At 43.8% G+C, this 107,261-nt stretch overlaps 8 protein-coding genes across 8 annotated transcripts; 5 read left to right on the top strand and 3 right to left on the bottom strand.

The window, feature by feature from the left end:
* Positions 1 to 9,638: 9,638 nt before the first annotated feature.
* gemin7 (gem (nuclear organelle) associated protein 7) lies at positions 9,639 to 11,193 on the bottom strand. The gene is made up of 2 exons (XM_068745647.1): positions 11,130 to 11,193; positions 9,639 to 10,397 (listed from the first exon to the last, which is right to left on the bottom strand). The coding sequence occupies exon 2, from the start codon at positions 10,374 to 10,376 to the stop codon at positions 9,990 to 9,992; it is 387 nt and encodes a 128-aa protein (XP_068601748.1). The 5' UTR covers positions 10,377 to 10,397; positions 11,130 to 11,193; the 3' UTR covers positions 9,639 to 9,989.
* Positions 11,194 to 13,355: 2,162 nt separating this feature from the next.
* calm3a (calmodulin 3a (phosphorylase kinase, delta)) lies at positions 13,356 to 21,216 on the top strand. The gene is made up of 6 exons (XM_068745553.1): positions 13,356 to 13,462; positions 18,002 to 18,032; positions 18,696 to 18,839; positions 18,936 to 19,042; positions 19,167 to 19,302; positions 19,396 to 21,216. The coding sequence occupies exons 1-6, from the start codon at positions 13,460 to 13,462 to the stop codon at positions 19,422 to 19,424; spliced, it is 450 nt and encodes a 149-aa protein (XP_068601654.1). The 5' UTR covers positions 13,356 to 13,459; the 3' UTR covers positions 19,425 to 21,216.
* Positions 21,217 to 29,097: 7,881 nt separating this feature from the next.
* On the top strand, positions 29,098 to 41,874 carry ptgir (prostaglandin I2 receptor). The gene is made up of 2 exons (XM_068745742.1): positions 29,098 to 29,934; positions 41,593 to 41,874. Exons 1-2 carry the CDS (start codon positions 29,098 to 29,100, stop codon positions 41,872 to 41,874), a joined length of 1,119 nt encoding a protein of 372 aa, XP_068601843.1.
* Positions 41,875 to 44,294: 2,420 nt separating this feature from the next.
* On the bottom strand, positions 44,295 to 48,705 carry ppm1na (protein phosphatase, Mg2+/Mn2+ dependent, 1Na (putative)). The gene is made up of 6 exons (XM_068745308.1): positions 48,296 to 48,705; positions 47,003 to 47,570; positions 45,160 to 45,277; positions 44,969 to 45,083; positions 44,833 to 44,896; positions 44,295 to 44,406 (listed from the first exon to the last, which is right to left on the bottom strand). Exons 1-6 carry the CDS (start codon positions 48,703 to 48,705, stop codon positions 44,374 to 44,376), a joined length of 1,308 nt encoding a protein of 435 aa, XP_068601409.1. The 3' UTR covers positions 44,295 to 44,373.
* Positions 48,706 to 53,511: 4,806 nt separating this feature from the next.
* rtn2a (reticulon 2a) lies at positions 53,512 to 58,443 on the top strand. Its single transcript, XM_068745850.1, has 7 exons — positions 53,512 to 53,603; positions 55,546 to 55,753; positions 55,880 to 56,018; positions 57,010 to 57,079; positions 57,172 to 57,218; positions 57,312 to 57,370; positions 57,724 to 58,443. Exons 1-7 carry the CDS (start codon positions 53,591 to 53,593, stop codon positions 57,797 to 57,799), a joined length of 612 nt encoding a protein of 203 aa, XP_068601951.1. The 5' UTR covers positions 53,512 to 53,590; the 3' UTR covers positions 57,800 to 58,443.
* A 2,123-nt stretch (positions 58,444 to 60,566) lies between these two features.
* On the top strand, positions 60,567 to 65,792 carry rhoub (ras homolog family member Ub). The gene is made up of 3 exons (XM_068745848.1): positions 60,567 to 60,904; positions 62,317 to 62,375; positions 63,946 to 65,792. Exons 1-3 carry the CDS (start codon positions 60,706 to 60,708, stop codon positions 64,399 to 64,401), a joined length of 714 nt encoding a protein of 237 aa, XP_068601949.1. The 5' UTR covers positions 60,567 to 60,705; the 3' UTR covers positions 64,402 to 65,792.
* A 29,121-nt stretch (positions 65,793 to 94,913) lies between these two features.
* Positions 94,914 to 99,368, top strand: rab4b (RAB4B, member RAS oncogene family). Its single transcript, XM_068745300.1, has 7 exons — positions 94,914 to 95,081; positions 96,983 to 97,063; positions 97,920 to 98,034; positions 98,195 to 98,257; positions 98,817 to 98,971; positions 99,052 to 99,147; positions 99,243 to 99,368. The coding sequence occupies exons 1-7, from the start codon at positions 95,066 to 95,068 to the stop codon at positions 99,356 to 99,358; spliced, it is 642 nt and encodes a 213-aa protein (XP_068601401.1). The 5' UTR covers positions 94,914 to 95,065; the 3' UTR covers positions 99,359 to 99,368.
* A 2,401-nt stretch (positions 99,369 to 101,769) lies between these two features.
* ap2s1 (adaptor related protein complex 2 subunit sigma 1) lies at positions 101,770 to 104,509 on the bottom strand. The gene is made up of 5 exons (XM_068745266.1): positions 104,397 to 104,509; positions 103,834 to 103,983; positions 103,474 to 103,587; positions 103,309 to 103,368; positions 101,770 to 102,984 (listed from the first exon to the last, which is right to left on the bottom strand). The coding sequence occupies exons 1-5, from the start codon at positions 104,397 to 104,399 to the stop codon at positions 102,883 to 102,885; spliced, it is 429 nt and encodes a 142-aa protein (XP_068601367.1). The 5' UTR covers positions 104,400 to 104,509; the 3' UTR covers positions 101,770 to 102,882.
* Between the last annotated feature and the right edge of the window lie 2,752 nt (positions 104,510 to 107,261).

Below are 107,261 nucleotides of genomic sequence, written 5' to 3'. Positions count from 1 at the left end.
GGCTCTTCGACGACCTTGTCTTTTGCATCTCCAAACACAATATAAGTGAGATAATCTGAATGTAATTAACGCATTTTTCGGACCATGAGGCGCACTTTAAAATCCTTGCATTTCCTCAAAAATCGACCGTGCGCCTCTGAAAAATACGGCATTACTTCTTCCTTCCATAACCTCACACGTTCTGGTCTCGCCAACACGGGGGCTGTAACACTTTTTTGCTGAGCTTATTTTATTGCTCTGTCATTTATGAGTTCCAGGAGGAAAATGGAGAGTTCCCAAATGATTAATTCATTTATATCTGAACTCTTTCTTCATATATATTGCGTTTCATTGTTGCGTCGAGACATGTTTGTATGTTTGGCTGAACTGTTGTGCGCCGACTAAAGGCCTCTTGCACTAAAAATGTACTCCTATTAATAAATTGGAAAAGCATTTGTTGTTTTTTTACATACAGGTCTAACCAGTGCATTTCTTTTGGAACACAGTTACATCATTCAGCAATCCTGATCCATTTACTCAGCCTGCTGCTTTGGAGTGAAACTTTGATTGAGAATTGTTTTCCACTTTTTTGAACACTGTAAGGCTTTTTAAATCATTAACTCGTTTGAACAATTATATCTCAACTACATTTATAAATATCATAAAAATGTATCACGTTGATATGATATCGTTCAATAGTTCAATTCAGATCAGATACTGGTGTAATGGATGGAAACAAAAGTTCCCCCAAAGGGAAGAATCCACCCAGTGGAAGAGAAAATACAAAACAGCTGTTTTCCTTACATCCAAAAGTAGAGATGAATCCAAGTTCTAGGTATAGCTTCCCACGGTGAAGTAATCTAAATACAGCGATTAGAAGTATAACTTCTGAACAGAGGAGACAACTTGGTGGGAAAGCTCAGGCTTTGTAGAGGCTTTCAGCACCACCGTGCTCTTGTTCACTTTAGGCGTGCCACTACACCAACGATTTTGCATTCGTGGGTTGACCCTGAAAGAAGCTTGCCGTTTTAATTTGGGACGTTTTGCCGGACACTTTTAGTGTGCTGATCTGGGAGGTTAAAAGCGCACCTCAGACCGCTGCCGCACCTGCTCATATTTCCCTCTGAGGCGCTGTGATAAAAGACAAATCTCCTTTCATCCATAAAATCAAAACGCAGGGCCGCGACTTGTGGGATGGCTGCAGCTGCAGCTGGTCTGAATGCGTGCGTGATTTTGGGATTCATCCTGCAGGATAAATCACGTTTGTCTTTCTGTATGCGTGCACATTTAGATGCACGCGTGCACAGGTGCCGTAATGTTTCATCATTTGGTATAGAAGTGCATGCTGTGTTGATCGTTCTCCCATGAAGGACATGCTGTACATACGTGTGCGTGCTATTTAAGCGCCTCCTCGTGTTTCGGTGTGTCAAGCTCCAGATGTGCTGGGGTCACAGCAGTGCTGTACCAGATGTGTCTATTGGGCCTACATCGTCATGCGTGTATGCAGCTCATCGAGCCTGAAGCCGGCTGCAGGGTCAGACACATTCCCAGATTGTCTGAATCTAGGAGAAGAACAAAATGTGACAGAAAGGCAAGCATGGATGTCCGGTAGATGGATGCGTCCTGTTGTTGCACTGCTCCCTGGTAGCTTGCATCAAAAATGAATGAACACTGATAGCTTTAATAAAACAATCTTCACTGTTACTATCATTGGCAAGATGTCGCCGGCTGTCCAGGCAGACCAGCTGTGTCCGTCCATATCTCCAACAAGGAGAACAAAGCCACGCTTAAGGACAGAAATCTGGCAACTTTACAACAGGAGAAGGGCACTCAAGTCTTACATTCTCTGGCACAAAGAGAGGAGAGGGGGACGCGGATAATGAGGGGGGGGGGGGGTCTTCTGGGTGAAGGAGAATTCAAATAAAGAGTCTGAAGGGATGTGAAACAGGTGAAGGCGTGATGAGAGTCCTTGCAGAGAACAGAAAAATAGAGCTGAACATTCCTTGTTATCGAGAGTTTCTGTTTACTCAGATTCCTACTCGCAGATAGCGTCAGCAAATAAGCCGTGGCTGAGCTGACATGCTGCTGGACTCAGCCAAAGTCGACCTTTTGTCTCCGTGAAACATAACATATACACACAAAATCCTGCATTCTGCATGCTACCCGGTTATAAACACCGAACCTCTGCTGGGGCCCAAGAAAAACACGAGGCAGCCTTCCAGTGAGTTCATTCACTTGGAGAACATCAGGTTTAGATAAGATTCCATGGTTAACGTGTCTCCTCACCAACATAAGAAAAAAAAAAATTCACCTCGTCTCACAAGTAGTATCTATCATGGATAGGTGCCTACCAACCAATGAAATATATAGAAATATATATATGTATATAAGCAACTGTTCACATTTAATTTCAAATGAGTGAATGGGACACGGGCGGCCCGGTGGCGCAGTAGTAAGCGCTGTTGCCTCTTTCCTGGCTCATGCCCCGTCCTTCCACCAAGTTTCCGCCAGGCCGCTCATTCATATTCCACCTCTCCCACTATTGCGTTATTCCTCTCTTTGTGCGACAGAGTGATGTGACAGTAGAGAGCAGACAATGTCGGGTTACTCTGGTAATTTGGGAAGGAGGACGGAAGTATCCCAGGCTGGCAGCGTCTCTCCTCCCGGTGCAGCGTGAGTTCCACTGATGATTCACCAGCCTGCACGATGAAGGTTGGCGACCTCAATTTGAGGAAGGCAGGAGGAGGAGGAGCAGAAGAAGAGGGTGGATGAAGGAGGGGGGGATAATAAGGAGGAGAGGGTGGCAGTGCCTACGTCAGTGGCACTTGCTAATAGGCAGATGTCCTTGTCCCTGACACGAGTAAATCATGCCTCTTGGTGGAAGAATAAAAGCGAGAGAGGAGGAGAGGAAGGGAGGGGAAAAAAGTAAACCGGAGATTGTGATTGGTGTCTGGAGAAAACAAGGCACCGGGTTGGATGTGAGTGTGTGTGTCAAAATGAAATTATAAGCACTTGCTTCACTTTGAGTTCGCTGTGGAAATGCTGTTCTTATGAAGATGGAAACCAAGAAGGAGGGAAGCCGGAGAAGGTGAAATGACTCAGTTACGGTGTTTTAAGCTGTTGAGGGTGAGCGGGCAGAGCCGTGTTCAAAGCAGAGGGAAGCAACTCATCTGGGAAGAGGAGAAGGGATTCATCAGTGGCAGATAAACTATTCAGATTATTTACCAGCATAAAGGCCGGAATGACACTCTCCTAAAAATACTCATTAGTAAAGCAAAAAAAAAAAAAAGAAGCCCTTACAGCATCAAAAATAACATCTTGCCATTTGCTCACACGTCCTCTGTTTTATTCACAGCTGACTAACACCGGAAGTGTTGTAGAAATAAGAAATCGGTGAAGTTCAGGTATCACAAAACTGTGTTTCAGTACAATCTAATCTACTTCATTACATCCCAGCACCAGCCTGCCTTCCCCGGTGTGTGAAGCACCCACGGTCTGTAGCAGCCGCTGGCGTTCCAGCCACTCCGCTAATGGCGACAGGGAGATGAACTTTCCAGGCGAGTGACGTTCCTCCTGATTAAACAGCTCCACGGCAGACGACTGAACATCCAGCCTGCTGCACAAACAGGGATCACCAAACCACCACGTGCCTTTCCACTCGAGGAGCTGGTAATAACAATAACAGGATTGGATTTGAGAGAAGGCGCACAGAGCAGGAGTCAGTGTTGAGAGCCTGTGCCAGTTAGTGCATCCAAAGGGAAACCTCCTTTCAAATGGCGCATGATGACTTCCTAGTTTTGTCCCATGATATAATTGCTGCTCTGAAATGGAAACGGCTGAGATGGGATGACTGGTGCAACTAGAATTTAAATCCTGTTCGAGATTTTCCGTGAAATAAAAATTGTCCTAGACGCACAGCACTTTGATCTTACTGATGTAAGCATATCAGCTTTCTCAAAATGACAATGTTTACTGTCAACCGTCATATTTAAATATCTCAGGATGCAAACATTCCGAAGTTACAGTACGACCGATATTAGATTAAGATCGGATCATCTCAGCCGATGAGAAAATGTCTCAAAGTGTCCTCTGACCTCGAGTTCAGCGCTAAAGGAGTGTCCAAGCAACACCAGGCTGGATTAAAGGATAGCAAACATGCTAAAAGTTGGACACAAATATCAATTTCACATTGACACTAGAAGAAAAGTTTCCATCAAGTAACTACTGAAATATTTCAGTCACATATTCAACAGCTCAACACGTCCGTTTAAATAATGAACTATACGTTATTCAATAATTTCACATTTTTGTTCGTAAAACACAAAATCATGAGGTTGAAGAATTTCTTCTGTCGTACGGTGACACTCACAAATTACAGCACTGCCTCTTATGACTGGATTAATGACATAATTACTGATGTCAGTCAGACTTTAGCATCGCAGACAGTAATGAGCAGCATCTTCCTGTGTTTTATCCTGTGGGAAAGGGAGGAGACCAGGATGGAGTCCACACTTAGATGAAGATAAATGAAGATAACTTTAATCTCACGCTAATGACCACTTCCCTTTTCCTCCCACCTCCTCATATGTCTTCCTGTCTAGACTTGACTTTAACATATATGCCCCGTTTTTCCTTGTGAACTTGTGGCAACAGCTTCATCGCTGGCTTAACGCTCATGTTTATTAGACACCAAATGATTGATGCGTCTTATGTTGCCTGAAAGGACACAAGCAGTAATCTTCTTTTTTGTTTTGTGTGTGTGTGTGCAGCTTCATCCAGATGCGACCCAGCTGAAAATGCGAGTTCATTCACAGTATATTCACTCTAAGCCGAATAAAATCAAATGTTTCATAACCATGGATATTTTTTTTTAATATTAGGGCCAAGGCCACTGCACAGTGGGGTCCAGCTGGCAAGCTCCCATGCCAGTCTCTTTATCTGCATGGCTACTGGAGCTGGGGAAGTAAGGCTGCCACACGGAGCCTGGCCTTCACAATCACTGGAGCTCCTCCAACAACCCCCCCCCCGCCCCCGTGTCAACGCAGACAAACCTGGAGACTGGCTGTGACTCAGCCATTCCTCTGACGTCCGTCTGTCTGGCCTCAGATTTAGCTTATCAACAAAATTGTGCTTTTTCATTGCAATATAACTGGATTCTGTTGGAATGACTGGATCTGTGTTATCTCTACATACTGGTGGCCTTGACGCCTCTCCCCCCTCCTCCAATTATGGTCTGGATCTAGCACTGATTAGCATGTAGTACGTAAACTGCATGATGATGATGATGATGAATATATTTATTAGATAGATTACGTAGAACAGTACAAGTACAGTAAAAAAAAAAAAGGCCCTTGCGGACGCGGTCTCGTTTCCGTTGAAAGTCCTTCGTATTCATGAGTCTTAATTCATATGTGCCCAAAATTAATCTCTTCAGAGTAGGCGGCCATCTTCAAAGTGGCATCCACTTCTCTCTCATGAGCCTCTCTTCAGCTGTTTAAGATAAGAACTTTGATATAGTGGATGCAGTAAAAAAAAGAAAAAAAAGAAAAGAAAAAAGTTGTTACTCCTGATTGGTGCTAGTCAGGGTATATAATCGACCAATCAGTGGTCTGTATTTCATGCATCCTTCTAACACCTTGTCGGCTTGCTAAGAACTGCAACAGAGGCATTTACCTAATGGGGAACCCAAAAAAAGGCAGAGATGCTCTGTGTTCTCTGTGCGATAGCTCGGAGGCTTGTTTTTAAACCGCAGGGTCTCCACATATTTATCACACGTTACATAAGTCAGACACAATCATACCCGAGCTGCCACCTTCAATCATCATCTCCTCTCCTAGAAATACACGCGCATGAGGTCATCACCTGTATTTTAGTCTGCTGGCAGGAGTTTTGGGCAAAAAGGGCGATGAGGTGTTCTACGTTATCAGACACTTGACAGGAAGATAGAGAACGTCACAAACAGGAAGGAGAGGAATGTGCTTCCTGTTGGCCAACAGTCTTCTACAGGGCAGATTTCTGGTACTGTACCATCTAAACTGACACACACACACACACACACACACACACACAAAGAGGTAGGAATGTTTTTGCACTGAAATCAGGGAGAAGCAGACTGTCAGGAAGCAGCAAGAGCAGATAACATTGAGACCGTGTCCCCGTGCGCTGCCTCAAATCGTCAGCGAGAATTAAACCCAGTTCAAAATGGATGTGTTATATTAGATTGTTATAAACAAATAGCCTCTGAATGGTGTCATTTCTCTTCACACTCCCAATGTAGCAAACCTGATCTATATAATTCGATTTTAATAATTACCTGTATTTAATTTTTTTGTCATTTGGTTTTAACATAAAGAAGCTGTTTGAAAATGACACAAGAAGAAAAGATCTTATTAGTGCTTGTTGCTGAATTTCTCCTGAGATCAACTGCATTTTGCATAAAAAAAAAAATCAAAAAAATCAAAACCAATACCTGAACCAAGACAATAATGTCGTGGACAAACTAATCAATAAGCTCTTTCATGGATTCATTTTCTTGAAGATGATGTTTTTGGAGAGAACCCACACAGACAGACCTTCTTGCTTAGAGGCTCAAAGATGCTAAACCGCTGCATCGAGAGTTTTTTTCTTTCATCTAATGACAATATAAAAATATTGATCACCATCTTTACAGATGAAGAACACAATAGGAGCCTAAAGTGGTGGCTGTATTTCGCCAAATTGTAAAAGTAGAACATTTGATTACAGTCTTCATCCATACAGATCAATACAGCACTTCATGTAAACAGTCTGGAAAAAGCAATTTAATGTTTCATATTTTCTCCCTGAGAGTTGAGTAACACATCAAAGAAGCAAAATAAGCACCTTTACAGATAAATGATTAAGAATATCTATTTTTTGAACGTAGCCATGAGGTAAAACTGCTTTGAAACTTCAACTCTAACATGACCATGGTAATGTTAGACTTTAAACCTCTGCCAGGCCCGAGACCACACCCCCCATCTGTAGGTGGAAGATTCTCATTGGTTATCGTCACTAGTAAAGGTCCCTGAACACATAGGAGTTTTGTATTTTTATTGGGCATGATATCACTTGTACTTTATCGTTCTGTCCTCCTGCAGAGATCTTAATAAAACCCTCAGTTAACAGATCAACTCTCCTGAACGCCTTTCTTCACCTGGTTCGTTCTGAATAAAAAACATTCCTTTACACTGAAGCAAAGTAAAATGTGTGTATAAGAAGTTATTCTAAGGCAAAAGCAATAAGCTTTGAAATTAAATAAATAAAACTATTAGAAGTAAAATGCACTTTTACTATACTGTTGGGATTTCATGATCCACCAATAGACTTTAGTGCAAAAACTTCAATCCTTTTTGAAATTGCCTGCACATCTATTTTTTTTTGAGAGTATGCATACGCTCCCTTATTTAACTAGCCAATCCCTATGACGAAAAAGACTCAGCAGCAAATCAGCCTGAAGAGATGACGACCTTCCAACAGGAAGCCGTCTGGAGGTCGTGCCAATCCATTGAGAGGAGGGTTACCGCTGTCGAAGGCTGTAAACTGCATCTCAAACTATTTACCGGTAATTGAAGTTTTCTGACTGGATGATGCACCATCATCACCCTGAATACAGTATTATAGACCAAATTTTATTTTGACTACCTTTTTTTTTTTATTTTATGTAAAACCAGGTTCAAGGGCAAATAAGTCTCATTTTTGTTTGTCAATTTATTTTTAAGTCATATATTATAATTATTTTTCACATTTTGAAGCTTTAAAATTATGACTGCACGATTATCAGATAAATTAGGTGGACTATTTGCCTGGAAAAACATTTCTGTGTGATGCAGTTAGCGTTAGCGTTGTGTGCTTGCCTCAGAGGGAACTCAAGCAGGGCTGCTGCTGAGAGAACAGCATGGCAGCGTATGTGAAATTAACATTGGTCGTCCTTGAGGGCTTCTTGATTGAATCATGCAGGCTTGGTGACGTCATGCGAGGTTTAAGTCATATTTTGGATTAGGGCGGGGGAGAGAGGGAGAGAGAGAGAGAGAGGAGGATGAGTCACTGCTTCATTGATGACTGTCTCCACTGAGTGGTCAGATAATTCAGCCACAGAAAGAAGACACAGGCACGGCACGACCGCCTAATGGCACTCAAATGAAATGACTTATTGAGAACTAGCAAAACACACCTTTTAGGAAGATTAAACAGTATTGATGTTCCTCAGCGTTTCATCCACTACCACGGACTTGGATGATTAATGAACATGTGCCGCCCTGAGAGATGTGCTCAGTATCGGTCCTTTTAGATCGCAGATCCCTGCATCGTCTCTGAATTTGAAAGACGTTCCGCTTTACAAAGGTTTTGGACCCACCTCTGAAAAACAGCAAATTCATTGGTGGCCTTTTGCTGCGTAGTGGTGCAGCCAATTTTAATTCATGGTTTGATGAATGGACTTCTAATTGGATAGTACCCAAAGAGACAAAACCCATAAGAGTTGAAAAGCTAAAATGATCCTATAGAGACAACCACAAGACAAAAAAAAGAAACAAAATGGCCACAGAAACAACTCCAACAAGATCTGAATTTAGGTCATGAAATACAAGTGTTTACAGTCAATGACTCTACTTAAAATGAACTGCACAAAGTTTAATTCTACTTTAATTGCTATTGAAGAAATGCTGTTTGCAACACGAAGGACCAAAACTACAGTAAAACTTTACGCTGCAGTATTTCTGTAACTCGGCATCCAACAGCTCTGCAGTAACATTTAATCGACTGAAAGGTTTTCTGAGAACTGATTTTCATCATAATATTAACAAACAATTAAAAATGAACTTTTGTGCTGCATAATCTTTTCCTGGGGTTGCACAGGTCAGAGCGCTGATACACAGAATTATGATTTGCATTTCAGCAGATTGGCTGAGAACACCCGAGCTTGGCAGGGATGCTGACGCAGCGTAATACGCACATACATACGATTTATTCATGAGGACTGGAAGAACACTGAATTACATCGATCTCATCGGGGAACTTTCATTTTAGCTGCTCTCCACTTATATGGATGTCAGAGTCCCGGCACGGCAAACCAGGACTGAGATCGAACCCTTCAGCGGGCGGCGGCTTGGTGCGTGACCTCAGTTCCCTCTGGCGTAGGCCCGTTTCCACATTAGTGCAACACGCCGCCGGGGCAGCGACCGATAGTCCAAGTATCTGACACCAGCCTCTCCATGTTAGCATCGAGGGCTCAGTCAAGTGTTGCTGAGCCCTTCCTACAGCTGTGAGGATCCGTTTAATGGCTGATGAATCAGATTATCTTCACGTTGAATCCACTCATTTGTTCCACAGAACAGTGAAGAGATAGTGATGTGACACACCTCATGCTAAATGCTGTTTATTTATCACTGCTGCTCTAAGCACTGAGGCCGATCTTAAAATGAAGACGACTCCTCATTGATGAAGATAATCAGATTAGTTACAAATACTTTCAAATGGTTGCACAATCAGTTTATTTTTTATATAAATATATTTAGTTTTGATTGATGTTGCGCTGTTCAAGTGACACCCAACACTAAACTACCAAACATGGCAAGATATATATAAGATATTAATAGTCACGATTTACAAAAAATAACAAAACTTTTTTATTTGTAGCCACACCATGTTTTTTTTCTTCCCCAAAAAGAATACCAAACAAACAAATATTAAAATAGAAAAATGTTTCACCTACATATCTAAATAAAGGACTCAACTTGTCAAATCCAGTGTCAGAACAGAAACAACGGCTTTCTGCAGCAGAAAGGCTCACGCGTCTCTCTCGAACTAGTAATAGAGCGCCCTCTGGTGCTGAAAAAGGGTTGATAGCTCAACACTGTTGTTGTAACATGCTGAACTACACCATTTACAAAGTTTTTGTAATTCATCTTGGAGAGTCCGAACAAAAAGAGCTCCCTGGCAGCATCCAAATCGCTTCTATTCCTGAAGTAACAGGTGACAAATCCCTCTGATCTTCACACATCAAACGTGAATGAAACCACATCCTGACACCTGAGCAGCGCCTCTTTCTGCACACCGATGGGAGTCTGCAAGTCCGACACCTGAAAGTTCAGCACATCAACGTCAGACGCTCCGAACGTGGCCTCCAGCTTCACGTTCTCGTGCATGTGAAACTGAACCTTCTTGCTGTTCATGGAGAGAAGACATCGGAGGAAACTTTCCCTGAGCTCGGATCGTGCTTGCTGCTCCCTCTGCAGCTGCTCGGCGTCGGCCCCCGGCGCAGAAGAAGTGGCAATGGAGGGCTGACAGAGAGCGATGAAGCGGGGTGAATTGGGATCGAAGCCACGGCCGTTGGGTTCGGGTCCTTTCGGCAAGCGGAGCACAGATACCGGCACCGCCATATTGAATGACTTCGTCAAGACCTGTTAGAGAAAAGCAACGGACGGTCACTGCTGTAATGTTATTTGGCACGAGATTGAATTGAAACTGAAAAAAGCTGCAAGTGTTTTAGTAGTGCACCTCTTTATTTTGATTCCTAAAGCACCATTTAAAAAAACAAACGTTTTTAAGCACATGGCATGTTGAGCTGCGTTTTTGTTTGATGATTGGTTATTTTTATTATTTTACTATTTTGTCATGCAATGATCCCACTGTAAGTTTACGTTTAACTACTTTGGGGTTTAAGATGCTGAGTTAAATAAATAAAAAAGCCTCAATGATTCAGATTGTCTGATACTCCTCATTATTAGTACTCACTAAAGGATGAAATGTTTAGTGAGTACTTTAGAAAGAAAACAATCATTGCATGAAACTTTCTGCGTTCGTGATTTCATGTTTCATGAATTAATTTGTTCCCATTATGTTTACATTCTGACACAAGAACACAAGCTTCATGGAGCCTACAACTTTCGTGCGTCTCCGTTATTTTACATTAAATAGTTTGTTGAGCTGCTGCTTCTGGAGCAGCGACCTCTTTTACCTTGCATCAACATTTAGCCTGAATAGCATAAACATAGCATCTATGCTATTGCTACAACTGACTAATGCTGGGAAAAAATCTAAACCTAAATGCGAAACACTTTTACACCCAGAAACAAACCACAGTTTAAGTAAATGTGTAATAATTCATCTTTTTTTTGTATTCAAAAACTTACTGTTTGGTCCACTTATCGCTAACAGAGGTATGCTAGAAAGAGGAAGCTCGTCATCTTCTTCTTCGCTGGAATTATTAACTGCGGTAGCGCCGCGTACATGGACACTATCGCCGCCTGTTGGACAAGATGATGAACGCTTTTAATATGGACGCTAGAACTGGGCCACTGGTGGAGGGAAAGTAGCCCGTTTAAATTGATCTGAAAGCTTGTTTTTTTAAATGCAAAACATGAAACATGTGCTTAACTAAAATATCCAGATAAAATAATGCAATGATTTGTAAATCTTTTTTATTTTTTATTTTACACAAATTCAATTGAATAAAGTAGAAAAACAAAACAGCAGCAGCATAGTTCAAGGAAGCCATCCATTGTGTGACTGTGATTTACTGTGATTAATAAAACGTAGAAATACATTTAAATGGAAACTAACAAACATTTTATCTATATTTCATGTGTCTGTTTCTTGGATCTAAACACAAAATGTAAGTCATTCAGAGTTTCTGCCTCCTTAAAAGGTAAAAATGTGCTAAACTATTGTCTAGCATTTTCAAAGAAATGTCACAGTGGCATCAGTGAAATCCGCTGTGGAGTCACTCTAATTTCATGATAGTGTTTGTAATCACTGACCTTTATCGTTAAGTGATTCTCACGGGGTTTGGAATGACGGCTGCAGCCGCTGTCGGAGGGAAGGTGTTGCTTGTTTTCTACGGGTTGCTGGGCGGCTCGGCCACCATGCGGTTCTTCAATATCTTCCTCGAGAGAGAGAGAGAGAGAGAGAGAGAGTCCTGACATTTCTGAGCCTCCTGATATTCTGGTGTCACAGAAGGAGAACAGGACACAGAGGAATGGCGGACAGAAACATTAAGCTTCGTAGGGTTGAAGACAGAGAAGCCGTCTGTGTATCAAGTCACGCTTATTGTTTTTGCCGCTGTCCTGCTGGTTGCAGGTGGGGCAGCTGGCCTTACTCAGAATCTCTCTACGTCTGCTCTGCAGCGTTCAGCACAGTGGGCGTTTTGAGGGCTTTGTTAGTGGCCAGAGAGCTCGTCACGAGGGCGCCTGGTGGTACCAGGTTCCGAACTGTCTCCTGATGCGCCCGGGAGTCTGCTGGACGGTTTGTTATCCTCAGAGAAGGCCTTAAATGGATGCTGAGGGTGCTGGCTTGGATGCACTGCAGCTTCTGCCAGTATAGGATGAGAACTTTCCTCAAACTTTCTATAAACGGTGCTGATAAAGGCTATTGTGAAAAAATTCACCTGAAAACAGCCTGCAAAAAAATGACAAGACAAGACCAGGAAAAAAATGGAGGAACCCCCCCCCATCCCCTTTATCCTCTTCTTGATTCAGGCATTAGCTGTTTTGTATTTATTTATTAAAACCCTCAAATTAATTTACAGTATATACACATTATATATATATTAATGTGTATATACATATATATATATACCCCCCCCCCCCACACACACACACACACACGCATCATTCTAAAGGACAATTCTGGGTTTGGACATTATCTATCAAATGCAGTCTACCGAGAGCATTGGGTAGTTAAGGGATCAAAGTTCATGCACTTAGAATGTTGCCGCAATAAAATAACCTTTCCTGGTTTGCAGCCGTGCACCTTGTCATGACGTGGGGGCGTTTCCAGCGAGGGGCATGACGTCATTGTCCGACCGCATGTCCGCAGAACGTCTCCACGGTCATGTGCCATGTCTCAATGACACACGGCGGACTATTTCTTCGAAACCCACTTGAAAAAAATGTTTCGCTATTGCTTGTAAAATTATATTTTATTTTAACCTTCCATCATCGAGAAAAGTCGTGTTTCAACGATAGTATAAAACGACATAAAAATATTTAAGGAACTGGAACGCACAAGTGTCCCATCTCCCAAATGGGGAGGTGGCACGGATATCGTTGCGCGCGTCCTTTATATAGAACTATGAAATGTTTTTTTTTTTTTCTATTTTAATATATCAAACTGACAGTAACTGACGAATAATGAAGGTTTATTAAAAATCTAAACAGACAGCGTTCAGTACTTTGCTAACAGGTTTTTGATGGGATAACCAAGAAAGTGTTCCCGGCGGAGGGATACAACTCAAGCCATAACGCGCAACGGCACGCGTCGCTCGGTTTGAGTTTCCGGGCATCGCTCTTGCTGCAGCGCGCCGGGATATCGCCTGCACAGATTTCTGAAACATATATTTAATAACGTTAGACGTCCATTTTATTTTACCGGAGCGACAGCCTCCTACGAAGCGTAAATACAAAGCCCCTTTTCACCTCGGTGGTTTCGTCATCTTCGCTGAGCTCGAAAAGTCTACGGGACAATGGTGAGTGCGAGGCTTGCTAACGTTAGCCACACGCAGCTAGCATCGACTGCGACGCGGTCGCTGTAGCATTTCCTTCCGCTCGGATAATTAGTATTTATTTTGTTACTTGCTTGTAAAATTAGGTGCGATTTGCAATGGACGCGGGGCTCCTAAGCAATGTTATCCTCGGTAATATCGCGGTAAATGTATCGCTATTTTGGCCTGTGTTTTTATATAGTTGGATGAGTGACAGCGAAAACGCGTGTGAACTGCGCACTATATCGTTGCAGGCTGTAGCGTTGTGATAAACGCTCATTCCGCTTCTTGCGATAATGTCTCACCTACAAATGTTTTTTTTTTTTTTTTTTAACAAGCCTAATCCGGTGGTTGAACCTGCCCGGAGGTCTGCGGCGTTTTTATGCCGTTCGCTTTGAGTCCTGATTGGGCGCGGCGGCGGCGGCTGGTGCGTAAAAATAGCCCGTCCGGCGTGAACGTGACACAGAACGCACCTCGTTTACCGCAAGAAAGACCGTAATAAAAGCACCGTGATGGCCGACTGGGCTGATGAGTCCGATCTTTGCCCCCCCCCCCTGAAAGGTTCCTCTTGCGGGCCCGTCGCCAGGCTGTTTGAATGGAGTGTGACGTGCGCAACAAGCCAATAAAAGGTTGTCGTCGCCAATAACTCCATTACATAAGATTTATATTTATTTATTTTAACTGACATTTTCTTATTGCACAGCGTTCTGATTCTGATTCTCCTCCTTTACGAAATGCGCCATAGCGGTGAACCGTATTCTGCTGAATGACCCCCCCCCCCCACACACGCACACACACACACGCACACACGCACACACACGCACACACACGCACACGCACGCCCCGCATTGAACCAAACTATGCTTGGTGCAGTAGGCTGTCAGAACCTGCATTGCACCCTCCAAAATGGGGACTGTTGTATATCGAATAGACTGAGCCCCTCCCTGCATGTCGTTTTTAATCGCTGCTGGGGGGTCTCCGGTGAAAGGAAATAACACGCCGTGTGACGGTTAATGCAGACTCGGGTGCTGCAGCGTCATCGACATTATACCCAAAATAAATGCGTGTGTTTCGGCTGAATAATTGAAGATAAGTCACACCTGCAGCCTCCGCGGGTTCTTTTTTGGACATGAGCATATGAGTTGTGATCTTTTGTACTGAAGTATTTAAAGGGGAGTAATATTGTACTGAAGTATTTAAAGGGGGGGGGGGGGGGGGTAATATTTTGCACGGCAGTAACGCTCGACTGCGCGATGCTCTGATCCAGCCGTCGCTTGCCTCGGCAGCGCTACTGAATTGGTTAGCGGTGGACCTCATGGATACTCTGCAGCCTATCTTGCTCCATTTACCCCCCCCCCCCAACCAGCGTGGTGACTCATTGAAATTGACTCAAAGAACACGCGTTACCACCGTCTGGAGCTACAGAACTGATGGCTCTAATCTCTTTTATCTTGAATCAGGCGGGGGATTGTTAAAGAAATCCTCTTTTCCCTCGAAGTCCCAAAACAGAATGCAAGAATTTTACTTCCTGCATCATCTCTGCAGTTATCTGCATTTAATCGTTTAATTTAAACTTTATTTTGTGCTTGAATGATGTGAGTCTTTGCGCTATATAACAAGGCATCATCATCATCATCATCGGCTTATCTTAACCACTTAACCCAACATCCGTATTATATCACTAAGCAGCATTTACATTCTTGCAATGCCTGATCTTGTTGGTTGGTCCCAAATCATCTGAAAACCATTCAGGATCACACGGAACCAAAATGAAGCGGCGAGCAACAGTTGGCGCAGGGGATGGTCTGCGGTAGTAAACATCTGTTCAGTGGAGAAGACACAAGGAGGCGGTCGGTTGCGGTAATGGCGAGCGTGCTACATCGGCGACCCTGTTCGTGTCTCACTAATTATAGCAGGCGTGTGTATTTTGGGCTGTGGAGTATTTATACCCATCCCTCATCACTTTCTCAGTCCAAAGTGGGCGTGTGAACTGACTCGGAGAGGCCTTGTGAGACCTCATAAGGACGGCAGGATGACGTTTCAGGTGAAGCTGGATAAAAGTGCGTCCGCGTGAAGAGAAATTCGTTCATTTTCTGTGCGTTGGTTGGGAAAACATCTACGAGCGGCGGAAATCAATGACGGTGACGCGTCATTGTCAACTTTGTTCGTGTCTTAATTATCAAGCTGACATTTTCTCTCGTTAAATCGCGCTTTAGAAAAAACAATGGATTCTAATTAATCAAATGACTACGGCCGGTTCTTGTTCAACGCCGACTCCAGCATGCTGGATTATGTGTAGCCGTAACCAGGGTGTGCGGGATTGGAGCATTTTGCAGCGGCTCAGACCTTCTGTTCGTGCTTCACACCGTAGGCTGTCGTAGGAACTCTTAGGCCTTACTTCTCTGCAATCACGATGGTGAAGTCAAATCCACCACTGAGACATCCGCCATCTTTATGGTGCAAAAAAAAAAAAACATGTTAATCTCAGTTTCCTCCTTCACAAAAGTGAGAATCTGTCGTGTTGATGTGAGATTGGAACCATCTAATGATGTTTTCACAGACACGTCAAAAATAGCTGCCGACATATTATTCATATTGCTTTCAACGAGTTTATCTCTGAGGCTTCCAGATACTGGGATTACAGTAATCTGCACTGGGATTATGGCATGGTTTGAGTGTCGCTGGTGATTAGCATGCAGCCTGCCTGTACTATAACTGTCCTTGATGCAGCTATAAACTAACACTGGCCTGCTGGCTTGGTCTTTAACAAATATTTAATCATCAAGGTACCAGCGGAGAATGACCGATCACGACGCGTTGGATTTCATGTTGGAATGCTGTTTTAACACGTGTCCATGAGATAAATCTCATTATTCATATCGCTTTCAACCTGTCCATGAGATAAATCTCATGGACAGGTTTTTGGCGTGATATCACATCCTCAAAGCAGACTTGACTTCACCAAAGTTGAGAGCTGTAAGATGGAACATGCGGAATATTTTAAGAGAAGAACTAGCAAAGCAGAGATGGCAAGATCTACCATAGAAGCAGCATTCCACATTCTAATGCATGAATATTAATTCCTGAATGAAGCTGACTTGTATTGAGTTATTGAGTTATCGTCAATCTAAACTATAAATGATCCCGGGTCATTAGTGCTTTGTGGTTTGTTGTGATTGTGTATTGCAATTTGCAACATACTCCAACATACTCTCTGCAAGGAAATCTCCCTATATTGACTAAATTAACTGTTAGTTTTCATCCTTTTCAGTTTGGTGAAAACTAAATACCCCAAAATATATTTACTTTAAGGTATTGTCAGGTACAATTTAATATCTTGCATATGTATCCTGAACTGATACGTTTTAAATCAGCTCTGTGGTCGGTGTGCCCAGCAGAAAAAGTAAGGTGTGCGTCAACTGGAAGACAGCTTTAACTACCGGTATTACAGAAGATTGGTTTATTTAAAATGTTTCAGATCTGATAGAAATTATTTCATTATTTGTGACCGAAGCAAGCTTTTCAACATTAATATTTAATTAGCTATTTTGTCCACATTTTCTTAAAGACCTCAGAATTCAGTGAAATGTCCCGTCCTCTCCAGGGTCCCCTAAATGTGTGCATCTCATAATTGGTTTCTTTAATTTGTCAATTTACAATCCACGTGGCATATTTGAATGTCGCCGATTTTCGTTTCAGTTCTCTTTCAGTTTGCATTTGTTTGGCTTTTTTTGTGATTCTGTTACGGTTCTTGGGCGTTCTCAATTCCGCATCTTGAAGGCCTCATGCTCCCAATAGGGAGAATATTCTCAAGCAGCCCAGGAATGTAGCAATATTCTGTCCCGGTGTCTGAACTCGGGTCTTTTGCCAGCAGCTAGCATTCACACGCTCGTCTCTGACAGAAGTTGGGTCAAATCACACTTTGTCTGTCCAAACCTGTGTTCAGCCGGAGTGTTTTACTACACGTATATGTACTGTAAACTTAAGCTGTGAACTGCACTGCAATATGAGAGCACACCACTTGATGTTCCGCCGAGCAGAACCTCGCAGCCCTGCTGCGCGTTCAGCTGCGCTGCAAGCTTTTAGCTTTGTCCGCTGTCCTTTAGCCAGACGTCCAGCATGGCCCTGCTGCTTGGTTGCATCCGGCTAACACGTAGCTACCTCTGCCCCGCTCAGATTCTATACAGATTTGCTTTTGCCCCTTCGGTTGAACCCCGGGCAACGTCTTTATGTGGCCCCACCAAATGTTTTAGGGGTGGTGCCCCCCCCCCGTTTTGACTTTATGGTGTTTCTTCTGCCTTTGGTGCATCAATAGTCATTCTTAGCTAGAATGTGAATACATCTCCTTTTTGTAAAATGGTGTACAAAACATACACAGTAAATACGATGTCATTGATTAAAAAAGAAAAATTCGGTTCTGTGCATGTATTTGTTGGTTTTTTCTATTTATGTTTGATTTGTGATGTTAGAATATTACATTGTATTCTGAACTATGAATACTTTTAATTGTATCTCTTTTAACAGGCTGATCAGTTGACTGAGGAGCAGATTGCTGGTAAGTGAATACTTTAACCACCAGAACTAAGACTCTGAAGGAATCCGAAGTGAGTGAACTCCAGCTGTGGCCTTCTCCCTGGTTATTGTGTTATCTACTAACTGGTTCATTCGATTCAATTGGCCTCTAAAATGCAAGTCAACCGAGTCATTTTTGCCAAAAAAGAAAATCAAGAGCGTTTGAAGTCAGAACAAAAACCATCAACATCAGATATAAATGTTTAATTTAGAAATGTTTCAGCGTGTGCAGCGGTTTCTTCAAACCTTCATCCTGCATGCTTTATTCCTTTGCTGCAAATACTGTAATCATTAAATCTCTTCCAAATCATTCAGTGCCTAATTAAATTGTGCCTTCCAGGTAATCAGCTATTATTAGCCAGAGGCACCTTGTTTTTCTGCTGCAGTCGTCTCAGCCCGTGTTCAGGGATAATAAAATGGTTGCTACCCACGGTGAATCCTGCGTAGGCTCGGCTCCTCCCCCTCTATCAGGAATCAATAAGAGAATCACATAAGAGTTGGACTGAGAAGCAGAATCAATACTGGCATTCCTATTTATAAAAATCATATAACTTCCCGTCCATTGAATTACTCGTACAGTAAATGCTTGCTTGAGTAAATTCTCTCTTTAAGCGGATCCCAACGGCGTCTCGCTGTAAATCCACAGAGTTCAAGGAGGCGTTCTCGCTGTTCGACAAGGACGGCGACGGCACGATCACTACCAAGGAGCTCGGGACCGTGATGCGCTCGCTGGGACAGAACCCCACCGAGGCTGAGCTGCAAGACATGATCAATGAGGTGGATGCTGATGGTGAGGAAGAAGCGCACGCATGCATTAAAACGACGGGCTCGGAGATTGACACGCTCAGGTTTTCTCAGTGAAGCCTCCGTTTGTACGACTTTGCAGGGAACGGTACGATTGACTTTCCCGAGTTCCTGACCATGATGGCCCGGAAAATGAAAGACACAGACAGCGAGGAGGAGATCAGAGAAGCCTTCAGAGTCTTCGACAAGGTCAATCTCTTTCCCTCTGTTGTCCTAACAACTGTCACGGGGGGGGGTCCATTCATAGACCTGGAGGGTAATAGGCTGCTCCATCATATGCACATAAGAAGGTAAAGCGTGTGGCTGTCTGTAGGATGGTAACGGCTACATCAGCGCTGCAGAGCTACGGCATGTCATGACCAATCTAGGAGAGAAGCTCACCGATGAGGAGGTGGACGAAATGATCCGCGAGGCCGACATCGATGGGGACGGTCAGGTCAACTACGAGGGTAAAGATGATTTAGTTTTTGCAGCGATGCGTGACTTATGCAGCTGTTTGTTTTCACGTTAATTAAAACGTTGCTTTGTGGTCTTTTCAACAGAGTTTGTCCAAATGATGACCGCCAAGTGAAGAGGACACTGAAGTTATTCAACGTTGCTTGTCCTCCTGAGATCAGCGTCTCTTTTAAGAAACAAAAAATGGAACAACTCTAAAATGCTAAACAATCTTCCCTCAAAAATGAGTCGTATCAGTTTTGCAATTTGTGCGTCAGAATATCCAACTACTTCTAAGGTGTCTGTTCAGAGAAACACCAACAGAATAATCCCTAGAGAAGTTAATGGACCAAGCTTTAAGAGGGCCGAAGCCCCCGTTCTTCAGGCCATGATTCTGCTGAGTCACCCAGTTTCTGATTTAATTTAGAGGATAGAGAGCAACACTGAAAGGCCAGCGAGTTCGGAACGCGTGCACACGCAGTCTGTACAGAGAAGCCGGCCATTTATTTATCTCAAATTTAACAAAGTAAACTGATTACATTCTCCAAATACTAATTGAGTACAATCCACTTCCCCCTTTAACGTTCTCATGGTGTCCTCTCCTACGTCCGCCTTACAACAACACACAGGGCGCGCGGCACATTTTGAAGAAAATTCAAGACTTTTAGGTGCGCCTTATGGTCGTGAAAATACGGTACTCTTCTTTGCATGTGCCCCTTCTCTGGTGCTCTCTCGTCACAACAAAGGAAGCTCTGATTACATCGGAGGTCGTGGACAGATGGTGTACACACTGGAGGTATATACACGTTACTCTATAGCTATATATCTGTAAAAAAAAAAAGTGTCACTTTTAATTATTCCAAGAGCAAATAGTTGAAATGTAGAGCGTTCGTTGGTGCTCACATGGAGACGAGCATTATTAAACTGTATCTCGGAAAGACAAAAGCAAGACGGAGACGGATGTTTCCCTCCCTCTGGGGACGTTACGTGATCTCGTTTTGAGTCGTGGGCTTTACTCTGCCTGCGGCGTTGCGTTGGTGATGATGGGATGTCGTACCGCTTCGGACTGATCATTGTAAAAAAATCACACGCGGATGGCAGTTGATACGTTTGTTCTGCAAATGGATATCCTGATTATACAATATTGATGTAATGCTTTATAAATGTGTTCTCAAATAATAACAATGTTATTGATGACAAACTTTGATTGCGAAATATATCGATAGATATTAGTGTGTCGTAAAGTTTGCATTGCCTATTGTTGTAGTAAATGACCTGTGACGTGTTCTCTTTGGTTTTGAAATGTGCCATGATACGCCTCAACCTCCTTGCAAGACTTGTAGTTCATTATAATGTAATAGACCTACTTAATATAATAACATGATACATGCAGTCGATCATATTTGCACTTTGGAATAAACTATGTGCGTATTTAAAAGAGGAAAAAGAAACCAAACGTCACTGTTGCTGCTGCGACAACAAGTTGTACGTTCGTCATTCGTCATCTTCGTCGTCGTCTGATTTGTAGTCCAGTGGTTCAAACTTTAATCTGCTTGCTGTTTTACTCAACAGAAATACATAAACTATATATTCATAAACACGACTTGTGGTGGGGATGACATGTTTAACTTGGGCTAATTAAAAGGGGCTTTCTGGTCGGGGGTGAGATGGAGTTGTAGCGAAGGGTTCCGTTTGGTTTTAGTGGTGGTTTCGGTGTTTAGTTTTTGAATACTTGGCTGAATTTGGGAAGCAGCTTAGCTGAGGTTATCTAAATTTACTAAACTCCTGCTTGAGACATTTAAATTGGTTTAGCTTTGAATCCAGATGTTGAGTCAAATGATATAATGGACTGTTAACTTCCGAGGGTGTCTGGAAAAATGTAAAGATGTGATATATTTTCCATAAATCAATAAATTGACTGAGCTTTACTTCGTCTTGAGTTTTACTGCCATGTTTTTAATCTTTGGTTTACATAATTTTAGTTGGAATCCTCTCATTCGCTCAGAATTATTCATTCTCCATAATGCTCTGTCTTTCCAGTATTACTGATCCCAGGCCGTCTCGGTCGGGTGTTGGGACCGTACACTGACGAAAGTATTTGAGGCGCACAGGCTCATGGGATCATCAGAGGAACCTGCGTTAATCCAGGCCAGTGGGCGCTACGACCCGTCACCGTCGCACTTTAAATGCAAACACACAAGCGCTCAATGTGTCACTGACAGGACCAACAGAGCCAGTGATGAGAGGCTTTATCTGGAGCAGATGGATGCGGTTGGACGAGTCCACTCGCTAATCGTGTGGCTTAGCAGATATGAATTAGGAAACAGGAGCACAGTCAGCAAGACAATGAGTCCAGCTCCAACAGGCACAGCGAGGTGTGATTATCCCTCTGGCAGCTAATGGCGGGCTGCAGAGACTCACTTGTGTAATTATGCAATGAACACCAGTGATAATAATAGAAATGGTAATGCTTATTCTTATCTGATCTGCTGCGTTGGAACAAAACATATTTGTTTATCCGAGCATCGTCAAATTTGTAGTGCAACACAGGGAAGCATTAAACTTAGAAGATCTAGTTATTTATCTGTGATTTTACAATAAGTGCATAAAAGACTTTAAGATATGCAGAATTTTAAAAATGCTAACTAGCAACTGAATCGGGTAAAATTAGCTCTATTCTGAGCTTTGATGCAATACCTGTAGATGTGTATGCAGGTAAGTATAAGTGTTGCTACGGCTTAATGGGACTTATTAGTTTCACAAATAATAGAAGTGATTGATTATATTATTATTGTTACCGATCCATTCATGGGTACATTAACATATATTTTACTGTTGCATGTAGAGAAGGCAGAATTTAATATTGTATGTCTGTCATGTTGCAGCATACAAATTCCCAAGCGGTGAATTTGCCCACGACGTGAACACCGGGTGGTGCTGCAGCAGCATCATCTCACTCCTGGTCTTAAAGGACAGGTTTGGTGTCTGAGACAGGAAAGAGATCTGAAAACAGCGGAATGAACTCCTGATTACAATAAAATATATATTTTTTAAATGTCTTATTTCAAACCATTTACTTCTCAAAAGGCAGAAATGACATGTGTATTTGTTTTCCTGAATGTGTGTGTGTGGTGAGATATGTTTGCTTGTGTGCACCACGCCCACTGCTCTTTATTTAGCAGCTTTTATCATGCGTCCTGTCGTTCCTTTGATTGACACCGTCGTGTATTCTATTCTGCCGATGCGGCTGTGGATTTAAAGGACAACGTAGACACGTTGCATGTTATGTTTGTTCAGTTTGACATATACAGTACTCGCATCCCTGCCCGTCGAGGAAGTGTCCGTTTGCATCTGCTGTTATGACATGATTCTCTGTCATGTGCTTTTATGTATTTACTCCTCCCACACGCCGGTTTATCATTCTTTCATTCTTCATATTACATCCTGCAACTTCCGCTGCTTCCCATAATCACTCTGGTTCTTCAGAGTATGAAAGGGTTGTTATGTAGTCCTGGTTACGAGGACACACAAATAGTTCCTCTGCTCATAAAGCCAACTGTTGTCATGCATTAATCACCAGGGCCTAGTCCAATAAATGTCATTTTAAGGGTGTGGATATGCATTATTTCCACATGCACAACTATAACAGTTGATTTTCATCCCTTAGTGCAATTCTGCACTCAACCTGTCAAATGATGTCACATTCTGGTACCCTGTTTAGTGTTGTTGTTTTTTTGCTGCTCATACGGTTCTATTAGCCCCGAGTCCATTACTAGTAAAAAGACGCTGACATGCTTCAGCTATTAAAGCCTTCAGCTGCGCGGGTACAACACAGCTGGCTCTAAACAGACGCCAGCAGTCATACGAGCAGAAATCAAATCGCATGCTGAGTGTCGACGGCCCAAAGTCACGTGATGGAAGAAGAAGGAAATCAAAGGCAACAAACAAATCAACATTTTCCCAGGAATTCATTTTCGTGATCCCATGGGTGCGTTCAGGAACTGTTCGGTAAGTTAAGGTCACTTCAGGGAGAATTTACCGATGGATTTCCACAATGACATAGCTTCAAAGTTCTTTTTGGTTTAGATATTTTCTACACCCACAATAGGTTTGAGTACAGATTTTACTCATATTTGATGGATGTGTCAGACTTTTGACCTTTCACTGGAAAAGTCCCATCAGAACCCTTTTCTAATTACAAACCACAACAGCTTCCTGTTTTCTATTTCCTATCTATCTGCAATGGATAGCGCTGTTGCCTCACAGCAAGAAGGTTGCAGGTTTGAATCCAACTTGATTGGTCTTTCTGTGAGTTTAGGTGAATTGGTTCTCGTACAAGAAGTATAATTTTATTTTAATTAGTTTATTAATGTGCCTTCCTTGCAAATGCCCAGCCCGCATGGTCTTATAAGACACGCTACAAAACAATATCCAGATGGTTGCTATGCCTCTCGGTTTTACACAAATGTAAACAAGACACAAATCACTGCTAAATCCAGATCAAGCAGGATATAACTCATTTTGTCTTTGGTCCCAGGATTTCAAAATAAAAAAGCAAACCCATGTTTAAAAAAACAAAACAAAAAACAGCTCAACATTTCATGACTAGACATCCAGAACACATCTGGGTTAGCGTTACGGACATGTGTGATCTCTGAAATCAGAATAGAGAGGACATTATAGCGCAAAATGAAACTCATCCTCAACCAGAACCAGTAAGGAAAGCAAGGAAATAACTCCAGCCTGGTTGTACTTTAAGTATACAAGACGGGTATGTTTCCCAGAGAGTGAAACTGTTGGTTAAGTATAATGAGGCTGGCCTTTGAGAAACAACAAACCTGGCTACAATGCAGAGGGACTTTCACCAGCGGCTGGCTTGAATGAGCCATCAACTTCAGCATGAACAGCCAGCGTCATGCTGCTAATGAAGATCATGAGGTGTGGTCAGAAGCAGCGGAATAGACGAGTGCATTGGCCTCAAGAGGATTGTTTGGTCGACATCTGCAGCCGAAGCGCAATGAATCACAGAACAGATGATTTTGAGAGAACGATCAGGAAACCAAACATGTTTGTCTCTGCACACCAGAGACAAACACAGCAGGAAACTGAAACCACAAAGTAGTTTTACATTTCAATTTGCATGTCCCCAGCATCAAACAGGCAAGGACACAAGTGTGAGGATACAGATCAGGTTAGTGTCCTCTGTCAAGCTCCTGAACTTTTGTGTCGGATCCTGGTCGCACAGAGCGAGTCAGAACAGGCCGAGAAGTGAAAGCATCAAACTTTCTAAAAACAACTAGAAAGAGGAATGATGGTAAATATAGCCGTCTTCCTGTCTTAGAGGTCGCCGCATTTCACTTCGGCGTTGCAGCGTTTGATCTGTTCTTGTGTGACACGTCTGCTTGAGGGTTAAATTGATGTATTTAGAACCATCTCTTATTTGTAACTGTGCTTCAAAATAACTGATGGTTGACGTTGTGTGAGAAGAAAATGTCAAACCCCACCCTGCCTTCTATTTATTTTGTATTTAGTTTCATTTAATGTTTTGAACCTCAGCCAACTACTGCATGAAGTGGCCGTGCTGGTTTGAAAGTCAGGTGTCAGACTATAGTAGTATATTTATAATGAAGAAACATTTTTCAAAATGTTCTTGAGTTTGGCTTCATCGTTTTCATTTGGTTTGTCGGAAATATAGTCCGAGACAGAATCCATGCCTGACCGTCCATACAGCAAGTGGAGCTCTGCTAGCAGAGAAAACATTCAAACATCATTACGCTTTGAATGAACTCAAACAAGACAAGCCAATGTAGGCCTGGAAGATTACTTCTGTATTATAGGTGACTGCTTATTCTTTGCAAGTATACCTGCGCTGCTAAAGGTATTAAACACCAAATGTTATTATTTTTGGGTAAACAATTTACTCGTAATTCTGCACACAGTGAGAATCATAATATGTAAAGGCGTGTATGTGAGAATATGTGTACCAGTATAAAGTCCTTTAACATTCTTGAAATCATGCATGTACGATTTCTACAGGAAAAATGTTTCCTCTGCAACGTCATAATTGTTTGATCTCATGGGTTATTTCCCTGTTTTTTTTTAAGAACTCCCCGTCTTTCTGGGGCTTTAAAAAAATTGTTTTCCCTTTAAAAACAAAAACAAGGCAAACCACAGAAATTGCACTGAATGATGTGTTGTTTTCTGCTGATACTAGAACATCTTTCAATTTCTGATACCACCTACCATTCTAGTATCTGTATCTGTACCATCCTTCTTGAAGCCAACTTGTACCTCAGCGGTCTTTCTTTGGCCCACTCCTATTTCTCATTACGTTACTCTTGACTATGTCATTCAGAAGGGTAATTATGAGTTTCCTTCAGGATTCTTTGTTGTAACTCTCATTTAGGTTTTCTAAAAAAAACTTTCACCAGAACAGGTCATAATTTGTAAAACATATGCAATTAAAGCTGCAAGCAGCGGTGAATGAGCAATTGTTAATCTGTGCTGGATATTAACCTAAATGTCCTTTTCATTAGCGCTTTGTTAAAAAACAGATGCACTGGAGGGTTTACATAATATTTAATTTATATTTTCAGACAAAGAAGGGACTTCTTCAAGCTTCTGATCATTGATACTTTCATCTCAAATGCGTGCGGTCTGAGTGTTCACATCAGCCGCATCTCTGTCACCAGCTCGGATCTTTGTGTTATCTCCGGTTCATTGTGTACCGTTATGGATCTTACAAACCTGTTGTGAGTCGGTGGTTTCCCTTATGAAAAAGCAAACGCAAAGAGGGAAGAAGTCCTGGAAGGCACAACCCTCAGACACTGTGGCATCTATAGAACTGAAAACATGTGTGTGTTGTAATTAAATGATTTGACTTTTAACAATTCTAAGACTTACAAACGCGATACTATCAATCAAAGAAAACACATTGAAACAATTACAGAGAAAAGAAACAAATGATGATAACCAGACTGTCTCAAAAAAGACAAATATGCAAAGACGTGGAGCTTTTTTTCTTTTGTCTTATTCGTGCTTGGACTGATATCGAGTAACAGCATTGACTGCATAGAAAAATGATGTTGTTTAATGTGTCACTTTTCATAATGGAATCATAAATGAAAGCTCTTTTTTTCTTGTCTCTAAGTAATATTCCGCTCACAATCATCAGTGTCATTCTTCTTTCAGGGAAAGCAGTTGATTGAGTTAAAGGGTGAAATTCAGATGAAGTAGCCAAGCCCAAAAATCCCTAGGCTCCATCTGTTTCATAATTGTGGTTGAGCCAATACCATGTGGAAATAAATACCATCAATCTCCAAAGAGCTACGAGTTCCCATAAAAGCTTTTTACCAAATGTTTGTTTTTCCTGAAAATAGTGTCACTCATTTTCATTTTCACACACACACACACACACACACACACACACACACACACGAGTCCTGGCTCAGACAGAAAAAGCTCCTGCGATGCCCCTTCACTTCACGACAAACGGCTTGATACCCATTTCCCTCTCAGATTCAATTAAAGGAGGAAATGAAACTGAACAAATTATGCGTTTCCATTTTATGGACTGGCACAAATAGCTCGCTCTAGTATTTGTGTATTTGTGCCATGTCCCTGGTCATACATCTGTACAGTAAATATATGAATCATAATTAGATCATCGGCTGTTCAGTGAGCCTTAGAAGGTACTTAAAAGAAGATCGTCATGCTTATTGCAGCGCAATAGTTTTACCGTAACTAACTACTCCTGGCAGTGACCTGCTAATCAACAGTGCAGGATGCTCCAATCTGGATTTCACAACACGGTGCAGAAAGCTGTGAGGAATAGCAGATTGTTTTTATGTTGTGTAACATCTTTGTTTCTGTCTAGCGAGGGAACGCCATGTCGAAATGTGTGTGGGTAGTTTGATTAAAAACAACTTTATCATATGTTGATATCCACAATGGGCTCTGGCAGCAAGAACAGACAATGCTCTCCATCCATCCGTCCGTCCATCCATCCATCCCAGCTGACATTTTTGTCACAGCCGGTATGTACACAAACTCTGCTGGAACAAATACATATCCATCTGTTGTGCGCTGTTTATTTAAGTGCCAGTCTGGTTTGCTTTATCGGCAGGGTAACTGTTAACACCCAGCATACCATTAAAGTCTCAGAGTGCCTCTGGATGGATGAAGTCAATTAGAGCTTTGTTTGCAGGGAGGGAGGAAGGGAGAGACATTGAGAAAGATGAAAATCAAATTATCTGCGTGTATTTCTTTTGTTTAGCAATACCACTTTGACCCCCAGTCTGCAAACGCTGCACCCACGACAAGCTGTGCAACTGTGTGTCGGCACGGAACTCTATTACTCCATCCAAATGATACGCATGAAGGCATTATGTTGTAATCATTATGGTCTGTCAGTCAGAGAAGCAGGCACAGGAAGAAAATCAAATGGAATTCCTGAGTGAAAGCTGCAGCATTGGCACACCGTGACTACGCAGCAGTCTGCGGTGTGGCCGTGTTCCCGGCTGTGAAGGTTTTATTGGCACTTCTATTAGGTGCCACGAGAAAAAGCCATTAAGAAGCAAGGAACAAATCCATCCTGCATTGGAGTAAAATGTTATATGTTCATTACAAGTCATTTTGTGTTCATCAACCAACGAATGTTCACAGCAGTGAATCAAGTGAAGCAAAGTTAACACATTGAAGGAGTATTTTTTATTATATTGTTGTCCACTTATTGGTAAATTGCTGCATGCAGTCTCTTCCAGAGCAGGCTTGCTGTCAGTGGATGCAGGTCGGTCTCCTCTCAGGTATTTCACTGAAGCTCGCTCAAACACACAACGGAGTAAATAAGGATCCAGAGCCGAAGAACGAAGCAACCGAGACAGAGACGCAAAAAAGAAGCAGGGAAAGACACCCTGTGCCAAAGACATAAAATTTTCAAAACACCTTTTTAGAACAAAAAGGAAAGACCCTGCCAAAAGCACCCAAGTCATCTCCACCGACGGAGCTGGTTCTGTTGAAACACCATCATTTCAATCAGTCGTCTGTTATCTGTTCAAATCTTGAACTTTAGTTCAGTCTGAAAAAAGGGATGATTTTTGTCTCACTCGTGGATAAAAATAAAACCAGTGTGCTCATAATGCCATTCATCTTCTACTTGTGAACTAAATAATTCTAATAAATAAATAACTGAATAATAATTATACATCATAGCTTTAAATATCAATATAAAAAACAATATCATTTGAATGCCCTTTATTAGAATGCGGATCAGTGTGGCTTGGCGCACAAATGTACTGGGTGGGACGAGAGAGAGAGAGAGAGAGAGAGAGAGATGAGGCGCTACACGCGACTCTCTCTCTCTCTCTCTCTCTCTCAGTATCTGCGGCTGCTGCAGGGTTAAGATGAAATATTGGCTCAGGCGACGTTTCATAGTTCAGAAACTGAAAACACGTCAGAAGAAGATCAAGACGAGGAAGGAAACATCAAACAGTCCTTGAAGTGCTTCAGAACCAGGATGCAGGTGAAAGAGGATCAATTAATCACACTTGGATCGTTGGATCAGGACCCGACGCCGGTCCTGGTGAGGTGAGAGTCTCACCGGAAGGGTTCTCTAAACAGTCTGAAAGAAACGGAAAAGCCAAACGCGGTGAAGTTCCACCTTTCATCCAGTAAAGCATGGATCCGGCGGCGCGTCATTTTCACCTCTGCAGAATGACGCCGGGAGGTCCGGAGCTCGCCGCGCTGTCCGGCGCTTCTCCATCAGCTCCACGTTGAGTCTAAAGGCGGGTCCATTTCCAGCGGAGGCGAACATGCCTCTACCAGGTGCGTCGTGCGCCAACTCCACCTGCAACGACACCCTGGCCGTCAACGGGCAAGGCAGCCCGGCGACCAGCATCGTCATGTTTCTGGCCGGCGTGACGGGCAACCTTCTGGCTCTGTTGATCCTCGGGGCGCACCAGCGGGGGCGCCGGTCCCGCTCCTCGGTCTTCTGCATCCTGGTGACCGGCTTGGCCCTGACCGACCTGCTGGGCACCTGCCTCCTCAGCCCGTCCGTGTTCGTGTGTTACGCGCGCAACCTGTCCCTGATCGGGCTGGGGGGCGAGCGCCTGTGCGAGCTGTTCGGCTTCGCCATGAGTTTCTTCGGCCTGGCGCCGACGCTCATCCTGTGCGCCATGGCCGTGGAGCGCTGCCTCGCCATCAGCCACCCGTATTTCTACTCCGTGCACATCCGTGGCAACTTCGCCAAGTTGACTCTCTTTTCCATTTACCTGTTCTCCCTGGTGTTCTGCGTCCTGCCCTACGCCGGCTACGGCAGGTTCCGGCAGTACTGCCCCGGGACGTGGTGCTTCATCGACATGGACGCGACGGGAGACGAGCGCGCCGACCTGGTGCTGGCCTTCTCGCTGTCATACTCGTGCGTCATGGCCCTGGTGATCCTGGCGGTGTTCGCGTGCAACGGCTCGGTCATCGTCAGCCTGTGCAAGATGCACCGGAGCCAGATAACGCGCCGCGGCTCGGTGGTGTCGACGGGGAGGAAGAGGAAGGGGAACCTGGCCTGGTTGAAGCAGGGAGAAGAGGAGGTGGACCACCTGGTGCTGCTGGCGCTCATCACCATCATCTTCGCGGTTTGCTCTCTGCCTCTCACGGTGAGTTCACCGATGAGCTTGTTTGACCTTCCCACGCACACACACACGCACACACACACACACTCATCTGAAAAAGGAACACAACTTTATCAAAAGTAGTTTAAGAGCATTTGAGGCAACAGAGCATCTTTTCAGTGGTTTTATTTGTAGTCAGCATTTTATCAAACATCAGAGGACGGTTCCGAGCATGGAGGAGGTTGAAGTGTTTCCTCTACGTCTGAGTTAATAGAATGAATTCTTTTCTGTCACATTAGAATCATTACGCACGTCGGCATGATGGTCGAGGAGGTTTTTGTGTCTGTGATGTGTCCTTGTTTTATGATCTTAACTCTATGGTACAGCTCTGCCTGCTCTACTTATAAAAGGTGCAACTATAGAGTGCCACACAAGGCATGGTGTCACCGTGTGCATGTGTGCCTTTGTGTTGTGCAATTGCTTGACCTGGCAATCCTGAAATATAATTGCGTGGCCCTGCCTTTGCAGTAAAAATGTTCGATCACATTCTTGCACGAGCTGCTCGTTGTCTGGATGTCTTGCGCTACTCGTCTGACAAACCCGTGGCGCATGCGGAGGTGTTTCCCCAGGGCTGAGGCGGAGCGGTTGCAGAGGCAGGCATGCACGGCTGATGATGGTGCACGTCTGTGAACACTGCATGAATAAGACCCGGAATCGAAACCCCAACCTCGACGTTTGCAATGTGCAAACTTAAAGTAAAATAAATCATTCAATTCCACACCGGAACAGGAAAAAGGTGCTTTTAATCTTTGGAATTTCCATTTCCTTGCTCCAAAATAAATAATTTCTCAATCCAATCTGATTATTTTACGACTCTAATTTTAGACTGCATATCGGGCCAACATTTCAACCGATCAATTCTGAGTTACAATCTTAGGTGCATCATTCTGAATAATGAAAGATCCTGTTTTTACCCAATTAATGATTCATGTGTCTTCCCAATAGATGTGCATGTGTGAGTGCTTATCTTTGCCAGTGCTTGTTTGCACACGTGCGTCCGTAAGGTTGCAAGTGAAGGCACAAAGACTGTGTGTGCGTTTCCCAGAATGATGTGTCCTCTTGCTAAGCAGCAGTTCATTAGACTGAATCAGAACAGATGTGGCCGAGGCAAGTCTGATTATGTTGATTACAGTGGGAATATTGGAAACCGGTTCTATAGACTGGCCCACTTCAGATTTTTTCAAAGTTTCCTCATTAGCATATGAAGGATTATGTCATTATTCTTGTGAAGAAGCATTACTGTGCCAACGCTCACCGCGTTTTCCAGCTCCAGCGTGTTTTTCCAGGAAGTTTCTATGTACTTAAAGCACTTTGACGTAACTGAATACACCTCAGAGAATGATGCTCTCAAGCTCGGCATGGACTCCATCTGCAGTTCGCCCTCATCCGGGCTGTGTTCTGTTTTGTATGATGGAAAGAAGGTGCTTGAAAATGCATGGCTCCGTGTTTTAATGAATGATAGGCATGAATGTAAACTGGTTATTCACCTCAGAGGTAGAAGTATTTTTGCAGAATTTGTGCATGCAGATCAAGCCGTGAGGTCAAAATCAGATTGAACTCTGTACGTATCTGAGATGTGAAAGTTTTTTTTCAGTTCTGCTTCGCACGGCAAAATTTCACCACAGGCTTTCGTTGTGAAACGCAGAAGTGGTAAAAGATGATCATGTAAGGGAATTTCACATAACGGCATATTCTTCTTTTAGAGACTGCAGGGGCGTGTGGTAGGCGGTCATGACGGTGACGCTTGTAACCCCCACCCCCAGCGCTAGTCACAGCGGTTGAACCCGAGAGCACACACACACGACAGCTGGAAAGGAACGCGGCCATGAAGTGAACGTTATTACTGCAGCTGGTCTGTGAAAGAACGTGCGATTTGTTTGACATGTCAAACATGAGGTCCTCCTGCTTTACCGGATGCAGCACCATATGGAGGCTACAGCATGCTGTTAAGCACAGATGCAGCTCAAAGACCCCACTGATCCGGTGCCTCCTTGTCCCAGTGTAATCCAAGATGATCTAAGATTGTGCCACTAAATGTAGAGTTTTGGCTGACAAGGATTAATGTTAAACGTGACTTTTTTTGCTCTTCTTGTGACTCACATTTTAACATTTGAAGATATCTCTTCTGGCTCTGAGAGACTGTGATCTGCATCTTATTCCCTTTCCTGACATTTCTGACTAATTATATTAAAGCAGATTCTTAAGTAGGGGGGTTCTCTTGGGAAATTACTCCATTGCTCCATTAGGCCTGTCTTCAGTCCACTTTGTTCTGCTGCCTTCAGTCTTTAAATGATCTTAGCTGTCTGATAGGCCATTCGTAACCATCACAGATATCCTGGCTTCCTTCTGTTCTCATGGGAACCATAGAAGCTTCCTGAGGCCCATTTGGTCTTCATCAATACCTGGATCAATAAAGTGCTGCACCTGTTTTCACAGTAGCTATTGAAGATTGTCCCAATTTCACCTTGGTCGTAATAATCAAATGCTTGACAAAAAAGGCTGTCAAACAAAATCTCTCATTAACCATCGAGAAAGTTGCTTTTCGTTGACTGAACTTCTGCGTAGGACAGATTGGAATCAGCACTTCTGAGTCTTACTCAGAAGACTAATATTGACTTGTGTGCTCGAGGTCTGACGATAGGGAGCGCAACAAGGGCCCATGAATTACACCACAGCTCAATAAGTTGTTGCACGTATTACACGCATCAGAAAAGCAGCTGTAAAAAGACGAGGAAGATGGAAAAAAGGAATTAAAATAGCATATGCAGTAAATTTGTGTACCCTAAAGACATAAGAAACATCCATCCATCATCTGAATTGTTGTATCCATAACCGGGCGGTGGGTATCGCCGGGGCCAAGCCCAGCAGTCCACGGGCGTGAGGCAGGGTACACCCTGGACAAGCCGCCAGTTCATCGCAGGGACCCTCGAATATGCTGAAAGCATTTTTCTCCTCATAAATCTCGGAATGATTTGAAACTAAGTTGTTTACAGCCATACTTGCCTGCCATGAGTTCCCCCCATCCTCAGTTCATTCCGTCATCTCTTAGCAGGTCACCCCCAAGATCATCGTCATCATCACCACAATTTATTGTGTCACCATGTAAGTAGATAGACATACATTTACACTGTGTATATGGGGGCAAATCCCCCCCCCCCATTTCCGCATTGCCGATGTATCCTTGAGCAAGATGCTCAACTCCTTCTGGTTCCCTGGACACCAGTCCTCAAAAGCAGAGAACAATTTCCTCTCTGGGGCATCAATAAAGTATTCAGATCAATCCTTTTAAATTTTATAAATCCATCTGTTCTCCCCTGTAGTGAGATGATGATTGATATGCATAGAAAAAAAGTTTAAACGGGATCACAAGAGAAGAGCAGATTGCTCTACGTGAGAAAAACTGTGGATGAAAACAACAAAGTGATTCAGCAAACAGGGCTATAGAGATCTGATCGCAAGAAGATAATCAGCTCTGACACACGTACAGTCACGGGAACTCCGTGCCCGCAGGAGCCACATTAGCACCTGATAAATCTGGCTGATGAAACCTCATGGTGTTAAAAAAACCAAAATGAAAGCATTCTGTCGCTTGAAGATTAAAAAGTGAAAATGTTTAGCGGTTCAAGATTGTGGAACCAGTTACCGGTCTGTGAAGACTAATTCCAGATGAGAGTCTGCTTTACAGACAAACCTTAAGTGTGGCGGTTTATCTCCCTGCAGGGCTTTATCCTTAACCATAGCACAAGCTTCAACAAGCCCAGTCAAATCCCGGACTCTATGGCGGCTTTCATAACAACACACGCCCAACTGGATCTGACAGTAACAACAAGGAACAAGGACGGGAAGTCCCCGGATCCAGAAAAATCAAAACTAACTCAAGGCTGAGGTCTCTGTAAGGCCTCTCAGAGCTGAGTCTTCATTTATAACGCCATAAAATGTGGGAATAGTCTATGAAACAGGAACATGTTGCACGGGCACTTCTGTATGGGGCTGAGGTGCCAGATGGATCCAGCCTGGAGTGGGAGTGGTTCAGTTTGACAGGTAAAAATCTGTGTGATGCGACAGAGGCAAGACAATAGAAATTGTTTTGTAGAAGGGCTTTTAAAAAGAAAGTTGCTTCACAAAGTCATGCAGCAAAAGAAAAAGAGAAAAAGATCTGTCTGCCGAGTTGTTATCGTGATCGTGGCGCTCCAGGTGCTGCTTGGCAGGTAAATGTCATTGTGAGCTCCGTCCTAGATTCTGTCAGGAAAGGTGATCTGCTTCAACAAGCAGCCGGCTTTGTAAAACTAACAATGAGATTCTCTTCCTTTTAGTGGATTCATTTGACCTAAAACACACACAATAATAACACAGAAAATAAAATAAAAATAATTCAGCAAAGCGCTCGGCCCAAGGCTTTAGTCAGAGGTGAGCAGGTGTGTGTCTTTTTTTATATTTTATTTTTTTGGCTGTGTTTGCTCTCTCCCAACTTCTGAAGGAAATGTCTGGATGTTTAGGAGCTCAATGATCTGCTGTGACGACCAGGCAGTCACTGAGCTTGACCTTTGTCTCTTTGGTAGCTCACAGCGGCCGTTTGTGCTGAAAACAACTAACTCCTGCTGGCTGTAAATTACACTGGCGAGATTGTCGAGAGGGAATTAAGAGCGGTTAAATTGTGGCCTTGTAAACCTTAATAGCTTGTATACCCAAGGCTAATTTACTTCCCTGTGGTTCATCACAATTAGTGACTCCTAGCAGAATGATGACGTCATTCTATTAGCCTTAATTTGACACAGATTTATTGTACACTCTGCGGTGGCATCCTTAGATGTAGAATTTAATTCAATATAATGTCTAATTGAACCTCTGCAACAATGAACCAAACCGTGTTCGTGTTAGTCTATTACGCATTTTTTCACCTTAAGTGGTCGCCATCTGCTTCCAAGTTTTTTTCTAACCAGACTCTCAGACTGTTTTCCACATATTTTCTCTGCAGCCAAGCATATTGAAAACATCACTTGGGTGGTGAGACCAACATCAACAGCAACCCCCCCCCCCCCCATTGTGCTGAACTTTCAATAACCCTTTAAATTACTGGAGTTTGTTTGCTTATGAATCATTTACATCGTTGGTAGTTGAAGTGTGACGTGGAATTTGTCTCAAACCGCCGGCCCCTCACAGAAGCCCACATATATCTTTGACACACTTTCACATTGACCAATATGTGAACAATAACTATCAAGTTTATTTTTATTTGTAGTGTATCAAAGTGCTCTGTTTATTGTTATAAATAAAACATAACAAAGTAATATATTAAGTATAATAACAGTGTGAGTGTATAATGTGTAATGCATCACATTATATACTTGTTTATTATAACTTTATAAATGACCTCCATATTTCACGGCAGAGTGAGACCTTCCTGGTCAGTGAAGATTTTGCTTACAATTTGAATTTCCATGCAGTGTTGATATAGCAGTATTGGGAGGGGGGGGGGGGTATGTAAATAAATATACAGCGATACAATTACAAATGGCCTCCTAAAAATATATATATATGTTGTGATCTAATCAAATTAAAACAACATTTAAGTAAAACAGATTGATTGTTTTCTGTTCCATTCGGATTGCCTCATGTGTCTTGTGCTCGATATTTAAAACACGCACACACACATATAGTAGTAGAGTTTACAAAGCAAGTTATAGAAGCTGCTACTTTACGAGGTAAACAGAACACAGGTTTAATAAGCCTTGTGTGACAGGGAACACGACGGACTCTTTTTTGGCCCCTCTAGTGCAGCCTGAGGACGTCCGTCGTGTTGGAAATGTGCTTTTTCCACTGGCTTGTTGTGATAAACGTGCAACAGAAGCTTCAAATTACTTTTTGGAAGCCAGTGACTGTGAATCGTTTTTTTGTCAGCGCTGGTTATTGTGCAAAAGAAGGTCAATGTCCCTGTTGAGGCTTTGTTGGTTTTTTTTGCATGTGTGATGTGGCTTATCAGAGAGGCTGCTTGAAAATATTGTTTACAAGACATACAGAAAATATCAGCATATCTTTCTCACGATGCCTTTTACCCGCACTTTACATCGCTCCATGTTTGTCTTTGCAGTTATTTGTCCATCCATCAGTACTTCCATTGTTCACTTAGGCTTGCATGAATATTGCTCCACACCCAAGTGTAGAGTTTCTCAGTATTAGGGGTGGGACTCTTCACGGGGTACACTTGATATGCAGATGCTGCTATCGTGATATTTGTTTTCTGTCAAGCAGACAAATAGTTTAGTCTTTATCTAATTCAGTTAGGTAATCCTTTTTTGAAAACTTAGTACAGCAAAGCCGAAATCTAACAGCTTTGGAGATATATTTCAGGACATTTTTCATGTACTGTACCTGCATTTGCATTTCACCATGCATCAATGTGCCACCCGTTGCAAACCTAATCAGTAAAACCTTCAGAAAATGTACGTGCACAGAGAACAATGGGATTCTTTCTCAATGCTCCACCTTTCCATAATTCACAGGAGATTTATGACCTAATAAAACTTGTCTGAGACACAGCTGTGAAACACCCCCCCCCCCCACACATCAAACAAGCCAACGTGATCATCTGTTACAGCGAGGGATGTGTGAAACAGGAAGTTAGGTGACAAAGCAATCCATCCTAAACCCAGAATATAACAGTAGATGGATGTGCTTCATCTGAAATGATAAAAAATCGTGATAAATTAACAACAGTAAACTAAGATGAGGTCTCTGCAGAACATTAAAGATGGACGTACATGTTAGTAATACCTACGTGTCGGTAAATTTCACGTGTGCACTGCATTTGCATATTACAATGTTTCTCAGTAATATGTTTCTTCTTTGGTGCTTTTCTCACATCAATATTAACATTTGCGCAGCAGTTAGTGCATTTCTCAAAGCAATCAGTGCAAACTGCAAAACCTAGTGCATGACCTGCAAAAGCACGCCACTTGCTCTAAATGGATAGTCCATTCCTCAAAAGCAAGTGAAACCGCCAGTGCCATCAAAATGAGAAGTCTTCACACTATTGTTTATGAACAAGATAGTCAAATGGCTTTGTCATGATTTATTATGACAGTCTATTGATAAAAAAAATGCCAGAACTCTGTGACACGACCTGAAAATGCTCAAGACAGCACTACACACTACTACAAGTGTGAGCTGTTTTTTCTCCCTGAAAAATCAATTAGCCGTAGGAGAAATTATCATAATGAGCAAATTGATTACATGCACCAAATGCATGCAAGCACAGTCTTCATCTCAGTGGGTTTTTTCTGCACATCATGAACCAGTAACATTCCCATTCAGCATGTAAACATTTTCTGAACTTCACACTAATATCTGTGCTGTGTAGCGGCATAATCAGATCTTTCTGGAACTAAATCATGGGCAGAGATCAGTATCATCAGACAGCCAAGGGACAAACATGACCATTTGATTCGCCATAATTTGGCAACTCGTGCTGCTCTGGTTAAAGGAGCTCAGGGGAGGTGGGTTGAGCCAAAATACCAATTTTAAATAGTAGTTTGCGAATGAGTGAAGTGAGTGGATGGAATTCCAGACAATGGAGTGTGTGTGTTCAGGAGATTTTTAGATCAGCATCAAACATTTTCAGAAACATTAAATTACAAGAAATGAAGGAAAGTGAAAGTCATTCTCCTCTCTTCCCTGGACAATTATCTCACAGAGAAAATGGATCAGGAAGAAGCAGAATGAAAGAGTCCTCCAGGACCAACAGATTGTAAATGAATGGGTTGCGGAGCGAACATCCCTTGCGTGGGCTGTTTCCTGAAAGTCATCAGACCCAAATAGCATCTGATAAATTCCTGCCAGGATTCTCCCATTTACACTCGCTGGAATGAGCTACAGGAAGAGACCCCTCATGCTTTCAGGTGTTAAGAGCAAATTAAAATGTTTTAGACCTGAAATATTTAGTTCATCAATCAATTTGTCATTAAGAGAAAATTAGTGGCACATATTTTCTATATTTTCTCCTCAGTTTTGAGGATTTGCTGATCTTATTTCTATTGTGTAATAGCAAACGGAGTAACCTATACAAGTATTGACTGTATCGCAGTATTTTCTGTATTTCATCGATAAAATAATGAATTTGCTTCACATACATAATAAAGTTGCAGTTCAAGTAGAAAAATTTGCAGCTAGTGAATTGATCACTCCAAATTGTCCGTAGGTGTCTGTAGTAGTTTGTCTATGTGTAGCCCCGCGATGTGCTGGCGACACATCTGTGGTGTACCCCGCCTGTTGCCCGTAGTCAGCTGGGATAGGCTCCAGCAACCCCCGTGATCCGCAAGGCAGATAAAGCAGCTGTAGGGTTAGGGTTAGAGATAATAAGAGATAATTGAGGTTGTCTCGTCTACAGGAAGCTGGATAAAATATATTTTAATACACTGCTCAAAAAAAAAGAATTTCATAGAAAAAGCACAACATGAAGTCAGTTTAGGAGAGACTGGGAATCCACGCCACCTGCATTGGTGCACATCAAAGTGACAAACAGGTGCAGTGGAGAAGCGAAAGCAAGTGATCCCCAAAAAGGGAATAGTTTTTGCTCTGTTCTCCAGTGAAAACTGGAATCGGCAGGTTCACCACTGGGGTCGCTTTCTCTTTGCAGATGAGTGTGAGTTCACATTGAGTGCATGAGAGCGCCTGCAGATGCCAAGGTGAATGCTATCCTGCCAGTAACATTACCCAGCATGAGCAGTTTGGCAGTGAGACAGCGAGCTCTCAGGCCGATCCACGGAGTGCCGCATAGACCTCCTTAATCAACCAATGGCAGCCTGCCTGCCGATAGATGGCTGGTGCAGTGGGCTCGGGGTTCTTCTCCCCGGTGCAGGAAAACGCCTGGCCTCAAATGGTTTTAGTGTGCAGGCAGTTCCTGGATGACGAAGCATTGATGCTATTGACTAGCCCTCATCTTCCCTTAACATATATCCAACTGAGCACCTGAGGAATGTTGTGCACCATTCAGATTGGGATTGCTCACAGGCACCAGGATGCCATGTTCACTGCTCACAGTGAAAGTCGGATCAGCCTGGGATTACACTGCTTTTGTTGCTTTTCAGTGTTATCGTCAATCCGGGCCTTGTTTGGTTTCCACTGACTGTTGCTACATCAAATGATTTCAGTGCTCTCTTAAAGATTTTTGAGCAGTGTCCAAGAATATAATTATGGACTGCAGAGCAGAGGATGGTGATGACAACATGTAGGGGTCGGCCGGGAACGTGCTGCGTATCTATTTACACACATGAATGGATTAGCTTTTTGCTGGATTCATGTCTAAATGCCGACCACGTGCTCCTCCAAAGCTTCCTGCATCGACATGATTCTCTGTTCTCCTGATTAATTACTCTGACCCCCGCGTGCTGTATAAGGTTTCTGGCCTGCTCTTCACGCATTAATGTGCTCCTGTTTAAGTGGAGCCTGACGTCCCATCAGGTTTTTGGTTCCAGAGGCTGCAGCGCTGGGAGAAGACAGCCTGTGATTAGTGTCCCTCTGTGCAGGGCTTGAGGTCTGCTGAGAGAACCATAAGAGGCAGGGTGGCATGGGAGAACGGAAGGGAAATTGAGGATAGCAATGTGGAGCGGGACAGCAAGGGCAGTGATGATGATGATGATGATGATAACAGGGCGCATGAGTAGGCACGTCTGCTTGAAATGTTTCTGGCAACACTGCATGAGTAATAAGGCGTACAGTAACTGCGTGCTGTCCTCCAGAGACATTTAGCATTGCGCTTGCTAGTGTTTTGAGCCAGTGGGCCTAAGTATAATGTTTTTTCTTTAAATATTAATTCATATAACAAACTGTTGTAAGCATAAGGCCTGTTTCTAGATCATAACTCAATAATGTCATGAGTCTTGTCATAAAAGCTGTTGAAGTCATGGGTTTGTTGGAGCCTATCCCAGCTTGCTATGGGCGAGAGGCGGGGCGAACCTCGGACGCGTCGCCAGCGCAACGCGGGACCACACAGAGACAAACAACCATTCATGCACACACTCATGCACTATGGACATTCACTAGTTATGAAGAACATAGCATACAGAAATAAAGTATTAAGACTAAAACTAAATCAATTTCATAATGGATTTTCAAATAAATCCACAGCCCTCATATTGAGATATTAATAATTATTAGCTTCATACCAATGACATTGTGGATCTATACAGTAATCAGTGAACTAACTAATAGTGTGTGTGCGTGTGTGTGTGTGTGTGTGTGTGTAGGTGTGTGTGTGATGCATCTATGATAAATCAGGGTGATTTCTGCTGTAATTTTGACATCAGTTGTGCAATTTAAGACATTTCCTCTGACCTTAAAGGAACTTCCTGAAAAGTAAAGGACATCTGGGTGTTGTCTGTTCCATATCGGACAGTGACCATTTCTATATTCAATATGTTTCATGTTTGTACAGTTAAGATGATGCTGAGCTCAACATCTTCCTAGAAGCATCACATGATTTGATGAATTTGCATACATTTACATCCATAAATAAGTGATCAAATCTGTGTGAGTTTAGCAACAGCGGTCAGTGAGCTTGGAAAGGCCACAGCCGGCTCCAGACACAGTCCCTCTGGTCTTTGGTTTCGGACTGCCGCTAGACTTTTCCACTTTTGTCCGTCTTATTCTGTCTCGAGTTTAGTTTTCGGGTCCAGTTCTTAGCAACAGGGAAACATTTACACCAGTCCACATGAGCGTTCAATCAGTGCAAGCCATTAATAAGTCTGCTGTTAGTCGGCTAATTCATGAAGGAACCGGAGAATCGCTGCTAGACATAAAGAGTGAGGTAACAGAGAACCTTCCAGGATTATCAAGCAGCCAGCTGCCGCTTTGTGGCCTTCCTGTCTGCCACCTGCCACCATAAAGGTCAAATGCAGTTAACACTTGTGTGTGTGTTTTCTTTTCCATGAAGCATTGAGACGGTTTGTTGGTATTTGTTAAAGCCTATTATTGCAAGATGAACCGGCGTTTCACTGATGACACTGACACGAAACACACAGTCATGCGTTCTCCTCTGGTTTAAACACCAAAGTGCCGTCAACTCCATCATAGCCTGCTGTTGGAGGGACTTGAATTAGGTTCATGTGGCACGTGTTGACAATCTTAATCCTGTGGGATTATTTTTAATATTTCAAATTGCAACATTGAGTAGAGTGTTAGTTAGTGCATCATTTTGTCTGTGAAATGTCAAAAATAATGTGTCACTATTTACCAGGTTCCAAGGCAGCGTCTCCACTTTGTCTAATGATTGGTTCCAGAAGGCTTCTTTTTGCCAGAGGCTCCGCTTGGATCCAGCCAACAGAACTTTTTATATTGTAACCAAAAGCCCAGTCAAATGAACAATCTGCCTTTCAAAGACATTTAATTCATAAGTAACAGCTGATCATTGCGACCGAAAGATGACACACATTGTGACAAATGTGCTCATAGGTTTTTCTAATTCATAGTTTAAAAAGATTCTCTTTGGTATATTTCAATTATCTAATTGACAAAAAAAAATTACTTACTGATTTACCAAGTCTCCCAGACTGCTCGTCTAAAACGGCAGTTTCACGACATTGAGAGATAAATCGTGGTGGCACTGTTAAACCAAGACCAGATCTGACCCTCAACCCTCTCTTTCTTTAGATTGCAGGCTTCATCAACGCCATTCGCCCGTTTTGCGGGGACAGCGAGAACCTGACTGCGTTCCGTTTCTACGCACTCAACCCCATCGTGGATCCCTGGGTTTTCATCATTTGCCGCAAGTCTGTGTTCCGCCACCTCTTCTCCCTGTTGAGCTGCAGCTTCGGCAGAGGAGCCGTGAAGACGACGGCCCACTGCGCTTTGACCATGCCCCTCGACATACAGCGCAGCCCTCCAAACTCAGCGCTTCAACAGACCACCATGATCTCCAACTTGCCTCTGTGACCCAAAAGAACTCCTCCTCTGTGGAAAATCACTGGAGGCGAGGGGGGGACTTTCAAGTCGGATTGCACGAGGAGTACGATAGGGTATTGAACCTCGAACATTTGTGTCTGATAATCCTCAGTTCACCATTTCAAAGCACAGATCGCTCGAACAAGGAGCATCTCAGCCCTTTGGAAATCATCCATGTCACAGCTTCCTGCTGAACTAACTTTAGAGAAAATGATTGCTCGAAGCCTTTCATTGTCCGCTGACTGACGGAGACAGAGTCAAAGCTGTGACAAGACAAGCAGTTCTGCAGCAGAGCGCTAAGGAATGCACCGTACTAGATCTATGGAGAGAAATGTGTTTCTTTTTATGCAATCAAACAAAAAATGGATTTGCAACCACAAAAAAGATTTGCAAACAAAAAAAAAGATTTGCAAACCAAAAATAATGATGTTGGTATAGATCACAATTTTCTTGTTTGCAAATCTTTTTGTAAATTGCAAATACATTATTTTTGTTTGCACATTTCTTTGTGGTTGCAAATCCATTTTTTTGTAATTCATGGTCATTCCCAACAGGCACAAAACTTCAATGCATCACACATGATGTGATTCAGATGCAGCTGCCTGTCATTACACACTTGTCCAGTAGGTGGTTTCGTGAGCACATGAAGCTTCGAGAAATGAACCTGGCTCGAGTGGTTCAACGCCTCATGAGGCTTCATCTCACCATCACTACTTCTTACCATAAACTACACACAGTGACATGAATGGAGTGAACTAGAAACACACACACAAACCGGCAGCCACATTAACCCATGAACCAAAATCCAGTGTCGCACACGCAATACGTCTCACACCCAAAATCAGTCTCTCTCCAGCAACATCACAAAGAGCAGAGGAGGCTGGATCAATCAGCTGATCCGATACAGCTGCTGTAATACCTCAGGTCTCCTCACCAGGTGGTGTGTTGGTAGCATTATTGACTTTCAGGTCTTAATGCCCACTCAGACGAGTCTTACTTCCTATTGCATGTACAGTGAGTACATTTTATTCTACCCATATTTGAAAAAAATGCAGCTGCTGCAAAATTGACTGTGAGAAGTTGTCTTGTGTTGTCGTGACTTTAAAGCTGTCCGTACCTTATAAACCATGTTCTATATTGTAAGTATTCAGACTGTCGGGTGAGCTTGTTTTTTTTACGCACAGGCTTGCGTAAAGGGATAACGGACATCAGTGGATTTACTTTTTGCTTCATTATTAAATGTCATGCATGACCAAACGTAAGTCTCATTGCCACTCACACATTTGGTCTTTGGGGGTATTTGAGTTGTGCATCTTTGAAAATGAATGAAATGCATGGAAAAAAAAAAAAGAACATTCATGTTATGGTACACATTTTGTTCTTGTAAAGTATTAATAAAAAGAAGATCTGTCTGGTGTGTCTCCAAAGAGAATATTCTTGCGTTCTGATATTCTTTGTGCTGATGTTATGATGTTAAACAGTCGTGCATATACTCAGTGCTCTCTATTCCAGCTCGTGACCGCCAATAGCCCCGGACACATTTGCCATGCGTTTACAGTATGTGTAGTGGAAGCAGTGACCAGATAAACAGATGATGATTGTGTTTAAATTTAAATCATCTTTTGTTTCGTCTTGTCATACAGACGCTAGCGTCGACCACTGTTTGCCTGCTCCACTGATCTTCATGAAACCTGGTGGGAGGGTTGAGCGTGTGACCGAGAAGCCGCCACGGAAATGTGTGACAAATTCAGGAAACTCTTCTTGACTTATTTTATTTTTTTTGCCAATTGCACATCAACCACGTATTCAATGAAAGGAAACTGGGTGGAAGAGTGGAGCATGTACCATGGAAGAAACAGTCACATTGGTGGATCCAGGAGTCTCAGATTTTCTAAAGGACGACCTGTTGAATTTTGAAGTAGATCAGGAAAGAAGTTGCTCCATTATTCTTTGCCCACTTTAAATCTGTCACAATCGAACCATTTGGATGTTGGAGCGTGCATTGTTGGAATTGGGATAAGGGTTAATTTACTTAAAAATATATTGCAATTTTTAATACGTGCATATTTCAAGAACCCAAAAGTCAAACTCTCTAATATAGAAAGTGATCTTTTTACCATTTTCATGGCCATTGGTGTTCATTAATGTTGCTCCGTCTTCTTTAGAAGCACTTTGAGTTGCTTGCAAGAGCCGCAGCGCCACAATGTGGCTAACTGGCTAACTAACACCTCCTCTCCCCAGGGAGCCGCTTTAGTGATTAATGAATCATTAAATAATAAATCAATGCAGAGACAGACCAGCCTTCACGTCGCTAGACGTTAACACTACAGAGGTGTTTAAATTCAACTTTATTTAACCAGGACAACAAATACTCCAAGAGAATGTATTACACCAACAGTACCTTTCAGTACTCGTGTAAAATGTGAAGTTTGACATTTAAGCCGGTTTATTGGAGAAGCTGAAGGTGGTGATAAGTCTGTTGCCATGGTTTCAGTTTGAGTCTTCTTCAGAACCTTTGTTGTCCTGAAACCCCACAAGAAAATCAGGATTTATTGCTTACATAATTGCATATTTTATTATTATTTATAGATTTAATTTCTCAAAGGTCACAATTTGTGGTGTAGCTTATTGTAGCAGAAAATGCTTTGCGAGTAAAAATATGACGTCTATGATCTTTAGTTCTTTATCGGTTGATGGAGAATACCAACATTTGGTTGCATTCATTTCCTTAAGGCACAGCAGATGATTGTTTTCATTATTGATTATTTGGTTAGTTATTGATGGCATCATAGTCTCGAGGATTTTGCAATGGGTATTAAATATTATTTTTTTTTAATCGTCATAGTTAAAATAATTGACACAGCTTTTGGAAAATTCAAAGTCGTGGTATTGTGAGGTGATGATTTAACCGTATTGATTAGATCTACTGTCGTGGTTCATACATCCTACCATTGGCTCGTTGGATCTGAGCGTCGCCGTGTGTTTCTGGTATGAAGAAATGATGCAGTCTCGCCTGCAAAAAAAAGAAACAGTATTAATATCAGAAATGGTTAAATGGGGGGGGGGGGTTATTGCTCAGACTCACTTGCTGGTCATGCCCCCACCTGGTGGAAGCCCAGCCAATTCCTCTGCAGCCAGGAATTTCATAACATACAAAAGGTCTGGGTCTTCATCTCTGGCCTTCATCGTCTGAATGATTTCTGTGGGAGAATCACGTCAAAACGTCATTTGACGTGTTTCTGTCGCGGCGGTTCGAGCCCCTCAGCAGCCAATCACCTTCTACTTTTAGGTCGATCTGCTGCTCCAGCTCAGCCTCCTGCTGCAGAGCTCCTGCCGAAACCTGGGGGGCCCCGGGGAAGCAGATGATGATGACGCTGATGTTATCCAAGCTGCCCTGTAGAGGGAGACAGCGGACCTTTAAATGCAGCTGCTGTGGTTTTACTTGAGTATTTCCATTTTATGATACTTTCTACTTTTACTCAACTACGTCTCAGATATAAATACTCTACTTTTTACCGAACCACATTTTCATGACATTTAAAGCAATTAATAATTTCCAGCAGTTATTCTGCAGATTAAGATTGTTTTATTAATACTTTACCTGATCGGTAATTGTATTCCAAAAATGCAGTAGTGAAAATAGAAGTTCACCATGAATCATTCTGATTGCTTTTGCTTTTGATACTTTAATACAAATACATTTTCTTGTAATATGTCTGAAATGTTTTGAATACAGTACTTGTACTTGTGTTGAGGGGGAAACAGCAGGGGACTGAAGATAACACCAGGTCGGATGGACATATATTTTGGTGCTCTATGATGTCATAGATTAGTAGACAATGAAGATAATGATTCAATCACCTAACTTTAGATAGATAGATAGACTTTACTTGCTTTTTTTCTGAGGGACATCAGTACAGAAATGCCCACCAACTCACTATTCGCCTTTGTGATGTCAGAGATGCCAAACGAGGCTCAGTATGTCTTGGAACATGCAATCTAATGCTAGAAAAGTACACTAAGGTGAAATAAATAGCATCCCATCCCAGCCAGGGTAAAGCCTCTGATCGGGTCTCTATTGATCAGTCACACTCAGCTAACTCACATTCAGTGTTAATCTAAGCCACGTGTAGCATTTCCTCCCTCATATCCCGTGTCCCTAGGATGCCTTGATGCAGCTATTTATAGAGCAGAGGGCTCATCCCTGTTCAGACTGTCCGTTGCTAACAAGCGCTAAGACCTGTAGGGAGAAATCTCCTTACATAACGTCAGTGTGATTATTACTCCTGCTCACTGCTTTGCAATCTTACTTCCCCATTCATGAATCCGTTTGCTACACAGATGTGTGTCGTAGTAAATGATCTTTTAAAGATGGGCTTTTGATAGGTCATGCATGAAAGACGAGAGCAGTCCTTTAATCTGGAGCATCTGCTCCGACACCAAACATGCTTAGTTAGCCTTCCAGGATAATGCTAAAGCACCGATGACGTTTAGGGAGCTCGGATTCCTTTTCTTCCTAAAGGAACATAAATTTGCCTTGGACACATTGCTAGTTCATCACAAGGCCGCATAAAAAGACAAACAAACATTCACACACTCATTCCTACATTCAATTTAGAGTCACCGATTCACCAATATTACATGTTTTTGGTGGTGAAGGAAGGCAGAGAACCTGGAGGGGACCTTGGGAAACCACACGGTCCATTTCGTATCTCCGTTTGGAGCTTTTATTACTTGCGGTTTAAAGTTTTCTCCAGTTCAAAAAAGCTCCTGAATAAAACTTAAGTATAGATGTGTTTTATGTTGAGGCGTCATCTCCATGCTCACTTTCCTACTGAAATAGTAGCAATGTGTCATTTAATTTATACAATGCATCATTACAAACTTCTATTACTTTTAAGTATGTGTACATATTATTGCTTTCTTTATCTTTGACGGAAAAAACGTACATATTGTTAATTATGTAGAGCAATATTGCTGATATAATTTCACTATAGGATGATTAAAGTATTCTGATTCTGAGAGTCAGATCTGTCATCTTCTGCCGGTTCTAGCTGCTCTACTCGAGCAGCAGGATTTGAACGCCGCGCCTGAATCTATTGTACTATTGTGGTCTCACCTTGTAAAGACAGAGGTCAATGACTTGGGTGCAAATATCTCTCAGGTCATTGCAGACCTGCAGACGGCTGCGCACGAAGGCCCGCAGCGCCTCGTTACCGATGGCGTCCCAGACACCGTCACAAGCCAGAATGAGGAACTCATCTTCGGGCGTCCTCTCCATCTCGTACACCTCTGGCTCCGGAGACACCAGCTGCTCTGTCTGCGGCCTCCAGTCCACCTCCTTGAAGTCGAAGTCCCCCAGAGCTCTGGAGACGGCCAGCGAGCCGTTGACCCTCTGCAGGGTCACCGAGCCTCCGGCGTTCTGAATGCGCTCCTTCTCCCTGGGGTTGAACGGCTTGTGGTCCTCCGTGTAGAAGACGACCTGGTTGTTGCGGCCAAGCAGAGTGCGGGAGTCTCCACAGTTGATAAAGTAGATGTATCGCGGTGAAATCAAGACGGCGGCCGCAGTGGAGCCACTGCGGTCCCAGTCGCCTTGGTGAGCCAGTTTGTGCATGTGGCTATCGATATCCAGGAAGCCTTGACGGATCCCTTCCTTCACCTGATCGGGGTCCTCGTTCGCTTTGACCCTACCTGTGGAAAATGAGCCAGGAATATTTCATTCAGGCAAAACATTTATTATTATATTTTTTTAGTTTGGCATCTAGATTCCAACGTCACCACTTCTGGCAGATAAGTTTACACGGACATTTAGGAGTGATTGGGGGGGGGAACCTCTTAAATCCCACGGACAGATGAATCTGTCATGTTTGTGTGTTACAGCTGAGCCGGAGTGTGTGTGAAATAGATGCAACAAATAGGTGAATCATTAAATACCGGTAGATTGATACAAAATGATTACACCAACTATTATAATAATCATTTAACTTTTTAAGTCATTTGAGTATTGAGTACATGTGTGAGTATTACATTGTGTTGTGTGACTGATAGTAAATGAAGTGCTGGTTGGACACAAGAACATTTTTGATTTGGCTTTTGAGGTTTCTTTTTTGGTCAGAGTTCTTTGACATTTTATCAGTGAGGCAATTTATCACTTAATCAGGAAAATAATTGCCAGATGAGTCAATAATGATAAAGCTATGCCATTTCTGGAGCTGTTGTTTGTTAAGGGGCCGTCACACACGGGCCCCGGTGCTCCACTATCAGGGGCCAGATTTGTGAAATGTGAGACTCAAACCTTTAACAACATGTTAGAGGCGTTAGAGAGGAAGAACATCCCATTAACAACTTACACAAACTTTAGAGCTACAGTGCAAATTGCAAGCATCCAGATATTATGTATATTAATGGATACGTACCCGTTGCCAGGATGTGATCCAGCAGATGTCTGGAGCAGAATTGAGCCACTGTGGTTCCTGCATGTCCATCAAACACAGCAAAGTATTCCCAGCCTGACAGCTCTCCTCCCAGCTGGGGCATGCAGGCGTGGGCATCCTCCATTTGAGCCCTCCACCCCTGCATGTTTGCCACGGCGTAGTTTATTCCCGATTGAGAGCTCCCCTCCGAAACGTGCTTCTCCAAGATGGGGCGCTCCAGATACGGGCTCGGCCCTGAGTCGTCCTCATCCGAATAGTCCTCCTCCTCTGGCCCTGGTTCCCTGGTTCCCCCCTTGAAGAAGAAGGTGACCACCTTCTCAGTCTCTTTGACCAAGTGGCGGAGGAAAGAGGGCACCTCCACATTGCTGGCCCGCCTGGATGTCCTCATCACCCCACGGAGTCTGTTCTCTAGTGGCCTTTGTCCCCGTGCTGCGCCTCCTCCTTTGGTAATGAGTTTTCCTCAACAGGTCCAGTGCAGCAGTTCAGGTTTGGTCCTAAAGCAGGTTAAAATAAATAAATGATCAGTTCAATTTGAAGTGGAGTTGGTTTTATATATAAAAAAATTATCATGACCCTTTTTGCAGTTTGTCTCAGAGGTAGAAGACCCTTCTTCTGTTCTTAATAACAAGACCATAAGGTTTGTTTCCCACCTCCTCGTGTTTACCTGTGTGTCTATTGGTCAAGTCTATTTCTGCTGCTTTATCCGTCTCCTCCTCCTCCTTTACTGTAACGCTGCTGGATAATCACCCGGCATGCGTCTGCACAAATGCATGGATTAAGAACTTGACATTTTACCAACACAAAGCAGTTTATCTCATCTGAGGGGGTAATCAAAGTAAGTACAGGCAGCGAGACCAACACAAACAGGACAGACTGTATGACATCCAGGACAGAGTATGTACAGAATCATGCAGACTGTGTGTGTGTGTGTGTGTGTGTGTGTGTGACGTGATGATTCCACTTTGTGTGTCCTAATCGCATTAACTGCTGTGTATTTGGAGCTCCTGACCTGATTTCCAAGCGTTTCCTTAAGGTTAGGAACATTATCCAGTTATTAGCAGAACTAACTCAGTTATCGGCTGATGTGTATTCAGGGTGAGTATTAATTCATTTTGCGCACTAACCCAAATGGCTTGTGATTGAAACCTTTTCTTTTCAGTTCTCAGGTTCCATTTTCTCCTTTAAAAAAAAATCCTCTGCCATATTTGGTATTAGTTTCTTTGAGGCCTTATTTAATATGAAATCATCGATGACACAAATTCAATCTAAGATTCCGGTTTGCAGCAGCAATCGGTTACAGATCCATAAAGCTTCCTCTCCACCGCTGAAGGACTTCAAGGTCTTTAGCAGAGGAGATTGAATCGTCTCAAAATGTAACTCATCTTATCCTCTAATCTAATGCATCCTTCTGTGTCCGTGTTTTGAGTACATTATTAATATACATCCAGAGCTCGCTTTACACATGGACTCAGTCGCTCCCTTTGCTGTGGTGTACATTTACTACGACGCCGTTATAACGAGAGGGGAAGAGGAAGGATGCCGGAGTGAGGCTGGCAGGGCGGGGCTGCTTACTGACGGAGCTGGAGGCAGGAGAACAAGGAAGCTGCTCATCCAGAAACAGAGGGAGGAGGAGGAGGAGGAGGAGGAGGAGGGTGGCAGGGAGTGCATCCAACGGACGTGAGTGCCGGCATCAGAGGAGGGAGGGAGGGAGGGAGGGGGGGGGGGAAGGGGCTTGCGGACTGGATGGAACAAGCGATGCCTTGATGGAGTATGGGCCAGGTTTTAGGATTCTCCCACTGCCGTGAGTCTGCTTTTGTTCCGCTGTCTCCATTTGTGTCTCTGTGCGAGCGGTCTGCAGCTGTTCCTCTGCTTCTAGCATCATCATCATCGTCATCATCGTCACACATTCCAGCTCAGCATCTTGTTTGGCTAATTGCTGTCAGCATCATGTGCATTAGCTCACCAACTCTGTTCCTCTCTCCTGCCCCCCCCTCCAGTGCCGGTTTGTCATTCCTTTCCCAGTGATTCGTGGCTGTTGTGTAGCCCTGTAGGCTTTTCAAGCATGTTGCCTATGCAGGTTGTAGCATCTTAGATGCTCCTGTTGTGTTATATTTCATCCAGTTGTCACACAATGTGTCATCTGCCATCACGCATTTCAGTTTGTGTGTTTGTTTTGTTTGTTTTTTGTTGCATGTGCTTGCATGTTAGAGACTCTTCTGTTTTCTTTGCTATTCCTGGGGTTGGTTGCTGCTTAGCTCATGTCATGCTGGCTGTCTAATGTAATGAAGGCCTTCATGCTGCCAGGTTAGCTCCGTAAAGAGTCTGCATTCACTGATACTCACGTAGTCCAACGTTTAGAGGCATGCAATGTTATTTTGTGTACAGGTAGATATTTGTTGATTATCTCAATCGCCATTATTTCAATGTCAAATACGCGATGTTAAGAATGTTAGTGCGCCCATGTTGAGGTGGCTCATTTATATGTCTGACAATATGTTTTTGCCACTGCATGTTTTACTCATGGATTTAGGTAAAGTGTTGACTGTTTCCTTTCAGAGGAATATGGCTCTGTGGCGTCGACTCCAGACTCGACACCTCCGTGCACCGACGGTAAAAGAACAGACACTTTATTCATCCGCCGAGGAAACATTCTGTCGTCACAGAGCACCCATGAAAATGAGAGACTGCTCCTTCCTGAAAAATGTTTCTTTGGAACGCCGCTTTAGAAGAACACTCACTCTGATCTGTAGGGAAATACAGGCTCATGTATCAGAGAGGATTTCTTTCACCCAGATGACACAGTGCTCTGCTTTCATCTGGCATATCTATTCATTGGGAAGAAAAGACATCTTCCTACACTGAACTAATGAAACCCGCTGTTAGAAGGCGTCTCTATAGATCACTAAACCGATGCTGTGGGTTGAGTGTGTGTTGATTCTGACCACATTATTTTTGATTTTGTCACCATTCAGGTGGAAACGAAGAGTCTGAGATATGTGACCTGCAGACAGCCAGGGAATGGTCTGACGATGAGGAGGGTGGAGGTCCAGATGACGACGAGGGACTGGCTTCATCCCCGTCCATCTGGGGCACGCCGCGTCAGCACTCCTCTGAGTTGACTTTCTCTTACATCGCCATCGCTGAGGCCGAGGCGGTGGGAGCCACCCGTCACCTCCGTGACCGACGCAGGGGGGGCTCTCGGGGAAGCCGCACCCCTTTGATCCACACCGACACCCTAGAGACTCTGCTGGACTCCCCCGATGTAGACTGGGACCCTCAGGATTTCCTCAGTGGAGATGGAGAGGAGGAAATATCAGAGGCTGCATGGGAGGAGAGGGGTGTGATGGGGATGGTGGGTGTGGCGATAAGAGGGGAGGGGCACCGACCAACGGAGACCATTACAAGCCAACCCTCTCCCCAGAATCTGGACCCAGATGGTCAGGAAAGTGACGCAGGAATCCCAAGAGAAGAAACTCCAAGCAGTCAAACTGTGCCGCCTCGCTCTCGGTCCCCGTCTTCCCATGGTGGGGGCCCCTCACAGGTCGTTCAGGGTGAGAAGAGATCTTGCAGGAGTGTGATGAAAAAGATGCAAGCAGAGATTTGTGTTTTTGTCAAACTGAAAGTACGAGTACGAAGTGGTGCCAAAGTCTACTTTATTGATCAATGAGAGCAGGGGGGGGGGGGGGGGCAGCTGTTGACTGAATGTGGCAAATCAGACTCATAGATCATTATTCAAATCTGTAATGTTGATATTTTTCCAGAGATTCGTGTCTGCCTCCTCGTATTGACCCTTTCCCATCCTGTATTTTGCTTTCTGTCCCTGACTGCGTGCTTGTCCCCCCCCCCCTTTAGTTCAATCAAAGCAAAACGTTAAAAAAAAGAGTGACTGATTTACTAAATTAATTCAATTTCTTTATTACAGATATGTGACCCATGACATAAATGAGCAAACAAGAATTGTTATGTTCACATTGAGGCTACGCTCTGAATCTAGAATCACAAGTTCTTATACATGTCCTCATACATTATCTTCCGTTTCCCAGCTGCAGAAATCTCGACAAGCTCCGAGCCAGAGCTCGAGTGTCCTGCCGCCAGGGAAACCATCTCAGTCAAGCTGCTGACGGCTGTGCGACCCAGAGGCCCGGCGTCCTCGTCGGCGGCTGCCATTGGTCTGTACTCTCAGGACGAGCTGGTCACTGACCACTGGTTCTCAGCACTGAACCTGTCAGGGGAGACGACAGTGTGCACCCACATAGCAGGTACTTGACTCGCATCGGCACCTTTGAATGTTAACGGTCTGTGCAGCATCCTCCTCCATCCGTCTACGTCTTTGTTGCTGAGCAACAACACATAGACATGTGTGTGTGTGAGAAAAGGCAAAGTATATAAGTTCTCCTAATACATATACTGAAACAATATGTGTGACATTACTTGTTACCGTGACGACCGCCTCGTTTGTTGGCACCTACTTTCTTTTTCTGAGAGGAAGAGAAGTATTCGAGGTTGTTGTCTCTTTAGGAGCGACTGAGGTTGAAAGAGAGAGAGAAAGTCATAGATAAGGTAGAGTCTTTAACTAGACGGCATTTTAAGTGGAGTCAGAGCGGAGATCGGTCTTATTTTAGGGGACGGTGGCCGATGAGACCCTCAGACCGATGATAAATAGTTGGTCGGGTCGATGACAGAGTGTAGGGTGTCCTGAATAAATAGCACAAGTCTGTTTATTGGAGCATCATGTTTCTTCTGGTTTTTTAAAAGCCTCATAGCAAGGTTTTTTTTTTTTTTTTTACAAATTACACGTCTCGAGATCATCAAAAACACTCAATCACTAAATCATTAAAATTAAAAATCTTTATATGCAAAATAAAACTTCTTTAGAACAATGACTTTAAATAATATCAAGTGAGTCGATTATATGCAAATATACAATAACACTTTTTCGCTAGACTTCATCTATTTGCAGCAACCATATGAATAAGTTGAAAAAAGTAATTCTGTCTGATCTTCTGTGAACTCAACTCGCCTGATATGTTTATTATCAATAGTGATTGCACATGAAGGAGGGATTTCATTTTTTGTGTGCTTGAAGCTCTTGGAGAGAAGCGTGATGGGTGGAGTTGCAGACAGGATTATTTTGGGCTGTCAGGCCTTTAGACTGCTGAGTGAGCAGGGGGGGGGGGGGGGGGGGCATAAACGGCCCACAGTTGCAAGAAGAGCACAGCGAGACGTAGAGAGGGGCGCAGGACGTGAGTGGGAACACTGGAGCTGCAACCAGAATGGCCAGTAAAGGTGAGACTTTGGGCTTTAAAACAAATCAGACTGTAATGCTTGATGCTGACATGACTTGGGTCAAATGATTTTTTAGTTTGGAGAGATGTTCGGCTGTGCTGGCATAAAGTGTCATTGATATTTTTTGCTTGTTGGTTAGTTGATCAATTAATTGCTTGATTAGCTTGCCGATTCTAATTTAACACAAAAAGCTCTTTTTCAAACGAATGAGTCAAAGTCTGCTGGTTCGGATTTTGTTATATTTGGTACAGACAGTTTGCTCATATTTCATTAGCGCAGTGGAAGAGCAAGGGATTGTGGGTAAATCTGAGTAATAGTAGTTACATCCTGGTTCTACCCACTTGGCGGAGGTCTGCACTGTCAGAGTGTTTTTCGAGTTATTCAAGTTAAGAGCATAAAACAAAGTCCCCGAAGGCATCATCAAAGCCTGCATGCAGCCATCGAGGACATCTACAAGGTGGAATAGCGGGCCTACTTGCAGGATAATGGTGTCTAATACTTCTCTGAGGGACACAGAGAAACGACAAGGGCCAAACTGTGGCCGTTAACTGATTGAATCAGCCTAAAAGAATCCAAAAGACCTGAAAATACTGCAGTGAACGGACAGAATAGAAAAAACAAACAAACAGGAAGGAAGCATCAGCCTGAACACCTGGGAAGGGAAGACTTAGCAGCGTACTGAATAGAGGGCAGCAGTTAATCACTCCACACTAACCACTGAGTCAGCGAGATGAGAGCAGCTGACGGAAAGGAGAGCCTCCTCAACCTCAGAGCAGGAGCTGCTTTCAAGACAGGTGTGTCCGACTACATCTGCAGCCTCATGGGTAGCACGGGGATGCGGTTAGCAGGGGCTAACATAGCATTGACAGTGTCTTGGAGATGAGGTCAGAGAGACCAGACTTTGATGGTTTGGACATGTCCAGAGGAGAGACGGGGACTATATCGGTAGAAGGATGCTGAGGATGGAACTGCCAGGGAACAGGGCTAGAGGACAACCCAGGAGAAGATACATGGATGTAGTGAGGGAGGACATGAGAGTGGCTGGTGTTGGGGAGGACGATGCAAAGGACAGGGTGAAGTGGAGAAGGTTGATCTGCTGTGGCGACCCCTGAAGGGACAAGACGAAAGTACAGCAGTAGAAATTAACACAAATATTGTCCATATATTGGATATTTACTTAAACATCCTGTGCAGAACGACCCTGTTCCACAAACAAACCTGTTGGACGGGGGCGTCCACTCCATCACGCCTTTTAATTATACTCAGCCATGCCTATGAATGACCGTCCTGTTGACAGTTAATTCTATGCAAAGTGGCTTCCCTTTATTCTGAGGCGGAGGATGAACATCTCGGAATGACGCCCGTGCTGTATAGCATTTAGGGTTTTTTGGTTCTTTAATGCAACATAAATGTCTTTTATTGTAATGTGAAGAGACAGAAATGGTGTCGCCGCAGGGATCGAGTAACAGCCTGACTCTGGACGCCTCGGTCTCCACAGCAGCTGTTGCTGGGTGACATAGAAGGACACCAACAGTGTAAGGGACTGCTGACGGCCTGATGTCTGCCAGCAGGTGCTGTGAGACACTGCGTTTAAATTCTGCTCCACTGCTTCCCACCCTGTTTCATCTGTGGGCTAAATTTAGCCCCGAGCCGTAGCCTGACGCGTCCTCACTGCCGCTGTCTGTTCTGGGGATGAAAACCCCCTCTCGGTCTCGCGTCTTCTCCTTCCGTGTCTCTGGATCTGATGTGTCTTCCTGCTGTTTTGCCTCAACGTATAGTCTCCCCAGTTAGATAACAGTCAAAACCAGGAGGATCCGTTTCCTGTGTACATTCGACAACTGTTTTTCTTCTTCTTTATTCCTCCACGCTCTCCCTGTTGTGCCTTCACCTTTTCTTCCCTCTTTGACCTCCTGTCCCTCCGTCCACTGCCCCTGTATTTCAGCGATGGACCTGATCTACTGGAAGGACACGGAGCGAACAGGCTTGGTGTTAACCGGGCTGGTGGTGGGCCTGCTGTCCCTGTTCCAGCTCAGCATCATCACGGTGGCGTCCACAGTCTCCTTGGGTGTTATGTGCTTTACCATCTCAGTGCGCATCTACTACCAAGTCCTCTACATCCTCAGCTGGGGCGATGGAGAACACCCCTTCAAGTAAGACAGACGTTCAGTCGGCTTATGAACATTTCACAATCGCCGGCGATGTTAGACATCAGTACTTATCAGACAAAAAAAACCTAAGACTCGATGTTTTATGCCGACTCTCTGATTTCCCATCAGGTCGTATTTGGAGATGGACATCACTTTCGGCGGGGATGAAGCCGATCACTTCATGCAGAAAGCAATCGTCATGACTCTGTCTGCTGTGGACGCTCTGAAGAACCTCTTTTTCGTTCGAAACCTCTTTGACTCTCTTAAGGTGAGCTACGCTGACAAATCAAATGGTGCCTTCTTGATTGTGTGTGCTCTGTCCTGATGGACTTGTTCTCAAGCATCTACCTCATCTTGTCGACACCCTCTCCCTCTCATTAACCACGATGTCAGCCCACCATTACATTCTCTCGTCTTGCTCCCCTAACCCATCATCTTGAGGACGCTGCTCCTAAATTAGCGCCAAATCAAAGACGGAAACGGTCGCTCCCGGTGACTCTTGTCTAGGTAATGAAACGGAAGGCAAGTCACTGTGATCAGACAGAATAAGTGCAAATTGATATAGGTTCAAAGAGAATGAAAGGAAAGCCCCCTGCCCCACAGCCCCCTTTAATGCAACCAAAATAACCCGCCCATCGTCCTGCAAAACAAAACTCACAGGGCAGAGAATGAGAAAAATAAATAATCAAGTCATTTCCATCATAAAAGAAAATGACATTTACATTTTTACTTGGACCGGTAGATAATTCTGAAGTGATTTGGATTCATTGCCTTCACCATTGAAGTGCTGCACGTCAGTAACAGCTTCAATGGTGTAACATAACCTATAGCATTATCAAATGTCAGCATATTATTAATATTAATATGGGAAATCCCGAATTAAATTATGATGTGTGCGTAATAAACACCAGCGGTTTGTGCCCAGACTTCATTTCTATTTTAATGGTGAGTCAGTGTGAGCTGACTGAGGCCTGGACCCCCCCACACACACACACACAGTGTCCAACCTGACCTCCCCGGTATGTGACACACACAGGAGGAAGCACACGGTGACACCAGGATTCCCTTCCAGCTGAGGCAGCGCTGCATCCTCTGTGCAGCTCTGTGACCGCTGAGAGATAAAAGGGGAAACGCTGGGACTGTGCTGAGAGCTCTGTCTGTATTAAGGGTTAAATAATGTCCGTATGGAGAGTCAATGGATAGATATCCTCACCATCTGGGAAGTGACTCTGCAGCCATCCCTCTGCTTTCTCTCTCAGCTCCTCACGCTGCTCTACCTGGTGACGTACCTGGGGGGCCTGTGCAATGGTCTAACTCTGCTCATCATCGGTAAGAAGCAGCTGCCACTGCTGGAAAAGGTGGAATCTACTGACATGTTGCGTGGCCTTCACATTCACTCCTCCTCCTCCTTTCCCTTCCAGGTATAATCGCTCTCTTCTCTCTGCCACTTTTCTACAGGCAGCGCCAGGTAAACAGCCGTTCTTCAACAGTTCGTTGTATCGTCATTATACATATAAATAAGTACGTATTGTGTGCGTGTTTTTTGGTTTTTGTTTCTCAGGAGCAGGTGGACAGCTATATCTCAAGAATCCAGGCTTGCCTTGACAACATCAAGGACTTGTGAGTATGGCGCCACCTTCTGTTGCAAATTGTCATCAGTACAAGGCTTCTTCAGTAGTACGGTGGCCTGTGAGATTTTTGCAGAAAAAAAAAGCAAGCAATTAAAAGGAGATTTTCCATTTGACAGGACATATTTTATTCAGAATTTAAACACATTGAAAGTGGAAAAATTTGATAATTTGGAAACAGCCCAAACAACAACACAAAATCTTGGAGAGAATATTAAAAATTGATAAAACTTGGGCGTTGGCTCAGCTCAGATTTGGGACACATATCCATTATCTGCACTCTTTTGGGCTCTGAACTCCAGTTAGGCATTAAACAAGCTCTGGCTCATTGTGCCTCCTTTGCAGCGTCCACAGACTGGCCCAAGGTGGTGGCCCCCCTGTTGACCCAACTCCCGGTGGTGCCAAACCAAAAATCCAGTAAACACTGACGGAGGACTTAAAGCCAAGCTTCCAGTTACAGGCTGTTACTCAGACGTCTTACCCAGCAGGCTGCGCTCAGAGATCCAGAGCCTGAGGATGGGGAGGGAGGTGACTTAAACGGACATTGATGAGGGTCATGCATGGTACTTTATACTCCAACTGTATCTAAATTATGGGATTGTAGGTTGCAATGTAATCGTGGCGAATGACTTCTGACTGATGAGGTCAAACAGAGACTCGGCCACACGGCTTGAGTTGTATGAAAGGTTGTTGTATGAAACCACCATTGGGCATATTCAGTGTTTTTAATATTTAAAAATGACTTTACAAATTGTCTTTATTAGGCGAAAGCTGCAATCCAAACGAGGTACATAGACCAGGTATGATAAGTTCTGATGTTAAGGTGAGGTTCGTGCTGCGATGTAGACAGGGCTCATTATTCATTATTCATGGCAGCATAAAACTAGCATTTAAGGATGCATATTTTTTCCTCATGACAATTTATCTGTGTGTGTGTGTAGGTGCGTGCGTGTGTGTCTCTCTGTGTGTGTGTGTGTGTGTATCTGTGTGTGTGTGTGTGATTCCTGATATACAGCTTGATGAGATGAAACCCAAAAGCAATTAAAGTCACATTTCTTCTTTGTTTTCCATTATGTTCTTCAGATCCACGTACTCACATTCACTCAGTCAGATCATTCACGTATTTAAGCTTTCTTTTTAAATGTCCTAATTCATATTTCAATTCCCATTTTCTAATTTTACTTCATCGCAGTCCGTCTTTGGACCGAGCGGGGGTGATCCTATCAGTCTGTTCTAGAATTGGATGAAGGGACGCTGCAGAAAGCGCTTTCAGCCTCTCCTCTCTGAGGCCCGTGATGTGATGTGTGGCTATGAAATACAGCGGGTGCCTTCCCAAATGCAGGTTTCAGACTCACAGAGCAACCAGTCCAGCAACAAACCACTTCTTATTACCTAACCTTTGCCTTCCTTAGGTTGTATTAGTACACGCATACTTGTGTATTAGTATATAACAGGATATAGAGAAATATAATACTAAGATTATTCAGGATTTGTCTGCAGCTCTAGACCCCCTTCAGTGTTAGTGTGTTTGTCCCGATGCCTTATTATTGCATAAGCCAGTGAAAGCATTATGTGAACGTCCTGATATGAAGGATGAATCTTGATGAATCATCTTTTCATTCACGTTCAAACGAATATTTTTGTATGATACTGCCGAATGACCGTTTTTCATATCCACTGATATGATATTCTCTGCCGTGTTGCATCACCTTGGTCCAAACATACCAAAACACTGCTTGTCATGAGTTTTTGATTCTACTGTAACAGTTCTTATCTTCATTTCCTTCCAAGAGGAATTTTAGCAAAGAAAGGTAAGATGGAAGTGGAACTAAAGGCACTCATTTCCTTATGTATCATCACAGCTTGTCTTATACAAAGTTATTAATTCACTGAAATGTGTCTTTTTAAACTGTTTCTAAACAAAACTGCTGTTAATCCACCCTAATTCGTCATTTCTGAAGAATGTTATTCATGGGTCACCAATTTTTTTTGTTTGCTGTGTGAACGAGACAAATTAATTCTAAACAGAAAAGAAACAACTGAAGCAACAAAAATATGTATAATATATAAAAAAGAGATTATTCTTTTGACTAATTGAAAACATAATGAATGTTGACAGAGAAGCAGAGAAGCTGTTTTGGGCTTCAGATGCTAAATCAACAAATCAATATAAAGAATTGTTATATTAAACTGGAAAGTGGAAAGAAAAGCAGCAAAATGACCTGAACCTGATCTACCCAAGCCACATGCCCGTCACTGGGTAAGAAAGCTCCAGTCCCCGTAGGACCAGGAGCCAGAAACGGCCGTCATATGAGCATCAGTGTTCCTGCACTTCCTGTGAGTTCAGGCACAGGAAGTTTACAAAAAAATCTGTCTTTGGTCTGAGAATATAAAGTCTGAAATGTAACGAAACATTTGGAGTAAGCAGCACCAAGGCCTGTTATTAGTTATCCTCCTCCTGCAGCACTAAGGTAGACCACAAGGGGGCGGCAAATGTCAGGGTACTTCTTCTACTGTACCATATTTGTCAGACAGGTCTGGGTATATCAAAAATGATGACGTCACCCACTTTAAAATACCCAGAGAAAGTTACTTTTAACCTTTCCAAATACTCCCTTATATGAACTACGGCTCGTGTTATATATTCTTTAGTTGCTGCAGTTTCAAGCCGCCTTTCTTTCCAGCCTCAAGATGGCTTTCTAATAAAAGTAGGTCATGTGGGTTTGGGCAGGTTTGAAATTTCAGAACTTTATATGTCATGTTTGAAATGGACATTGAGGGAGTCTCATTAGTGAGGACAAGTCTGGGCCAGCCTTCCCAGGGCCAAACTGGGAGAACTCAAGGCCTTTTCAAACTCAGCTGAAGTTTTGGTTACGCAATGTGCAAGTTTTAATACGAAGGATAAAAAAAAAATACATGAAAAAAAGTTTTTCGATCAAAATTCTGTCTTCTTCTGGATGTTTCGCATTTTCAAAGGTACTAAATGCTAAAGTCCACCTGCCCGCTCCGCGCTCCGCGCTCCGCGCTCCGCGCTCCGCTCCGCCGCTGGGCGGGATTAGTCAAATCAATCTGCGGCTATAAATCTCCAGATCCTCCCTCTCAATGTAAACTGCAGGGTCCGAGTCCGCCGTCCCGATGGTTACCTCCCCACAGCGGATTGGGCAGCGCGCACAACCGGGAGAGGCTTTTACGCACGAGTGATCATCAGAGGCGCATTTGGAGAAGTTGAGATCGAGTCCTGTTTCCCATGCTGGGTCCTTCTCCCTGCGCGTGAAGGAGAGCGCGGTGAATTTGGGCTGCTCGACTGAATTGTCCGCTCCAGTCACTATGGATTACGCACGGACCATAGCCCCCCCGGTGCCTCCGCACAACCCCCCGCCCGCGCGTCCGGGCCAGGCGCAGGAGCGCCTGCTCAAGTGTATCCTGCTCGGGGACGGAGCGGTTGGTAAAACCAGCTTGGTGGTCAGCTACACGACGAACGGCTACCCGACGAAATACGTCCCGACTGCGTTCGATGACTTCTCCGGTAAGCCAAACGGTGAAATGCTGTTAAGAGATATTATTTTGCTTTGGATTTTCTGCGTTTATAAATGTCCTAATTAGATGATCCAACTGCAGGAGCCGATTTCTCTTTAAAGATTCTTACAGACTTCAGCACGAGAAGTTTGCGTAACTGTGCGTGACTTGCGTGAATCACCGCTGCGCTCGGAGCCTGCTTGGATTCACCTCTTGAACTCTGCGTGTTCGGGCCCTGTTACTCCATTTTTGCGGCTGATGTGCGCGTTTTTTCCCCATTATCTGTCTTCCATCGTTGATAGCACCCGTGCCCAGTTTCCATTTGGCTCGAGTCCACTTTCCAACGTGTCTCACTTTGTCCCAGCAGGCGTTGTTTGCGGTGAAATACGCACAGAGAGCAACCCTTGAAAGGAGAGCTCGTTATGAACTGATTGGTGTCGGCAGGAGGAAATAAACCCGTGACCCGGCCGTGGAAGCCTCACTCTCCTCACATGAGGAGCACGCTTTCCCTCTTTATTTAGAATCAAACACTTGATTCTTTGTCCTGTGAACACACTCGGTGTTTATTTGCTTTTATTTGTTTTTTTCATGAATCTTAGTTCTCCCAACTTTACGTTGCTCTGCAGTAAAACCAACGCTCACTGCCCACAGACGATCCCATGGAGCACAAGGGCGTCTGGTTCGTGGGATTCGATTGCACAACTCTGCCTATTGTTGTCAGCCTTGACCCCCCCCCCCCGCCCCCCGGCCCTCTTCGCTACACTGGAATGGACACATCTGTTGCAGCGGCTCAGAGGCAGAGATTGTCTTTCTCCCCAGCCTGACAGAGAGCGATTGTGCACTTGGAGGCCCTTAATGGTGATGTCATTTCTCAGTGCCCAGAATGAAGCGAGTCCTTGAGAAAGCCGACTTCTGAGCAGTTACGCAACGCCACAGGTGGTGGGGGGACGCGGGGAGGCTGAGGAGTTTGGGTCCTCGAAATGAAAGGAGTATCGTATGTCCAGGATTAGGAAATAATGACCCGATGGCAGCGCTCTCTCTCTCACCCGGATGCTCTCCCTGCTCCTTGCTGCTGTTAAAGCGGGGTCCCTGCCCTGGCGACTGCTTGAGTCGTTCCAGAGAGCCCTTTGATCAGGTGGCATAGCCGGCTGTACGCTCCAGGCGTGTTGTAAACGGTTCCATGTGTCCACTGCCTCTGCGTTGTGCTCACCCTCTTCAAAGAGAATAAGAGGCGCTGTAATAAAAACGCCCCTCGTTCACTTTCCCAAAGTGATAGCGTTGGGAGATAACCCCTCTCCTCTGTCAGAACACAGCCGGAGACCCAAACTCACAGGGTCCGATCAGCAGAAAAGTGTTACGATCCTGACGGTAACCGGGGGGGGTGGGCGAGACCGTAACTTATTGATCTCTTTGTGTCCACAGCTGTGGTTCAGGTGGATGGAAACCCGGTGAGACTACAGTTATGTGACACTGCGGGGCAGGTGAGTTCTGTTCTGTTCTACCATCCAACACTCCATGCACACACACACACACATCTCGATGTCGTCCTCACTGTGAATTGTTATAATGTGCTAACCTTTTCACCATGCACCATAATTGCATCATAATTTGAATTTCGTCCAATATTTACGATTCTAAAATATGATTGTGAACGTTACGGTGCGTGATATCAACACGTTAGCGGCGCGGCCGGGAACACACGGAGCATGAAATGCTCTTTAATGAGCGAGGACGTTGCATCTTCACAGATTCATTCAAGAGGCTTCTAAACATCCAAGACAAACATTCCGTTTTTCAAACGTGTGATAATTTGTTGTTTCCTTTTTTTTCTATAATAGTAAATCGAGTGTTTAACTACGGGTCTGATGAAATGCGTTGTTTGAGCATGAAACACGGAGTTCTTCGTGCGATTTCGGAAACAATTCATACAGTAAATAACTAGTTAGTTGGAAAATGTCACGAGATGTAAAAAAAAAACATTCCTGTAATTTCTTTTTATCCTGCTGTTACTTTCTACCTTTCATTCTTCATGCAGTATTACTGTACTTTAAACTAGTTCAACCTGCGTAGAATTAACAAAATTCCTGGACTCTGCCGTCAATCTTCGTCTGCACTGATAACAGAATCTGTCCGTTGGTGCGGAAGCAGAGGCGCAGTGTTGAAAGAGTGGGAAAGGGCCGGCGGTTAGAGCGGGGATGATGATGGTGATGTAAAAGAGAAAACATGAAAAATAGATCTGTTTTTGGCCGTTGAAGTCGTGGGTGGTAGAATGCGCTCATCAAAAATGCTGTTTATGCCGATGCTGGAAGGAACACTTTGTGATAGGATCGTGTGGATATTTCGTAAACCATCTCAATAAGAGCCCGCCAATGCCAGCTCTGCACATACTCAAAGACGACTTTGGAATGAGGCGTTTGAATGAGCCCGCCCCCCGCCCACCCAATGAATGTAAAACCTCGCAGCCTGTTGGGAGCTGCACACAACGTGAAAACTGCTCACATGCACATGGACACGCAGGCAGAGACAAGCTTGGGTGAATACGGGAGGGCACGGCAGCACACACTCACTTATGCAATTTCATAAGAGGAAGAACTGGTGCCAGAAAGTTGTTCTGGGTGTGTCCGAAGAAGAAAGAAAGAAAGAAAGAAAGAAACTGTCTGGATAAAAACGACAGCAGCTGCCTTGAAAGCTGATGAAAGTCGTCGAGATGCGGATTCTGTATGTTCTGCAGATGACGTGTTTTACATCGCAAAGCGCAGCCGAAGCTTCCATGAGAGATTCACACGCTGATAAAAGTCGCCTGTTGAGCCTCAAATCTGTGTTTTAAGTGCTGTTGTGTTTCATAATGAAGCGGAGCCCACGTGAAACGTTTGTTCCGGCAAATTAGAAGATGAGTGCAGGAAAGGAAAGCGTTAAGAGGAACGTGGAGAAGTCTTTTCAGGAGGTGTGTTTTGTAGTGAAGCACTTCTACAATAAGTGCTGATCATGGAAAGCTTCAGAACGAAGCGTCCGTCCGCTGAATTTGAAACGTCTGTTTCTGTTTCCCATCAGGATGAGTTTGACAAGCTCCGCCACTTCTGTTACACCCGGGCCGATGCCCTGTTGCTCTGCTTCAGCGTGGTCAGCCCCGCCTCCTTTCAAAACGTCTGGGAGAAGTGGGTTCCCGAGATCCGCCGCCGCTGCCCTCTCACCCCCATCCTGCTCGTCGGCACGCAGTGCGACCTGAGGCAGGACGTCAAAGTGCTGATCGAGCTCGCCAGGCGGCGAGAGAGGCCGGTGCTGGAGGAAGACGCCAGGGCGCTGTCGGAAAAGATGGGGGCGGTCACGTACGTGGAGTGCTCGGCGCTGACGCAGAAGAATCTGAAGGAGGTCTTTGACGTGGCCATCTCCGTCGGGCTGCGGCACTCTGACAGGAGAGCGAGGAGGGAGAGGAAGGTCCGCAGTACAGCTGATAAAATGAAGATGCTCTCCAAGTCCTGGTGGAAGAAATACGTGTGTGTACAGTAGGGGAGGGAGGGAGGGAGGATGGTGGAACTGGAACTGAGGAACTTAATGGAGAGGACTGGGTTGGATGTACGGAATATTTTTTACATTCACCTCCTTGAGGAATCCAGATGCGACTTCGATGGAGCAGAGATTGTCTCTGCCCGAGCTGGTTGGGATGTTTCCTATTGTCGGTGCCTAAAAGACAGAAAACCAGCATGGAACATGGTAAATATGGCTGTTTACCAACATTCAGCTGAACATGACGGAGCTAATAGAGATTTATGGCACGTCGGACTGGAAACGCGATGTTCAGACATCGATGCTGAAATGATGCTCCGTCTACGTTTCTGATTTTGGTACTCTTCTTTAATAAAGTACACTATCTGATGTTCTACACTGTAATTTAGCTCCCATCACTTCTGATAGATTCCTTTTGTTTTTCATGAAATCAGAACATGAAGTTAATATCCGATCATCTTAACCCCCCCCCCCCCCCAAATCAGAGATGCGAGCCCTTTTACTGTTGTTCGCCTCGGTGCCTAAATCTGAAGCTTCAGCGGCGACTTGTTAGTCATATTTGTAGCTGATCAATGTCATATTGTTACAATCACGTGTGAATCAATTAGAAAGCTTTGCGGACGCTGCTAGGTTTCTGGAACGCAAAAAATGTGTCTGCAACATGTCAGATTTTCCCAACGACATATAAGCCTGTGTTTGAATCGGCACAGCCGTCACCCGGTTTGGAGTTCTGATGCCACAGAATCACTGCATACTGCGCTGAAAAGCGTTGCCCGGGTGATTGTAGCCCGGGCGACGCTGGATAGCACACGGCTGCCATATTTTTGAAGTTTCTACCTTGTTAAAATCAAAGGTTGGGTGCTGCTGTGTCATTTTGCATTGATCACTCGCCGGTTGTGAACCAGATCCGGATGTGGGTGACTCGGCATCCCTGACAGCCCAGCAGCTGATCTGCAAGCTCCCCCCCCCCCCCCCCCAGTGGTTTCAAAGTATCACAGGGTCTTCATGTGCCTTGAACAAATAATTATCCATATCCGTCAGTACATTTGGAGCCCCCCCCCTTACAGTAAATAAGATAAGATTATCAAAGCAACTGATTCTATGTTTGCTTCTTATTTTTCAGAAGCCCGTCTGTCTTTCAGCTCTGTTTATTTATCTGGGCCAATAACGTTAAGAGCAACACAGAGCCGGTGTATGAGATACTGTATGTCATTATGTATGTTACATAGTAATCATTTATGATGTTTGTAATGTCAGGATCAATCTTAGGGGTACGTATGAATGACTTCCTGGCGACCATAAAGGTAACCGAAATGCATGAGCGTTTCGGGAGGGGTCTGAGAGCCGTTTGATGAGCTGTGTGTGAGCAGGACGAAATAAAATGTGAAACATTTCATCTGCTTGTCTGACTCTTGCTGAAGATGTGAAATATCCTGACTGTCATGTGGAAGAGAACATTTCATGATACTGGGGTGCGTCTCATATTCTTGCACACAATTTTGTATGAACTTCAAGAATGTAGGACCCAGCTTGTGTACGTTTTCACAATACGGGTTGGTGGGTTACATCCAGGAGACTTTCTGCTGCCTTTCAAGACTTTGTTCGTAGAGCGTGAAGGTGATGCTCATTCAAGAGGTTCCAAAACATTCATTCATACAGAAAACCACTACAAAACCATATAGAGTGGCCAAAAGCAAATTCCTCCATCACATTCTACAACTGAACGTGGATAAACTCCATTAGTCAATGGAGGCGTTTGAATCACTGTGACTAGATGTAAAACACCAAACAAACCACGATCAATATTTGATGCTTATTCCTGCAAGAGAATTAGTCACCTATACAGGATACTGATCAATTAGGCTGCAGGGTGACATAAAAACGTATTTTAAATGTATCAATAACATAACATTAATAAGTCGGTGCTCGTGGCGGGCCAGATACCTGCTGGCCTCTGCTTCCAGTTCCTATGGTCAACTAAAATGGTGAACTGTTGCTGTGAGATGTAGTGGAAAGTGTAAGAATGAACATATGCTTAAAATATAAATGGTTCCTCATGTCACCAACCCCCCCATCTTACCAGAAATGTTCCTGAAGTGTTACTGGCAGCTGTGTGGAAACCGTTTAAAACGAATGCTGGGTGAGATTACAGCGTGAAACGGGTGGCCGTGCTTCAGCTGCAGAAACTTCAGTGCTGTAAACCCGCTTCCTCACACAACTTCTGAGAATCGTTTAGGTAACGACCGAACTCTGAGCATGAAAGAAGAGCTCACTAATCAGTTTTGATGTCTTAAAGTTGGCAATGGATTTATTAGGCACCCCCTCCCATAATGTCCGGCCTAATGACTGGAGCGCAGCACATGCTGCGGGATTTACTGAGGGACATTCACAACGTCGATCGGGTGGGAAGGGCTCCGAGCCGGCGGGCCGTGGGCTTGTCTTTAGGATTAAATGTTACCCAAGCTCTTGTAATGCAGGGCAATATGTCTGGGGCCCTGATTAGCCAACAATTCAGCACAGGTAATTATTGTTGGCAGAAATCTGCTTTTAAATTGCAACTATGATTTTGGAAACTCAATCTTTTGTACACGCGGCGTTTACTGACAACTGTTGTCCCCACACAGGTTCAGTCAGACCATGAAAAACGAAGCTATGCACTTTTTAGTCATCCATTTAATAAACACCGTCCATATTCTGCACCTAATGAATGAACGAATGAATGAATGAATGAATGAATGAATTATGCACCTAATTACCCAACTAATAATTTAATTACATTTTGCACATTTAAATTGAAATTTAAGTGTGCATTTAATGATTTAATGCAAGTATTTCAATTAATAAATTAAGAAAATTAAGAAAAATACAGCAAATTTGATGATTTGCTCAGAATCTTTGAATCTCAGATGTAAATTTAATCACCTCCTTTTATTTGAGTCGCATTTACTGGGCATGTCCAGGCAAGCCTTCATCAGGCAACCAGCACACACACGCTTGATCTTTTATGGTGCATGTGTCAAGGGTGTGTGCTTCTGAGTGATAGAGGATAAACTTCAAGAACATTAGCCCGCGGAACAATCACGAGGCCATAGCAGGTAAATACGTAGCTTCCAGGAAGATGGATTGTTGACTTTACTGTGAAAGTTTAGATTAGGTGTGGAAAAGGCTCCAGCAGACCCGCGTCTACCTCGTCTACAAGATGGATGGATGGACTCAGGGTAAAAAAAAAAAAAAAAGCCTGATCGGTACATCCCTATCTGTAACATCAAAAAAATGTCTCAAGATCAAACACTGATTGACTGATGTGCTACAACATATAAAGCTATGCTAATTTCTCACCCTAAATTCTCTGATAAAGGCAAAAACCTGTGGTTGTGAAGTGTGCTACAGAGTGGCATTGCTAGCAGGATTATGCTTTAATAAGCTTACATGCACCCCCCCCCCCCCCACCCCCCCCCCCACGGCGTGGTCTCTTATGGGAAGCTAATTGAGTCTCTCTGTCTCGGGGTCATCGGGGCCTCTCTGAGTAGCTCAGCGTTTTGCTATTAGGAGGCCCATCTCTGCTTCCAGAACATCTGTCCTGTGGTTTGTGAACACCTTTTCCTCAGACTGTGATTGGACGTGCACGTTTCTGCATCTTTGCACCTGCACGTTAAATGTGCTAATGTACGGGTAGCCTCCAGGTTCACTCGCATTGTTTAGCGCAGCTATACAATTGGCAATAAATTACATCATCTTGTGACTTTATCTAAAAAAAGCTAAGATTGAATTGGTCAGTCCTTTATGCTCGTTTCATTCTTGGCTCCTTAAAGCCAGTGTATTTACTTGCACACTGAGCTTCACTGTGTTCAGTTGCTATCTAGGACATTTTAAGATGTTGGCATTAAACTGCGATTTAAAGTTACTGTATTATTATATCTGCTGAGTGTGACTGTCAGAATGCTAATATTAGCATTCAGCTCACAGAGACAGTGACTGCAGACCCTTATTTTAACCACGACTGTTCTGCACGAATAAAGTCTCACCGCTCTGTTGTGGCTGAAGGATCTTAATCCTCTTTAAACTTGTAGAATTTTAAAGACCACATGAAAAGCCTTCGCGGTCGCCCCCCCCCCCCCCCCCCCTTGCCCCCCCCCCCCCCCCCCGCCCCCCCCCCCCCTTGTCCTAGTTATTATGTGTAACTAAAAATTCTGATTTTATTTTATATCAGAAATGGGTCTTAAATTATTTATTTTTTTACAGTAATACAATTTACCACAAAACACCAGCTCTGTCATTTGCCCTGTCTCATACACAAATATAGATGATGACACATTTGTGATAAGTTCTTGTGTAAAGCCATCCCACAGGTAAGTTTCAGTTCATTTCTTTTTTGTGGCTTTTGTGGCACACACACACACACCTATGTGCAATCGTCTTTGCGCTCATAGTATATTGTTCTTGGAAAAAGCAATTAAAAAAAGAACATTTTGTAATTTCTTTGTGGTTTGAAAGGATAATGTTTTTCAGGTGCGATGAGATGGCGGTTTCTCTATCTGTTCCTTATCTGCAGCTCTAAACGTAAAAAAACGTACCTCCATTGAAGCTGGGAGTTAATAACTGAGTTGAGTTATGTCAGAATGTCACACATTGTTCAACAGCGAAAGCTTTAACCTCTGTCAACGACAGTTTATTTTTTTACACATGGTTGGTTGGTCGATTGACTTGAATCCATTGAACGGAACCTTGATAACATTTCTGATCCGGGTTCGGGTTAGACCCCATTAAATCCTGGGGTGAACCAGAGGAACGGGGCGGATTTGGTCTGGGAGGAGGCGCTCTACTTAGTGCCATTCTGGTTTGACTTCTATTCCACAGTTCAGACGCTCACCAGATGCTGCGTGCTTCTTGATGGGGCCAGCATCTGCTGTTACAGAGCATCTCCAATTGCCTACATTGTACTTGGTTTCAGTGTTCAGTGCCAAATTGTATCAGGGGTATGAAAAATAGCCACTTCCCACTAGCCCCATCCAGAAAGTAAATATTGCTAGTTCAAGAGTTGAGGCTTTATAGTCCAATTCAATAAGGTTTTAATTTCCAAGAAGATCCACCTTTTAAGTTTGTTTTTTTCTTTCCCCCAAGCGATCATATTCCTTGTTTTGAATCCAACCGCATGTCTGATGTCACTAACAGTGACTGTGATTGGCTCACAGCTGCAGCCTGATGTTATCTGATTGGCCTCCAGAGACATATATTGTTCGCTGCGTAGAAATGGCTGATGGGTGCAGTGACCTCATTTGCTGTGGGGACATACGTGGATATTTTATTCTATTCCCATTATCATCTGGCTCCTCCTGCGCTCGTTTATACCTTTTGCAGCATCTGCTTCCTCTTCCTTTTTGTCGCCTCTATCGCTTGCTCGCTCTTTTATCAGTTGATGTTGCCGCCGTGCCCTCATCCTCTCTGCTTGACTGCCGACAGCCTGTGCTGTTTGATCTGTCGGGAAAGATAAGGGTTCAGGGCGTGTCGGCGCTCTTGCGTCCGTATGGCCTTGGCATTGGACGGCCCGCGGTTTACCGCTGTTTGGGCTGCGACTCAAACAGCCTCCGGTTTGAATGATTGACACGGGACAAGGACACCACAAATAGCTTCATTGTGACTCACTGGCTTTAATATCGATCGCACGCGCTGACACATGGCTTCCAAGTATCCCTCCAAAACCGACACAGTCTACAATACTGTAAATGTTATTCCCAGAGTAAACATGTACCAATAAGGTCATTCCACAGGTTCAGCGGTTACTGATAAAGTCGGCGATGGAAGCTGATTATTTACCCCGGTCCTGTGACTCATTGGTTGGCCTGACCAGCTCAGCAGAACAGATAAACCAATGTGTTCCTGGTTGCTAAAGTAAACATAAGATAATCCTGCTCCATACACGTAAGACTGATTTGAGTTTTGTTGTCATCATTAGATATAAAAAAAAAAAAGAAGTGATGAGGCTGTTCTTCTAATCCATTTCACCGTGATTGTGATTGAGTGTCTGGGGTTAAGAGGGAAATTGTCACATTATTATGGAGCCTTTAACGTCAGCAGAAGCAGGAGGGCAGGTCGGTGGATAGACGAGATATCTGTTGGTGCCATGACAACAATCACCTTTGTTTATTAAACCATGAACGCTATCGTTCCCTTACCTCAACCTCAATATTTATAACCATGCAGCCGGCTTCAGGCAGTGATTTGGGCAACGCTGGTCTGCCCTGAAATATCTCAACGGACTGTCATGACAGCTCCTAGTCCCCGCAGGGTCCTGCCTAAGCACTGATCTTTAGTCTATAGCACCAAAATGAGGTCATCAGATCAGAAAATTGTTACGCGCTTTGCAGCTTTATGACTTTTGTAATCTGTCGGATTTGAACATGCATGCCGTTGAAATGGTATATTTAAGGAAAACGGTTCACTGTTGCAAACTTGAAAGGGTTCGTTCAGTCCATGTGGTGCTGCTATATTTTAGTCACCATTTTGTGCGTGAGGCTGTTCCTTAATTGCATCACCATTTGTTTTAAATGGTTTGAAATCAATAAGTAGGACCAGCATATATTAAAGTGACATTGGCGTCTCTTGGCACAAGTTGATCAACACATTTTGTCCTGCTCCGACTGAGAAGACGCAGCTCGACAGGAAGCAGAACGTCTCCTGTCCAAGAACACTCTGTTCTTCTTTTTCACTCTAATGCAGTTGCTGATAGAAACATGAAATCTGGACCTGGACCCGTAGCCTTTAGCGCTTGCAGGCCTGGATCAAGCCAGCTGTTGGCAATTACTGGGCCAGTTACGTAAGCGCGTCCCTCAGCGAGGCCAAGATCCGCCCTAACGCCACGCTGTGCACGGAGCTCTTTATCAGTAACGGAGATAACACCTGCAGAAGGCTTTTCCACCTCCCTGTCCCTGGATGGGGGGGGGGAGCTTTTACAGCTCAATGGAAAACATCAAGGTATAACTCCTTCTGCTGACGCACTTCTGTCTCCCCCTCTCTCTGTCTCTCTATCTCTCTCACCCACTTTATCTTCTTTACTCTTTGCAGGCTTTCTCTTGTCTTCTTTAGATCCCCCCCCCTTCTCTGCACTCCTTCCAAAGTTGCCCTTTATCCCACATCTGCATATGTGCTTTCACTTTCAAGTATGTGAGACAATAACTTATTCCTCGAGGCCTGGCCAGCGGAGTGATCTTTATACCTTCTCTTCTCCGCACCCTTCCAGTTATTTTCTTTTCACCGTCAGTGTTTAACAAAGTTTGGCTTTAGAGTTATGAGGTTGTCTGTTTACATTTGACCTCCTTTACGCAGAGATTGATATTTGAAGCATTCCACTAAGTCCAAAGCGGAGCCCGCCACCAGTGATTGATTGCTAAGTAATCCCACGGTAACAACACACACGCACCAAACTCCCAGTAGCAGCATGTCCACCCCGCGGTCGATAAAGAACACCCAGAAATGGATCAGGTCATTGTCTGAAACAGCCGTTACCCTGACGATCACCGTCGCCCTCTTTCTCCAGAGGATCTAAATTGCTTCCATTTTTAGTGTTTAATTGCGGAAGCCATTACTGTGATGCACAAAGAACGCCGTGGTCTTAACTAGAGCTGAACTACCCCGCTGTGACCCTGAGACCTCAGCCCCCAGCAAGCTTTGAAACCTGAGAAAGCAGCCACGACCTCTGAACTCCAGCCTCTCACCTCCCATTGTAAAAAAAAAGAGACCCCTCTTTCTCCCCCTTTGGACAGGATGTGACCCAAGAGAGGAGCACTGTAGGAGGGCCTTGACCCCAGACACTGTCCAGACTACGTGTCTGGACCAACCTGATCTGAGACTGGCGGGCTGAAGGCCGGGCCTGACAACAAGATGCAGGAGGTTGAGATAAGTGCTCAAAGTGATTATGCAGCCCTATTCACGTGCCGATTTCAGGGCACATCTTAATTCCGCCCCCAAAGTTCTGTATGAATGCAATGAGGCGTAACGGGACTCTATTTTGTTCCGTGTCTGTGACGACAGTGGAAGGAAGTAACAGCGTGGAATTGCCCGTTAAAATAGTTGAGCTGAAAGTGTCTTTTCATACTGGCGCCGTTGCACAATGTTTAGGAGCTCATTATCGTGCTGTGAGAGATGAGATCAACTGTCATACAATAGGGAAGAAAAAAACTCTTGCCCTCCGCCAAGGAGGTTTGTATTTGACTGTGTTTATCTTGATGAAACCAAATCCGAAGATGGGTCTTGGTCTAACTTAGATCCTGTTAAACTTTAAGAGCGATCCGGATATCCGTCTGGATGCAAAAAAAAAATCTGGATTTTCTCAAATCATATCTTGTAAAATATGCATTCAATTCACTCGCCAAAAATCACAGTCATAAAGGCGCCCGATATGAAAATGTCATGCAAAATGTCTTCAGGATCTGATCCAGATTTGACGTCAGGAAAATATATTAAATTTGAACATTAAAATTCCATTTGTCGATTCAAAAATCAGTTAAAGATACACATTAAGTCCGCTTCCCTTTTACCTTTCATGGTTGGTATATAATGATACAAAGAACAATTTAGAACCTTTTGATGATGATCCAGATCACCAGGTTTCATTTTCTTCAACATTGCTTGAAAGAGTTTAATGAGAAAAGGCAAATACAATGAAATAATACAAGTGACACACGTGAGGTGAGAATAAAATCTGGCAATCCAAACATTTTTAAGGTTGAGATCATTTGCTAACCCGAACCCAATCAGACTTTACAGCACTGGCGGGGAGCAAGTACGCATCTTGCTCAAGGATACGTCTATGACACCCGGGGGGCTTGAACCGCCGACCTTCTGATAACTGGATGATGCTTTTACCTCCTGAACCACAACCGCCCCAGTTTCTTGTCAAATTTGATTCGTCCCCAAACATTAGCTTATCAGAATCCTGAAGAAACATTGTTTTTAGATTTAAGGTAAATCTAAAACCTTTACGCTCTTGTCCAACGCATGAAAACACAAACACACACCTTCACAGGATTGTCTTCTAATGTTTTCCGTTGTCCTAGTCAGCCCCCGCTGTTTGCCCTCTTCCTCTTCCACTGCCAGTATAAGAACAGACTCACTTTGTGATGCCACTAAGCATCGCACAAAGACGACTTCCGTGTGCCGTTGTCTCCGTGCTGAGCTGTGGCTTTCCTCAGTGTGCACCGCTAAAAGGTAGCCAAACCGCCATCTGAGCCTCTTTACAGCCCCTTTTTCTTTTTAGTTCAGAAAATATCTTTGATGCTTTTGATAGAGGTGTGTTTTTTTTGGCTGAATCCCTTTTCAGTTTGGACTGTTTGGCTGCAAAATGTCAGCCAACAAAAACATCAGGAGCAGCTGAGTTGTTAAGAACCGAGAGATTGGCTTGGATGGACGTGTTGGGAACGGGGTTGTGACGTCTGGAGTGTGTGTCTGCAGCAAAGCCGCTTTCACCACCGGGGGAATGAGAACAAAGACTTGCAGGCTTAATAAGATGACGTGCAGTCCTGGCTAATAAATAATAGCTGCTTCAGAGCTGCTTTTAAGGGCCTACTTGTGTGTTATTTCAACATTGTGCTTATTTCTACCCTTATTTCATGACCTTGTTTGATCTTTCGTGTTAACATGGATGTACAAGTTTCGTTTGGATTCCAGCATTGAAAAGATTTGACATTTAGGGATGGAGCCTGTTGCCAACCAGGGCTGGTCGTGATGGTTCTGCAATGGGAGCAGCGAGAGAAGGAAGCTGGCCGGGTTATTTGAGTATTTGTCAGGCTCACTGGCTGACAAGAAAGCTTCCAAAAAACGTACCAGTTTCTGTGTGATGATTTAATTTTGCTTTCTATAATGTTTTATATTTTATTTCCTGCTTTTTTTGTGTGTGTTCTACAAGTCATGCTGTGTGCATGTTTGGTGTTCTAAAGAAACTGCTTGGCTTGCATTCATTCTCAGCTGTAGGATTATTGAAATGTTCCTTCAGGGCCAGACGTGGTTCAATAAATTCACATTCCCGGTGTTAGTGGTGTTTAAACTTCACTTGTGTTAAAATCAACATTGACATTTTAATTCACCAGTATTGATCATGAAATATTGTCACGATCAATTTGCTCTGGAGACTGGCCCGATGGGAGCGACCAACAGAGAGAAAAGGAGTGAGGGAGAGAGAGAGAGAGAGAGAGCAGACAGGGAGGGAGTCTGATGTGAGTAAAGATGAGATGGTGAAACCAAAGTAGAGTCATGTGACCCCCGTAGTCGACGGCCAAAGTAGAGGAGCAGCTTTATTGTCATTAACTCTTTTTTTTTTTTTATGTAGATCATATTGAAGGACAAAGCGAGCCTTTTTTCCCTCAGTGGGATTTGAAAGAGCGAGGGATTCAGAGAGAGGAGGAGATTGAATACCTTCTCGCAGCAGCCTCCTAATTGGTCTAATTACTGTGTGGCTTCCTGGTGAATGTGAATCCACTCTGACCTTAGCCTTTGAAATGTAGACCCCTGGCATGTCAAGGAGGACTCGGAGAAACAAGCACTCTTTCTACCAGCCCCTGCGTGTGTGTGTGTGTGCGTGTGTAATCATCATAACATATGTGTTCATTGGGGCTTCCCAGAAATGACATGTGAGAGTTGGTCGTCGTTCATCTACAATAAAGCCGTCCTGACACGGTTCCCTCTGCTTCTGAGTGAAGTGGAACGCAGCGGGGCTGCGCTCAACCGGACACCGTGGGTTGTAACTGGCACAAGTTTTCCTCTTGATTTCGCTGGCTTCTCATGCAGGAGCAGGACTGTGGTGCAGAGTTTCTCCTCTGTCACACATTAGTGGACGTTTGTCACCGCTTTGAATGAAGAAGAGCAGGGAAAAGATCCTCAGGGATCAACCCACCTATCTGCTCCGTCATTCACCGAGAAGAACTGACTGTTCCCTGTCTCATTTGGTGTCATAACGTGTGGACGTGTGTTGACTGAAATGAGTGCGGTGACTGTGTTAGCCAGCTGCTGCAGATGTCTCAGTGTCCCTATAGATAGAATCCCTCTAGACGGGTCCAGTCCAATCTCCCTCTGGACATCAGCTCATTTAACTACAACAGACGTTGCAAATGTGGCGCAGACAGACGGAAGAATGCAGACAGATTTAAGCCTGCGATACACAAATAGTGCTGGGAAGATCAACTGTGACCTTCATGATTCTTACTGTATAATAACCCCAGAGGAGTTTGCATAATACAGAGCTGAAGAAGCCCTCTTGTATGAAAGGGCTCCGAACCCTAAACTGGAGTCCAGTTGCTTCTTGAAAATGACCGTGGCCTGGCTAAAGGTGAATCGATGCAGGCGTCTCCGATACTTACTTGCATAAATATTATGTGCGAGTGTGTGATAGAATGGCCTGAGACTGGATATGCGCTGCAAAGTCAGCCCCAGCTGCGCATAAAATCTGCTTTTTTTTTTTTACGATGAAGTACCGTATATAAAATGCCACAGAATCCGGATTGTGCTCACATTGTGTTGATTGTGTTGATCTTCCCAGCACTATTTGTTCAGTGGATTTTGCACAACAACAAAAAAAAAAGATAGTTTAAATTTTTGTCATCAAGCAAAGTCAAAGGAAGCGGAAAAGAAATCCTGGATCTGCTCATTTATCTGGAACCACACCAAACTTCCAGGATTCTTTCCTGGCCCAATCGCCACCACCATCCTTCAAATTACAAGCTCCTCGGCTGAAGTGATCACGTGGGAGACGTTGATGAATTCAAATATGTTGGGATTTTTGAATGAATGAATGAATGTTTTGTTTTGTTTAGGTGGGAGGAATGGGGAGGGGTTAGGGGGTCAGCTGGTGGGAGTGTGGGGCCGATTGACGCGTATCTGCATCTCTGTCAAAGAGCCTTATTGATGAGTGCAGAGGCAGATAAACAAGAGAAAGCATTCGCTTACCCCGACATGTCACAGCATGGGAAGGGCCCTTTATGCATTTACTCTGTTCTTCCACCGCCCATTATGAAACCCGCCCAACACCCATCCTGCTCTGGAGCATTAATAATCCACGCGCACACACATACTGCAATGAACAATCAACCAAGAGACACACACAACCCACAGATGTCTGCAGGCGACCGCTGGTGTTTGATGCAGCTACATGTTCTGATCAGCATTTTAGCGGCGTGGCGTCCTCGGTCGGTTTTACGCCGTCATTGTGTTAAACTCACTCTGCTCAGACACGTATCCAATAACAGCACTTGCAGCTGCTTGCAGACCCCACTGGCTGAAGGGTGAATCAGACACTAGAAGCACAGAGTAACATAAATATCCTTAGATAAACAGACATGACAAGCTGCTGGATGAGGTCGCTGTGTTATATAAAGCTGCTAACCTATTTAAGCCATGCTGCCTATAATGCAAATTCCATCCCATCGCTTCACCTGGAATCAGACATGTAACTGCCAGCAGCTCTCTAGATCCCATAGGCTGAATGGAAACTGGGCAGAGTTGATTGAAAGAGGTCCTGGGGAATGCAGACAGGAGGGTATGACATAACTAGGAGATGAAGGAAAAGTAAATGATGGGGCGCACACATTGCACAAGTACCTGAGCTCCGGCAAAGAAAAGGGGCCTTTAGAGCAAGGAGAGAAAGGATAGGAGCGGGGAGGGAAGCAGACGTGAGCGGGGCCAGAGGGACGAGATAAGGATGTAGGAGGTGAGTTGGAGATTTGAAAGTGAAAAAGAAGTGCAGAAAGTAGGGCGGAAAGAGTCGAGATGCAGAGCAAGACAAGTGTGTGTGTGTGTGTGTGTGTGTGGGGGGGGGGGGGGGGGGAGACGTTACCATAAATCTTTAGTTAGAGAAACAGATGCAGGCTGTAAAATCTGTCCCCAGAATGAAGTGCTGTGAAATACACGCGTCAGCCTTGTCGGTTACTTTGCAGCACTGACGTCAGAGAGCCTCAGCAAAAAGGGGGAAAAGTAAATATCGGGCCACTTCTGAAAGAGGTTTGTGAGGATTAGGCCTAACAAAGGACACCTGCTTTGCTGTAGCTGTTGCTGTGAGGGCCTTTACTGGAAGCGGAGCACGCTTACGCTCCCTTTTCTCTTTGAAGGGTTATTATGGTGACCCAAGTGGACTTTGGTCCAGCAGTATAGATAAGACCGCAGAGGCCTGTAGCATGTAATGACAACAGAACTGGAATGCCTTTAGATATATACATTTGTTTATTAATGTAGCACGGGTGGTGCGGTTAGCAGGAGCTAACTTAGCTGTATTGCCAGTTTCTCCCTTGTGCCTGTGCCAAGCCCGGATAAAATGCAAAGGGTTGCATCAGGAATGGCATCCGGTGTAAAAAAAAAATGAGACAAATTTATCATGCAGATCAAAGTAAATAAAGAAAGTCATGCCGGATCGGTCGAGGTCCGGGTCCGGGTCAACAACGACCGCCGGCAGCGTAGTTAACGCATGGAATATTATAATGCTTGTAATGCTCAGCGGTTGTGGAGCGACATCATCATTTGGAGTCGTGTTTGTCGCCACCTTATGCCTGTTTTAGCTCCAACTAATGTTCAGCTCTGTAGCTGCTGGATGTGCTACTGTAGCAGCAGCGGGTTGCAGAGTGTGTGCAGTACGAGGTCGTCAACATTAGGCTTGTTCAAGTCATAATGAATCATGACATGACTAAGACGCACATTTTATGTTGTTCCCATTCAATTTTCCGTTTTTAATTTTCTTGTTTTTTTATACTCAATGTTGTATAGTCATTACTTTTTATTGTCATCATCTCATCATTGTATCTGATCTGCTAAAGGCACCCATGCCTCCATAGATGCCTTAATGGATATGGTGAAGAAAACCTTTATTGTATTTTATAGTCTGTAAAATACTTTAGTCCCAAGTAATTCCCACGTGACTTTAGTGAGGGACACGAGATCTATAAAACTTTGAAATGTCAACCAGGTTTTATTTTTGGGATTATGACAACACAAAACTTTTGTCAAGGAAAGTAAACTAACCTGTGCCCCCCTATGCATGAAATAAATATTATTCTCTCCTCCCATGTTTTTTCAATTTCTGTGAAAGATAAGAACTGGAAAAAAAACACACCACACTGTAATTAAATTTTTACTGCACAGCCTTGCTCATTTCAATCTCCATTGAAACTTTGATGAAGGCAGCCATAAAGGCATGTCTTTCTTTAGCAGATAAGATATTAATATATCACGGCATAGCATGATTAATACGTAGTGACTATAAAACCAATAAACTAAAAGGTTCCGCTAATTCAATTGATTTTAAGAATTTCAAAATCTAGACTTTAGAAGCTAAAATGGGACAGCAGATTAGAAACACAAATGTCTTTCCATAGTCTCTTTTCTTTAGTCCATACGCATCCAGGTGTGTTTGAATCAATCAAATGACACACTGTTTTTTATTTATGTTGTTATTCTACATACATAAGAGTTGTACAAAAAGATGGATCTCGAAAACGCAACATCATGCAGACTTAACTAAACATGGCATGAACAGGCCATGTGACTGAAGAGACCAAAGATTGCAGCGGATGAAAGCAGGTCTGTGTTAGAGCCATGAAAGGAATATAAAAGCCATATCCAACGGCATGCTTTTCATCATTTTCTTCACTGTTGTCTTCTTGTTCAAAGCTTAATGACACACAGCTGCAGCATCATGACCCCCCCCCCCCCCCCCAAACTTTGCATCGTAAAGCAAAAAAACAACACTCGTTTCTGTTTCTGGCATCATATCTATCAGCAGTTCTATCTGTCTGCACACACACACACACACACACACACGTAATTTTTAAAGGCGCTCAGTCTTCTGCAGTGAGATGGATTTAAGAAATTCGTGTTCAGCATTCATTTTCAGCCCTAGTCTGGACGTGGACGAAACACAGGACAGATTTGTCCTTCCCAATCTCAGTTCCCAATGTCCAGGGAGGTGCTGAGAGCCCCTTTAAGCCCAATCTGAGGAGTTTATCCTGCAGCCCGGGGCTTTAAACCACATATCAATCTGCCTGCCAGATTTAAGGCGATATAGGGCACACATATTACTGAGCAGACGCTCATGCGTTTAGCTCTTTGAAGTCTAAATACACAACTGGGTGAAATCAGTAGGAGACTTCCTGTTCTTTTGCAAGCTTTCATGTCGTCTCTATCCAAAGTGATGTGTTCAAGGTATAGAAATGCACAGTTAGATTTGACTCTTGTTGAATGATCCATCTATAAAACCCCGCTATGCCCACATGAGCTGAAACAGTGATCAAACATTACATCAAAACACGATGTTGTTCCCTAAAGACAGACGTGCAGCCGCTATAGTTTCAGAAGAGTCATCATGGAAACAATTGAAATATTTATTGACATCTGTTCTCCGTCTCTGTCACGTCCCCTCAACAACAAACAGGCGATGATTTTCTGTTGCTGTTTGTAAAGCAGGAGGTTTCGTCAGCGCCTTCCTGTTTGCAGCGTGACCTCCCCCTGTGGGGCTTTGCATTAATGGAAACACACAGGCACGTGTTGACATGTGCACACGAACATGCAGGCAGGAAGGGTTCGGTGGCAGGGGGGTGTAGTTTCATGTCTGCAGTCAACCAATGCACTCAGTACAGCATGTCTGAGCACTGCTGTGTGTTGGGAGCTTTCCTTCATTCTCATTGGTTCTTTTATTGATTTTAAAAGGTGTATGATCAGTAAAGCTAAACGTCATGCAGCAGCTAATGGAACGTTCCATCCATTGTGGAAATTCCCTACGTGTGGGTTGACCCATGCGATCACCAAATTGAATATCATGTGTTTTTTTTTTTACTCGTACGTGTCTGTACTTGCTTCCTCCCTCATCATCATCATCATCTTCATCATCCATCATCCCTGACACGTTACAATCGCTGATTCCAAGGGAAGGTTGAAAGTTGAACATATTTAGAGTGGGAATACCCTGTCAACTAAATAGGTGTCTGTTTCAGACGACGCTATGACATATGCATGCAACATGCCTAACACGTGCACACGTACGTGCACCGACACACACACAGCAGGTTATCCCAGCTGCTCAGAGTCACCGTGACCCGTATCGTGTGCTGCGTGAGAGAAAACCAGAGCTCGTCTCGAGTTACACTCAGACATCTGCCACGTTGATGCACGTCGTTCCTTTACTCCCTTTTTCTTACGCTCACAAATGAAAAGACAACCGCTTGGTGATGCCTCTCGGTGTGTTGTCTATGTGTCGACCTGTCTCAGGGGGGCATCCCGCGGACCCCCTGCCTGTACAGATCTTGTGCTGTCCCTTCCCATTGATGTCTTGCTGTCAGCCATTTCCTGCTACATCCAATGGAGCAGATCTTCAGCGATGCATCCTCTTCGTCCTCGTCACTCTCTGTCTCCCGCTGCCCGAGGCACTTGGTTGGCAGTTCATCCTGGGGGGGGGGGGGGGGGTGTATTCGTGGATGCTCCAGGGTCAGGGTCCAGGACGTCCTGGTTTTTTCGTGGAAACCTTCCAGAATCACCTTTTGCGTGTCCGATGACCACTTAGCTGACTTCTCACCACGTTGCCTTGCCGTGATGGCGGCTGCACAGTTTCCCAATTGTTTAATAAAGATTTTGAAACTTAATATATTTGCATAATACAAACTATTCTCATACCAGAACATGTCAGTCAACTCTGCGTTAATTTGACTTGAGAAAAATATTATTATTATTATGAAAACCAAAATGTCTCAGTTGTAAAACTGTGAAATAAAATCCCCCTGACTTACGCAAGGAAACCCCGTTGGGTTGTTCACCACAATAAAACTGACTCCTCCTCCTCCTCCTCCTCCTCCTCTTCCTCCTCTTCCTCCTCTTCATTAGCTGAAACCAAATTTATGCTTTGGGAAATTCCTGTGATATGACTCATTTAGCCATCATCATGCTAACCCGCCAGCCTAAATGAGGTGTTTGTGTGTAATAAAGCGGTAATGAAGAACGCCACAACAAAAGCCTCTTAGATGATCCTCGTCTCTCTGTTTTGTTGCCAGAAAATGCGTCCGTTTACTGTGATTTGCTGTAATTAAAGAGCAGTGAGAGCAGAATATTTACTACACAGATGGGAATCGCCGTTTCTGCAGGTTCAAATAAACCACACAGGTAATTCAAACATCCAGTCTGAAAGATTTCCTCCCTGCTTTATCTGTGAACCAATTAATCAACAGCTCATATCTGCGGCACACACTCACATTCTCACACACACACACACGCACATGCACACCAGTGGCATGGCGTGGGAGGTCACTGCTGCAGTGTAATGAAAACGCAAAGCACTGCTAGAGCAGCTGTTATCATCTGACAAAACATTGTACCAGCAGCGGTTCTTGAAAACGTCGACGCCTCGCACACGACTGAAAACACAAGGAATCAATTCACAGACTCAGGAGAAATTTGAGTTTTACATTTGTAGTGTAATGTGGGTTACACAGCATCTATTGAGTGTGTGCCTGGAATCGAGCCTCATCAAACAGCAAATTAAACATGAGTAGTTCAGTCACCAGGGCGAGCTCAAAGCGAGGAGGAGCGTGCGTTCACTGGATTTAAGCTAGACGGCCTTTCTTCTACGCTTAGTGATGGCGATCCAGAAAGAAACATGGCTGTTGTAATTTAATGCAACCAGATGGCCACTCAATGCACACGTAGTTAGCGAATTAAAACGCCTAAATCTCTTTACATATCGCGGTTTGGATAACGACTCTGCGCCACAGTTTTGCATCGGATCTAATTTTAGACTGTAGACTCAAGAGGTAGTTTTAGAAAACAGTTTTACTTGCAGTGCATTTGCTTTTGTGTCCCTACAAAACGGCTGACAAGCACAAAAATCCAGTATTTTTAATTGCTGAGACTGAACTGGGCAACCAGGTCAGCGGCTATCATTTCATTCATTCATTCATTCATTTCCTGCCACTTTTTCCCATTCTGCGGGTTGCGGAGGTTTCTGGAGCCTGTCCCAGCTTGCTAAGGGCAGAGGCAGGGTACACCCCGGGTGCGTCGCCAGCACGTCGCGCGGCCGCGCACATAGACAGACAACCGTTCACGCACACACTCATACACTACGGATAATTTAGGGTTAATTTCTTAATTCTTTATTACAGCCTATAGTGGGAGCATCTCTGCACATTTACCACACAATATTTAGTCAGGCATTGTGTCATTATAAAATAATCAGTGCGCTGGGAGTTGATGGTTAAAATGAGAAATACTTCTGAGAAAACAGGGGAAGCCTGACTTCCTTTGGCTTCCAGGAGAGAATGCTACTGACCCACACACACACACACACACACACACACACACGCACACACACACACATGCAGTCATGTGCTGATATGAATAGCAGCATTGATGTGTTTCCCTTTGAGGGTTGCTCCCGGTGTGTGTGCTGTGCAGCAGGTATAAGTGGTGCTAGGTAAATGGATCTCCCCTTGACTTCTGTTACACCTCACCTCCTAACCCAACAACACACACACACACACACACACACACCACAGCTATTGTTCCCCCGTCCATGTTTCCTCTTGTCTCCCTGCTTCCTGGGCCCCCTGCAATACCTACCGGCACATTCCTGCCACGGCCTTGTCAAATCTGTGTTCACGCTATTTGTTGCACCGTTTTCCACTGTCACTCAATAAAGACCTTTTGTTATGCTGCCTTTGTTTTTATTTGTACTATGAACAAACAATAGAGCTGCTCCAGTGTGCAATTTTAAGTCTTTGACAACATTTCCATTTGATGTTTCTGTTTGAGTTACCTGCACTAGCTAATAATGTGTAAATATAAAAAAAGTTATGTTCTGTCAACAATAAGGATAATGTGCTACAGTTTTATGCACATGTTGATCCAAGATATCAAATAAAAGCAAATAAAGTGCTTCTGTACTGAATACTTAACTTACTTATTGTCAGCAATTGATAAAACATATTTTACAGCTTTTTTGGAGTTTATGTTTCTTTAAACTATAGAGCTTAAATGAGTTCCAGCATTGCACTAGCATTCCTTCATAGTGCAATCAGCATGTTTTATTTTTTCATTAATACAGCCATTGCTCCAAATTCATATTAACCAGCAGCTGAAGAAAATCTCCAACCAAAGCACTTTTTTATTCTTTCTTTTCCACTTTTGGTTGGTTAAAGTAACCCTCAAGACGGTTCCAGGGATAAAAATGACCTTTAAAAATGGAAGTGTGTATTTGTGAGCCATTAATTTTTTTTCCATCTGCAGTAGCAATCAATAGGATTTATTCATGAGGTGCCAAAAGCTGTTGTTGCTGTGCAAGTCAGGCTTTCTCCATCTGCAGCAGGTTTACTGAGCGTTTCTCCTTCGTCTGCTGCAGCCTCCACGGAACACGGTGATATTTGACACCTCAAGCTTTGTAATAGAAACTTGCAAGTTGTAAATGACTTCACCAACAAAGCAGTTGACTAGCTTGGGGTTTAGCAACCTAAACAGGAAACACACGAGCAACATGAAGGGAAGGATTTCTGTTTGATCTGATTTGGTTTGAGCGTGACTTTCTTTTTTCATTTTTATTTATCGTCCATCTTTACATCCCCTTTCCGTAACCGAGCAACCTGTTCTGGAGGGCTTAATCCTGTCCCAGCTGAGTTTGGGTCCTGGACAGGTTGCCAGTTCATTTACGGGGTCAATGTGTAGACAAACAAACATTTAATTCCATTGATAATATTAGAGTGTACTCACCTATATTGCTAAGTTGGAGCATCTGGAGGGAATCTATGCAAACACAGGGAAAACGTGCAAAGTCCACACCGAACGGCCCTCAGGTGGGTTTGACTCTGAGCCTTCTTGCTGTGAGGCAACGGTGCGCGTCCATACGTCGCCTAGCCGCTCTTTTACAGCACCTGGTGATCAGTGATCAACCATCCAAGTGCTAGTCAGGCCCATTCCGTAGCCAGAAGTCATCCACAAAGAGTGCATTTATAGTGTAGAGTGAAAATAAACTAGCGAGAAATGAAATGACAAAATACGACAATCACGAAAAAGAGAACAAGCTTTTGCCGCGATAGAAAAGCACTCATTCCCCTCCTAACTGGATTCACAACATCCACATGGTGATCTGGATCATCACACAAAGGTTCTAAATTGTTCTTGGTATCTTTATACACCAACCATGAAAAGTAAAAGTGAATCAGAGTTTAACTGATTTTTTAATCCATAAAGAAGTTTTATTGTTAAAATTTAATACATTTTCCTGACCTCATTCTGGATCAGATCCAGAAGACATTTTGCATGATAGTTGATATTGGATGCCTTTATGACTGTGATTTTTGGTGAGTGAATTAAATGCATGTTTTATAAATATACATTTTAAAAAAAAGAAGTCTCCATTGTAAGTAAATGAAAAAAATCCTGATTTTTTATTTTACATTTTATTTGTTTCCAGACAGGTATCCGGATCGCTCTCAACATTTAATGGGATCTAAGTTAGATGAAGATCCATCTTAAAATTTTTCATCGAGCCATCCGGCAGTTTTTTTGTAATCCTGTTAGCAAACAGACAGACTCCATGGAGGAGGTAATTAGTCGTAGTAGTAGTAGAAGTAAACAAGTAGAGTTGAATAGAGTACAGCAGTACCATGTAGTGGAAACACACAGCAGTGCAGCTTCACAGACTGATGATGTGTTCGAACAATCTATCGGCTTTATTGGGATGCATTCCGGTACCCTGCAGTGAACAGCCTGCTATTTATTTAGTAGGTGATAAAGACAGATTTACGACCCGGGGACAGAATAAGTCTATCTTCGCTCCGTCAGTCCTGTTATCGCTTCATCCTGCAGCATCATCATCAGCTCTTCGTCTCCCAGCAACAGAGAGGAGAACCACACACAACTAGCAAGGCAGCACGTTCGAGTGAGCTACGACCGATGCAGACAGGAAGAGCTTTTCCTTTTTCCCAGATGTGAGTGTTTAGTGTTTCACTGTCCATCCTCTGGTCATTTAGCAAAGGGTTTAATGACACCAACACCCATTCACAAAGTTTAAAGGCCCTTTAACCCCTCCTTCACTACCCCCCCCCCCCCCATCCTCACAAAAAAACACTTTTCTCTGTTCTCTTTTAGCCTGCCCTGAAGCCTTAGCCCCCCACCCCCCCGGCCATCCTATCCACAGGGGGCCCTCTAAGAGGCTGGCTGGGTGGTCTCCACCCCCTTGCTCAATCCAACCCCCTGCTTTAGGGTCAGAAGTCAGAGGTGAACCCTGACAGTGTGTGGGAAACGTGCTGCCCCGTGTGCTGTGCTTGTGCTGAGTCCAACCAAAGAAGAGAAGAGAGGAAGGCGCTCAGGCTGTCCCATTTCCTCCCTGGACCCCGCTATAGCTGGCTAATGGGGCTCCTGAGGTCAGAGGAACACAGGCGCGGTGCTGGCTGGTGTTAGTTACACTTTTTGATTCATTGGCCCAACTTCTCCTCCAAACGTGAGTTTGTTTGGGTTGAGAGGAGAGGCAGGACAGACTGGTTTAGGCTGAGGGGCTCAGGAGAGACGCCGTACAGGATGATGTGTGTGTGTTTGTCTCTGCTCATGTGATTACGTGTATACATGTGGCTGATGTCTATGTGTGTGTGTGTGTGTGGGAACCTCGATCCCTTGCTGAGCGTGCGTTGTGCTTGAGAGGGCCTGTCTGGCCAGCACCGCGCCAGAAGATCTGAGTGTGATTTATTTGAATGGCACATTTGCTGTGTGTTTTTAGAAACAATGGCCTTGATTCTGTCCAGCGGAGGATAAGAAGCCCAGCTGGCAGGCTGGATCTGGGCTAAGGAAAGCTGACAGGGATGAGGTGGGGACACCTTCCAAACGTTTCTAAAAAGTACAACGTGTCCAAGCAAAGACTTTCCAAATACACACACACACACACACAAACAGACCAGCAGTCACAGCAACACACAAATATGTGTTGATCTGCTGTTTAATTGTGAACAGTACATTCTCCGTCATGCGCTGATCCGAGAAAAGGGAAACAGAGTCCACACACTACCAAGGAATAGACTTAATACAAATTGAAAAGCACTCAGAGAGCACAGACCTCCGCCAAGTAGCTCACTCCCCTCATAATTAGATTTACAACCATCCACATGGTGATCTGGATCAGCACCGAAAGGTTCTAAATGGTTCTTGGTGTCTTTATACGCCAACCATGAAAAGTAAAAGTGAATCAGAGTTGATGTGTGTTTTTAACAGATTTTTGGGGGTTTAATTTTAAAATGCACTATTGTTTCCTAACCTCATTCTGGATCCGATCCAGACAGTGGATTTCATAAAATCAAAGAGTGGATTGGAGGAAACATTTAAATCTACATCAACTCTGTTGGCTTTAACCGATACAGTCCAATATATGAAGATATGAGGAGGCAACAAACTGCAGCTCCAACTAAAGTTGATCGGGGCTTGTTTTTAGTCAGATTAGTGACATCGTGCTTGTATTACATGGATGAACAAGCAGCATCAGGCAGGTTTCCGTCAGCAGATAACCCATCACAACGTGAACATCTGGGTGCACTGCTGTCTTCACATGGGAGTCTGCAGTCTGCCCTCCAGCAGGAGAATCAACTTCAGCACACTGTCTCTGTGTGTGTGTGTGTGTGTGTGTGCGTGCGCTCATCCTCCATCATCTACACACAAAGTATATGTATAAACATACTTATTATTGCAAAACACAGACCCGCATTCAAAATCTGTAGGTGGTGATAGGTTTGTGCTTTGTTTCTGATACACACGCGAACACACACACACACACACACACGCGCACACACAAAGGAAGCATTTATTGCAGTGGAGCGCGCCTCCTCTTGTTTTGCAGACTTGTTTACAGCCCTCCGGTCATACTATTCATTTATTTCCAAACATTCCTTTTACAATATTCATCTTGTTTAGAGGAGACCCGAGAATTATTTTAATGCATCTGAAAGTATAATGTTCTTTTTTTTTCTGCTGTCTTTGTGGGATATACAATTTTTCCATAAAGGCGTCTAAGTTGCAGGTAATATGAGGAAACAGGTGTGTCGGGGTGCCTCATAGTTGAGTTTATGCTAGCGTCTGTTATGGATGAGGAGGCAATGGAACGAGGGCATTCGTTTCTGACACTGTTCACATGTTGGACAGAAGCAGGTCTGATTACAAACTCCTGTATAATTAGGCCATGCTGCTCATCAGGAATCACAGCATGTCTTTCTTCCAGGACTTATTTCAGCGAGACATTTAACTATAATGAAGACAGTTCCGTAACGAGACAGCTGCCGTTTGGTCACGCTTCGGCAAACCAAGATCAAAGCCAGTGTCCATCAAACGTGAATCAAGATTATTCTTCTGCAGAAAACATGTGTTAAAGGACTATTTTGAGAACGTTTCTGACAAGACTTAGCCGTCTAAATAACAGAAGCACTGACATTCAACGCTCAACATGTGATCGCACCGACCACAGAGCCATGCAACTCTTATTTCAAATGTCAAACGCTTCCCTTATTTCTGAACTTTTGTGTGACTCTTTAGAGTCTAAAGTTTAGATCTTTCCTATTTCTTTGATTCCTACAACAAAACCAAGAGAAACACACTCAGCGGCGTTCAGAATAAACATTCTGATGTCCTGTTACCAGTCTTCTCTCTGTTGGAACACAAAGCAAACAAACGCTTAAGAGTCATATTTTTATTACTTTCACTCTGAGCTATATTATTATCATTATATCATAGGACTAGTCACAATAGAATATTCATATGCAAAAAAAAGTTCTTTTGGAAGAAAGAAGAATGTGTATGTGTGTGTGTGTGTGTGTGTGTGTGTGTGTGCGCATGTGTCAGGGGGTGTTACAAGAGGGGAAGTGACATCATGGAAAATGATTGCTGTTCAAACAAAGGTTGCAGCCCCCAGGAGGGATCTATGATTAAGAGATTAAGAGCTGCACACCGAAGCACGTAAAAACACACAACTGCACGTGCACAACTAATCCAAGCCTCTAATGTGTGTGCGTGTGTTTGTGTGTGTGTGTGTGTGTGGCAGGTAAAGGAAGTTAGGTCACGTTGCTAGTCCAGGCCAGAAGACACTCACACTTCTGAGTCAAGACTGGGAGGCGGTGATTCAGCATGGCTACAGGAAAACAAACCGCACAAATAAACCTCCTCCTTCAGCCGTTCCTCCTCGCGCTGAAGGAGGTGCCATCTCCTCCCGGCATCCTTGAGAATTACAGTCCTCATTGTTGCCCGTTGACTTTCACCGGAGATCTCCACCCACATGAGACATATTCCGCCTCAGCAACTCCGTTCCGTTGCATGATGATAGATTCGCTTCACCTATGCGTAGCCCACGTTGCTATTCGTTGCATGCGCGGCGATCAAAGAGTTTACATAGTTTCCACTGCAATTACAACTCAAGACCCATATTTGGCTGGACGTCTAATCAAGAGTACATTTACATGAAGGGGGGGGGGTAAATGTGCTTTCATTCGAAAGTCTTTGCATGTGAAGCAAAGACAGCAGGCATCCTGTGAGGTACGCTCCACATGCTGTCCATATGTTTTCATAATGTTTACTACAAGGTGAAGTCACAAACAGCAAAAGGTTCTCATCTCGCTGGGCTGCTGGACAGGGGGGGGGGTCAACAGCTGCTGAAGCCTCCCGCAGAGAAATCCAGGAGGAGGTTGTTTGTTTCGGCCTCGAGGGGGGACTGGGGAAGGTGGAGACCGGGGGGGGGGGGGCGCCCCTCTAGAGAGACTATCATAGCTTTAAGGTTTGCTTTTGTTTCAGGCGATGAGCAGGTTAATCAAATAGGAAGTGTGTGAGTGAAAGAGTGAAACTGAGTGGGAGTGGGAGTTGGTGTGCCGGTAAATAATGCAGAGTGGTGAATTCTTATCTCTGTGTGTGTGTGTGTGTGTGTGTGTGTGCGCATTGTTGTCATAGTAAGAAGAGATTGGCTAAATTGCCACTAACCCGACCTCCTAGTCAGCATCAAACCTTGTCACTTCAACAAAAGCTAATCCCTGCCCTCCATTGTGTCCCGCTCAGCGGTGCGGCCCTTTAATTTAGCCACGGGCTCCCAAAGGCCCAAATTTGTACCGGGGTTTATGTAATTAACTGTAAAGCCTTTGAGGTGCTGACACCAGCCCTGACCCTTCATGTAAAAAAAAAAAAGTCATTATTCAAGAAAATGGTGAGAGACAGGTTAAAGGCAGAGCTAGGTTTAGCTCCTAAATTAAGCCACGATGATAATAAGCGTGTCCTCTGTGATGTTTGCAGCAGGGACACGAGGCCAGAAGGCAGAGAGAGACAATGGTTAAAGAAAAGAGGCTCGGCAAACAGACACAGAGACGCTCGCCTGCTGGAACTAAGATGTCCTCATCTTCTCGCCTCCAGATGACGGCACCTGAAAATAAATCTGTCTCTTTATTTGAAGGCGAGAAGATGAGGACATAGCTGCAGCGGATTTCGTTACCACCGCTTCCTCACATGAGGTGTTTTTAGCCTGATCTGACCAAGGAGAAGTCATTTCTGCTCTGTTATGGTTTTTCCTCAACTGTTGAAGAACATTGATCTAAAAATCTGAAATCCCCCCCCCCCCCCCGTGCTTTTTTACACTTTGATGCCGGTTCATGTGCTCAGTCCGTCTGTCGCTGCAGCAGACACAACAAGCATTCCTCTGCAGCTAATGGCAGCATGAGAACAGGGCTAAGGATGTGGGACGAGGGACAATCAGTGGCGCTTACGGGAGGACGGGGGGGTGTTGTCTTCAGATTACATGTTTTATCTAAACTAAATTTATTGAAATAAAAGCCTTAACTAGTATATAACTAGGATTATTTCTTATTTCCACAGCTTTGCAAATCATTCTGTCAATGCCAAGATTTTCTTGGTATTAAACATGATATTAATTGTCTTGCTTTAAATCCTACTTGCTTCTTTTTTTATTGCTACTAATTTATAGACAGCACACATGTTTTAACATTTCTTTGCACCCCCCCCTCAGTGAGTGTTACTTTTATATCGACTAATTCATTCTAGTTTCAGCACTCATTAATGCATTGCTTTTACCTTACTTTAGATTTTAGTCGCATGTTTAATAACTTCTATCTATTTCAGAGCCCCACAGCTGGTGTAATGGTTTTTGTTATAACTCTGTTATTACTACACTCTGCATTGTTACTTCTGCATTAATTGAGTTAGAGTCACAATGAAAGAAGAATCAAACGCTGAACCATGAGCCGGTGTGTTTTTACTGATTATTAACTGATCGCCCCATCCTTATGAGACACAAAGCGGTTGCACACAATGATCCCGTTGAGCTCAGATATATGGATTTTGTGGCCGGTGATGTCATCCATTATGGCCCCTAACATCATCCCTAGGGCATGGCTGATTTCTCTTACAGCCACTTTTCTCCAGGGTCAGCAAAGGGCGTGTATGAACTTGCAAAAGCACATTGAGCAGAGACATTTTTTTGTTTTTGTGTTTTTGTGTAAGCATTTGGATTCCATTAGTTTGGATCCAGTTCCGCTGACCTAGATTGTGTCTGTCTTCCTGGAATTTATTAGACTTCTGTCAACTTCAGACTGGGTTCTGTCTCAGCAACAGCAATTCAACACATGCTGTTCTGTAATTAGTCTAAGACTCCACCGAAAGGCAGAGGTAGGTGATGGAGGTTGTCTTATACAACAAAGAGAGAAAACCAAAAATGCATTGGAATATATAGTCTGTGTATGGAAAGGGTAATATCTCAGATTCTCTGACAGGCGTGAGAGGAAGGGGGGGGAATAAAGGGAAAGGTTAGGCACGCATTTTGCCTCAGGGAGACATATTAGCCTGCTGTGAGAGCGATAACCTCTGAGATAGCAGCGTGCGGAACAAAGAAAGCAATTCAAGGAAGGATGAGATAATATCAAAAGCAGATTTAGGCTTGAGCAAGTAATAATTAGGCTGTGATGTGTTTGTTCTGGATACTATGCATGCAGGTTTCCTCCTAGCTTTGCGCACGCATTCACAACGTAAAGCTAAGAGCCGTTTCTTTGCAGCGAGCCTAAGCTTTTGTGTTCATGCAGGCTGGCATATTCCTTTTCTTGGAGGGTTCTTTTAAGTTAAGCTCATGTTGAAAGATGAGCTGACAATCACACTTTTGCAGAGTTCTCCTAAATAGAGAAATATGAGTTCTGCTCTGCGACGCAGCACCGTGGACGGAGGAGCAGTCAGTTTTAGGAGACGGATGACGTGGCGCTCCCAGCTACCATTTCTCTTTTCACCCAGGGGAACTGGAAAATGATCTTGACAGCAGATCTTAGGAATTTCACATACGCTGTGTGACATCATGCAAAGATTCCTAAACAAGTTACGTCTAGTACACAGAAAGAGAAGATGATAAGGCTTTCCAAATGTCAAATATTTGTCACAACGTGAGGCAAAAAGGCTGTGATTGATCATTTTGAATGGATCAAAGAGAAGGCAGGAACACATCGAGGCAAGTTGATAATTGAAACATCTTCGGGTAATTATTTTTCCGCCTTGTGATTTCAGCAATAGCCCAGGGCTAATAAATTCAAGCTTTTGTGAAACACACTGATGCAACCTGTTGAAATAGCAATTAGTTGTTGAATTGAATCTTTCATGGCGCCCAAGAGCGAAGTTTAAACAAGTGGTTGTGGACTGAAACGGAAATGTTAAGTCTGAATTTGTGTTTTATTTAAGTTGCATTTAAATAAATAGCGGCTAACATGTAGCCTACAGAAGAACTGCCACACTTCTGTGAACTTGTGTGAGGCTTGCAAAACAAACCAAGATTCAACTCTGCAATCTCTTTGAGGAAATTATTGATGCATGTCCATGCTTGATTTTGTAATGCAATGTCAGACATATATATATATTTAATCTATAATTCCTATTTTTACGTGTCACATGGATGTTTGATTTGTTTTGCAGCTAATCAGACAAAAGAAGAAGAAAAAAAAGCACAAGTCAAATAAAGTAAATGACTGCCTGAAGTGAATGCAATGAATGAATGGAAGAATAAACACTGCTCAGATATTCTGTTGCCACTATAATCTTATAATATTTTTCAATCCCTCTTTCTTAGTATGTAGCTAGCTATTTTTTATTTTACTAAAACACTGCATGCCTTCACAGAAGTCTTTCATTTGTTTAAACTTAATGCATGCATTTTTCAGTGCCGTCTACGCCAGCATCTGTCTGCAGACGTCGTAGAAAGCGTTTGTGTCTGCGTATAAAACAGCAGGTCGTCAGGCATCCCTCTGGTTTACTCCACCAAAATGACTCATGATGTGGCAAACACCATTATTAAACGGTGACGCTGACCAACCGCCAAGTTCAGCTGTCCCAGAAAATGACTCATTGTTTGTTGCAACTAATGCTGAGGGGTTTTTATGTGCACCCCCCCCCCCCCCCCCCTACGTGATCATTAAGAGCACATGTCTTTATTTGGATTGAAACCAAGGATGTACCATCAACAGGAGGCCGAGGTTTGATCACCACAGGTTGAATCTGTCGGGATAAGACATACAAGCATCTGCTTATGTCAAAATCCCTGATTAACACACACTTGCTACCCCTGTTCTACAAACATACCTGTCCTGATGATGACACCCGGAACGGATGAGAGAACAAGCAACACAAAGACACAATGAGCATTGAGACGCCCTCGCCAAACGGAAGCCGAGACCTCACTATTTTCTTTCTGCCTGTTGCACACCTTTGAGGCTAGCCTTTGTTGTACGGCCCACCTTGAGAAAACATCCGTGCCCCCACACGATGCTGAGCCTTGTTTTTCTTTTGCTTTAATCTTAGTGAATAGAGCTTTTTTTTCTTTTCTTTTTTTAACAAGGTTGGGGAGGATGCGTAGATGTTCCAAAGCAGAACAAAGGCAAAGAAGAACTAGGAGAGATAGCAACAGAGTGACGGGCCCTGTAATTTATTTCCTGCTGCCTTCATGCAGCCATGCACTCCGCACCCTGGGCTCTGAGTGTGTATGTGCATGCAGGTATGGAAAGGTGATGAATGAATGAGGTAAATAACAAGAAAAACCTCAAAGGATGCTTTTTTTGGGGGGGGGGGGGGGGGACTATTTCCAAGAGCTATTAGCCATCTGCTTCCTAAAGACAGACAATTCATGCAAAACCAACTTGACCAAAGATTTGTTGATGCAATTATTAGTATAATTTTCTTTTTGTGTAGAATGTGTGTAGCTGTCATTTTCCACAGTAGATATAGTCAAAGGTACACCATTTCAAGATAATGAAATTTAAGGAGGAAAGAAGCAACATGAAATAAAAATGTAAATAAACTAGAAAAACACTTGGAGAGCACAAACCCCTGCCAAAACAAAATGAATAAATATATTAAATTAAATCCTGTATCCACATCGTGATCTGGATCATCATCAAAAGGTTCTAAATTGTTCTTGGTATCTTTATACACCAAACATGAAAAGTAAAAGTGAATCAGAGTTGATGCATATTTTTTACCTGATTTTCAATGTTAAGATTTAATATTTTTTCCTTACCTCATCCTGGATCAGATACAGAAGACATTTTAAATGATAGTGGCCCCTTTATGACTGTGATTTGTGGTGAGTGAATTTAATGCATATTTTTACCAGATACGATTTTTTTTTGGGGGGGGGAGGGCTTCCATTATAAGTAAATGGAAAAACCCAGTTTTTTTTTTTATCAAGACAGGTTTCTGGATCGCTCTCAAAATTTAATGGGATCTAAATTAGACCAAGACCCATATTCCATGTCATCAAGACCCATCCAGCAATTGTTCCCTAATCCTGCTAACAGACAGACAGACAGACAGACAGACACCACCAAAACCAGGACCTCCATGGCGGAAGTCATAACCAAATACACTTCAAGTTGAGGCTTAACAATCAACCCAGGTCAGCTCACATGACGTTGTCGTCTCTGTACTCAGAGCCCTTTATCTTTGACTGCCACCTTGTGGTTGACTATTGCACCTGAAACGTCTTCCTGCACAAATGCCCTATCAATAAATATTACAAATGGAAACAACCGCTTGGATTTTTTGTAGTATTCAACAAAATTGAATAAAAAGAACAACGCGGGCAGAAAAGACTGACGAGGTGCCTTGATTTGTCTCCGTAAGATAATAACTCCCTTTTCATTTATTCGTCTTCTTGAAGTCGAGACGACCGTAAACGTCTCATCTTCAGCCGCCTTGCGGGGCCGCGGGTCTGCGTGAGCCTATCCCAGCAGGCTACGCGTGAGAGACCCGGATGAGACGCCAGCTGATTGCTGGGATTCTCTTTTTAAAAATGCAAATTGTATTAAGAGGATTCCGACGTATTAAAAGTATGGCCACATAATCTATGTAATTCGAAACAATTTAACGAATTTTCGATCACTATCGGCTTGGGGACGTTTTGCATTTTTCAAATGTCCTACGTTGAGCCGCGACACGTGAAGGCAACAGCGCTGGGACGGATGACGTAGCGACGCAGCTGTCGGGTTTGGTTGGTTTGTGGGGTGAAGCTAAAAAACAAGCTAGGAGGGATTCGAGGAAAGCCTCTCGTCTCGGTAGATAAACACCCGGTTCAAGGTGTGAAGCCAGCGGGCACGCAGCTGTCCCAAATACCGCGAGGAGAGTCCGAAAAGGCGCTCTTGTGTCCTGCACGCAGCGAGAGCGAAACATGTCCGAGACTTACGGTACGGTTTCCTGCTTGCTAACTGTTAGACGCGGCTCTTGGTTAGCCGGCTACGTGGTTAGCTAAGTTTAGCTGCTGCCACCTCTTTGGGTTTTTTTTTTTTTTTTTTTAACATTTCCAGTACAGTATACGTGTGCTGCTAATATTTCATTTAAAGACAGTTCGGCTGCTGCTCTGTGTGTGTATTATGGGATGCCTCCTCTCCCCCCCTCGTGAGTTTATTGTTTCCTTTAAATGCCCCATGAACCCGAGAAACGGATGACGGGCGTTACATCTCCGTGTAAAAGTTGTCCAAACTTGGGAGACACAGAGTCTGCATAAGCAAGTCGATGCATGGCGGAACGTACGTGCATAGCCCGAGGTGTGAATTCTGTTTTGCTTTTCCGAGTATGCTGCGTTCGGGTGCAGGTGTGCTGTTTCTCATTATAGCTCGATGCCCTTCCAGGCCTATCAGGAAGCTTGATGGCTGTGGTGTGGAACAGTTCCTTTTGGGTGTTTCAGTGGTTTCCACAGCTTCTGTACCTGAAGTATAATGCTATGCTACCTGGTAGCATCAGTAAGTTGGGCCCAGTTGTTTTTGCAATGGTTTCGCCCATCACCTTCTCCACTTGCACGCTCTCACACGCTCCCCGTCCCCTTTAATGAAACTTAATCCGAGTGGGCAGTGTGTATGCGAAAGTGCCAGGGCTTAATGGTGGCTGTAATAGCGTTGTATTGATTTCTGTCTCCCGTCCTGAATGAGCCAGCAATGGAAGTGGCAAAAAACAACAACAATATGAATACAGTGAGAAACACGGTTCGGTTTAAAGCGCCTCGGATGGAAGGCATTGGTCAATAATGTTCTTTTATTAGTTTGTCTCATAGAAAGAATGAGGTTAATTTAATAAAAATAGAGAATTCAATAGAAAACTAGCAGTGTGTTCATTGGATGTCATTTTCATTTACTGATTAATCGATGATGCACACGGTGCAACGAATAGTGGGAAGTATCCATTTGATATTGAGGAGGAAAAATGATATTGCTTGAAATTGATTTGAAGCACAAACAAGGTTCTCTGTAATACTATTGGGACGTAAGTGAGTGCAGAAGAGTTTTCGTTCGTTCTCTTGGCTAAATCAATATTGATGTGAAAAGACTACAACTTGCCTGGATGGATGCTGTCGGACGGGCGACGTTGCTTTCCTCCTCCACATCGACAGCTTGATTGTTGGATGCAGATCTCGTATGGGAATATGTGGAAAGCTGAGGCAAGCTTTTTTTTAAACAGAATTGTTAGCTCTTGATCATATCGGTTCTGTCATGGCCCTAAAACAACACGAGGCCGAGACTCTGTGATAATAAGTTTAAAGACCGACGGCAGGTTCTCTCGCAGACATCGGAAAGCTCTGCTCTCGGATGTTCTGTTTTTCTCGCTATCTTTTCAGGCTCACTTGTAAATCTGACACGTAAACCTATTCTCTAATCTCCTCAACGATCAGATCTCTGCCTGGCTCGGATGAATCAGGCCAGAGCTTTAACGTAGCCTCTTTATTTAAATGAGTTCCATCTTTGGTGAAAGACAAAGGGCCCAGAGTCATTTGTGCTGCTTGGATTTGGATGTACATCCAGAACAAGGGCTAACTCGACTTAGAACGCATGCAGAACCGGCTGCTTCTGGGAACTAAGTCCCTGAGCAATCTAAATCATGAGCATTATACGTGTGGCTTTGCTCTAATGACGCGTTACTAAGTGCTGATGTTGTTTAGCACCTCAAGCAAACGAGCATAATAAATGGTAATTGTAACAAGTCGTGATGATTACAGGCACGGCTTGTGGTTAGGAGACTTTGGGTTGTTAGACGTCATTAGGATTGCGTTGGCCTTGCGTTGAGTTCTACCTCCTCTCCTCTGCTCTGCTTTCAGATTTCCTGTTTAAGTTTCTGGTGATTGGCAGCGCTGGGGCGGGGAAATCCTGCCTCCTCCACCAATTCATTGAAAACAAGTGTAAGTTACCCCCCCTCCCTCGGTAACCCAGAAGTCAACGTGGGCTTAAAGTTCGTGGTGATGATTTCATAAAGGGTTGGGATTATTCATTAACGTCCACGTGAAAAAAAAAAAAGAATGATTAGATGGATTGTGTGTCAGTCTGGATTCCCAACATTCACAGTAGTTAATTATTGATTTGCATTTTTTTCTTCTTCATCATTTAACAGTCGGGTTAAAATGCCACTTTCTGTGCAGTCTAATAACCAAAACCACCAAGGGGTGTTAAAATATTGTGTTGCATCTACACAACTCTAACAGTGTCAGCCAAACGACATCATGAGCGTCGGAGTCAGGAGATTCATCATAAGTCAGTAACTCAGTGTGTCGATTACATTTTAGTGTAACCATGAAAATATTGAAAGTAGAAGGCAGTAACATCTGAGGCTCAAACCCAAACATCCACCCAATAAAAGCATGCAGAGTGATATTTTAGAAATACACAGGTTTGCTCTTCTTCGGTGACGTCAAAACACAAGATGAGTCCGCTAAACACACACACACACGCACACGCACACACACTCACACACACACACACGCACACTTGAAGTAAAGGGAAAGCAGATGGACTTTTGTAATCTCATCCAGACTCTCGTCTCATCACCAATGCTGATTTTATTTTATTTTTTTTAAATCGGCACCACCGTATCGGCACCACTGTCTCGTCTCTGTCTCTCATTTACATGTCATTCATCACGTATCTGCTCGGTTATAGTTTATTCTGCTGGAGACGGTGGGATCACGACGAGAAGCCCGCGGGGGGGTTCGTTGGTCGCTGTGATACCGCCTCGTGTTTCCCACTCGCTTGTCTTTGCAGTCAAACAGGACTCCAACCACACCATCGGCGTGGAGTTCGGTTCCAGGGTGGTCAACGTCGGTGGGAAGACGGTCAAGCTGCAGATCTGGGACACCGCTGGGCAAGAGCGATTCCGGTAATGTCCCGCCACAGGTCGGCAGGTATCGCCGTCTCCTGTGGCTGCTAACGCGTGGGACAGCTAGACAGCCGTCTTGCTCCTCCCACAGAAACCACCTGAGACTGATCTGAAATACATTTTTTTTTTTTTTTTTTTAATCAAAATATGTTCTTTCCAGTTCAGTCACACGCAGCTACTACAGAGGAGCAGCAGGAGCGCTGCTCGTCTACGACATCACCAGGTAGGACAATCGCAGGTTGTGTTGCTGATTAGACGTTTCTGGGCGGGAGAGGAGGACTGACGTCCTTCTGTGGCTGGTCGGACTCACTGCCGTTAGACATTATTCTCCTAAGCCGCAGCGCCGTCGCGTCGCCGGGGACAACGAGTTCCCGTGTGCGTGACTAGAACCCACAGAAGGTTCTTCGCTCCCTTACAGACTACCCTGTGTAATATTTAATCTAGTCCGGCTGCAGAGTATTTGCACATGTTAAGAGTAGCCGCCAGCAGCATCCGCTATTCTCTCCTTGCCATGAAAACAACTTGCTTCTAATAAGTTGTGGGTGTGGCTCAGGAGGTTCTGGTGTTTACACGAAGCCCTCGAGGAATTTGTACGGCATGATTTAGTACTTGAGAGTGGCTTAGCTAAACAAATCGAAAGGGAAGTGAGTGGAAGGATAGTGCAAAACTAATGTTACCATGCAGAGACATGCAGCTTCTGTTTATACAACAGGCGTCTTACGTAGGTAGACGCATTGTGTGCGCCATTAAGTCGCCCCCCCGCCCCCATCTCTGCGTTGCAGCCGGGAAACGTACAACGCCCTGACCAACTGGCTGACTGACGCTCGCACTCTGGCGAGCCCCAACATTGTTATCATCCTGTGTGGCAACAAGAAGGACCTGGATGCAGACAGAGAGGTCACCTTCCTGGAGGCGTCCCGCTTCGCTCAGGAGAACGGTAACTGACGAAGTCTCTGCGTCTGCGCATTCCCTTTGTCTTGCCCCCCCCTCACTGTGAATGTGTCCTTGCTCACGCAGAGCTGATCTTCCTGGAGACGAGTGCTCTGACGGGGGAGAATGTCGAGGAGGGTTTCCTAAAGTGCGCTCGCACAATCCTCGGCAAGATAGATTCAGGTAGGCCGTTCATTCTTTGGCGGGCGGGGTGTAACCCCCCCCCCCCCCCCTGTGAGAGAGTACCCACACGTTTTCTTTGCTGTTTGGTTTGAAAGGCGAGTTGGACCCGGAGAGGATGGGCTCAGGTATCCAGTACGGCGACGCGTCGCTGAGGCAGCTGCGGCAGCCGAGAGGCACCGCCACACACACTAAGCAGCAGTGTAATTGCTAGAGCTCCAGGGCCCCCCCCCCCCCCCCCAAGCACACAGGCCCACACAGACAGGACGCCCCCTACAGGTCAGTGACATTTGAACAACCCAGGCTTGAAGCCTTTTAGACATGTTCTCCCACGTCTTAGCTCCAGGTGTTTTCGGTGTGTGGGATCTTCAGTCCGGAGTCGCACACACCTTGGATCACCTGGACGAGTGGTCAAGGAAATTACTGCGACCCGTTTGCCCCCCCCCCCCTGCGTCTGGGCAGGGAAGCCCCCTTCAGTTTGAACATGCTTGGATGACGAAACGGCTCCTCGGTTCATCACCAGGCGAGGACACGTCAAGGGTTGTGTGTTTATGGGCCGTCCTGCTGTCTGTGCTTTTTATTCACTTTGGTTTTAGTAACTCATCTTTGCTTTCTATGTTTGCACAAGATTGTTTATAAATTGTTATTGTTAAGCTATTTTGAGCATATTTATCGTTCAGTCTGTCCGGAGGGAATCAGTTTGGTAACACTTAAAATGCATAAAGGCGCCTGTTGGCAGTTTGATTTTCATTGAGTGTCCGTTAAAAAGAAGCACTTTTATAACATAGTTTTGCCTTAGTAATCCAAGGAATATTGTAAATCTACAGTGTATATATATTCCCTGACACCATTACTCCAAACTGTCTAAAGGAGCAGCTCAGTAATTCAGGTGTGTTTTTTGTTTTTTTTGGTGTCCTTGTGCATTAAACATAAATGTTTCCTTTTGATGCATCGCCAGGTTTCATCTTCAGTTCGCACAGATGTGCCTGCGGGTCACGGTTAAAGCACAAAAGGGAGTTTTCTCTTTGTCGTACTCCAAAGTTAGTAGCCCGACCTTCCGTTTGTTTAAGAGCGGGTCGTCAGTCTCTGCAAAACGAAGTCTTTGCGGCGGAGGCAAACCAGTTGGTTTTTGCCTCGGCACTGTTTAAAACATGGCAGGGCTGATTTGAAGTCAGGATTCTGTTTTTCCTCCGCGTCAAAGTGTCATTAACTGTCAGAGCCAAAGTACCGATAGATGTTTTCCCGAGTTTCTCTGGAGAGAAACTGGGAATCTTTGTGTGTAGCACAGCGTGGCGTGCGCTGCTGCGAGGGGAGAATGAAGTTGAGTTAATAACTTGAAAATGATCCCAAACTCTCCCGTCCTACTGTTGAGTCAAAGACACTGCTGCTGTCTGAACAGAATAGAATAGAATAGAAAGCCTTTATTGTCATTGCATAGTGGATACAAAACGAGATCAGAGGCCAAGAGGAGATCCAAACAAACCGCTTTCTCACGCCGCCTCCCGTACGAAGCCGACGCGTGATGCCTCCCGTTTAGAGGACGGGGTTGTGAAGGATATCGAGACACGGGTAGTCCAAAAAACATATATCGATTCATTAACATCAGTTTGTCTCCTCCTACAAGTGCACTTTTACTTTAGGAATTTTCTTTTTGATTTATATGCTGCAGCTGTAGAATTGTACATTTCATTTTTCTTGAAAAGAGCATACTGTAATAAAGATTTTAAACTGTAAATGTTTGAATTTCTTATGAAACAGCTGAAGTTCTTAATTTGATCGTATTCCTTGCTGGGCTCATTTGTTGCAGCGGTGATAATCTGGTTGGACACGTTTGTTCGCAGCGGTCAGATCCGGTTCGCGATTGCCAAAGAACACGCCTCTATTATGTTTAATTAACACTCATTAACGGAGCCATATCCCCTCTGCCCTCTGGATTCTGTCATGTTAAGAACAAAATCACTCGGTTGTTGCTTGGTAACTGATATATGGTGATCCTAAATGTACGTCTCTAGTAGCCTATATGCTGTAAATAAGATGTCTATCGTTAGTTAAGGGCGAGTGTTGCTCATTGATTATGCAATTCCCAGTAAACGGCGTGTTTTTCCAGTTAAAACCTTCCACCTGTGTCACGGGTGTTCTTTCCTACACATTTGTGCTCATGCTTATTGTGAAGTGAGACCAGATCATAAATATAAGATAATCTGAGTTGTGTTCTCTCCTGTGAGGAGCAAGTAACATTAGCTTTCTAGACGGCTGAGGTTTAACAATACAGTCCGTGTACGTGAACCTCAACCTTCCATTCGCCAGGAAAATCATTTTAAGGCGGTGTCGGTGATGTTCGGATATAAGAAGACTTGTGTGATGAAGAGTGAAAATCCCTCCACAGACAATTGTCTGGATTTATGTATCAGGTCGATGGAATAACAGCTCGAGTGTTTTATCATGGCTGAAATGGATATATTGACTGATTTATCGATCGGAGACAGGCTTGTCTGGATGATCTCATGAGAATGAACTGGGGGGGTTCGGCCACTAGATGGCGGTAAAGCACATTGAAACATCTGTAATCTGTGGTTCAATGCCTTCTGAAAATGTATCAAGACTCACCAGCAGAGACAGTCGGCGTATCATTGAATCTATTTATTTACATATAATGGGGTACGATGATTGGGTTATCAATCAATCACAAGCACGTATTTAATCAACACACTCACAGGTGGACAATTAGGGGAGCGGTACATATTTCACTGTTGGCTACTCATTTTGTTTTTTACCACTGAAGACACCATTCTGACAGGATGTGGTTAAAAATGAGTGTGAAGCTCAAACATTGAATTCCTGCAAAGTGAAAGGAAGGAAATGCATTTTGACGAGATGCATGCCCATCGGAGGAGGATGTTAAACAGACTTAAGTAATGCCAAAGTAATCTATTCCTCTTTTACAAGTAAACACTGGAATGAATTAACATCACAATATTCAGCATACACAAGATACACCATGTACAGATCAAAGCAAACCTTTGTACTGCTTTATGTAGAACGCATTTTCTGTAACAAGGTCTTCAGTTTGAGTGCATTCGTATGCGTCTTTAAAGAGACACACACACCATTTAATGCAATGGTGGCATCCAAAGACGGAGATAATCTGAAATGCATCGAGGACATTTAAAACGTACAGAGGACAGAGCTGAGCAGCCTGCACTCGTTATCAGCCATAACACGTTGTCAGAACGGCACTCATCTTAAGCACACTCCATTCAATTATCAACTTTCCATGGCGGGTCAATTGCCTTAGAGGACTTTCTAGTCGTAGTTTGCTCAGATATGAAATGAGCAGGAGGCACCGTGAGTCTCGCTTCCACGTCTGAGAGGTCTTTACTTGCTCATGGATTTACAGGACTGGCTGTAAGGCTGCTTTAAGTGCTCAATTATAGGCATTCTCTGTATAAATGGGGCTTGTTAGCTAGAGCAGAGCCATTAAATGAACACTGGGGGGGGCATCTGTGCTGTAGAAATAAATGCTAAGCTGACTCGGTTACCAAGGGGAGAATATTTTAGTTAGGGGAAACATGAACAGAACAGAGTGGGCTGTAAATCCAGGCTGTCACATGAAACGTTAGCGTGTTGAAAACGGCAGCCGTCATTAGAAAATGGATAAATGTGTTGACACCACAGTCCTGTACAGAGAGATTTAGGAGCCAAGGCAGCAGACGAGTGGGAATGACGGCCGGTCGTTCCCTACTCGAGCGACTGAAGCATGAGGAGTTGCTTCAGGACCTTGGTCTGACTGGTCTCCCTGATCTCACCTGCCAGGAACATCTCATCCACCACCGTGTACACCTCGAAAGGTAGACAAGAGAGGAGCGTTAGAGGGCGGCGATGAGAAACCTCAAGGAAGAATGCACATTATCCTCAGCACGCGTAAGAGGGTTGGGTTTCCTGGAAGACTGTTCCCATACCAACCCAGCCTCACCTAGCTGTGTTATTAAAATACAAAAATAACCGCGGCTTACATTAGCCACACAGGAATGGGTGCGACACGTACAAAAGGGGTGACTCAGCAGCGCCTCAGTGGAAGGACCGCGGCGGCTCAGATGGGATTTAATGTTCATAAACATCTCATCGGTCGACACCAGTCCCGAAATAATAGTGTGATGCTCTCACCTTGTAGAAGTTGAACACGAGGTCCAGTTCACACACGTTGTGAAAATATTCATTCAGCACCTTAAATGAAAGAAAAGAATAGTCAGAAGAGAGATCGTTTGATTTGAGAAGTCAATCGTTACAAGTTTGCCAAGTCTCTAAATCATTTGTTCCGTTTGTCAGTACCTCTACGAAGTTGTGGATTCCCTCGAGGTACGCCAGATTGTTGTCAGTCACATCCACACAGATGCAGAAGTACAGCCCAGCATAACGACGGTAGATTATTTTGAAGTTCCTGAACTGTGAGAAACGCAAACACAAAAGGTTCTTAACAGTTTTACTCTCCTACTATGATTTACAAACAGCAGCTTTAACTGGAGCTCAGGCTTCCCTGCCTTAAAGTAAAACACATACAGTATATTTTCCTGGTATTTGTGTACCAGGAACAGAATACCTGGTACATAAAACATGTTACAGAACTACACATGAAAACAATCCAGCTATTAAAACCAATGCTTTGCATGCATGAAATATTGACAATTATACCTCCACAAAGTTGGTGTGTTTGGCATCCCTGACAGTCACCACAGCGTGAACTTCCTCTATCAGCTTCTGCTTCTCATCATCATCGAACTGCATGTACCACTTGGCCAGCCGCGTCTTCCCGGCTCGGTTCTGGATGAGGATGAAGCGGATCTATGGGGGGGGGGGGGGGGGGGGGGGGTATATTATTAATATTATATTAATGCTATAATATGCTAATATACTATATAATATACTGAGCTCCAGCGGGGCTTCGCCGTTATTAGATTGTAACTTGGCTGGCTAAATACTGATGGCGTTAGCTTTTCGCTAACGCGTTCATTAGCATCCAATTGTGACATACCCAATAACTTTTGACGACACGAAATCACTTTCAGACCCCCAAACTATTACAACGCGACATATTTGATCATATGTGGGATAAATGTGTGGCTTTAGCCGTATGTGTGAGGGGAAACAGCTAACTCGCTAGCTAATGTCTTCTGCTTACTGAATGAAGGCTTAGATGCTAGCATCCCGCTCATTTGAAGATAAACCTCTAACGCATTAATTTAGGGCATAGTTACCATTGTTGTCTCCTATTATCGATCCGGAGGTTCCACAAAACCACGTTCCTCAACTATTGTGCTACGACTTCGAGCAGATAGATGTCATCAGAAATTTGTGCGACCGCTAGTCCACTATCTTACAGAAGCTAACCGGAAACGAAAAGCTATACCAGGTTGCGTTGCATAGTGGGAAATTGAGTTTTTCCTCACTCCATTAAAAACGATAGGAATTCAATATTGCACTACAAGAACCATGTTGTCGCCGCTTATTACGTCCTACTGATATCACGTGACATGAAATCGACCGTCCGGGATACTTTTTTGTGGTAAAAACATTATAATTTGATAGTTACTACACTTGACATATCGTGAAGTAAACCTTTATATAGTTAACATAAATCTACATAATATTAACTAACTTTGACATGCACAATAATTATCGTAGTTGTAATTTCAAATCACGTGTTCAAAGTTCAAACTCATCCCCTTAGGTTTTTAAACTTTAATTTCGGTCAAAGTGAAGATCTAAAATATTGAGCAGCTTCTATGTCATTAAGATTTACTTTTAAACACGTTTAATTCAAGTATATGTACGCGCGTGTGTGTGCACCTATCTGACTGTAACACGCTTCAGAATTATTTGCATGCATGCGCTTTACAGGAGAAAAAAAAGTGGCAATATATGTTTTTCCGCCTCTCGAGGTTACGTCATTGGTGGTTGTTTTCTGCAGAGTCAGGGCTCAGAGTTTGTTTACTGGCCTGGTTGGGCAGCGAGTGAGTCCACCGCAGAACATTGCCCAGAGAGCAAGGAGGATTGCTTTCCTCTCATTCTGGGGCGTCTTGGGAGTCAAAGGGGGGATGGGGAAACTGCGATTGTCATGGATTGCGCAACTGTGCGTAAAGGAATGTGCCTACATCTGACACACAGACATATTTCTGCTGCAAATACAGAAAAGGTTGAGATGAGACGATCTTAATATATATATATATATATATATATAAATATATATTATAATGAAAGAAAAACAATCAGTCTGTAATTAATTAATGTGGGATTTCCGTTGTATATAATGCTTCCAGCTGTGTTTTGTTACTGCATGCAATAAAAGCAGACCATATGTAGTAATAAACATCATAATAGAATAGTTAAATGAACAGAATGTTTTATGATAGGGGTCCTATGTTGGAAAAAAATAATAATAATAGTGGTCAGCGAGAGGGATGTAAAACACAGGCAAACTCCTGAACAGAAACTTTGACCCTTTGCTAATCTCGCTCTGTGTGTTTGGGGTCATGCAAATATTGCTGGAAACACCGTATAAGTGATGTGATTGGACAGAAGCTTGTTTAAAGAAAGGACAGTGCACTTTGAACCCTGGCTCACATTTCAAACTATCAGCGCAAACATACTGCACTATATATATTTTAATTCTGAAAGTCATATTCGTACGTGTGTAAGTAAACCAGTTAAACTCTCAAAATGGTTAATTGTGGTTAATATCGTGACAGCTTTTACCTTCTGTCTTGTCTGCAATATTTCCAGGGAGCAGACTTTCTCCTAACGTTTTGCATCGAGATTCAAAATTGACATTTTGAATTACACGGCACCGTCAAAGTATTTGTTTTCATATTGCTAACTATTTATCTTGCCAGATTGGACTTGAATGTTTGAGGAGGTTCAAGCTAAGACTGCAAGAGAGAGGGAGGTGAGCTCTCCGAGGAGAGCGATCCAGTGCAAGACACCCGACATCTGTTTGAGCTGTGAGTATATCTTTTAAAAGAAAAAGAGTGCAAACTAAAGTCAGCACAGTGCAATCATGTTGACACAAACACAGTCCTATATAATTAGAAATTACAAAAATATAACTAACACGTTGGATAGTGTACAGTATGTGTGTGAAAAAAGTAGCTGGTTTGTCTCCTCTGCATTCACCATGACCTCATCCTCCATGCTATTTGAATGCTGACGTTTAACAAAGTAAATAACACCTATGGTTACCAAAAAAATCAAACAAAGCAAAAACAAGAATGCAAATATCCTTCTATAGATCTATCGACTTCTTAGCAGGGCCGTGGCAGCTCAGAGCCTATCCTAGGTGACAGTTGGGGGGGGGGGGGGGGGGGGGCAGTTTAGCACAGATAAACACTAAACTTTACAGATATATATATGTGCATGTGGCCATGGCATGTGGCACAATGATGCATTTGTGTGCATTTTATGCAGGAAATATTACATTTTTCCAACAGCTCTTAATTTGTGTGTGATTATAGGCCACGCCAAAAGAAATAAAAAAAAGAAAAAAGTCGCCTCTTATCTGTATTCTCTTAATGAGAGGCTGTTTAGAAATATATTTATAAAAAGTGATTCTGAATCTAATCGTCCGGGTTCACATGTAGGGCAGTGACGAATGCCCCCCCCCCCCCCCCTCCCTCTCTCTCTCTCTCTCTCTCTCTCTCTCTCTCTCTCTCTCTCTCTCTCTCTCTCTCTCTGCTGTGAATAGGAGGGGGGATGCTGGATTCGGGAGAAGGTCCGCCATTATCGCGAAGCTGAAAAAACCCAGCCTTAAAACGCATCGTCACAGATTCACGCTGCAACGCACGGCGGCGGCCGAAGAGGCGTCGCTCGTTCCGGCCCGAGAGGAACACGCTTCGTGCTCGCGTTTCCGACGGACTCTTTATTGTTTTTCATTTTGACATTTTTTTTGTTTTTTGACACAACAAAGGAAACAACTGGTCCGGACAACGTGGTGGTTGAACCGAGGGAGGGAGGGAGGGGGGGGAAACAACGCTTTCCAACTCCGGCCCCCTTCCAGGGCTGAAAAGACCGGAGTTTGAGCAGCATTTAAAAAAGAAGAAGAAGAAGAAGAAGAACATATCTTTGTG

Source organism: Brachionichthys hirsutus, chromosome 11, assembly GCF_040956055.1.
Source record: "Brachionichthys hirsutus isolate HB-005 chromosome 11, CSIRO-AGI_Bhir_v1, whole genome shotgun sequence".
NCBI lineage: Eukaryota > Metazoa > Chordata > Actinopteri > Lophiiformes > Brachionichthyidae > Brachionichthys > Brachionichthys hirsutus.
This window is presented reverse-complemented; position numbering and strand designations above follow the sequence as displayed.

Coding starts and splice junctions, on each gene's coding strand:
- gemin7 (XM_068745647.1), bottom strand. CDS start 10,376: ATGGCGGTGCCGGTATCTGTGCTCCGCTTGCCGAAAGGACCCGAACCC.
- calm3a (XM_068745553.1), top strand. Junction 18,840..18,935: donor CAATGAGGTGGATGCTGATG/GTGAGGAAGAAG, acceptor ACGACTTTGCAG/GGAACGGTACGATTGACTTT. Junction 19,303..19,395: donor CGGTCAGGTCAACTACGAGG/GTAAAGATGATT, acceptor TCTTTTCAACAG/AGTTTGTCCAAATGATGACC.
- ptgir (XM_068745742.1), top strand. CDS start 29,098: ATGCCTCTACCAGGTGCGTCGTGCGCCAACTCCACCTGCAACGACACC. Junction 29,935..41,592: donor TTTGCTCTCTGCCTCTCACG/GTGAGTTCACCG, acceptor CTCTTTCTTTAG/ATTGCAGGCTTCATCAACGC.
- ppm1na (XM_068745308.1), bottom strand. CDS start 48,705: ATGAGGACATCCAGGCGGGCCAGCAATGTGGAGGTGCCCTCTTTCCTC. Junction 47,571..48,295: donor CACATCCTGGCAACGGGTAC/GTATCCATTAAT, acceptor TTCCACAGGTAG/GGTCAAAGCGAACGAGGACC. Junction 44,407..44,832: donor TCAGATCCAACGAGCCAATG/GTAGGATGTATG, acceptor GTGGGGTTTCAG/GACAACAAAGGTTCTGAAGA.
- rtn2a (XM_068745850.1), top strand. Junction 56,019..57,009: donor ACCTCTTTGACTCTCTTAAG/GTGAGCTACGCT, acceptor TTTCTCTCTCAG/CTCCTCACGCTGCTCTACCT. Junction 57,371..57,723: donor CTTGACAACATCAAGGACTT/GTGAGTATGGCG, acceptor CCTCCTTTGCAG/CGTCCACAGACTGGCCCAAG.
- rhoub (XM_068745848.1), top strand. CDS start 60,706: ATGGATTACGCACGGACCATAGCCCCCCCGGTGCCTCCGCACAACCCC. Junction 60,905..62,316: donor TGCGTTCGATGACTTCTCCG/GTAAGCCAAACG, acceptor TTGTGTCCACAG/CTGTGGTTCAGGTGGATGGA. Junction 62,376..63,945: donor TATGTGACACTGCGGGGCAG/GTGAGTTCTGTT, acceptor GTTTCCCATCAG/GATGAGTTTGACAAGCTCCG.
- rab4b (XM_068745300.1), top strand. Junction 97,064..97,919: donor CCAATTCATTGAAAACAAGT/GTAAGTTACCCC, acceptor TTGTCTTTGCAG/TCAAACAGGACTCCAACCAC. Junction 99,148..99,242: donor CCTCGGCAAGATAGATTCAG/GTAGGCCGTTCA, acceptor TTGGTTTGAAAG/GCGAGTTGGACCCGGAGAGG.
- ap2s1 (XM_068745266.1), bottom strand. Junction 103,588..103,833: donor AACACACCAACTTTGTGGAG/GTATAATTGTCA, acceptor CGTTTCTCACAG/TTCAGGAACTTCAAAATAAT. Junction 102,985..103,308: donor TCGTGTTCAACTTCTACAAG/GTGAGAGCATCA, acceptor CTACCTTTCGAG/GTGTACACGGTGGTGGATGA.